Source organism: Oculina patagonica, chromosome 8 (assembly GCF_052425735.1).
Source record: "Oculina patagonica isolate OP01 chromosome 8, crgOcupat, whole genome shotgun sequence".
NCBI classification, from domain to species: domain Eukaryota; kingdom Metazoa; phylum Cnidaria; class Anthozoa; order Scleractinia; family Oculinidae; genus Oculina; species Oculina patagonica.
The window spans coordinates 1535498-1655312 of NC_135765.1; the positions used below are offsets into that span (position 1 = coordinate 1535498).

At 39.0% G+C, this 119815-nt stretch overlaps 8 protein-coding genes across 10 annotated transcripts; 6 read left to right on the forward strand and 2 right to left on the reverse strand.

Moving 5' to 3' along the window:
* The first annotated feature begins 5289 nt into the window (after positions 1–5289).
* On the forward strand, positions 5290–9033 carry LOC144662946 (2-acylglycerol O-acyltransferase 3-like). The gene is made up of 4 exons (XM_078523877.1): positions 5290–5944; positions 6951–7170; positions 7480–7676; positions 8403–9033. Exons 1-4 carry the CDS (start codon positions 5494–5496, stop codon positions 8555–8557), a joined length of 1023 nt encoding a protein of 340 aa, XP_078380003.1. The 5' UTR covers positions 5290–5493; the 3' UTR covers positions 8558–9033.
* Positions 9034–10139: 1106 nt separating this feature from the next.
* Positions 10140–20023, forward strand: LOC144662894 (WD repeat and FYVE domain-containing protein 2-like). 2 transcript variants are annotated; one of them, XM_078523830.1, is made up of 12 exons: positions 10140–10310; positions 10429–10496; positions 10850–10923; positions 11244–11298; positions 12937–13087; positions 13672–13820; positions 14842–14968; positions 16103–16208; positions 16888–16989; positions 18308–18438; positions 19231–19339; positions 19824–20023. In XM_078523830.1, exons 1-12 carry the CDS (start codon positions 10156–10158, stop codon positions 19854–19856), a joined length of 1260 nt encoding a protein of 419 aa, XP_078379956.1. In that variant the 5' UTR covers positions 10140–10155; the 3' UTR covers positions 19857–20023. The 2 variants fall into 2 exon arrangements, with proteins under 2 accessions (XP_078379956.1, XP_078379957.1); XM_078523831.1 differs by having other exon boundaries at positions 13672–13788; positions 14846–14968.
* Positions 20024–26287: 6264 nt separating this feature from the next.
* LOC144664095 (histamine H2 receptor-like) lies at positions 26288–27175 on the forward strand. Its single transcript, XM_078525224.1, has one exon. The coding sequence runs from the start codon at positions 26288–26290 to the stop codon at positions 27173–27175; it is 888 nt and encodes a 295-aa protein (XP_078381350.1).
* A 10218-nt stretch (positions 27176–37393) lies between these two features.
* LOC144664096 (melanocortin receptor 5-like) lies at positions 37394–38431 on the forward strand. Its single transcript, XM_078525225.1, has one exon. The coding sequence runs from the start codon at positions 37394–37396 to the stop codon at positions 38429–38431; it is 1038 nt and encodes a 345-aa protein (XP_078381351.1).
* Positions 38432–41982: 3551 nt separating this feature from the next.
* LOC144664494 (importin-5-like) lies at positions 41983–65451 on the forward strand. The gene is made up of 27 exons (XM_078525653.1): positions 41983–42102; positions 43602–43679; positions 43841–44030; positions 44368–44470; positions 46022–46118; positions 46547–46648; positions 46881–47006; positions 47538–47613; positions 50710–50754; positions 50956–51043; positions 51864–51970; positions 52798–53012; positions 53607–53780; positions 54745–54960; positions 55786–55869; positions 56419–56551; positions 57430–57497; positions 58088–58529; positions 58969–59024; positions 59137–59166; positions 59256–59348; positions 60136–60210; positions 60894–60971; positions 61319–61385; positions 62510–62738; positions 63842–63983; positions 64613–65451. Exons 1-27 carry the CDS (start codon positions 41983–41985, stop codon positions 64700–64702), a joined length of 3324 nt encoding a protein of 1107 aa, XP_078381779.1. The 3' UTR covers positions 64703–65451.
* Positions 65452–69875: 4424 nt separating this feature from the next.
* Positions 69876–81363, reverse strand: LOC144664097 (uncharacterized). Its single transcript, XM_078525226.1, has 2 exons — positions 80706–81363; positions 69876–70421 (listed from the first exon to the last, which is right to left on the reverse strand). Exons 1-2 carry the CDS (start codon positions 81132–81134, stop codon positions 69876–69878), a joined length of 975 nt encoding a protein of 324 aa, XP_078381352.1. The 5' UTR covers positions 81135–81363.
* A 1962-nt stretch (positions 81364–83325) lies between these two features.
* LOC144664098 (uncharacterized) lies at positions 83326–84366 on the reverse strand. Its single transcript, XM_078525227.1, has one exon. The coding sequence runs from the start codon at positions 84286–84288 to the stop codon at positions 83326–83328; it is 963 nt and encodes a 320-aa protein (XP_078381353.1). The 5' UTR covers positions 84289–84366.
* Positions 84367–89127: 4761 nt separating this feature from the next.
* Positions 89128–118164, forward strand: LOC144663978 (cell adhesion molecule DSCAML1-like). 2 transcript variants are annotated; one of them, XM_078525074.1, is made up of 20 exons: positions 89128–89437; positions 101113–101433; positions 102140–102433; positions 102678–102968; positions 103394–103666; positions 104515–104808; positions 105640–105912; positions 106674–106967; positions 107580–107888; positions 108373–108672; positions 109167–109463; positions 109886–109956; positions 110412–110646; positions 111517–111819; positions 112341–112649; positions 113513–113785; positions 114272–114553; positions 115024–115221; positions 115883–115955; positions 116232–118164. In XM_078525074.1, the coding sequence occupies exons 1-20, from the start codon at positions 89365–89367 to the stop codon at positions 117397–117399; spliced, it is 5931 nt and encodes a 1976-aa protein (XP_078381200.1). In that variant the 5' UTR covers positions 89128–89364; the 3' UTR covers positions 117400–118164. The 2 variants fall into 2 exon arrangements, with proteins under 2 accessions (XP_078381200.1, XP_078381201.1); XM_078525075.1 differs by having other exon boundaries at positions 108376–108672.
* Positions 118165–119815: the final 1651 nt, after the last annotated feature.

Below are 119815 nucleotides of genomic sequence, written 5' to 3' on the forward strand. Positions count from 1 at the left end.
ACGAGAGTCAAGAGAAGAAATATTGGCCTGGTCACTTTATTGATCTAATTATTTTTGACAAATATTTTTTTTTATTTCACTACACTCAAACGGAAAGTTTTGGCAAAGAGGTAAGATTGAAAACTGGAAGCAAAGACATATATAAGTTTGAATTGTCAACAAATTGTATTGAGATAATTTTCTTCTTCAAAAGCAACCTTTTGGATCTTTTGGAGCAGTTTTCGAGCAACTTTTTAAGACATTTTGAGCGACTTTTAGGGAACATGTTAGCATGTTTGGAACAGCCCTTCCACTAACCAGAAAAACTATGTCCCCAAAATCTCAGATGAAAAAAAGTTCCGATAATCAGCCATTCCTCATCTCTCCCAACGAATGTAAGATTATGCATAGATTTCAAAATTAGCTCCAGAAAAAAGACTTTATTGAACACTGAATTGCTTCCTAGTAGAAATTTAATCTGTTCACTGTATCGCGGAAAATGTTTGCATACGTCTTTAGGTACTTTGAGAATCTTTTGATGTTCAGTTGACGTTTAGTTTTCTGTTTGACTTCCTTAAGTAAAAGCCTTATCTCATTTGACGCTTGCAAATCCTTCAGACAAAAAAGTGCACCAGATGATACCGACCCACCCCGTCCAAAAAGAGACCCACCAAATAGCGTTTTTGAATAAACTTTCTAAACTTCTTGTTTGGTTGAAAATTATTTTTTTTGTAACTTGTTCAAGCAAGTTTTTCGTTTTCGATCAAGACTCTAATTTAGCAGTGACAACTTAATTCGGCAACGTTTCATCATTTGAGCAACTTTTTTCCTTTTGAGCAACCTTTTGCAATTTCTAGACCGAAGATTTCCGAAGATTGTCCGAGTACTGTTCGAAGGTCATACAAACGTTTCCGAGCATTTTTCGAACTTCTAGGAAGAGAGACAAAATTTGCAGAAGATTTCCGAGAAGAAGATCAGAATATGTTTCAACTTTCATTAAAAACTTGTCAGCAAACATGACGTCATCAAAAAATTCACGATTGTTCTTAGTGAAAGAAATCCTTGTAATTCAACACATTTTGGCCTTAAAATGTTATTCAGATATTTCAGTTGCAGTTTAATGAAAATGCTTTGAATCTTACCTTCCAAGGAGAAATTAGCATAAATCTGGAGAATTTTCTTCTTCAAAAGCAACCTTTTAGATCTTTTGGAGCAATTTTCGAACATCATTTTGGGAAATTTCGAACATTTTTGGGACAGCCCTAACCCTACCCCGAAAACTAAGTCCCTAAAATCTCAGCTAACAAGACAATTGTGACAATAAGCCATTCCTCATCTGCCTAACGAATGTAAGACCATGCATGGATTTCAAATTGAGCTCCAGAAAACACTTAATTGAACACTGAATTGCTTCCTAGTAGAAATTTAATCTGTTCACTGTATCGCGGAAAATGTTTGCATACGTCATTAGCTACTTTCAGAATCTTTTGATGTTCAGTTGACGTTTTGTTTTGTGTTTGACTTCGTTATGTAAAAGTTTTATCCCTTTTGAAGCTTGCAGACAAAAACGTGCCCCAGATAATAGCGCGCAACCTCCTCCAAAAAGAGACCCGCCAAAAGCGTTTTAAATCGAAATACATTGATATCTTCCTTGTCAGAAGGTTTTTTTTCTTGAACTTCTTCTTAATTCGCTAATTGTTTTAGTGTACAAAAAATTGCACTGTTTTCTGAGTACATCACCGTATCGTGGAAAATGTTTCTGCATATGTCATTAGGTACGTTCAGAATCTTTTGATACTTCGTTATGTAAAAGCCTTATCCCTTTTGAAGCCTGCAAATCCTTCAGACAAAAAAAGTGTCCCAGATGATAGCGCGCCACCCCCTTCAAAAAGAGACCTACCAAAAAGCGTTTTGAATAAAAACAGATTATTTTTTTTCTTGAACTTGTTCTTCGCGAATTGTGACAGTGGGCAAAAAGTTGCATTGTATTCTGAGTACATCTTTGAATCTGCGCAAGGTATAGCTCAATAGAGTAAGAAAGATTACAAAAAACGTCAACTCGCTTTATGCTGTGAATCTGTGCTTTTGGTGATACATAAAGATTTATCAATATTGAAAAGAAGCACTTTTTATTTTGATAACTCTGAGTCTGAAATGGTAAATAACAGAGTAAATTAGAAAACTATGATGTACTTATCTGAAATAAGATGTTTCCAATTGTCAACTTGCGCCAGTGTCCAAGATCTACACACACGTCACTTTCATCCAAAATGTTTGCAAGCAGTAGACCATACACTTTTTTTGACCATCTCTGTCCAACCTGGAGTAAACAAGGAAAAAGTTAGCATAACTCAAGCCTACTTTTTGTTTTCATTCAGCTAACTGCAATTTTTGTTTGAAATGCGGTGATTTGAAAACGTCGTTTTGCATAGCTTTGAACGAACGCCAATTGCTCTGACCAGTTAGGTAATATGATTCATATTTGAAATTTTGTGTTGTTTTCGCGCCTTTTGATTCCTTTGTCGATAATTTCCCCCTTATGATTTTTCTCGACAAAATAGTTGAATTTTTTTAATATTAGAAGAAAACAAGGACATTATGTTCACTTCTCGGTCTAAAATGTTAAATGACAAGAAGAATAAGAAAACTATGATATACTTATCTGAAATAAGATGTTTCCAATTGTCAACTTGCGCCAGAGTCCAAGAGCTTTGATCCAAAATGATTGCACTGAAGAGCCCATGCACTTTCTTTTAACACATCTCCGTTAAACCTGCAGTAAACGGATGAAATGTCAATATATAACTTGCGTTTCCTCCTTTTTTCAGCACAGTTATAAATTACAATAGATTCGTGGAGATCTAGTCTTCTCAGGCAATCAGGTTTCCATAAGGTTAACTTGCTTTATCTTATTTTCATTTCTTTTCCTCCTGATTTCTCTGCCAACCAGATCATTTTCCCATTTAATTATTAACCTTTTAGGCCCAGTGCTAACGAATCGAATAATTATTCTCCATCACTGATCATCAAATTGGTGTTACATCAAGACAATAATGATTTGCTGTACTGAAAGACACTCGACAATTTATCGATCTTGTACACTCTAGTACTAAAACTGTTAAAGCATTAACATAGCGAAAAACAAACAAGAAAGTTATTATGGACTTATCTTAAAGAAGACTGATGCTTCCTTTAGTCAATCGGAGCCAAAGACGAAGAGCTCAGGCCAGACTTCGATGGATTACAAGTGTCGCCGGATCACGAATCCAAGGTTTTTCTTTCAGCACCGGTCGCTGTTCAGCCTGGAGAAAACGGAGAAAATTACGCCATTAGTTGCTGTGTATATTTTTCAGTACGGTAATTGTAAACATTCGGCCTACAAAACACCCCTCTGTAACAGACCTGGTGAAACCTGGTTGTTCACCAGGTTTTTTTTAAAAAATCTACTGTTACAAACCCTGATGGAAATTTTGCAGTTACTTTTGAACGCGTTGGCAAAGTAACTTTTAAGTACAAACACGCTCTAAGCAAGTGTGAAGATGTTGAAAGTTCTGCTGACCTTACTTAGTTTTTATTTCAGCAGATTAAAAAGTTCTCAAACAAAATTTAACTCGCCTTTCTCAAACGAGGACTGGGGCGTTGTGGCTTGACATCGTAAACTGATTCACAAAGGAATGATCAGTCGATCCTGAAGCCAAGAACCAGTATGGCTGTACATCAATTCTTACTCTGCGTAAAAGCGAACAACAAAAAATACAACAACATCAGCTTACTGCAATTAACAAATTATATACCTGCTCACTCTCTCAGCCTGTGGAATAATTTTTTAGAACGACTGCTTACAAGTTCGTTGAAACTGAATAGAGTTTCGTTTTGTGAAAATGTACACTGACTGTACACGGGGCAGCGCTCCGAAGGGAACGCTACAAACTGCACACCAACCGAAAAAGTATGAAAGGACAACAGTGCGCTTGGCCAATTGAACTGAATCATGCAATAACTGTACTTATACAAGAAAATATAAGTGTTTGGTGACCCAGTATTAGCTAGTATTTTCAACAACTTCTTAGCTGAAAAGTTTTCCGTAGCGTGGCCGATGAGCAACTCGGCTGAACTTCACAGCGTAGACAGTTTCAAGGCCAAAATTGACAGGGTAGCGAAATTCCAAAAACTAAAGCTTTATACATAGTAACTAAACGAATAACACTGACACAAAGAAAGGTAGAAACCGTGGACTTATCTGAACAAAGCACATGGGGGAAGAAGTCCGCCGTTCGCCTCACAGTTCGTTCTTCAACGGACCAACTGCAAAATTATGGGTGTGCCATTTCACACTTCTTTTTATATGCGCGATCAAAATTTATTCCTCGCAGCTCCGAGAAATAATTACTTTCGATTCAAACCAAAAGCATTTAAGAATTTTTTTAAAATTTTGTTAAGACTTTGATGCCTTGAATAACTTTGATAATACTGCGAGAAAAGCACGCAGTCCAATCATTAATGGTAATTGTTTTAAACTTCTTTCATATACGCGATCAAAATTCATTCCTTGCAACTACGAGAAATATGTTTGATTCAAAGAGTGCATTAAATACCTTTTTCAGATATTTTTGTGAAGATTTTTTTGCATTTAATCATTTCAAAGCCGCGAGACAGCCCCGCAATATTAATCATTAATGCGGAATTTGATAAACTTGTGGAATACAAACGTTCTGCGAATTGAATATTAATATGTTCCTTTTTCAGTCGATAGGAATAGCGCTCGACTTTCTCTCATTCCTTAGACTCTGCGTTCATGACAGTGAATCAAATCAATCAATCAACAACTTTATTAATGTGTCAGTGCAATTCTAGCCGGTTTAAGTTCGTTCCGTCCATAAACATACTTTCAAATCGGACAAAGGAATTTTGCAATTGCCACCTTGAAACAAATATGTTGCCATAGGATTGTGGGACTTGTAGATTAAAAATAAACTCAGAATAAAACCTGGCGCGCGCTTAGCTTGTGCAGCGCCAGTTGTGAGAGAGCGAAATGACATTACTTAATTTCAAAACTTACGGGACAAATAATTTAAGAAAAGTTCGTAGACGCAACCAAAGTAAAATTCATGAGACCAGGGACAATGGAACACTCTTTTCATACCAACTTTTTTTCCAGCGCCCCCCACCAGTCCCTCCCTTATATTATTTGAAAAGGCTTTACGTTCTTTGGGTCTGGTCACGAATTAAATTATTTAAATGGACGGATAAAATGTTTTGTGAGGAGTTTTGTTTGGGCACCATTCATGTGATGTCGGCATGAGACCAAAATGACTGAACACGAATTGCGGACCTACGTTACAAACATTTGACATGCTCAACAGATGATACTTCATGTATGCCTAACAGATGCCTGACATTTCATTTACTCGAGAGGTTATGTAATAGGTCAAGGACTTGTTTATATTGACTGCTGGGTCAACACTTGTCCGTATTCCTGCAATGTATACGAGTTAAAGAGGAACTTGCTACACTATGATGTCTCAAATGGTTAGCTTTTTCGCCACTCAAAGAGATCGATTTTTCCAAGGTCTGAGTGCAATAATTTGCTACTTCATCCTCGCAACGGGAGCATTGTTCATTTGCGGGGCATTAATCTTCTACCTACTTTATCGTTGTTGTCATTTTGTTTGGCCTCTTGGCGTGATATATTTAACCTGGGTATATTTTGTCGATCTGGAGACTTTTAACCGTGGAGGAAGAAGATCGGACTTTGTAAGAAATAATATTTTCTTCAGATACCTGCGAGATTATTTTCCAGTCACGTTGGTAAAGACATCAGAACTTGACCCTTCCAGGAACTACATTTTTGGCTATCATCCTCATGGTATGTTCCCAGATGGACTTGCAGTGAGTTTTGGATCAGAAGCTTTACAGTTCAGTAAAACATTCCCAGGGATTGTGCCATACATTGGAGTACACTCTTGTACGTATATCAGATAGTGATCATCATCTGATTATTCATATTCTACCTTTCTACCGTTTTCTGTGCTAAAAAAGGATCTGAGAATAACAATACTTAAAATGCTGGCCGGCAAGCTGGGCTGGCCTGGTGAACATGATTACGTGGAAAATTTTCATCCTGGCTAGCCGGGAGCCTGGCATGGCAATACTAGGATCCCAGCTTACCGGGCTGGCCCAGTTGTCACGTAGTCACAAAATTGTGCAAAGTGAGATTGCTTGTGCAAAGTGAGATTGCCAAGATCTCAGCAAACGAAGCCAGCCCGGCTACCCGAGCCTAAGCCTTCTTGTGGTGCAGGTCAGGACTCCTATGAAAAAAATCAGAAGCCCAGCCGAAAGAAGGCTGGTATCCAAGTGCTCCTTGGGCTTGTCACACAATCTTTTGTGGAGAATGCGTGACAAATGCAATAATCTGCATAGTAGGCTTGGAAAAGGTGTCCGAAACAAGCTGATCTTTGCTGATGTCACTGTTTACACCTTACCACACCCATGTTATGAGGAAACAGTTTTTGCTGTCAATAAAAATAGCTCAAAAAAAGCAGGCAATAATAACAATGCAAAAGGAAGTTGGAAAGAAAACTGTGAAAACCTAATTAAGACAGGACTCCAAACTGTTTCCATTTTGGTTTGCATGGCAAGTGAAAACATTTGGTGACTAAATTTCCAAAACAGTTTGCCAATTTGGCAAACAGGGTGTAGTCCAGAGAGCCGGCTAGACAACAACATTTTTTTCTGCAGTCAAAGCAAATACATAGCTTCAGGCATGATGTGCAAGAAAACGTGTGAGATTGCTTTTGGTTTTATGTCTGATGGGTCAAAAAAGTGGTGCGAGTTTTTTAAAACCAGTTACAAACCATAGTAATGCTAACCCGAAACAAATACGAATTGCTTTGACACTTAAGTAAAAATTGCACTCAAAGGAACAAGGTTGATGTATGTTTAACTTAATGCGTAACAATTTCTTTTTGTAGTTATGGGAAGGTCTCCAATCTTTCGTGACATTGCAATGGCTGTTGGAGCAGTAAATGTCCACCGTGATAGTTGCAAGTTTGTGCTGACTCAGCAAGGTCCTGGTCATTCTGTTGCCATAGTTATTGGTGGCGTGAGTGACGCACTTAACACCTGCGCCAACTCTTATGTTCTTACACTAGAGAGAAGGAGGGGTTTTGTCAAGCTTGCGCTGGAGACTGGGTAATACAAAAAATGTCTAAGTGAGAAACAGTATATGTTGTACACTGAGATATTCATCATCATCATCATCATCATCATCATCATCATCATCATCATCATCATCATCTAAGTTTATCAAATCATGGAATCACATTGAGTAATGGTTTTCAAGTGAGCCATGAGCTCTTTTCATAAGAGCTAGAAGGGCTAAAAATTACGAGTATAATAATTATTTACCTTTTTTGTTTTAATGGCAAAGCAGATCCATTTAAAAGAATGGGAATGTTTTGCAAGAAACTTAAAACATTATTATTTTGTCTCTTTCTATAGGTCTCCTTTGGTTCCAGTTTTTGGATTTGGACAAAACAATGTATTTCGTAGACTGCCTAAAGTCAGCCTCCTTCAGACATATCAAACTGAGCGCAGCAAATGGGAAAAGTGGGCAAAACTGTTCCTGAAGGCCTGTCTGTTAGTGCCATTTGCACGGTTTTGTGTAATGCCTGACTCTGGACAAATAACTGTTGTTGGTGAGTTTTAATTTAGCTACTTTGAGAAACGGCCAAGGGAAACATACAGTACCGCTCAAATGTAAGTTACCACCGTCTCGTTTCTCTCAAGAGGCGTCTAGTTTCTCTCAAGAAGTTTCTCGTTTCTCGCGAGTACACTGCAAGTACCAACGTTTTGCCTTCTGTTGCATTTATTTTTAAATACAGTTAAAACTGTATTAAAAGACCGGCCTCAAGAGTCCTCATCGGCCCGATGAGGATAAGTAAGTAAGTAAAGTGAGAAAGAACCCTTGCAGGTATACGTAACTTTACATGTTGTTCAAGGAGTTTATAGAAGTAATACCTTCGCTTTGATACAATACGGCCTCTTGCGAGTAATATATTCCGTACTGAACGCTTCATTGACTCTCGAGAGAAACGAGACGCGTCTCGCGAGAAACGAGACGAGAAGTGGTAACTTACATTTGAGCGGTACTGAGCATCGCTGCCATGTTATTTTAGATAGCCCAACCTTAATAGAATACGAAAAAATTTGCTTTTTTAATGCACAAGTCACTCACGTGATTTAAAACTCCGTAGGAAACATTGCGGGTATTAAGTAACAATCTGAAACCACTAGGGCCACACAGTTTTCTAACCCCCCCTCCCCCCTTCCCCAGACAACCTGGGGAGGACCCGAGATGTACTGCAATATTAAAAATCAGCTTTGCTTTCTTTGCCTCTTAAAAAATCTGTTTTCATTATTAGTTGGATCTCCTATCCCGGTGAAAAAGGTGGAAAACCCAAGTGAAGAAGAAATAAATCAACTGCATTCCGAGTATGTGAGGAAACTAAAGGAGTTATTTGACGAACACAGGGATGCTTGTGGAGAATCAAAGGAAACTGAGCTTGTAATCCAGTAACTTTAAGTGTCAAATACGGCTGTATGGCTGGAAAACTGTCTGTTGAGGAGGGTCATCGTCGAGAGCGATGCAACACACAGACAAAGAGCTAGCTGTGACTTTGTTAAACTAAGTGTTCCATTTCATCGAATTCAAATGCAGCGCGCATTTTGCCAACCTGCATACCCTCAGGTGTTCTTTTTCTTACGACGACGGCGTCAGTGGCAGAGACAAAAAATGTGGATAGCAATTAATTATTGGATATTTATTAGTACAAAAAATGTGGAACCTGATGCTGCGTACATTGTAAAAGACTGGACTGTTGTTAGCCTGTTCTAGGCTTCCAAAGACATCTTGTTGTGTGCGATATCAATGTGTGTTGAACCCTTACGAGCAGAACTTTACCAGGGATGAAACTGGCAATTTTGCTTCTAGAAATTAACGCGCTAAACAGCTTTGGCTCGTTAGAAAAAAAAATTAATTAAAAAAAAATTGTAAACGCAATGTGAGGCTGGCTTTTTACTTGTAGAACACTCATAACAGCGCTGTCACAAGTGCGAGGGCGTGTACATGATTAGATACAAAACGCGCAACACTGACAAGCGGACGGGTGTTTTGGTCAGAAATTGACGAATTAAGTTTCGGCCAGCCTACTAGGAACACCGTCCCCGAGCTTCACAGACCAAAGGCCCAATTTTGATAAATCTAGTAACTGTACTAGAAACGCAACGCTGGTATTTGTACACCAGTTATAGCCGATGTTTCTTTGTTCCTCCCTCTACAAAACTCTTCCAACGTCCTCGTAGAGCATTGTACTTCAATTAGCCGATATGCAGTGGACAAGTTTGCAAGAAGAGTGCAGATCAAAATGTTTGATTAAAGTGTCTTTCTTACAAGAAATCCCTCCACCAGAGTCAGAATATCGTTTCCTGTCAACTTTATAACCCCCTCCCCACCCGATATGAAACCCCCTTGAGTTATAAGCTCACTTGCAACCTCGTGCGAAGTTACCTTAACGCTTCATGAAATTAAAGCGAATTTCAAAAATTCACGTTAATTGAAGTCGCGCCAGTTAATTTTTGTTAACGTTAATTTCCGCACCCTTCATTAAGTGGAGCGTTAACTTCCATGACTTTTATTTCCATTATTTTGGCCCCATTTCTCGATACAGTTCAGACGTTTTTGACTCCTGGGAAAAGGCATTTTTTCATCAAATCTGCCGGTATCACTGAAAGTGTAAAGAACGCTCAAGGCGGGCAGATTTAAGCCCTACGTTTAGGATACCTTTATTACATAAGCGTTGATTTCCTATAAAAAGGTACTTCTTTAGACGTCACCTGCAAGATTTTTCCAAATCACAGCTGAACACGTGAAAGTCAAAGGTGTCTGATCACACTTTCACTTGCCGGCTGCGCGCCAAATTTATTGGAGACAGCCTCGGTGATACCTGCGGGACTAATAGTGAAACCCGCGGGACAACGCGGACTACGCAACTTCATCATGACGTCATTACACTTGCATCAAGTTCCGTGTCAGATCGACTGTCAGATCACTTCCGGTGTTGGCAATGTTGCATGATGGGAATGGTTCTACCACTTATCTGAGCCCAGCAAGCAAAGATGGCTGCCACTATCAAAGATTCGGAGGAGGACACCTCCAAAAGAAAACACATCAAAGCCGCTTTAGTGAACAAGCTAGAGGGCTGCAGTGGTGTAGTCAATATGGCCGTTACAATCCCGCATGAAGATGCAGTAATTACTGTTTCTGATGACAAGTAAGTCAAAATTATCTTCGCGAGTCGATGTTGTGAAAGTTCGCATCATTTGTTTTGGTAGAATTTTTAATCACATTATTGTTCAGTTCCGGTAATCTTTTCTGTGGTGCATTTACAGGAGTATAAGGCTTTGGATTAAACGAGAAAGTGGACAATACTGGCCGAGTATTTGTCATGTTATGGAATGTAAGTTTGGAGATTTTTATTTTTCAAGCTAAGCTTGCTAAGCTAAGTGCTTTCTCATCATATTTCTCCCTGTTTACCAGAACTGATTTTTTTTCCTGTAACCATATGGTGCCTTTTGCGTAGTGCATATCACATATTAATCGATTTCGTTTAATGGTTTGTACTTTTTTTAGTTGCTTCCTAGGCATTCTTTGCAGGAAACTGTTACCTTGCCCTGTTGCTTTATTTTTTTGATTTTTTTTTACTGCATATTGTTTATACAGGACTTAAACCAATATTTGTTATTTTCCTGTGGATTGAAGGGCCTCTAGGTTATGATTTGATCTTAATTAGAGCATCTGTTTTGTTTTTAGCTGAATGTTCTGCCTTAGATTATCATGGAACAAGTAGAAGGCTATTTGTAGGATTGCAAAGTGGCACTATATCTGTAAGTGTATTTGTCAGTGCTGTATTTATAAAGGGACACTGTCACGAGGTTCACTTCAAAAATTCAAGAGCCTAGCTCTTGAATTTGGGAAAATTCTATTCACTTGGTTGAACCGTTGTTCCTTTTCACATTATTTTGTATTGAAATAACATAACCTTTTGAAATGGCCTTATGCTAATTTCTGATGAACCTCTATTAAGCAGCCAGTTGCGATTTCCCAGAAGGTAGCTGCTGGGTTTATAAGGTTTCTATGTACTGTATATAATTTGTTTTTTAAGCCTGGCAAATACCTTTTGTGATCTCATGTACTTTTCCTTCAGGAATTTGAAGTGGCAGAAGACTTCAACAGACTTCAACATAGAAGGAATTATTTAGGTAAGTACAAGTATATAGACTCAAGTCTCCCTCCTTAACAGCTATCCAGGCCCTATTATGGGGATATGCATGTTCTGAATGTCTGCATCCTTATACCCAGTGTCTTCGTTCTCCTTGACCAGGGTCGGGAAACAAGCCACCCTGGAAATTTCTGATTGGAAGTCTGAAAATATCAGACATCTGGTTGAATTGCGCATACCTAGCTTTCAAAAGCATGACCCAGTGGCGGATCTAGGGGAAGGTCCCACGCCCCACGCCCCACACCAAAAACACTCGGTTATAAGATGCACCATAAGTTGGTGAGTTGTAAAGACTTGGTGATCAATTTAAGGACAGTTCTTCTTACAGAATTTGAATGATTGAATGTTGTTTATACTCCTTGGCACAATCTTCAAGTGAAAAGGTAACATTTCTCGCTAAAAAAGACGTAAATCCACTTGAGCAAAACATCTTTCCATCGTTCATGCTTCGAATTTAGCTGCTTAGTAACCTGGCAGTGTAGTTTCCAGTAACCACTGAGTTTGTAGCTTGGTTACCAAGTTCTCAAGCATGCTTCATATCACTTCGTACTTTGTTGAAAGATTCTCAAGCTTTTTTGGTGTTTTCCCTGTCTTCTAAAGTCATTTCCAACATTCTACGCTTAGAAAGGTTTGTTTCAAATGAGCATGCTTGATTTTCTTTGTCTGTTTCAACAAAATGCTGGCATAGACACGTGTTGCTAAAACTTGTTTATACTTGACAATAAACTTTACATTGAAACTTGCTGTTTCTTATATCTGTTTTCTTGTTCTAAAAGTCAATGACCAACATTAAGTGTTTTCATTTTTCTTGTTTTATTTGTAAGTTCCGGTTAAATGGCGGTCATAAGAATTTGTTGGGCGAAAGTACTTGGCTATAAGACGCACCCCAATTTTGGCATAAACTTTCCACAGAAAAACAGATTTTCCTTGGAAAAAACCGTGCGCCGTATAACCGAATAAATATGGTATTTTAAAAATTGGCAAAATATCACATTTTCCTATTTTGCGAAAAATCTGTCTTACAGATTTTTAAATTATTTTGCATGAATGATAAATCAAAGCCAATTTCTTATTTCTGAAATTTTGAGGTAGGGTCGTACGGGTAGATTTTGAGAAAAACGCCGTTTGAACTACTAGTGCCAGTCCCCTCTTAAGCACTCGGCCGTTCATTTAAGCTGTTTATTAGCATTTTTATTTTCCAAATATCGCATTAGATGGTTTTAGGATGTAACAAACAGTGATAAGAGAAAGATAAAAATTTTCTAGAGATTGTACAAGAGAGTTAAACGTTGGACTGATTTGCCCTCTCAAAACTGTATTAAGCCACCTTAAGCCAATCAAATTAGATCCTGCAATGGAACTTTCGAGAGTCGCTTGTTTCGTCAAGCTTGCACAGTAAGGAACTAAGACTCGAGGCACGAGATTGGAATGTCTGGATTCCAAACCTTATCCAGTCACAATTTTGGTTGGTTCGTGGCATCTTTGTTTGTGTGTCTGTGGACACGCTGTCAGATTTCTGTGACTTGAAATTGGATATCACGGAAATTTCCTGTAAAACTATACATGTACTGTTAATGATGATAGTTTGCCTAAGTGTGTCTTGTTCATTCTTTTTAAGCACACATGAACAGAGTGAGTGGCGTAGTATTTTCACTGGAGAATGAATGGCTGCTCAGTGTAGGAAGAGACAAGTATTTGCAGTGGCATGATTGTACAACTGGCAAAAGACTGGGTGGATATCAAACCGAAGCATGGTGTACATCCATACAGTATCCTTTTTGCTTGTTGCATAATATTAGTTTCCTCCCCAAAAGATTGTGCAATTAACAGAAAGCTACACCATACCCTCGTGAGAGGCACAGTGGCCTAATGGTTAGTGTGCTGGGCTTCAAATCCTGGTTTCAAGCCTTGGCTGGGTTCATTGTGTTGTGCTCAGTCTTGGGCAAGACACTGTACTCTTACATTGCCCCTCTCCACCCAGGTGTATTTAATAGGTACCAGCAAATTTAATGCTGGCGGGTGACCCAGTACTCCATGTAGCATCCAATCCCCAGGGGGAGTAGAAATACTCCTAGTCGCTTCATGCTACAGGAACCGGCATAAGCTCCAGCCTGATGGGCCACTGGGCTCAACACGGACTTAACCTACAGCTGTACTGGCAAATTGTAAGAAGCAACTTGACAAAATTTGGGGTAAACTGTGATAGACTAGCATCCTATCCAAGGGAAGACAAGTTATTAATTTTTCAAGCGCTGGCTCTGCTGAGCCATCTGGCTTTTCCACACCTTAGTATTGCTGTTATAAAAATAATAATACTAAGCACTTTGAACAGAGCTCCTTAACAATGTTTAAGATTTGATGCTGACTCAAAACACGTGTTTGTTGGTGACTATGGAGGCCACATTAGTGTGATAAAACTGGAGACTAACTCACCCTCCCTGGTGACGACACTCAATGGTCACTCAGGCAAGTTGCCCACATGGCACTCATGGTTTGGCGCAGGTGATTTGGCTGGGTGTCCTGTGCTGTTGTGAACTTGTACAGCTTTGTACTTCACTTGTGCGCAGACATTGCTAAGGACAACTGTTCTGAATTGCCAAAATAATTCTTAATGGAGTTTGTTTAATCCAAGCTTATGCATCACGACAGCTTACAAGTGTAGAGACTAATTAACTGATACTCTGGTAAAATAATGTCAGGAGGCTTAGAATAACTCTGTAAATTGAAAACAAAGTATATTTGACACTTTTAACTCTTTTAAAACCTTTTAGAGTATCATGCTGCTGAAGCATTGATTTCTAAACATCACACACTAGGTTTTCTTTGTAGTCTAAGACTTTTAACCTTGTATGGTATACACTGTAATAAACAACACCACATAGAGCAGTTTTCAATTGAGTATCGTAAAACCAAACCAAAAGCAAACTACTTACTCTGGCCAATCACAAAGGATATAGACAATCCAATGAACCAATCATAACGCGAAGCAAATACATATAGTCGGCACGAAGCGCAGGAGAAACAATTGGTTTTGGTTTTAGTTTTGATTGGTTGAGAAAGTGGCGCGAGATTTTTAATCCAATCACTAAGCGGAATAATGCAGAACCAAAGCAAACGCGAATTACTTTCGGCACTCAAGTGAAAACTGCTCTAAAAGTACCTCTAAATAGCTTTCATTCAAGTGGTCACACACTAAGGGTTTCATCCACAGACTTAAAATTTAGAATCACCCTTCACAGCATAGTAAACAGTTCTTACCAAATGAAAGTACTACTCAATAGCTTTCAATTGAACGGTCACACACTAGAGTTTCATCCACAAAACTTGAAAGTTAAAACCACAATACAAGCTTGATCCACACTGAAGTTGTATGAAGTGACAACTTATTTTGACTAATATCTCAGTAAGTTTTAATGATAACATCAGATTGTAAGATGTTTGTGTTAATATGTGTTGTTGCAACTTTGATTACTCTTTCTATTTATTTTTTTGTCTTATTTGTATGTATTTTTATTTGTTACAGGGAGTGTAAGAGCTCTGGCCTGGGATCCAGAGAAAAGATTGTTATTTTCTGGTAGTTTTGATGAATCCATTATTGTTTGGGACATTGGAGGACAGCAAGGAACTGCCTTTGAGCTTCATGGTCATTTGTAAGTTGACTGCAATGGATGGAAATAGTTTATAAGGCTTTCAAATTAATATACCTATAGGATCAACATGCATCCATCTAGAACAGGCATTTCCCAAAATGTTGTAATAAACAATCTCAAGTTTATGCTTAGGTAAGGTGTTATAACAAGAGATTGTTATGGCAGAACCTGTTTTCAGTAAATCTTTTGTAGTCTTTACTTCTTCTTCTTCTTCTTCTTCCTCCCCACAACTCGCAAAATTCTTTTTCTTCTTATGCAAGCTGTTGTTTAGAAATCTGTAGAACATTGTTCAATGTTGTAAAAGGTACCTACATGTAAAAGGAAGAATCAGTGAGGAGGGGGGCATTGGGGTCTGTAAGAAACCGAAAAAACCGCACAAAAAATCATGCAAAACCGAAAAACCGAAGTGAATGTCGAGCAAAACCGAAAACCGAACATAACATTCCAAATTCCGAAACTCTAACCTAAAATTAAACCTCGAGATTTTGAAAGAAGGAAGAATGGAATTTTTTAAAGAGTCTTGACATTTTTGTTCATTAACATGCTAAATTACACTGCTCTAACTTGCATTTTAAACATAAAAACAGGTTTTCTTTCTACCAGCATGATCTCAGAGAAACTGTAAACCAAATTGGAAAAACCGGAAACCAGAGAAAATACCAAATCCGAAAAACCGCTGGTATTTTTGCCGGAAACTGAAAACCATATGCAAATAGAAGGAAAACCCGAAAACCCGAAGAAGACACCAAAACCGAAAAACCGCGGTTTTTTGTTGCGAAAACCGAAAAACCGATCTAAAAAATGGCCAAAACCGAGAAACCGAAAACCCCAAAGTCCCACTCAGTGAGTTAAACTGAATTAGTTCTCATGTGTTGCACCAGATGTGTACATTAAGAACAGAAACAGTCAGAAAGGTTTGTTCTAATTGCAGAACAGCCATTAGTAAGACAGAACATACTATGAAATTATGAATATCTGAAATCATATATTTCAACTGCGGATAAAGAATAAATGAAGAGAAGATCCTCGCAGTAAAGCCTGAAAAAATCAGGCTTGCCGGAACTCAAACCCTGACCTCTGCGATACCGGTGCAGCGCTCTACTATGTTCATCACATGCTATTGTTTTGTCTTAGATCCAAAGTCCAAGCTCTTTGTTACGCGCCACATGCCAAGAAGTTGATATCATGCAGTGAAGACGGCATTGTTAGGATTTGGGATATGAATGTAAAACGACAGGAGGTACAGTATCTCTCAATCAGTCAGTCAATCGATCAATCTGAAAAATGTCTGCTTTGGGCCAAGTGGCCCATACCACCAGAGCTTATCCTGGTATCATGAATGACTAGGGGTATTTTAGTCTACTCCTTGAGGGAGGGGGGATACTCAGCTCGATAAGCTTTTTAGTTTTTCTGAGTGTTATTACCATATTCTGTTTTAATTATATATATATTTTTTTCTCTTTTCTTCTTCTAGTAATAAAGTTGTTGTTGTTGTCATGTATGTTTTAGGTGGGTTAATGCCGCCTGGTTCTCCACAGTAGCATCCCATTTTAGAAAGAATTTGCATTAAAAATGATACCTCGTTTAAGAAACATGACAATTTTCTAACACCCTGTTTTGGCTGAAGATAGTTATAAACTTTCATGCATTTGGAATGGTCTCTAAAATGGATACCCCATTCTAGATCAGGAGGCCAAAATCATGACCCTGTTGGGCGGCACATACCTGTATAGGTATTTTTGGGGAGTATCCGCCCTCCCTATTCCCTCCTGGATGGGGTGCTAGTCCATCACCTGGTTTTTTAGTACCCCCAACATTAAATTGACTGGTACAAGTGTCACCCTGGCTACGGGTTCACCTGAAAACACTGATGCTGATCATTGTCTTCACTGTAATTCTGTTCTTTGTTGACTTGTCAGACTCCAGAGTGGTCACAAAGTGACATCTGTGAGCGATGTAGCGGTCCTTTCTTCTGGAACTTTAAAGGCATGTGGAACCAGAAAGCAGTTGGTGTGAGGCAGGTAATGAAAAGAAACATTTTCTCAAGCATCTCAGCGGTCCGGAATCCTCAATCCTTGAATCTGATTGGCTAATTGCGCGCGCTCCAGCGGTCCGGATTTTCCCATCCGGACCCCACGTACGGACCGCTCACGGCGCGAAATCATTTTGCACCTTCAGTCTAACGAACACGTGAAAATTTGGCTCTCCAAACTCGAAATAGCTGCTCACCATCCATTGTTAATGCTAAAGGACAAAGAAGCAGTGGAATTAACGGCCTCAAAGTTCTTCAAAAGGCATGTTTTTATTTCTTTCTCAACAAAATCGAGTTGTAGTTTACCGTTCGCAGTTTGCCGTTGTTTGTGCATTTCGTAATGATTTTCACGGTAAAATTCATTCGGTTTTTTAGACTCCATCTATGTGCTAAACTGCCTTGTTTATCTGTCACTTTTTGCTAAAACCGAACACTATTTACCATCATTCAAGGAAATGAGATTCTTTGATTAAAAACGGACAAATTAATTATCACAGTATTGTGCCGTATGTAGTAGACACTACGCATTTCATTCAGTCTGGAACTGTTTATCAGAATAAAATTCTGCTGGGAATCAACGCAGAGATTATTAATTTGTTAAATACAAGTGTGAATAGCTTGTAAAACTGCTTTTCGGTCAACGAGTATTTTTGAGTCAGAGAATTAGGCTAAGCAAAGTTGCAAAGTTTCTTTCAAGACTTTTCAAAACATTTATTGGGAATTGTTCGGGAAGCCGAAATCGATTTAAATGTGTAAGGTTTTTTGTGGCATATTTGTGCTATATTTTAGTATGACTTCATTTGCTTTTCTTGATTTTCTGCAGTGTAAATTAAGCTGAACATTTCTTGAGTACGGTTCATTTTAAGCGAAGCTATTTTATTCGGAATTAAATAGAAAACAGCATTTTTCACTCTTGCTTGTCGATCGAGTCGGACTCAACATTGAAATCAAATCCGTGCGTATACAAACAAAGATTTTACGACAGATTTTTTCACGGTTTCTTAAATCCAAACAAACTTAAGCAGGAAAAAAATAAAAACGTTATTTACTGGCCTAGGTCTGTCCGTATTGGGAAAAACTGTACCCGAGGTCTTGAGCACGGCCCGAGGCCGAGTACTCCTTTCTTGCAGTGCTGCAAATTTTTCAATATTTTGCAGCAAGATTTTGTACAGGGTATCAGAAGTTAGCCTGCATGGCAAAGCTGTTGTTGTCCTTTGTGATACTTAATACAGACTCCTGAGCTTATAACTCAGAAAACTGAGCAAAATGAGCAGTGTTATTTATAATACGTTTTATTTTGTTTTCAGCATCATTGTAGAAAATGTGGCAGAGCAGTTTGTAATGAGTGTAGTAAAAACGAGTCATCTTATCCGATCATGGGATTTGAAAATTCCATCCGCCTGTGTAATGAATGTCATGAAAGCATCACAGATGAAGAGTAAGTCTGATATCTCTTTCTTAAACGGACACCTTTGGGACTGACTCTAGTTATCCGTCTTAGAGAGGTGCCTGTCTTATATGGAGTTGAGTTACAGTAAAATGACTTCAAAATGGCAAGAATGGGACCAACACCAGATGTCCCTCTTAAGGAGGTTTCCGTTAAGAGAGTTGACTGTATTCTTTGGCTGGTCTACTTTTGGGTTTTCATCTCTCAGGGCATACCTTTGGCTGATCTTTAACTTTGGGAACTGGGGCATTAATTTCACTGGGCTGTCAAATCTTACGTGCAGAGTCACTTCTCATTGAAGACTGTGCTGCCTGCAGGGTTCTGATAATCAAAACTGTTGATTAATTTGTCAAATTGGTCTTGTGTATGTCAGTCTGTTCAGTGACCTTTGGTCATCAAGGGTGTGAGCAAAATAAAAACTGCAGAGAATAGAATGAATATGAACACAAGGGGTGTGGCCGGGGTGCATTCATGGTCACTCTTCCACTTGCTTTACATGTGCACTGGCTTTATTAAGAAAAAAATCTCTGTGAACAGACTGCACATATTTAATCATAATGGTTTCACAAAGGTACCAGTATGTGATTGTTTACTAATGTTCACACATGCAAGTACCAACCAGCAGAGGGATTCATGTTTGTTATTTGCCAAGTAAGAAAGGGTAGTTGCCAGTTGGGGAGATTCCTAACTTCAGACTATCCTGTTTGTTTTTCATTTAGTTCTTTATGTAGGAAGGTTTATAGTCAAATGGTCAAATTAATGCAATTTTTATTTGCTTTGTAGCCGTGTACCTTTAGCAGATTTCCATGATGCAAAACATACCACTCGTTCAATGTACTTGGATTTAACTAAAGGAAGATTACTGACTTGTGGCGGAGATAGGATTGTTAAGGTCAGTATATCGCACTGCATGCAAAACATTGAATTTGGACCCTAGAAATCCCTTCTTACAATTAACCCTAGTTAGGTAATAAAGCAAAGAAAAATATTTGAGCAACATTAATCTGAAGATGAAAATTTCAATCTACAATTTGTGCTTGCTCATTTGACTTCTGATTGAGTAGGTGGATGGGTGCAGCTGAGTGAGTGTGGGTGAACTGCAGGGAATCTCAGGCTCAGCTTTAGGTTAGCTTTAAAGTAAATTTACTTGAGATTCAGTGGGTGAACTGGTAAATATGTGTGAGTGACAATTTTCAACTCAGGGAGGTTTGAAACTTTCTAACTTCCTATTTATCTTTATTTGTTTTAATTAGCTTTCTATTATTTTTTTTTTATTACATAACTCTATTTGCAGGCAATCTGAGACTCAGTCTTACTTTAATTAAGTTAAGTCTTTAGAAATCTCAGTTGTAACCATTAAGGGTTTTTTTTTTCAGATTTGGGATGTAAAAGCAATTCTTCTATCATGAACCCTGAATAAATATCTTCCTGAAATCAAACTTTGGGTATGATTGATAAGCCATGGAATGGATATACTTCTAGCGACATGAGGTCTTGTAAAGGCAAAGCAAATGTAGCAAAGAAAGACTTGTCTACTGACTGTAACTGACTGGAGTAACTCATATCACAAGTGGAAGGAAATTTTGAAGTTGTATTCAAAGTATGAAAAATAGTTAGCCACCAATGTTTCTGGCACAATGTATGTGTAGAGCATGACCACAAACAAAGAAGTAATCAAATTTTAATGTAGCCAATTGTTCAGTATTTTAGAGATGTCACACAATCCGTCGTCTAAAGAAATCAAATAACAGTGGTGGAGGAACTTGCTAGGGAAGGTCGTGTATTAGAAAGCGATAACACATACATTTACCGCTTTATGTCGTAACCTTGATAAAACCTAAGCAGGATTAAGTATATTTTATGTTTTATTATATTTTTGGTTTCTTTTCAATAGTGACCACATGCATACATGTGTCACATTGCGGGGCAATTTAAAACAAGACTAGATTTATGTCAGTTTTTCTGCTTCATTGCGACATTTAAACCCTAAATTTTTTATAAAGTCAAATTTTAAAAGAGTGTAGCAAATTTATCGTCAGTTAGCTTTTTTTGCTGAGAATCTTTATATGTGCTGTACAAATTTCATATTGATTATAGGTCGTCCAAATAGAGTAGTTTATGCAACAAAGCAAACCCTAACTTGCCACCCTGGGACATGGGTAGCTTCTGGATAGCTTGCCAAAAAACTTACAAATCCACCACCAAGTTTCTTCTTATTAGTGAGAAAGCCATAGGTGCATTCTCTATTTTCCAATTGCCCATAATACACTTTGTTTGCCCCCCAAATTTTGCATAAACTATTGTTTTCAAATTCTCTTGGGAGGACTGCATATTAATTTCCAAAACAATAGTTTATGGAAAATTTGGGGGGCAAACAAAGTGCATTATGGGCAATTGGAAAATAGAGAATAGGACCACGAATACACTGGTAATGGTCACATGGTGTTATCTTAGAACGTCGTAGAGGCCTGGGACAGAAAAAACTGATGATTGTCACGATCAACCTTCCCTCGATTCAATGTGGCAAGACCACGATGGTACGAACAAGGAACTGGGAACGAGTCTGTCAATGGCTGATATTTTTTAACAGATTGATATATGGACTAATTATAAATAATCTAATGAACTAACATTTAAATTTTATTGAAGGTGAGAGTATAATGTAAAAATTGACTAAATAGTGTAATTTGAGCTAAAAAATAATTTCATGTTTGAAGTAATAAAAACAAATATATGAAGTAGGTTTGTAAACGTCTTATTTGTGAATATAAAAGATGTTAAGAAAATAATCATCATCATTGTATTGTTATATCATTATAAAACCAAAAGCAAGTGCAGGTTTACAGTTCCCAGTATCTACGTTGAAAGCGCAAAGTCTAATGTTGTAGCCTGCCTGAAAGCTCTCGTTGTTTTCGTCTTTGGCTTGTACCCCCTTTCGTGGCATACATTGCAGAACGGAAAGAAGTCCTTACGAATTTATTATCGACCCCACCTCCCCGGGGGGTACTCAACAAAGTTTTATACGGGGAGGCTCCGCCCTGAGCTCTAACCCCTTACCCTTTTATATACCATTTTGACAGAAATTGTACCCCTTACGTATACCTTCTACTGAAAAAGGTACCCCTTTCATATACCTAAAACACATGGCATAGACTTAGAACAGAACGTTTTCTTGTCATTTTCATGTAGCGCTTCATAAATTAAAACAAGAACTGCAAGCAGTTTATAATCGTGCGGGTAATGTTTGACCACCTGACCTCTTTCAGTGCTTTGGCTTAAAGGCACGGCACCGCACAGTAAAATCTTTAGAAAAGCAGTCACTTGAGAAACACACGTCGTGTTTGCGTTAGTCACGGAGTGAACGTGACATGAATTTCCTTTTCCACGTCATAGCCACATGCCTAGCCTAGCCTAGCCGGAAAAATGCCTGCTTACGCATGCAAATATTTATTTTGTTCCGAATGTTCAATAAAATAAACCCAAACCAGTTCATTTAAAAGAAAGCCAAATCACGCCAAAATAAAGAGTAGACTAAGGCCATCCCATTGTGTTTCTCCGTTTAGCGTCTTCCGACAAGCTTTTGGTAATTCCCCTGGCGCGATGACGTGTATCCCGTGCTTTGACACATTCTTGCTGAGCTTGCAACTTACGTTTCGATAACGTTTCGATTCTCAAAATACCGTAAACTCAAAACAAAAATTGGGCTATCCAGAAAATAAGTCGTCGTTTTGCAATATTTAACACATTCCGGGTAAATTGTACGACTTGTACTCGCTCCGAGCCAAACGCTTGAGTAACACAACAATAAATATTTCACACAAACAGAGCGCAGAGTATTCAAACAGAAAATAGGTGAATGATTATTTATAGCTACAAGCGAGAGATCGCGTGACAGGGGTCTGACGTAGTGGTAGTTTTAAATAGCTTGGACATGTCCAAGCGGTCTTGGTTTTCGCTATGTGATTATATTCAGCCTTCTCTTCTTGTAAAATATGGTATGAAACAAAATTATACATTTCAGAGAGCAGAGTGTTCGTGTTAAACGCGAGTGATCGGCTGATCGCTATTAAATATTAAATCTTGCGTGACCGTGACAGAAGAGCCGCCTGGGCCGCGTGGGTCTGGATCGATTTACCGACAAAAAAAAAATAAAATTTCGTGCAGATTATGAATCGGGCCCAGGCCCCGCCCGATTAATAATACAGCCAAAAATTGCGTCTGTTCGAAATTTTTAATTAAGGGCCCTTTTAAATACCTAAAGCCTAAAAAAGGTACCCCTTTCGGGCGGAGCCTCCCCGTATAGGCCATAATAGGGAGTACCCCCCCCCCCGGGCCTCACTTCCACAAAATAACACAGTGGATCAGTGAAGGCAAGATAGTACGGAATTTCTACTGGTGATTTGCAGGTAAGCTTATCATTTACAAAGACTAGATCTGAAAACAGTATGTCTGACATACTTGGAAGGATGCACCAAAGGTGTAGGACATTTGATTGAGATCACGTTCAAGTTATAGCTTTTGAGCGAAGGACAGCGTCAGTTTGGACTGTGTGCAACTCAGAGCCAAGTTTATTGAGAATTCTTTTTGTCACTCAATTCAGGGGAACTGGGTACGAAGTGAAAGAAGGTAGCTCTTGTTGCTTTTTCTTCGTTCCAACTTTCCAATCATGATAAATAAACGGCACGTTTCCGGGGGGGTGGGGTCTTAAATAATTAACAGGAAATTTGTCATAAATTAATGTATGATAAAAAAAGTAGATGACAACTTTTGAATTTAATAATTTTCCAACAAACGTTGCGTTATCTTAGCTTGTAGCGTGACGTCTGGTATAAGCCTAATCCGGTACATGATACTTCTCTGAGCGACCAAAGTCAAACGCGGTCTCGTTATTTACACAGGCCAATTGCAGAACTGTCTGTTTACTGAATATCACAGAACTTGTCATATATAATTTGTCTCTTTCGTTTATATTTTTGTATTAGTCCTTTCTAACTTCCCGGGAGTATTTTGCTTTGTGTTCTTCTCGGAGATTTCTTCTTCTGCTAAACTTGATCTTTGTTCACGTCTCTAGTTCCCAGTGTTCTTCAGCTGGGTTAACCGTAAAAAGTCCAAAGGAATTTCTTTCCCCGGCATTAAAAAGAAAGGCAGGCCAAAAAAGGAAGCGGGCAGCCGGATGAGTAACATCTGCTCTTTTTTACTTGGCCTTTGCCTGAATAGCGCTTACATCGCGCCGGTTAGCCTAAACCTTGCCTCGGTTACACATGTGGTTAGCCTGAATAGCCCTCCGGTATAGCATAAGAAGTGCTCGGGCTAGCCTGAATAGCGCTTATATCGCGCCGGTTAGCCTAAACCTTTCCTCGGTTACACATGTACGTTTAGCCTGAATAGAGGGCCTGAATGGGGGTACATCGATAACACTAAACACTTAATTTTTTAGCTCTGTAACATGGAACAGTTAAATTTTAGGCATTTTAACACGAACAGTAAAAAATTCACTGTAACAGTAAATTTTATTCAGAAAGAAACAAAAACGGCTCCAAAAAGGCCAATATTTTTTTTGTATATGAAGAAGTTTCGGGCATTTTCCGACGATTTCCGATCATTTCCGAAGATTTTCGAAGACTACCAAATATTCCCGAAGATTTCTGAAGACTACTGAAGATTTCTGAAGACTACCGAAGATTTCCGAGGAGAAATCCGAATTTTTTCTCTTAGCTCATGAGTGGTTTTATCCGAGTTTTGAAGAGCAGATAAGAATTTATTATGCAAGAAGTTTTCACGAAAACCCCTCCAAACACTTAACAGTATTTTTTCCGGAAACAGTAAACATTAAAACATTGGCCAATGTAACAGCAAACACTAAAAATTATGGCCAAATAACACTAAACACTAAACCCCATTCAGACCCTCTGAATAGCCCTCCGGTTAGCATAAGAAGTGCTCCGGCTAGCCTGAATAGCGCTTGTCTTATTATTCATAGTCATCTTTTTTCCTTCTTTAACTTCAATCGATAGAAATTTATCTAAGCGTGTGGGAGGCGCGCTGCCCCTAATGACATGTCGTTAACAGGTAACATTGTTCGTCCTCCAATTTGATGTGGGCCCCCTATAGTATAAATTCATTTTTTTTTTTTTTCATAAAGGACCACAAGGGTTATTCGGAAACAATCAAAAAGCTAGAAATTAAAAAAAAAATAAATCAACAAATACAGTGACCGCATGTTGATTTTACACGAATGTGAGATTAGTTTCAGCAGCAAAGTCTTGTAATCAATACAGGACTGCTATTGAAAATAACCCCACATTCGTGTAAAATCAACATGCGGTTATTGCATTTGTTGATTTATTTTTAGCTTTCCGATAATGATTCAGTATAACCCTCAATTAAAGCCCTTCATGGAAGATGGAAAAAAAAGGACTTTAATTTATACTACAGGGGAGATAAATTCAGTTCTACTTGCCAAACAAACCGGACGTATTATCGGCTACCGAACTAAAATAAGAAGTGCTAAGGGACCATTCATTATTTATGCCAGGGGGTGGGCCGGCAAGATCCATCATCAAGCAAAACAAAAGTTGTTGACCCCCTTCCAAGGAAAGCAAGAAAGTTCACGACCCCTCTACTGTAATGTGAAAAATAGATAGCCCCCCCCCCCCCCCGCTTCACCTGCAAAAAAAAAAATAAACACAGAAACTATTTATCGAAGTGGAGGTGGCTAGTGGGGATATTTTCCTTGACGCTGGCCACCGACACGGAGGTTGTTTTAGTTGTTTTAGTATATACTAAAATAATCCTAAGAGGATGATTTTTAACTCATTTATTCGTGTCAACGATTACAATTTTCCCGTGCAAGTTGCTCGGAGGTGAATAGCAAAGGATATCCCGAGTTTGAGTAGCCAGTCAGAGGGTGCCAACAACGCTATCCACTGATTTAGTTCATACTAAAAATAGTTATTTACCCATCACTTGCAATCAGTGAGATTAAAAATATATTTATTGTTTTCTAAAAAATTCATCATGGAAAACGAACTAGTGAAAGATCATATGCTTCATCTTACTACAGAGGACAAAGAATCTTCACAAAAAGGACAGATTGAAAAATGGCAGCAGAGACAACAGAAAAGTTTCAAAAAATACAACTGTGACACTCCTTGTCAGGTCGTACTGTTGAATTCCAGAAACTAAAAATCCAAGAGCTGTAAAAGTATCTAACTCACTTTAATCTTCTGTTGAAAGGCAAGAGAGATGATAAAGTCTGACGGGTCATTGCACATGTCTAACAAACAAAAAGAAGCACTCTACACATAGTCCCTAGGCAAGACCCAGAAAGGTTATCAGACAATGAATCTAGTGATTCTGGTGAAGATAGCAAAGGAAAACGTTGTTGCGCATTACAGTAGTGCAGAGTACTCAGAGAACGAGAACTATGCTGAGGAAAACAATGCAAAGGAAAATCTGGTACCAGTTTACCAGCTTACCTCGCTAAACTCGATATGGACGTAATATTGAGACATCATTTCGTGATACCTTGACTATTTCCTGTATCACTGTATGGGCTTTAAACTGTTATGTATAAACTATATCGTTTCAGAGACTCTTGACATTTTCCATTATCAGAAAGCAACAATGAAATTACATCAAAAATAATAAAATCAAACATAAAAACAGATCAAACATAAAAACAACATCAAACATAAAAACAGATAACCCCCCCCTCTTTGTATGCAGATTTCCTGATGACCCCCCCTCTGAGTGTCCTGGATTTATCATGACCCACCCCCTATTCTTACCGGCCCACCCCCTGGCATAAATAATGAATGGTCCCTAAATACCCAGAACGATGGAGGACGGATACTCTATAGCTGTATTTCTTTCAGCCTTGAATATTTTTCTATCCATCACTGCGGTTCTAGGTAATACGCTGATTCTGTTTGCTCTTCACAAAGTGTCTTCTCTTCATTCATCAACAAAACTTTTATTTCGATGCCTGGCAGTCACAGATTTGTGTGTTGGTCTTATTTCACAACCGCTCTTTGCTATCGATTTTATCTCTGAAATTACAAACATAAATCCGCTCTATTTATACTACGCTAATAGGGTAAAGTCTGCTTCAAGTTACATTCTGTGCTTGGTATCGGTCCTCACATCGACCGCAATTAGTGTGGACAGACTTCTCGCTCTGTTGTTGGGGCTGAGATACAGACTTGTAGTAAAATTAAGGCGCGTTTTTGCGGTCGTTACTTGTTTTTGGTTAATTGGTGTTTCGTGTGGAGTTATGTACCTTGGGAGAAACGATATTGCCTGGACTGTAGCCTTAGTTTTGACCGTTCTTTCTCTAGTAACCTCGGCTTTCTCTTATATCAAGATCTATCTAAAACTTCGCCATCAACAAGCTCAATTACATGTGCAAGACCATGTTCACCAAGGACAACCAAATGGCGGACGATTTACCCTGAATATTGCACGATATAAGAGAACAGTTTCTAGCATATGGTGGATACAGTGCGCATTAATGATTTGCTTTGTTCCGTTTATCATCGTGGCTACACTCAGGATTCATGGAGGAATCGGTGGAAAAGGTTTGGAAACGGCGCGGCGTATTGTGGTTACACTTTCTTATTTTAACTCTTCTTTAAACCCGATTCTTTACTGCGTGAAGATCAGAGAAGTGAGGCAAGCCGTGAAAAACGCGATCAGTCAGTTAAACTGCTGTGAATCAAACGGCTAGGAGTTGATGTGGAACAAATAGAGGAATATCAGTACATATATAACTCTTCAGTCTTTACGTACCGTCAAACGTGCCACTGGCACAATACATGATACGTACATCACATCATGCCGTTTTTTTACCCTCGGATTCCAGAGAAGCTTCTACAGCTGATATCTCCAAGCATTACAACAGTACACAGCACGATAGGCAAAGACCAGACCACAATACCGGGAACTCCATGCCCTACTCTTTACGATAAGTGTGTGGATTCTTTTTGTAACGTCCCCTGCTGACCATAACACTGAAGATGCAGGAGACGGGGCCTACGGTTTATCTTCCTTATCCGAGAAGACAAGAATATATACCATTGCAGATGTCATTGCAAAGGCAGCATACTCTCCTCAGTAATTTTAAGACCCTGAGTGTTGGTCCGGTCTGGGACTGAACTAACTGGTGGGCGGAAGCAGCACCAAGCGAAGTATGGGCTCGTTTACCAACTGACACTGATATCGCCGCTTGGTTTCTCATTTAACTGATCTCTCGACCCATTTGTATATATTCACCTGGTCAATATTTATGAGGTAGTGCAGATAACGGAGACTGAACCATTCAGAAAGATCTCAGCTAGCAAATAATACAGGCATTATTAGCAATTCCTTATCAACTCTAGCCTGCGAGAGCAGTCTAAACGACGACCAAAAATAAAAATTGTATAGGAACGTTTACCTGGGAGCAACAAGGAAACTCCCTTCTAGGAATAACTTGAAAAGCGATGTTCATCGAGCAAGTCAAAATTCATCATGGTCAATGAATTAGCGGGCGTTGAAACAGGGAAAACTGAGAAAAGTGCTCTCTAATCGTCTCTCTCGACTCTCTCAATCAAACTCTTCTTGCTATTATAATATGTTGACTGAGGTCGCCTTTCGCACCCTTTCGCCTACTCAAGTAGATTAAGGCCTGGTTCTCTTCATATTTGAGAGGGGGTGGTCTATACTAAAAGCAATAAGAGCTATCTGTAAAATTGAAATTTAAAGTTAATCATGACCAAAAACCATCCAAATTTTTTGTGTAATACATATCATATTTCAATCACGTGACTAACTACGCCTGATTGCGTGACAATTTCACAACAAGAAATTCCCACTAGTTAGAGATTAAATAAAGAGCCAACGTTATATCAGAGTAATGGCTACTAGTACTTACTTTCAAGCGCCGGTCGGAATGAGAGAAAACTATTTAATGTCTTGTTAGTAGATTTATTAAATGTTTGAGAAGGACTGGCACTAGTCAAAGATAGGAAATATCTTTTGTCCAGTTAAATGTTCTGTTTCATTCCGAGCGGATTCCCTAAACTCTTCTTAGGGTAATTGTTTTCATGCAATAAAACTTTATCTTTCAATGCGACAAGTAGTGGGAATCGTTGACAATGGTTTTCTCGAGCTGTAGGGCGTGGTCAATCACGTGACCTAAATCTTTTACTAAAAATATCCTTTTTTGATTATCTTAAATCATTTGAGCATTTTTTATTTACATTACCAAGCACCAAAATGTGATTTAAAAAAATTGTCAGAAAATATATAAAAGGTCTGAGAACCAGGCCTTAATGTACTTGAGTACAGTCCGTGTGAATCTTAACAAGAGGCTAATTAAAACTATTCATCCAAGAAAAGCCGATGTTTCGTGAAACTTGTAACTACAGTGGTTGTATGCAGTTTAACTACTTTTTTTTACTACCTTTGCTTTTACTGACCATAACATACCCAAGAAACGCATTTTAAAATAAGATAAAAATAGGAAAAGAAATTTAAACAAAGGAAGTCGATTATCGTTGACAAGCTGTAAAATAACATAGCGGCTGCCTATTTATCGTGATTATGTCAGTGAAGTTCACGTATAATGAATATTAGTAAAAACGAGTGCTAATGGTAATAGACGTTTTTCAAAATAGCTTACGAGTGATTCGCTCGATAAAGAAAAACAACAGTAAATTAAATAAGTGGACCGATCGAAAGAGAACACAATATATATACCTCAGTATTTGCATGTTAGTTGAAAAGATGTCAAAAATAAATTACCTAAATAAACAGTTGGTCCTTAGAGCCGTATTCGTTTTCTCCTGTCGTTAATTTGTAAATTGGTATCAGCATTTAGTTTGAATATAATTTACGTTTCGGAGTTTCTGTCAGGTTGAAAACTTGAAATTCTGAGAAATAAAACGTGTGCGGTAACAGAAATAACTTTTTCGAACTTCTTTTCATGTTGAAAGTTTGAAATTCTGAGAAACCATTAAATTGGAAAAATCCTTTTCGTATCTGGCAGGTTAATTTCACAAAGTTCAAATTGGTTTACACATTTGCGTGCATTGCATATTTCATTCATTTTTAAAAGGATAAGCGGGATAAAGTTTTAATCCAAAAGAAAGATTACAAGTGTTCAAAACTCGTCATTCTCGTCCCCAGAGGCTGCATTCATTTTGGTCACCCACGAATCGCTGGCCAGTGGGATCGCGGTCTCTGAGAATGGTCTTCTTATCGTCGCAGAGAAGACCCTGGAGACGAGGTTGGATCCGTAAAATTGACCATATTTGTATTCTCGGTAATGGACTGGAACTAGGCCCATATCTTGTTCTGAGGTTACTAAAAGGCGTGATAAATTAAACATTTCGCTTTAATACAAAACAAGACTAGTCAGACAAATTTTCTCTACAGTCGACGAAAGTTCAAACAGTGTTTTATCTTAATTTCAAACTAAATCAGCAAAAATTATTTTGGTTATAAATCGCCCAAATTGTGAGATTTTTAACAGGCTAAGATAAAGATTGGAGACTCCAAATACCTTCAAGATGCAGTGAAAAATACCTGCACAACGGTTCATTTCGAGGTACAGTTGAATCCCGATAACTCGAACCTTCAAGGGAAATCGAAACAGGTTCGAGATATCGGGAGTTCGAGTTATTAAGGGTAAAATTAGTAAGAAAATGACCTGAAGGGGAATCGAAAAAGGTTCGAGTTAGCGGGAGTTCGAGTTACTGAGGGTTCGAGTTATCGGGATTCAACTGTATTGACAAATACTACCTATTTTGACTTCCTTCCTATAAGACTACTTAGAAAATGACGGAAAGCTGACAAATTAATTGACAGCTCATGTTTTAATAACTATTTTAGCAGCTACTATCACACCGTACTGCCACAAATATGACGGCTTTGAAAAGAAAGTTTCCTGGAGCGAAGTATCCCGCTGAAATTAGGAAAAGAATAAAGGCTGTTGACACAAATTTTAATTAACTAATTAAAATTAATAAAAATTAGTTAAGATCCCCTTCCCGTGCGCTGTATGTCAAGACTTTTGATTAATTACAGCGACAAGCATCTGCAGGTAAAGTTATTTTACTTGGTGTTCTTTCTCAAGATAACAGCAAAACATTGGACGTGAGTACAGTTGAAACATTAGTACTAGCATGCTTCGTTCAACTCAATTAATGTTTAGCAGTCGTCTTTAAACACAATTTGTGTTGGTGGATCCAAAAAAAGCTGGCAAATGTCGCACGTTAACACAAGACATCAAACCGTAGAGTCTTCCCGTTTCTGTCTTAGTGTAAGCATCTTGACTAAAACTTTTTAATATTTCTCAGCTTATTAAACTCGAATCTGGCTTAGATTCAAATTCTGGCTCAGTTTCCAATTTGAGAGCTTTCAAAATTAATTTTGTATCAGTCATAATTTTTGTGTATTGTGGCAAACAATTAATTGCAGCGATACATTTAATAAAATGTTTTGCTATTTTGTAATTTTGCAGTGTCCAAGCGTACGAAGGCGGAGAGAGTCATCGGAATGAACAAAGCTCTGTTATACTGAACTGATGCTAGCTCTAACCGCAAACAAGAACATTGAGAAGCTTGAGAAGCTTCAAATCGGGCGTTTTGCCTTGAAAGGCAGGGTTCAGTACAGCAGAAACGACGAAGTAGTTACTTAAGTAGCACTTAGTCCGACTGTGTTTGTGTAAGTCACAGGGCTTGCATGAGCTGTATTAGTGTGCATAATATAATATCTAGAACGTTGTCGAGATTGCATTATTACTTAATGACATGATGGTTTCAATTTATAAATGTATCTCACACAATAGAAATAAACGATTGAAGTAGACGACTAGACAATGTAAAGTTTTAAGACTTAGCAAAGTGCAGTGTATTGGTAATACTGTAAGGTGCGGTTTCACCTGAAGGTCATGTGCTTTTCGGTATTTTCCAGCCATTGTACTTTGATGGGACAGTACTACAACTGTTTACCGGGGAACTACTATTGTCAACAAAATGATCATAACTTGTTGATGAATGATTGAACATTTGTTTCATACCATTACTGTAATAGCAATTGATGAAGGCTTTTAGTCCTGAACCAAAGTATAAGGACTGGGAAATACTGAAACCCATTATCAGCCACCTTAAACGGAAATATCTTGTTGGTGTTTCAAGGAATCCAAGGAAACTTCACTCATCCCATGTATCTATGTATTGCGGTATTTTGTAATTTTTTGAGTGATTTTTGGGGATGTTTGGCAGGTGATAGTTTTTTTAAAGAATTAGTAAAATTTAGACAACTAAGAAATATTGAAAATTTAATGTGAATTTAACATTGGAATTTGAAGTTAGAAATTGGCAGACGGACACCAAACAGTCCCGTGATATCCTGGAGTGTTTTTGCATGGGGGTCAACTGTGTGATGATGTTTTCATTTTTTTCTTCAATCCCCATTGATAAAGAACTGTTGTTGGTGTTATGTTATACATGTCAAGCCTTTAACAAGGTATGAAAGAACACAAGGATTTAAATTATTCTGGTGCTCAATTTTTGCGTAACTAAAATTAATGTTACTCAAATTCCTGATGGATTCTGTCTTAAACTGTTACGAGCTTAGTATTTCCAAATTATTGCATGTGAATGTAAGGCAAGACAAGACATGCCTTGGTTCTTATGTAATTCTCTTAAAAACATATAAGATATTGACTATAATTTTGTCTGTGCTATGGCAATTCACAGTGGGGTGGTCTTGATGTGTCTTTAACTTGTGGAATATATCATTTTTTTGTACATGGCAGTGTGCAACTGTAACAGGCTACCAGAAACAACGAGGTGTAATAATTGTGGCCAGTGTTTCATTGGAAGACAACAAATTCTATGTCAAAAGCACAAAAATACTATACATTTAATGGACTTGACCTCCTGCGTCTTTTGTAAACAGAAACTGTAAAGAAAGACTGAAAGAGGACTTGTTGGTGAAATTGGTTTGCATCAGCAACTATTTTTTATAACGTTTCTTAAAATATATACTTTGCATATGGTTGTACCTATTTTAAAACAGTAAAAACGATTTAAAGTGTTAGTATGGATATTTGAGGGGAAAATAGAGAGCCCCTTAGGATTCGAAGGGTTAAAATTAAATCTAAAAGATGTATCAATTAAAAGGATAAAAACTATACAGAATGAGCAGTGCTTATGCCTTTGTATTCCTTCAAAGGCAATTACAGCGTATGTATATTACAGTGTTGTGACTAGTAATTAATTTTGTAAAAAGTAGTATTGATAAAATCAAATTAGAGATTCGGTGGATTTTGAGGGAGATATTCTTCGTATAAAATTGATATCCATTTAATCTGAAGAGCAACTGAGGGACTCGTGCTTTTGCATCCTGAGGACCTAGGACCTAGGGAGTTGGAAGTCCCATTGAGCGAAAGCAATTTTGTATGGAAGTTTAAAAATTGTTCCTATGGATAAATAATGAAAACGACCATAAAACTATTTAAATTCACATACCACATCAAATATTGTCTATTTGCTTTTGCGCATTTTAGCAAGTTTCGATTATGGGTGTAAATGGGCGTCCCGTGCCTTGTTAGGCAGCAAGCGATGGGGGTTTGGGTATGAATACAATTGTGTTTTGTGGGTTTCAGTACGGTTTCGTGTGTTTTGTGGGTTTCAGTACGGTTTCGGGGAAACAGATCAGACGGTGGACAACCCTTGGAACATGGAGACAACTGTGACAATTTAATCAAGTCCGCGTTTTACTAGTCCGCGTTATACTAGTCCGCGTTTTACAAGTCCGCGTTTTACTAGTCCGCGTTTTACTAGTCCAGTCCAGTCCTCGAAATACAGTATCCCAAAACTCCCCGCCCTCTAAAGATAAGTCCTTCACGGTTCTTGTCGTTTTTCGGTGCCTATTCATCTTCGGCATCTTTCTCATCCACCTCTCGTTCTGTCCTGTGTCTGTCATCACACGAAAGAAAAGCTGATTCTCAAAAAATCTGCCACAAAAGGAAATTGACAAAAACAATATGAAAACCATATATCGAAAGTTTCTTATTCTAAAATTTTATCATACGTCTTAATTCAGAGCTACAAAGAAGTTCCTCCTTTTGAGTTATTGATACTGTTCTTACAGTACCTCTTTCCACTAGCGAAATTTTACAAAATTCCTTCGCGGCGAAAAGGTAGCGCGAATCCAGAACAGACTCCAATCGAGAGTGGGTTAATTCTAGATTACTATTAATTAACTATTACAACATTCATTTTTAAAATAGTTTCCCAAGCCGACTAAGCTAACTTAACGTCGAGTGTATCTTTCAGTACAAAACATGCCGTTATGACGCCGGAAATCCAGCTCACGCATACTATACCCCGTGACTCACGCAAACCTCCGACTTACGTGCTACTACAGTCATTCCTTTCTAAACATTTTTTTTTTGACCACCACCGTACCTTTCTACCCAAAAAACTCATGAAACCGCCCGGTTTTAACCTGTTTTAACCTTTCAAAAATTAGAGCGTTCGAAACTAAATAAGATCCGTAATCACAAACAACATACAGCCGTTTACCAGCACTCTTTAAAACTCCTGAAACCCTTCAAAATCAGGCAAAATAAATCTTTGAAATAACCTTTATCAATGTTTGTTATTTTTTATTCAGTTCTATAAAATGCCTTTCGTACACTACTGTCAAACAAAAATTTCAATTTCCTCAAAGTTTCAAGACAAAAGAATAACAAATATTTCGTGCACAATGTAATTTGATTAAGCCAATATATCACGTCTAAAAATACTTCAAGCAATTCAGTGAAAACCCGTTTTTTTTTCGTATCAACGAAAACCAGTTTCGAATAATCAATACATGAAAATAACAATAAGATCAAAAGGAAGAAAGGAACCTTTCTAATTATTTGAAGACTTTCAAAGCCGTGATATTATGCATCCAATCCGCGATAAAATTTAATTACAACAAAATCCAAGTTCTCATTTTGAAGTCCATTTTTTTCAGTTGATACCTTTATCCAACTTGTGAAAAATTCCATTCAAGTTCCTATTAATACTGTACATTCCCAATGTTTTGCTCAGGTCTTCAGAAGCGTCTTACTAACCAAATCTAAAATAATTCCAAAACATGCTGTACAAACATTCTACTCTTTGTGACAAACAACTTGACGACCAATTGTTCAGAAATGAAAATCGACACAGTTCTTCCTAAATAAAAAAAAAGTTTTACGGCGGAATCAGGCTCAAAAAATATACCGCAAGATCACACCCCCATTCATAGTCAGAAACCAGCAAACCATCTAGTCTGCTAAAAAAAAACACTGCGTGACATCAATGACGTTACCTTTTTCATTTACAAAAATAACTTTAACTTGTCAAAGTAAGTGCAATTTCACAATGGTGAATATCAGTACAGTATGGGACCCAGTTCTCGGCCGGATCCAGTTCTCGGCCACTTTGTGTTTAACGCGTTTTTTCACACTCCAGTTGAATTAAAAGAAAAAGGTAATTCCTTCAAACGATAGACTGATTCATGTGCTTTAAGTATCTTGAGTTTGATCGTTCAATTCGATATAGAAAGCTCACACGTCGAGTTTACGCGGAGGTAGGTGAATTTGCATTCCCGAAAAATTTGTTTGTTTACGGCTCCTTAAAATTCATGGATGTAGTTAAATTCGTATTTTATCCAAAAGCCCCCACCATACCAGCTAATTTTTGGCATGTGAAACGTAGAATAATTCAGCTTTCTGCTTTAGTTAACTTTTCGTTGAACCGTTGTATTTTTTGGTCTTAATTTACTTCGAAATTTTTTCTTGCGACGTTTGCGTATTTGCCAGTTCTCGGCCACCCTGCTCGCTATCACAGCTTAGCGCTTGGTTTTTAATATAATTTCATCTGCTGCTGCCAGAATGAACGAAATAAATGTTTTAAAAATAAAGTTCAATCTTATCTCTAAGTTTTAAGCTGACTCTTGTCTTGTCTATTATTTCTACAACACTTAAATCTTTCAAGACCTTTTCACTGCAAAATAAACCATCTAAATGCACGGGTCACACAATGCGGTTTTGCCAGAACCTGCACATAAGCAACTAGGCGCGTTGAAATCCTTCTTTTCTAAAGTAAAACAAAGCCTCATAAAAATAATTTGGGATCGATATAACATAAATAGGTTTACAGAGTGATTTTATGACTATGAAAATTAATTGAGCATTTTTTTTACAGATAATTACGCACAAGCTTTTTAGTGGCCGAGAACTGGGCCAAGGTGCCCGAGAAATGCGCCCACAAATGGAGCTTTTATTTTTATTATTGCTCGGGCAAATTAATTTTTGACCGGTCGATAGCTTTACACCAAAAAGCTGAATAATGTAGCTAGCTCTGGGAGAAATTTCAAGTTCCTGCGGTTCTTCTGAGGTAAGAAATACAAGTTTACGTCAAAAATGGCCGAGAACTGGGCCAAGGTGGCCGAGAACTGGGCCCACAAATGGAGCGTTTATTTTTATTATTGCTCGGGCAAATTAATTTTTGACCGGTCGATAGCTTTACACCAAAAAGCTGAATAATGTAGCTAGCTCTAGGAGAAATTTCAAGTTCCTGCGGTTCTTCTGAGGTAAGAAATACAAGTTTACGTCAAAAGTGGCCGAGAACTGGGCCCCATACTGTACTTTGCCCATGGATGTAGTTAAATTCGTATTTTATCCAAAAGCCCCCACCATACCAGCTAATTTTTGGCATGTGAAACGTAGAATAATTCATCTTTCTGCTTTAGTTAACTTTTCGTTGAACCGTTGTATTTTTTGGTCTTAATTTACTTCGAAATTTTTTCTTGCGACGTTTGCGTATTTGCCAGTTCTCGGCCACCCTGCTCGCTATCACAGCTTAGCGCTTGGTTTTTAATATAATTTCATCTGCTGCTGCCAGAATGAAAGAAATAAATGTTTTAAAAATAAAGTTCAATCTTATCTCTAAGTTTTGAGCTGACTCTTGTCTTGTCTATTATTTCTACAACACCTAAATCTTTCAAGACCTTTTCACTGCAAAATAAACCGTCTAAATGCACGGGTCACACAATGCGGTTTTGCCAGAACCTGCACATAGGCAACTAGGCGCGTTAAAATCCTTCTTTTCTAAAGTAAAACAAAGCCTCATAAAAATAATTTGGGATCGATATAACATAAATAGGTTTACAGAGTGATTTTATGACTATGAAAATTAATTGAGCATTTTTTTTACAGATAATTACGCACAAGCTTTTTAGTGGCCGAGAACTGGACCAAGGTGGCCGAGAACTGCGCCCACAAATGTAGCTTTTATTTTTATTATTGCTCGGGCAAATTAATTTTTGACCGGTCGATAGCTTTACACCAAAAAGCTGAATAATGTAGCTAGCTCTGGGAGAAATTTCAAGTTCCTGCGGTTCTTCTGAGGTAACAAATACAAGTTTACGTCAAAAGTGGCCGAGAACTGGGCCAAGGTGGCCGAGAACTGGGCCCACAAATGGAGCTTTTATTTTTATTATTGCTCGGGCAAATTAATTTTTGACCGGTCGATAGCTTTACACCAAAAAGCTGAATAATGTAGCTAGCTCTGGGAGAAATTTCAAGTTCCTGCGGTTCTTCTGAGGTAAGAAATACAAGTTTACGTCAAAAGTGGCCGAGAACTGGGCCCCATACTGTACTTTGCACCGTAAGCTTTTTTCTCTGTCCTTCCGCCGAAGCAAAAAAACACAACCTGATTACACATTAACCCAAAAGTCGACCAAGTGTGCCTGCAACGATTTCCTGTCAAAACTAAAATGAAAACCATTGCGGTATGCGTCACCCGTAGCGGTTTTGTAGCAACCCCGAGCTATCCCCGTCTTTTTGGCCGCGCCAGGAGACTACGCTCTAGGACGACCAAAGGGTAAACCTTAAATCGGCCACGCCCGATTAAAAATGAACTATTCAACGCCACCTTTTGACTATAACGGGACTTCTTCTCGTTCTGTAAACCTCGATTACGGGCGCCTAACGCTAATGTTATTGGATTTTCTTCTGGCATCGACAGCTTGTATCGCTAACTTGCTTTTACTGCTGACAATCTATAAAAATCCTCATCGAAACTTACGCTCGCCGAGCACGAACCTGGTCGTAAATATGGCCGTTGCAGATTTTATGGTAGGATCTTTTTCGGGATACCTAATAACAGCCTACGACGGATTGCTGTTTATTGGCAAGACGAGAAAGTCGCTAGAAAACCTTATTGTAGCTTACACTGTGATTGCTGTAGCTAGTGTTATTGTAGCTTGTTGTAATGTGGTAGCTATGGCGTGTGACCGATGGTTAGCTGTTTGTGCGGTGGTAAACTACCGTACAATTGTGACGGCAAAACGAGTTAACTCGCTCATAGTTGGGTTTTGGATTTACGCCGTTGGTTTTACGAGTCTGTCGTTTTACCCAGGGATGCCATTAGATATTTATTACTTGTTTTCCTGCCACCTACACGTTTCGTTGCCGCTGGTCATTCTTCCGTTAGTATACTGGAAGACATTTCGCGCGCTCGAAGCGCACTCGCGAAGGATGGCAAATTTGGGTCCCGGCAAGGAACGCCGAATGAGCTCAAAAACAGTTCATGGAGAAAAGAAGATCACAAAGGCATTTGTCATCGTTCTGTGCTTGTTTTATGTGGCATTTGTTCCCTACGTTGTTGCAACCAACTTGAGCTATTTCTACCCGGTCTTCGCGGTTTCAAAAGGCTTTGAAGTTTATTTTTACATTGCCATTCGATTCATAATGCTGAATTGTTTTCTGGACCCATTTGTGTACGCTTGGAGAGTTCCAAAATATAGAAGAGCAGTTTGGACAGTTATAAATAGATGCTGCAGGTGCAGGAGAAGAAATAATTCCATACATCCAGAAATAACTGGAATAAGTTTGGGCGGTACTAACTTTGTGCGAGAAACTACAAACGCAATGGAAACTAAAAGTAACTGAATTTGTTACATTTATCCTATAAATAAAAAAAATGTAAAAATGCAGTTTTATAGAAGTAATAATATTTAGGATAATAATAATAATAATAATAATAATAATAATTATTATTATTATTATTATTATTATTATAACAATATTTAATATTTATATGGCGCACATCGGCATGTAAATATGATCAAATGCGCTTCACATATAAAATTTATTTAATACTGAAAATCGTAGTCTTGAATGCACTTATCTTTGAGATAGCTGTTTACAGGCATCATTTCATTTCTAAGTCCAGGTGAAGGGGAGGAGGGGAGTCACGCCTTTCCTAACTAAAGTCTCACGGAAAGGAATAAGTTTTCCCGGCTAGTTACTGAAGACACAATGCACTGTCTCACAATTAAAATAAAGAGTTAAAATACAGTGAGATGCCTTTCCATAAGCATATAAACATCGAGCACTGAATATACCTAGTAACCAGCTATTTTTCACATAAACTAACGCTAAGACAACTGAATATCAACTACTGAAAAGTTCATTGTGAGATTAGAAATGCGACGTGCCGGTCCGTCTCGAGCTTGTTTTTCAAACAGATCACAAAATCAATATCCTCAATATTTTTAAATTTGAAGTTATGGCAAAAATTTGATGGTGATATTTAAAGAGTTCGGGGAATAAATACTAATGATGTTCTTGGTAACATGTTCTTTATCTTATATATGTGTACTAACATGAAGAAAGCTAAGGGAGCCGACTTTCACAAACCACAGCCCAAGTTAAGTGAATGACAAGTTGGCGCATCATGCACTTGACACCCTTTATTATACTTCCCCTGTTTCTTACGTAAATTACGTAACAGTGACTTAACTTTACTCTTGAAATCTGATAGTGACTGTCTGTTAAACTCAAACAAATATAAAGAAAACAAAAGAAAACATTTTATAGAATACTTAAGCCGTATCTTACTTTGGCATCTATTTCAAGGGTTAAGTAAAATCAGTCGAACGTCATTTTTCCTCGCTTAGCCTTTTTAGATACTGTACATTAACAAAAGGTAAAGAATAAGGATAAGTTAAGAGTTAGGTTACAGGGATCGTTTAAGAATATAATGGCTCGTCAGTTCCTGTGCTCAGCTTTGGTTTTTGTTGTATGAAATCTTTAGAAATATTGGTACTGCACGTAGATAGAATGCTAACCCATCACAGAATCTCAAGAATCTCTTTCAGCATCTTTTAAAATGGAGACTATTACAGTGGGATATCACTATTAAAAATAGCTTCACGTCACTTTGTTTTTGTCAAGGATTCCCCGCATCAGCCTCTATTGCCAGCAAGCTAGATCCAGTTCAGTCCGGGAAAACGAAAATGGGCTCATGATAAACTGATTAAAGATAAGGATCATACTGAATTGCCTCTTGTCTACATGTTAATTTGTTTACAACACAGTGTTAGCGTTAATAATATTACAATATTCAAAAATTGATTCTCATCAATACTTGCATAAACAACATCAAAAATTGAGCTGTTTTAATTAGAGGTGTTAGAAAGAAACGAATTCCCAAAGCCTTGGCTCTGTGGCCAAATCTTAGCCATGGTGTTATTTGACATTTTAGATCGATTCTGACAAATCAAATACACATGTACAAAATGAGTCATAATCAGATCTTTCTGCACAAATAGTTTCGGGACGGCTTTATAGATATTTATCATTTTTAATTTTTATCTTATCTACAATTTTAAAAATATCGCGAAAATATTGCTTTTCGCATAGTGTTTTCGGTGATAGTTGTTTGATAACATGCACAGCTATGACCTAAAGGCGTTTCATTTCCAAAACAAATCCTGTACTGACCTGAAAATCTGTACAAAACACGTTCTTTAAGTCTTAATGAGAATAATTTTGTAAAGATTTATTAAACACTGATAAAATTACTAGGAACGAGCTTTTAATGTTATATTTTGGGTTCACTAAGGACGGACCATTAGGGGTGGGGTGGGGGGGGGGGGGGGGGGGCAGGGTAAAAAATTTTGGTGCAGGAATTTTTTTAAGGCCTACTTATCTGCAGGATTTTTTATCTTTAGTTCCGTTTCACAATTTCTTTTTTCTTTCAGGATTTTTTTAGACAAGTTCCCCTTGCGGGGTTTTATTTGAGAAACGTCCCCCCTTCCGGTTATTTCTAATGATCCTTCCTTTACGGAGGAGAGGGGCCATACCGCCAGAACAAAATGTGTTTTCATCCTTCTCGCTTATATATTTTATTATGACAGGAGTTATGGGAGGAGGAAGAAAGGGTTCCCCATGTCAAAAAGGTGGTGATGTTGGTCTTTTCTTTTTCAAGTGTAAATATCGCTTAGAGTGGCCATGGTAGGAACGGAAAGATAATGTTTCCGCTCATCCAGGTATCGTTTAGGGGTGCACGCGAAAATAAACAACTCCGTCTTCTCGTGCTAGTACAGTTGAGATCGATCGGTGTGTTTGTTTTGGGTTCATATGAAGCTTGGGTCAAACCCAGATTGCTCTCCTTTAGAGGTTACCTTATTATATTAACGCTCCCCTTAATTAAGGTCTTTGAAATTAACGCAACTTAAATTAACGCGAATTGGATGGATTTTTTTTTAATAAAGGAAATTAACGCGAGGTACGGGGCAATTTTTCAAAATAAAGAAAATCAACGTGATTTTTTACGTCTCTAAAGATATTTTGGCTGCTGAACCGCTCTTCTGAAAGCAAGAATAAACTGAATATATTGCGGAAGACATGTCATATCTTTAAGGAGGCTCATTACGGTTTCCAGAACTTTCCACCTCTTATACTTTGATGGGCCAGTAATACAAATATTTGCCAGTTGTTGCTGCAATTTTAATATCAAACAAATGTCCAATCATTGCTGAACAAGTTTTGATCATTTTTATCACGTCACTCATAACCATAGCAACAGTAGAATTTGTTAAAAACACCTCAAAAACGAGCTCGGTGACCCCCATTTTTTATGATGGAATAAAGATCAGCATATTACAGTAAGATACAACTTTTGGCAAAGTTTAAAAAAATCTGTAATGGGGTTCAGAACCACCTTAAACCACCTCGAAAATTTAAGGTGGCCCTATCTGAACTCCATGCACCGGTTCACTTTTTACGACGAGTTTCCTTGCCTTTTCGAGATGGGAGTCCCGTGGGTGGTTGCTCTCCACCCGGTCGGTACTGCGAGCACCCAGTAATCAGGCTTTAGTTTGTTTCAATCTATTTGCCGGAAAATTTGCACGGCTTAAATATACGAGTGGGGGAAAGAGACCTACAGAGACATCATGCAGAAAGAGACGAGATTGCGGATAGGGTCTAGATGACTTTGTTCACACAAAACACCATTTTGGCGCCAGAAATTGAAATTTGTTGACCAACAATTGAGCAAATGTTCCGGACAGGAACAATCTTCCGCATCAAGGTCTTCACGAACTCTTCGATTTCCGGAGAAATCAACAATATTATTAATAGTCGCGCCAAAATTTAAAACTTTTCAAGCGAATCCACTTCCCGCCAAAAAATTTCAATAAGGCAAAATTGCGCGCATGCGTACAAGTCGTAGGTTGGGCAATATGGTGGCCGTAATGGCGAGCGAGCAACAGCAATTCGAATCTCTTGTTTCCCAGCTGATGTCCCCTGATAATAACATCAGGAATCAAGCAGAGGTAGGAAAATCTTCCTTGCTCTTATTAGAATCCTTCTATTGGTTTTCCTTCGCGAGGAACTTCATCGCCAACTGTTGCCGGGAACATGTCTTCGAGAAGAACAGATCGCCGGCATGATTCGGACGGCACTTGCATGCCATGTGCACTTTATAACTTGGAATTTCCTAGACATTTTCCGAGGTCCTTCAACTTTAAACAATTCTTAAACTCATCTCTACTTCTCGTTTTCTTAACTGGCGTTAACTTGTCAAAAGTACGGAGTGTTTTGATGATATTTCACCCACGTTTTACTGTTATTATTCGAGAGCTTTCTGAGCATAACGCATTTGAGAATACGAGCTTGCAGAAAATTGATTTTTCCGGGATTACTTAACTTCGTTCCAGTGATTAAGGATTGAAAAGACGGTTTTCAGTAACCGTTAACTCTTAAATCCCTCTCGAGTTTGTATGCCATTTTAAAACAACGGTCGATATTTAAGCTTATATACCAACTAACTTTAGTTAGTGACTTTATTTTCGAGTGTCGATTTAATGTGATGTTTATGATTATTTGCGAAGCAATTGCGAAAAAAAATCCTTTACGAGTTGGAAAAGCACATGTTTTAAACAAGCTGGCAAGGTTTTTATCAAAAAGTTAAAATTTCCATTGTAAGAAACATGTAATCAGATGTAATGAACATGTCGGCACAGATTGTTACATTTCATTGTTGCAAAGTTATCACTGATGTTTGACTGCAAGGAAGGTCAACACGTTGTCGTTTGGAGGGATGTTCATTTAAAAATAAATTTTCAAATTTCGGTTCAGTAGATTTTCCCAAAAGCTGCTAAGATTTCTGTTCATTTGCATTACAGTGATTAGTCTCTAACATGTTTACACCATACCCGGTAATTTTACTTTAAAATCTGCAATATTATAGGTTTTTGATTCTCATACATGCATGTTAAGCTTTCTCTAAGCCACGGCTTTATTATATTGTACTCAAACCATCCACCTTGTCGGATGCTTTAAGTGCTTATACATGTACACAGCCCATCCATGTTTCCCTGCAGCTATTTAGGGATTCTCCAAAAAGGAACTCCCATAATTTAATTTTTTTTTGCTAATTTTACACAGTAATTATTACAGTTTTTAACACAGTAATTATTGCAAGGTCAACAGAATTAGAATTGAAATCTCGATTTCTCAAACCCTCAATTTCTTGCTTGCCTCTCGATAACTTGCACAAGGGGAACAAGTGCCAGTTGATGGCGACATCACTTCTCTGAGAAGTGACTGAATCTGCAGTTTTTGTCCCTGAAGTTGCTAAGCAACATGATATATTTTGTACGTGTAATTGCTTTCGGAGTACTCGTGAGCGCTCACGCTAGTTTTTGATTGGATAAAATAATTCAGAAATTCTTCGAGTGCTTGAACAAAGATTTGCCAAAGCCAGCACTTATTCCCCCAACTGAGTGTATTACATTCAATTTTTATAAAATGTTTTCTCTGTTCTTAATAGGCACATTATGATACTATTGATGAACCAACAAAAATCAAATTCCTTATTCAGATGATTAGAACATCAGGAATCCCTGAGGTAAGAAAGAATTAAAGTAGAACTCGTTAAATCAAGAGGTTACTCTTAAAAAAATGTTTTTCTTACAAAATGTTTAATCTTATCTTTTATATTAAAAAAAAACTTTTACTACATTTTGTATAACTAATCTTTTGATGATGTTCTCCTTGATTTCTTTAAAGGTTCGCCAAATGTCAGCTGTGCTCTTGCGCAGGATCTACTCTAGCTCAGTAGATTTTTACGACAAACTTGACCCAGCTTTCCAACAAGAGATGAAGGATAATTTGCTTAAGGCCATTCAAGAAGAACAGGTGCAAACGATACGCAAGAAAGTTTGTGATGCTGTTGCTGAATTATCTAGAAGTCTTCTTGGTGAGTTTCAAGTGTACAGGGAAAGTGCTTGCCCAAATTTTGGTTGCAAGATTAGTTTCTAATAAAGATGTTGCACATTAGTCTAGCAAGTAAAAGCCTTACAAGGTAGATAAATTGCCTTCTGGTTGCCAAGTAAATTAAATCCCATTAAAGGGATTACAATAACTGATTATTTTCTATAAAATAACCATTTCTGTTCAAAAGGATTTACTGGTAGTCCTTTTGAATTGAATAAATTATCAATAAATAAAATGATTACTTTGTTTATTAGATGGGGTTCTGTCATCAACAGGCTGATGATTCAAATTGTTATCATTTTTTATTTACATTTATTCAGATGAGGAAGGATATAATCACTGGCAAGAACTTCTAAAGTTTCTGTTTGAATGCTGTAACTCACAAAAACCAGAGCTGAAGGAAAGTGCACTTCATATTTTTGTGTAAGTTTCTTTGCTTTATTTCTATGTCAGTTTCTGTGGACTAGTGCTTCATCTAAAGAGAACTGTTATCAATTTTTCTGTTTACATTATCAGAGCAAAGTGACAGTTGGTCATCATACAATGACTAACCAAGATTTGGCTGTCTGTCAAAATCCCCACTGTGTACAGTAATGCACAGAATATTTTCAAAGACAGATAATCATCAAAACAAACTTGAGTAAAATTCTTTTAGTGGGTCTGGTTATGCATCTAAGTACAGTACAGCCCCTCAAAAAGTGCATGTGCAAGAACTTCTTTTTGCATCTGCAAACCGGCAACTTTTGGCTACTACTTAAAACAATGCATTTAAATGTAATGAAAATTAAACATTGATATGAGTTGTGTACACAGTGTCTGGGATTCTGAGACAATAAATATTCATGTCCTGCACAAAACTCCTCTAATAAGCTCCACTCTCCATTGAGATCCTCTCAAAAGGTCTTAAAAAGAAATATGCCCCTTCCCCCAGGGGGGAGGGGCAGAGGGGGGGTGGGGGGGGGGTTAATAGAGTAATGGTAGTTTCTTTTTATCCAGGCATAACTAATCGATGATCAATGACATCAATTGGTAATCAATGAGTAATCGATGGGCAATCAGTTGATTAGTCATTGATTATTGGCGATGATCAATGAGTAATCGATGACTAATCGAAGCCCAAAAATTTTGTGGCCTATCGATTACTCATCGATGACATCGATTACTCATTGATGTAATTGATTACCTATTGATGTTATTGATAACTCATCGATGACCCATCGATTGCTCATTGACTACTATACTGCGCACAAAAGACGCATTTCTTGCTTTCTTGTACCATTTTTGTTCGTTTGTGTTTTTTTTAATCTGTTTTAGACGTATTTTTCTTTATCACTGGCGTTCCTGTTGACGAAATTACGCTTTCATAAAAGGTCAAATAAATCTTCCGGCATGTCGAGACGTTAAGTGCTAATCACAAAAATAAATTATTCTTAATTGTGCAATATTTCACTGTAAAAAACAACTGAACGGGAACCAATCACTCTGAAAATGAAACTAACAAGTACGCTGACAAGAATCGACTACGTGGTTATAGATTTTGCTCAGTTGATGTTTGTCAGCAAAGTAGAACTGCTTCGGCTAAGGGAAACAGCCGGCATAAGCAGTTACATTACGCACCGGAATGAGATTATATCGATGAGTATTGAATGAAATCAATGACTAATCAATGCAATCAATGACTAATCGATGCAATCGATGACTTATCGATAGCCAAAAATTTTGTGGCCTATCGATTAGTCATCGATTTCTCATTGATCATCGGCAATAATCAATGACTAATCAACTGATTACCTATCGATTACCTATTGATTACTCATTGATTTCATTGATGTCATTGATGTCATCGATTAGTTATGCCTGGTTTTATCCATGGCTGATTTCAATGGAGAAGACATTTTTTGGTCTGTGAGTTTTTGAAAATTCCTGTCTGTTATCTGTTGAAATTACTGATACATGTAACTTGTTTTGCTGCAGATCTTTTCCTGGAATATTTGGAACGCAGCAAGAACATTACATGCAGGTTATTAAACAGATGCTGTGGCAATGTCTTCAGGATCAATCAAGTCAACAGGTTAACTACAGGTCGTCAATTGACATGTAATAAAAAAGGAGAATATGGTATTTGAATGCTTTACTGTAAAGCATTCCAAAATTATAAAGATTAAGATTGATAGATATCAATCTACCATCTGCTTGTGCATCTGTCAGTCATTTGATTTGTGTTCAATCAATCAATCAATCAATCAATCAATCAATCGTCCTAACCCTACTCAACCAAAATAAGCCTCTCCTGAGCCCAAATAATGTTAAATATTACAAGCAGAGCAGTTAATCTCTATCAATTCAAGATCTTTTGGAATGATATTTTTTACCAATTATATCAAAGCTGTGGACTGTTAAGACTATTTTGTGTTTGTTGTCAATATAATGGTAAATTATGTAAACCTGGGGTGTACATGTAGTTTTGGAAATTTGTAAAAGTTATTTCATTTGTTTCAGGTTCGTTTCATGTCGGCTCGTGCATCAGTTGCTTTTATTACAGACCAAGTTGAAGAGATCAAACAGAGGCAATTTGTTGAATTAGTCCCAGGAATAGTCCAGGTAGGATCTGTATATATTTAGCAATATTTTAGAACTTATACTTACATGTATGTATTATTGAAGTGTCGGGGAATTCATGTAAAAAATAATACCTGTTAATGACCATTTTTTTTGCTGTTTACCAACAAAGATTGAAAGTCAACATTAGTTTTATTACATAATGCACATTATTTGAAACCAGTGGTTAGCAATCAGTAATAATTGTTTTATTTTTGTTTCTTTATTCCATCAGGCGGTTCGCGAGAGTGTCCAAGCAAGTGCAGATGACTCTGTGTTAAAATGTCTGATTGACTTAGCAGACACTTGTCCCAAGCTTCTCAGGGCAAACTTGGAGCCCATTCTGGATTTGATGCTGGAGGTTTGTTTTTACAGAACACCTGGTTTATCTGCATTGTCAATGTAAGGGGTACCTTGGCCTAAAGGGTTTAGGTTAGAACATAGGGCTCCTGATCTCCTCTCCAGCATTCCTGTGTTGAGGCCTTTGGCAAGACATTTAACTCTTACATGCCTTTTCTTGCTGGGTAACATTGGCAAAGCTGTGCTCTTGGAATAATTGCATGGTGCCTAAAAGTTCTTCTGTCTAAAATCTTGGGTGCCCACGATTTCGTAATAGAAAAGTTATTACAGGTCCCCTAAAGACAAAAGTACAATGTAAGTCCCCCGAGGCACCCGGGCTCTGCTAGAGCACAGCCCTGAGGATGAAGTCCTTGCATGATCCTCAAGCCACTTGCCTCAAAAATGTAGTTTAATTAAAAGTAAATTGACAGAGACATACATGTAAGGAAATTGAAGGTGGCTGTTGTGTTTGTTTTTGTTTTCTCCCATACTTGAAGAATTATATGAAGCTAGTATCTAAATTGTATGTCAGTAAACAAATTCAATTTTGCAGATTGTTCGAAACACAGATCTTGTTGAAAGCTGGAGGCATTTATCCTTGGAGTGTGTAGTGACATTAGCTGAGACAGGTTTGTAAATTGAGTAAATTACACACAATAAATTAGTTTACACATATTCTGTGTAATAAACTCAGAAAACTTTAAGAACACTGTAGACTTAGATGATATGATACAACAACTTTGTTGGGTATTTCCGCCATTTTTTCATGTGGCATTACCAATAACATAGATAATAATGCATAACAATAGAAATTAACATTAGTGATCAATTTATTATTTATTATTTATAAAAATTCATTGCAATAGTTGTTACATGTAATTTATCACAAGAATCACCAAGTGCTATTTTGACTATTCATGATTGAGAACAGCAACTAATTATTGATACATACTATTAATAATGCAGAGATTCCAACCCTCTTTGAAGGAAAATAGGTAGTACTTTTTAGTACTGAAGGTGCAAGTGTCTAAGAGGGTCTGTGGGCATGTTCCCCCTGGAAGTTTGGAAATTTGGGTACTCTCAAGTGCCATTTCTGGCATTTTTACATCATTTTTGAGTTATTCTATAAGGTCAAGACTTTATTCTTTTCACAGACATTTTTGGTGCTTTTCTTAACTGTTGTTAGTCACTCAGATCGCAAAAAAGTACTAACGATTAGAACATTTTTCCTTGTTTAATCAGATTTTCATAAATCAGGAGAATCTGATAAAAATCGGGAGAACGGGTGGCAACACATCAAATCGGGATACTCTTGATCAAATTCGGAGGGTTGGAATCTCTGTTAATGAATTACTATTAGTTAGAAATTGGTGTATCAAGATACTGTCAATACATTTCTAGCTACAGTATAACAGTTGAGCAGTGTACATTGTACATGTAAAGAAACATAAAAAGTATTATTACAGACTGCAATCACAGATGTACACAATACTTTGACAAAAGAGTATCTGTACTTTCTCTCCCTGTGTGCAGACATCCAATTTTTTTCCTGAGTCAGAGACTTTTCTGACACAAGAAGAAAATTGGAGCTCTGCATTCAGGCTATATTCCTTTGGAAAAAAAGGTACGCGCACTGTAAGGCATGTGTGTAGATAGCACAACTTGACTTGACAGTGTAAATTCTCCTTACTGAGTGTCATACATTTCTTTTAATCTTAGTTCTGAGAAATTAGTGGTTCATCAACACAGAACAGTGCGTGATGATTTTCTGTATTCTCGTGCCTGTATATTGTAAGGAGAAATTGGAGATTGATCATGCTTGGGAAATTAAATGCTAAGAGCTGAAATGACTGATTTCACGGTGGTCTGGGAAGGCAGTCTAAAATAGCAACATCTAGATAACTGATGGCAAGCTTTTAAATTCCCAGTTACAAAAGGTTGTAAAAGCTGTTACTTCCTACACAATACTCTCATTCGTAACTAGTGTTTTGTAACTACAGTGGAACCCCGATATAACAATGTGTGGTTCCAGAAAATATCCATACCTCCCCCACGGATGGTCACTGAAAATTCCAAGGGGGAGGGGGGTTTAAACCCAGAAATTTCCGAGGGGAGGAGGGGGTTCGCAGGCGGTTTCTTTTCCAGAGGGTGAAGAAACATGAAGAAAATTGAAGCAGCACACGATCGATCCAAAGCATACTCACGTACATTGTTTTGTAAAAAATAAAGCTCCTTTCCATTGAGATGAGGTTTAAATCATAAGCTTTAATATTTATGTGTTTCATTTGAGTTTTCTAGCATTTGCTAGTGCTACAATTCCAAAGACACTCCGTTCTTCTTCGTGACCAAATGGCGGAAGTGACAGGTGAAACTCATCCCCACACTCCCACTCGTGCCTCTCAGAAGGCCTGGCTTCTCAGCCAGTAAAATTACTTTGGCCGAACCGAACGCGCGAACGTGAAGATGTTTGGTCATGTTTACGATACAGAAGGCGCCGTTTTAGTTGCTGAAATCTTAAAAGGAAAAGCTTTAGTAGACTACAAGACAGAATTTTAGAGGCATGGCTAACACAGCTAGGAATGCTGTAAGTTGCGATTTTTATTAAGTTCGCCAAGAGTTACTTTGAAAGCAAACCAGAAACGCTTCTGCGATGGACGAATTAGACTTCAGCTCAAAACAGAAAAGAAAGAAAAAATGCAAGACACTCGGTTTCAATTTTAAATAAACTTTAAAAGTTTTACACATTTTTATCAACATAGAAGTAATTTCAAACTGGATGGCAAGGATGTATAAAGCAAGATTACGTGTATTCGTAGAACGATGGCAACGCATCATGTTGTTAAATGGAGATAGAGTTTGATTAAAGGCTATCGTATTTGTGTAACTGAGTTGTAGTTTTCATTTTCAAAAGAACAAAACCATCTGGATTTTCCAGGGGGTAGAGCAGTCCATGTTGAAAAATAATGGAAATTCCTGGGGGGTGGTGGGGTCATCAATGACCCCTTTGGAACAGAAATTCCTAAGGGGTGTGGGGGTGCAAACCAAAAAAACCATCCGTGGGGGGGATATGGATATTTTCTGGAACCACACAATATGTCAAGGGAGCAGTAAAATAATATCGTTATATCGAAGAATCGTTATATCGAAACTCTCGATATAACAATATGGCCGTAAAATAACTGAAAATATCGTTATATTGGGGTAAACCTAACAAGTACTTTTTACTGCATATTAGAGGAGGATAAAGAGAATACCGGTAATTTTGATAAGAAGGCTTAGAACACAGTATCATTTTCATATATCATAGTACAAAGCTGTTTTTAGAAAAGTTAGAGATGACTCGATAACCCAAATGTTATTGCATTAAATTCGATGTTTTGCAAATGAAATGTGACTGTGTATTGATAATATCATTATATCGGGAGGATTTTACGTTCGATCCGCTAAATTCTCATCGTTTTATCGGGAATATCGTTATATCGGAGATCGTTATATCGGGGTTCCGTCCCAAACATTTTACTGTAACTTTTGCTGGGACATAGAATATTCATCGTTATATCGGGAATATTGTTATATCCAGGATCGTTATATCGGGGTTCCACTGTAGTGTTCAGCTGTTTTAATGACCGTAAATGTAATTCATTAGCTCTGCATTTCTTTATTCCCTGATTTGATTTGATTTGATTTTTTTTTTTTTCATTTTTGTGTGTTAATGTACATTGCAGCACCAGCAATGCTAAGGAAATGCCAAAAGCATATTCCAATAATAGGTGAGTTGCTGACTTGCATTCATTTGAGATTTTGCAACAAACTTGAAATACAAACATTCATAAACTTTATTACAAAAATGCATGTGCCATTAGTAGTGTATTTTCAAAGAATTTATACAGCTTTGTGTGATGGTACTTGTGTGACAGTACTTTTGTGACAGTACTACTTGTGTGACACTTGTTGCTTGTTCATTGTCACAGTTCCTGAGATGCTGGCCATGATGGTTGATCTGGAAGATGATCCAGAGTGGAGTGTGTCTGATGAACTTGATGATGAAGATGCTGAAAGGTACGTGTGACACTTTGTTTTATTGTTCGAACTGTAGGGTACACAAATAGATATTTGCAGTTTTAGTTTATAAAACCTAGAGTTTAAGCTCCTTCTGGTCTTTCTCCCTATGAATAATGCCAAATTGCTTTTTAATTACACTTCGTGTTTAAGACTGTGGGAGGTGCGGTGGCCTAATGGGGTAGCACGCTCAACTCCAAGTCGAATGGCCCGGGTTCAAGCCCTGGCCGGGGTGCTGTGTTGTGTTCTTGGACAAGACACTTTACTCTCACAGTGCCTCTCTCCGCCCAGGTGTATAAATGGGTAGCGGCAAATTTACTGCTGGGGGGTAACCCTGCGATGGACTAGCATCCCATCCAGGGGGGAGTAGCAATATTCCTAGTCGCTTAAAGCGACGGAAACTGTGATAAGCTCCGGCTGTATGGACCACTTGGCCTCGGACACAGACTTTACCTTACCTTGCCTATGTTTAAGACTGCAGTTACAAATCACAACAATCTTAGACACAGCAGACTGTGGGACATTTTTTTGCAGTCCACTGTGTTTTGAAAGAGGTTTGATTATTTAGGTGTATGTTGATGAATCTAGAACTTGATTTGTGTTTCATTTTGCAGCAGAATTTATTTCGTCAACTTACTACACAGTTTTTTTCTACAATGTAGTTAAACTTTGAAATTGTTAAAGGCAGAGTCTCATGATCAAAATAAAAGTCAAACCCTTTAAAGGTGCAAAATGTCTTCTGAAAAGCACTTTCTTCCAAATCTCATGCCTTACATGACAGTATGATGGTTTACTCACAGTAATCATGTTTGTCACACAGTAATTCTGTAGCAGGGGAAAGCTCTCTTGACAGACTGGCTTGTGGTTTGGGAGGAAAAACAGTCTTGCCTCATATCATTGTTACAGTGCCACAGATGCTGCAGAATGGTAAGTTCTTGATCACTTCCTTTTCAAAAACTCATGGTGAAAAGTTTAATGTTAATTAAAGGGGCTATGTCAGGCAATTTTAAGCAATTTAGGCGCTGACCAAAGTTCCTTTCATAGAATTAGATGAAATATCACAATAACGGCTTAAAACTGTAGAAGAACTCAAGAGAAACACGGAAAGGTCAAAAAGGGGCATGAATGGGCAAAATTTGAGAAGTTTTCAAATTTATTGCATTCGGGTAAACTTGAAAAATGTAGGCCCGACTTTTTACTAGTTTAATTATCTCAATAAAAGTGTCCTTTACAATGCTCAAAAATCATCCTTGTTTGTTATGTGGTTGTGATTTTGCCAATAAAAGACTTTCGCTCTGCCAATTTAAAGTTAAGAGCTCTTTATTAACTATAATAAATAGAATTACCTACAATACTGTGACGTAGCCCCTTTAAATAGGGGATTGTTAATGCAATGCATGCTATTTACATCTGCATGGGGAGTGCTCATGCAGTCAAGTAACTGCTTCCCTGCACCCTTATGGCTCAGGTTTGACTGGGCTGGGAGTCAATGTGTATGTAAGATAAGGATGAACTTGCTGGCTCTTGCCTTTCCCTTTAGAAAGGCTTCTGTGGGTTCTCTGGTTGTTGCCCATCCTCAAAAGCTAACACTTGCAGCAACATATAGTAGCTCTTTGCACACGTTACACCCTCTGTACGCATTTCGTGCCTATGACCTGGGCTCATAATCATTGTCAGTAATTTGATCTCGATTTAGCAGCCACATGTTTGTCAGCCATTGATTAATTTTTAATTTTTTAACATATTTTTTTCAGCTGACTGGAGATATCGTCATGCCGGTCTGATGGCAATCTCAGCAGTAGGTGAAGGCTGTTACAAACAAATGGAGGCATTACTGCCAGACATAGTCAACACTGTCTTGCCCTTCCTGACGGACTCCCACCCGCGAGTGAGGTATGCTGCCTGCAATGCTGTGGGTCAGCTGTCAACTGATTTTGCTCAAGGATTCCAAAAGAAGTTTCATACCAGAGTAAGTTTCAACTTGAATCACAGTAATTTTCATCACTTTTTGAAAAACTGTATTTGATTGTGTCAACAGAGAGCAATAAATCTTTTATCTGATACAGTAGCTTGGATGTTAGTGGTTTTCTGTTTTCAGGCCAGACAAACGTGGGTGACAGACACAATCAGCATAAGCTGCAGGGAGGGGAAGGGGGAGGGGTGCATGTGAGGTAGTGTGCACTCCTTCCATATGCCACCCCCACCCCACCCCTTTTACCCCTGAAATTCAAACCCAATATTTTACTTTTATGATGTATGGTCTTTGCATTGTGTAGTGTAAAATACTTGATACAATGTACATGTAGTAGCCTTAGAATTGTTGTTCTTACATTTGTTTTAGCTTGGGAATTCTTAGTACTCTCTCTTAGGCCCTTTGCTTTGTGTCTTTTTTTTTTTTTTTTTCCCTTAGTCCTTCTTTCTAATGACATGACGGTCTCGTGACTAGTTGAAAGCTTATTTAATCTCAGGCTACACATGTATGTTTCATTGTATTATTTTATTTGTTTCAATTTTAACATGTATGGTACACTGTCATGACTGTTTTATTGTTTAACTTGCACAGGTAATTCCAGGCCTCCTTGTTGTTTTGGATGACACGGCCAATCCTCGTGTCCAGGCACACGCTGCTGCAGCTCTTGTCAATTTCTCTGATGACTGCCCCAAGAATATCCTTGCATCCTATCTGGATAATATCCTGGCTAAACTTGAAGCTGTGCTTGCTTCTAAACTAAGGGAGGTGGGTCAAATCATTATCTGTTGTACAAATAAATATATTATTCTGTTATTACATTGTATTCTGGAAGGAGTTGCATGGGTCTGCTGACTGTTCAAGTGCTAAACGACTATCAAACCAGAGTTTCTTCTTTGTACAGATATTAGATATTGTAGGACTGGTAGGGCAATAGCTCCAAGTTCTGTTGCCAAGTACTCATCACTCGAGAAATTGGTCAAGAAGTCAATGAAATTTCCCCTCGATTTCCAGAATAAAAAGTTTCAGAGTTTTAACTATTGAAGGAGCAATTTTTGGAATACTATGTTACAACTGGCAGAAGTTGTCCAAAATTTTGTAGAAATCTGAGCCAAATGTGAAAAGGTGAGCAGCCTCGCACAGTCAATTTTTCCCATACTGTAATCATTTCCATCCTTGCGATCATTAGTCATCCTCACTTTCTAATGGGTTCCAGAGTTGAGTATTGTTCCACGATATTAATCTTTTATTTCTATCTTTATCCAACTGCACTTCATGGAGTACAGGGGAGCAGGGATGGCGCAGTGGTAAAAGCCCCCCCCCCCCCTCTTTGGCTCGGTTTCCCGCCCGGCGATTTGTTGTTTTTTTTTTTCTCTGTTTCCCCCCAAACTTTTTGAAACGAAAAAAATTTTTTTACAAATAACACGCGAAACAAGGCTCCGTGTAGTCCTCTAATTTCTCCTGACTGCGCAAAAGATTTAAAATGATGAAAAGTCAACATTTCGGGAAAAGAAAATGTTGGATTTAAAATCTCTTATTAGACATTTTAGTGTGTAGTGTCGCTGTAGATTTTTACTCGTCATTATTTTGTATTTTGACTCGCCCTTCGGTGGGCTCGCCAAAATACTGCAAGACTCGAAAAAAATATACTGCAATACTACAGGCTAAAATGTCTAATTTATAAGATATATTTACTGTATGTGTTAACACTGTGTTCTGTTTGTGTTTTCAGCTTGAACGCGGTGGTAAGCTTGTTCTGGAGCAAGTCGTCACCACCATTGCCACAGTGGCAGACACTGCAGAAGAGAAATTCCTTCATTACTATGATCGGTTTATGCCAAACCTCAAGTACATCATGCAGAATGCGCTATCATCTGACTACCGCATGCTGCGAGGAAAGACTATTGAGTGCATCAGCTTGATTGGTTTGGCTGTAGGAAAAGAAAAGGTTAGTCCACATTTTACAGTCAACTCCCGCCTTGTGGACACATCACTTTGTAATTATGGACAGGAGTTGAAGTCTCAGCGAATAGGAATTACTGAAAATAACTCCGGCAATTACGGACTTTCTTTAGTATGGACGCAAAATTGTGGTCCCGAATGTGTCCGCTATAAAAGGAGTTGTTTGTTTTAAATGGCAAAGTACATGTGTAGCCTCTCTTCTTCTCTCAAAACATCGAGTGCGTGATGCACGTGTTAGCGGGAGGCGTGCATGAAGTTCGCCTACGAAACTCGCGATTTGCAACAATTCTCTCCCAAGTCGTACCTGCAATTTTCTTGCTCGTTCCAGCTCCTTTTTGGTAGCCACATTCCGCCTAACGATCCTACGCTGAAATATGGAATGTTTTGCAGTCTATAGTACAGTAAAAACCCGCGTGTAATTACCTACCATACTTTTTAGAGTTTGGCAAAAAGGTTTTGTATTATGGGGACACTGACAGTTTAGGCTAAGTAGTTCTTAGTAGCAATTCTACAGAGTAGACATTGTTGTGATAAAAATAATCCTTCCAAAATAAATGTACCCACAATCCAACAATTATCAATGAACAGTACTTTAACTCACCTTTGATGGTAAAAAAAATATGATGAGTTAAACCCCACACGTTTTGCAAACAGGAAGGGAACGAAAAAGCAAATCGCCAGGGCTTAAATCCTCGCTTATACGCGGGTTTTTACTGTATTTCTTAATTCCAGAATTAACCTGTTTCTTAGTGAGCTGTGCTTTATAGTGACGACCACCGTGACGTGTTTGTTTGTTTGTTTTGTTCACAAGTTTTTGCCTGATGCCAATGAAGTGATGCAGTTGTTACTCAAGACTCAGACTGAGATGGAAGAGCTGGAGGCTGATGATCCACAGGTTTGTTGTGTTCACTAAACATTTTACGAAAGAAGGGAAGAACGTGAGTCAGCTGTAGTTCGTCTAGTTTGATCGTCCGGGTGAGGGAGGGCTGTCCAGGAAAGAACTGTTGTTGACTGGCAGTAAGTAATACATGTAGCTCTTTGGGAAGGAGCTTTGGGAAGAACAATGCCCCTAACCCTCAAAACAATAGCAACTGCTACAGTACTAGAGGGCCAGTAGAATTACAAGCTTATGAGAGCTGCTACACTACTGTGTTTAGTTGCATACCGTGAAATACCGGTTATAGGACCCCCCCCCCCCCCCCCTTCCGCTTATAACCCCCATCCCAAGGTTATAGGCTCAACTGTCTGCTAACGGGAAAAAGTCATGTTTTAAACTCTTTCGGTATAAGCCCTCTCCTCCAACGTTACTTGGAGGAGAGGGGTTACTCCTACAACGTTTCTATATATACTTCAAATAGAAATACAAGCAGACATTGAAGAAGTGTATAAGGTTAAAATTCATTAGATGAGCATCGATCAGGTATGTATTTTATTCATCCAACAGATTTCGTACATGATATCAGCGTGGGCCAGAATGTGCAAGATATTTGGTACAGAATTTACTCAATATCTTCCTCTTGTGATGCCTTCAGTGATGAAAGCCGCGTCAATCAAGCCTGAAGTTGCAGTCATCGATGGTTCGTCTGAAAAATATTTTTGTTGCGTATCAGTTTAAAAATAATTCCTTATCTTTTAGTGCGGATAAAGAAGCTCTGCAGTAGAAAGGAAAGTTACGACTTCAACAGAATTCTTAAGTCATACACAACTTTCAAAAACTGGAGACTGGCAGGTGACAGTATCTTACTTCTGTCCCCGAGTGTCTATAGAACTCTGTTGTCAGTCGGGAAACGATTGCCGTTTTTTCTTTATTTTTTTTTTCTGAATCTTCGTTAGTGTCCAAAGAATAGGCCATTTCCGAGCTGGCTTCTGGCCCTGTTCCAAAACGAGTCCTCGTGCAAAACTTTTTATATGAAAACGAGCTTCATTTGCATGGAAATGAACGTTTGGGTAAAACATTTCCACATGAATGGTTTAACATGGAGACCCGTTTTGAAACAGAGGCAAAAGGCAACTTGGTGGCCTATAGCCGGTTCATTTGAACCAGTAAGAAAATTGGACGAGCACTTGCAAACAGTCAGCAAGTTGTAGTACGTCTGCATGTCATCTACCGCTTCACCACCCATGGAATATTAAAGAGGTTTGTCACGGTTTTTACAGTTTTTTGTACAGCAAATTTTTTTTTTGGTCGGGGATTTTAAAATATTTTTTTTTTTTAATTTTTTTTTTTGGTAATTTAAGTTTTTTGGGGGTGTCTGGGGTAAAAATATATTAATTTAAATATTTTTTTTTTTTTTTTTTTTTTTTTTTTAAAAAAATTTTTTTTTTTTTTTTTTTTTATTTTTTTTTTTTTTTTTTTTTTTTTTTTTTTTTTATTATTTTAAAAAAAAAAAACCTGCTGAATTCCTTCATGGGATTTTTAATGCTGTTTGTATAATTCTGATATTTATTTACACAGCTGATGATCCAAAGAGTGGACAGTATTCGGAAGATGAAGGCTGGCAGTTTATAACGCTTGGTGATCAGGTGGGGCACAATTTTGGAAGGGAAATAATACAAAAAAATGCCTCCGATACCTGCCTCTCACTTTTCGAGTTAAAATAGACAAACTCCTCAGTTCTCGATTTTTTTTTCCTACGTAATTGTCCATGTATTTCGTCAACTCTACTTCGTTGAGCTTTCCATTGCGAGCGTTAGAAATATTTGCGTTCTTTGTTAGCTACCCAGGGTTGGTTTGTGACTGAATTAGATTTTTTTACCACGGCTGTCAGGGTTGCCACAGCTCAGGGAAAAGTCAGAGAATTTTATTTTGAGTCATGGAAAATTGACATTTTGAAGAAAAGTCAGGGAAATTTGAAATTACAACACCTCTGATTTAAAAGCATTTAAGGCTGGAAAAAAAAGAAAACTTTTCGGCTTGATGATCTCAGCGATGTTTTTCTTTTGAAAGCAGAGGCTGGAGGCCACTACTATATCTGAAATTTTGTATTTAGTTGGTCAGGAAAGTTTGATTTTTATCAGGGAAAAGTCAGCGAATTTTCAAATCTGCTGTCTGCAACAACCTCGTTAATGGTCTTCTTTGTGACCGAGTATCTCTCTTAAATTTGTGACCACAGCAAAAGTTTGGTATCAAGACCGCTGGCCTAGAAGACAAGAGCACCGCATGTCAGATGCTGGTCTGTTACGCCAGAGAACTTAAAGAAGGGTTCGCACCATACACGGAACAGGTCGTGAAACTCATGGTTCCCCTCTTGAAATTCTACTTCCACGATCTTGTGCGGACGGCTGCCGCGGAATCTTTGCCTTATCTTTTGGAGTGCGCTAAGATCAAAGGGGACGCATATCTTCGGCAGATGTGGGCCTTCATGTGCCCGGAAGTGTTGAAGGCCATGAGTGCGGAACCGGAACCGGATGTTCAAATTTTGATCATGGATGCCCTGGCGCGGTGTATAGAGACTCTAGGCGTGGGGTGTATGACTCCTGATTATTTCACCGAGCTTGGCACCATGCTGCACGATACTATAGACAGTCATAAAAACAGACAAGTCGAAAGACAGCGTGAGTATCGATTATTGTTGATTATTCTTGTACGTTGAGATGGTGGAAATCATTGCTATTGGTTGTACAGTCGAGCAAATGAGCCCGCACTTGTTGACTTTAGGTAGTTAGATTTCCTTCATGTAAGCTGCGTGAAATATCCTAACTGCAGCAAAATGTCTGAAAGTTTATTTCGAGTAGTTAGATGGAGCTTGAGGTAATTTAATACGTTTGCTTCGCAATGTTCATGGTAGAAACTTTGCAATCGTGCACAGTTATCTAAAATATAGTTATTTCGGATGTATCGTGATTTTAGGGGTCCTTCCTTTTGAAAACAGTATGTTACAACTGTAGTTTAAAAACAATAGAAAAAAAGCTAAGACTGTAATCGCTAAAAGTTTTTAAAATACCTGCTGCTGTAGTTTTTTGAGTTGTTTGCGTAACGCGTAATTTTTTACAGAGAGAAGAAAGGAAGAAGATTATGACGAAGAAGTGGAAGAGGACTTGCAAGACGAGGTACAGGAGTTAGCTCCTCGTATTTTATTTTTCATGGAAGATTGTAATTTCAAGTTGCGTGGATGTTTGTCCTTTGCCTGTAGTAAACTGTTTCTTTATTGTTTCATTTCAGCACGAGACCGATGTTCACATCTTGAGCAAGGTGAGGAAGTTAACTGAATTTTAGTCGTGAATCCACTCCTAGTTAATAAGACATTTTATTTTGTTAACGATTTTGTACTGTTTTTGTAGGTTTCCGATATAATGCACGCTTTGTTCGGCACACACAAAGAAGCTGCTCTGCCTTTCTTCGAACAACTCCTCCCGGATTTTCACTCCTTACTGGTAAGTTCATTATACATACTGTTACGACTGCAAGCTTTGAACAGGCACGCGTTTGTTCACGGTCGTGAGGCCCTTTTCCTCTTGTAGTTGATACAGCCTTCCCGCTTCATGTTTAAAAATATAAATCAAATTCTTGTGCGGTTTAGGATGAGAGTTTGAAGAGAGAAAAGAGAGTGGGCCTGCATGGGTTTAATTTTGTCATTTTGTGCGTGAAACTTCGATGTCAAATAATCTGAAATATTTCTGTATAAGTTGCAACAACTTTTACTATCTAAATGCAGTTGATGTTTGCCATGCTACTTATAATTTATGTCAACGTGAAATCTTAAAAAGATCCTTAATTAAAAGTAGCAGTTATTGTTGCGGGACGCCGGACGCAAGACCCTTGGCCATTTGGTGCTACAGTCACTCTCGCCTTGCGCAGGGTTTTATTAAGAATTGTAATAGCAGGAGAATAGTGTATGGTAACGGAGAATGATTTTTAAAGGTTCCGCATCTATAAAGAAATAGTTAAGGCCTTGAAATTTAGTGGAGAAGTCACCAGTAGAAGGAGAACCCGATCCCGAGCCTAGAACACCCTGCTGCGGACAACCGCTATTGCGGACACTCGCTATAACGGACAAAATCCAGATCCCCAGCGAAAGAGGTTTGACTGGAAATGACTCCCGCTATTACGGACTCTCACTATAACGGACACAAAACGACGCCCCGAGCGTGTCCGCTATAACGAGAGTTGACTGTACTAAGCATTCGTTTGATTGACGTATTACAAATTGATTTGTTCCAGGCTCCTAGCGGATCCGCTCAAGACAAGCAATGGTCACTGTGTGTGTTTGATGATGTCATAGAACACACCGGCTCGGTAAGTGTTTACTAACTCAATGAAGTGTTACAATATTTAAGTCGTCTGTTTATATGTCTGTAGCATGTTGTCGCACTGATCTAGTTTGGTGGATCTGATCTTCCTCTGTTGGTGCTACCGCCATTTCAGAGTTTCCAGCGTTCGAACGATCCTTTCGTGACCAAGTTACTGAACATTCTCGTCCCTATAGCCCCTTTCGTTTCTCTTAGCCGGCTGGGCCTTGGCACGAGAAAACGAAGGCTCTGGGGACATAGGAATTTTGAATTAATTCGAATTTTTTTTTTTGTTTTTTTGGAAAAAAGATTTTAATCGGAATCCAAAAACGTAACAACATCTATACTAATCTGTTTTGAAACATCATGACTGCCTACATGAAGACCGGAAGACCTAGAATCTAGGACTGGAAATCCCTGTGTCTCTAGAGTCCTTCGTTTTCTCGTGCCAAGGCCCAGCCTGCTAAGAGAAACGAAAGCGCCATGGGGACGAGATGGTTACTGGAGTGGCCAAGGGGGGATACGAAAGCCGCTATCAAACAGTTGAATATGATAAAATACAATACTTAAAATCAAAGAAACTGAGAAAAGATTAGCAAATTTGTTCTTTTCCTTCCCCTCCGCCAACAGCTGCTTGCGGCAAACAAGGAAAATCAAGAAAAATGCAAAATTATTTTTTTGTCTTTTCAGGCGTCATTTAAGTACCAGGAGTATTTTTTGCGACCAATGATGAATTACGTGTTAGACAGAAATGCTGATGTTAGACAGGTTTGTACAGTTCTGGTCTTATCACTTCGCCTTCTCAAACTCATTAATAATTAATTAAGTTAAAATAAAGAAAATCATAACCGCGAAAGAGGTTTGGATACCCGGTCTTAGGTAGCACAGATACGACTTCGCCGTAGTTTTGTTCGGAGAAGATATTCAAACACTCGAGACAGTGATCATCGGCATCCACACCCCGAATTTCCAAAATACTCCTCTGCGCGTCGTTCAGCTCTCTCTCGGTGGGAATCCCGATAAAACACTGTCGCTTGTGTTTGATTTATTTCTTAAATTCTGTGACTTTTTAGCGTACTGAATATCAATTGATGTAAAATGTTTTTATTTTGCAGGCCGCGTGTTACGGCTGCGGAGTAATGGCTCAGTATGGCGGAGAGGAATATGTCTCAGCTTGTGCAGGTCTGTTATTTTGGTACAACCCTCCAAGTTAATTTTTTCCTTAGTGGCCATTTGGCCAATGACGCTCAAGTTTGGTTGCCAGTGAAAATTTTAGTCGCTCCCAATTTAGTTGCCAGGCGGCGACTATGGTTCCAATAGGCTAACCCACATTAGTCGCCATGGCGACTAAAATGGTCTTAACTTGGAGGGTTGTGGTATTATTTTAACCCTGAAAGTAGTTCTCGCGATTTCTGAAGGCCGATTTGGAAATAAAGAGCCATTGGGGCGAGTTTTTACGGAGTTCTAATAGGGGCCTTGTTAGAGAGGGTGGTGTAAAAAGCGGAGGGGACTTAAAGAGACTGTGTCACGGATTTTAGCCAAATTTAGGCATGGGAAAATGGCAACCAAATTGGGTGAAATATAAAAATAATTAAAATAGTCACTTAGAACAGTTAAGGAACATTTCAATAACACAGCAAATACAAAAAAGGGTACGGATGGCCAAAAGCGAAAACGAAGATTAAAACGGATTGCATATGGGTTTTTGAAGTATTGTTAGGCTAAATAGTTTTCAAAGTTAGTCTCGGTTGTTCGTAACTTTAACTCATAATGCTCAAGGGACATATTTGATTGTTAAAAAATGGTTTTGTCGATTTACATCTATAGAAGTAATTTCTTCGGAAGCATTAAGTTTCATAGCGAGTATTTGGCAAAATGTAATAAAACAGACTAAACTCAGCCGTAACACGGTCTCCGTTCTTTGATAGAGCTTTTACGGCAACACTTCTTTCTCGTGTATTTAACGAACTTTAGTAAATAATAAAGAGGGTATTTTTAAGCTCGGTGATAAATAATGAAGATGAATAACGAGCATGGGAAAAAGAAAAAATCTGAGTCCCCGACGGGAATCAAACCCATGGCTCCCAGATCCGGTTGGGCGCCTAACCAACTGAGCACGAGAGACCGTGGTGAGCGGACCATGCCGATGAGCGAGCAGACGCGTGTCACATATCAACCTAGTGGGCCCAGCTCAGTTGGTTAGAACGCCCAACCGGAAATCCAGGGTCGATTCCCGTCCCGTCGTCCCGCTCGGTCATTGTTGAAAAATTCATCTTCATTAATGAACTTTGTTGTGACTCTTTCAGAGGTTGTCCCAGTGCTTTTTCAAGCCATCAAAGCCGAAGATTCCAGAAGTCGAGAAAATGTGAATGCAACAGAAAACGCCATTTCAGCCGTGGCAAAAATATGTAAATACAATCGTGGAAATATCGCGTTAAACGAAGTGATTCCGGCGCTACTCGCGACGCTGCCGATCACAGAAGATAAAGAAGAAGCGCCTCATGTGTATGGATACGTCTGTGATTTGATTGAAGAGTAAGTGCATTGATCAGTATAGAGTTTCTCCTTACAGTATTAGTACATTGTTAGGTACAGAAGTTATGAGAATGAAGAAAATCAATCAACTTGGTATGTTGTCTTGATGAAAGACCAAATTCTCCGAACGGGCACTTAAAGAAATGTATGGGGAGGACTAAGGAGAATCGTTATGTTGAGAGTGGGACTGAAAGCATTTGGTTACTATCCAAGTTTCCGCAATACAGTCAGCTCTCGTTATAGAGGACACGCTGGGGGCGTCGTTGAGTGTCCGTTATAGCGAGAGTCCGTATTAGTGGGAGTCATTTTCAGTCAATCCTCTTTAACCGGGGATCTGCCGGATTTTGTCCGTAATAGCGAGTGTCCGCAATAGGGGTGTCCGCAAGGCGAGAGTTGACCGTAACATAATAAACTCAAATTAACGAACGCACGAGTAAAATAAAAGGAAAGACATTTCGTGCTTTCACTTTGCTCTTTCGTCGCACTCTGGGAGTCCAGAGAAAGCTTAAGGTTAAAGGTCAACGGGTTAAAGTGCACCTAACCCTAAACAATTTTTTCAACGGTGGGCCGTTAGAGCGGTTTTCACTTGACTGTCGAAAGTAAATTGCGTTGCTTGGTTTGCATTGCTACGCTTAGTGATGGCCCAAAAATCTCGCGCCACTTCCGCCAATCAGACTAAAACCAAAACCAATCGCGACCGCTCGCGCACGTCCCGCGCTTGTTCCGCAATGTATTGCTTCGAGTTTGATTGGTTCACTGGATTGTCTGTTTGTTGTGAGGCAGATTACTTTGGTTTGTTTTACGACACTCAATTGAAAACTGCTCTTAGGCACATCCAGGAATTTTCACCTTGAATCCTGCCTAATCCCAAGGCAAACACTGAGTTCATTATCAACTGGAAGTTGATGAAGGTAAATAAACTAACAACTTAATTCCAAGGAATCCTTCAATTAATTAGTGCACAGTTTTGATATACATTTTTAATAAAGGTGCATTCAATCTGAATCATATCTATAATAGCGTTAATTTGCGCCGAACCAGCACAAACAGCATTAAACAGCATTAAAAATATAAATTATTATTTATTTTGTGTTTTTAAACAGAAACAACCCTCTTGTTTTGGGAACGAACAACAGCAATCTGCCGCGAATACTTCAAATTTTTGCTGAGCTGTTTATTAATGACGTACTAAGCGATGACGAGGCGGCCCGGAAACGAGTTCTTGCCATCATACGACAAATACAGGTGTGGTAACAAATTAAGGGCTGTAGTGTCGTGAGAGGTTGGGGTTTACTGGAGGAAAAGGGGGCACACAAGCAGCCGCAGTACCTGCGTGTCTATCGCCATTTTCGGATGACCTTTCTTTGCTGTCTTTCACAATCTATCGATCATAACCCATAATGAACTCACTGAAACGCGCTTGCCAACAAATTGTTTAATTACATTGCACGTGTAAATTTTTGAACTGCATACCTGCATAGAGGGGAGGCTCGGTGCCCTTATGATCAGTATTCACCGGACCTCGGATGAGAGGTCCAGCCCTTACCGACACTTGACTCTTACAGTGCCTCTCTCCAACCAGGGGTATGACATGTTATCAGGTACCAGTGAGTTTTGGGGGCAACCGACAGAATGCTGCTGGGTAACCCGGCATAGACTTGCATCCAGTCATTTATATTTTCTCGATTCCTTAGTTTTGAAAAATGGACTTTACCCGCTATCTTACCAGGAAAATAGCAAAACTAAACATGTGCAAAACACTGTGGTTGAGCGACTTGAGAGAGATTCGTGTTCATTATATTACAGATTGAAGGTTTGCGTTTGTTTAGTCTCATTTTCCTTTTAAAAACAAAAGCTTTCATTTCTTTTGCCAGAGCGCTGCTGACATGTGGACGGCTTGTGTCGGACAACTCAGTGAACTCCAGCAGGAAGCTTTGAAACAAGCGCTTGAGGCAGAAAGCTGACTTTAACTAGATACAGAACCATGAACGCGTGCAAGCTACTCAAGCGTACACAGCTCTTACAAAAAAAACCGCGTGAAAACTGCGTCCCAACAGCAGAGATTTCTTCAGTTTTGCATGAAATGCGCCCATATTCTGTTGACCCCCCTGCCATGAACACTGAAAGGTTATGATTTTGTATCGAGTGAAACAAAAAAAAAACGACGACAAAATACACCGAGCTGGACCGGTATAGAACGACGACATGACATCTACTTTTTGAAAATTTGGATGTGCGATTGTGGACGTTGAATTCGGGAAAAAGAAAAGCAGAGAACTGGAGGAGAATTGCGAGAAGTGAAGATGGAACTGAATAATGAAAAGCAAGAAGGACAGAAAAAAGACAATTGCGGGAAAAGAATGGACACCAAGAAATAGATGTGTGATAATAGTTAATTATGTAATCGGTGTAATAATTTTAATTGACTAAGGCATAGAATGTTTTTCCTTTCTTTTTAACCCGTTCAGACTCGAGCTTGAATAACTTAATTCTCCTGACTGAGTGCCTTGCATTTCTTTCAATTCTAGTTCGGAGAATTTGGCAATGCATCAGGACAATCCCCCCTCACTTGATAATTTTTTATTTTCATCGAATGGCTGCTGAAAAAAAGAGAACTGATACTGTTAGGAGAAAATAGATATCTGTCGATCTTAGAGCTTAAAAGGTTAAATAAGAATGCCTCAGTAGACATGAAAAGAAAAAAAATGCTTATATTCAGTTGTCTTGTCCTTAGTTACCCTTCTCTTAGAGCGATTTTCACTTGAGTGTCGAAAGTAATTCGCGTTTGCATTCGTTTTGCATTTCTACGCTCAGTGATTGGTTTAAAACTCTCGCCGGCGCCACTTTTCAGCCAATCTGAAGTAAAACAAAAACCAAGTCGTGACTCTCTTGCGCACGTTTTCCCGCGCTTCGTGTCGGCTACATGTATTTACTTCGAGTTTTGATTGGTTCATTGGTTTGTCTGTGTCCTTTGTGATTGGCCAGAGTAATTACTTTGGTTTTGGTTTTACAACACTCAATTGAAAACTGCTCTAAGATATTGCATTTATTAACTACTCTGGGTGCCAGGGGCTTTCCTTGTGTGGTTTTTGGTCTCGGTCATTTGGGCCGGCTGCTATTTGTGATCCCTCGCAAAATGCATCTAGACCAGAGCGCTATTATAACTTTGACAACGCCGAGCCAATGACAGGCCACTTTAAATCGAATACCAAGTACTATCATATCTAAGAATTCTTCCACAAAGTAAATAACGACAATATTTTGGCCAGCGTGCCGCTTGAGTACAAATCGAGCTCGGACTTGTGTAGCCATAGAAGCTGCATGCAGATGTAAACAAACCATTGCGTCAACTCAGGTTTGCTTTGTGCAAAGTTGCCATCAAATCAAAGGGAAGCTCAAAGTAATGGCTTGGCAAAAAAATAAAAATACGAAAGAGATGTCATAATGAACCAAAGAGGAACAAGGAAGGTTAAAATTGGCGAGGATTGAGACGGATTTTAAGATACGGAAAAATTTCGGCTAACCTTCCCCCCCCCCCCCACCCCACTCTGGTGGCTCCGCGTTTGACAAGGTGTGCCCTCCGTGACGTAGGATCAAGCCTCGTTTCAGTGGCCAACGTTAACTATCACGATTTATTCCGTTTTTTCTTTGAAACTTGAAATCTTTGTGAGTAAGCCATTGCCTAATTAAGCAAGAGAGGATCCCATTATCCTCTCTTGATTAACGTAAAAAATAGAGCAACTGAAAGATTCTGGCAATGTCGATCCCAGGCTTTTTCTCAGTTTCTTCCGGACCTTTTCGTTTATGACAAGAAAGGAAAAGAATAGAGCCTGGAATTGAGGTTTGCAGCCAATTGACGTCATTATGGCGTCAACTCTCAGGTACATTATCTTTGACACCTCAAGCGACTCTACTCTTTCTGACAAAAATCATTCTTCAACTCAAAATTACAATAATATTATTAACAATAGTCAAAATATTTACAAAGTAACTTGCTCTCACCACCTGCCATCAGAAGTCTTCTATTTGAGGACAGGCGAGATCGAGAAACTCCTGGATAATGGTGGACTAGTTTGAAAAATCTAACAAGACTAAGATCTTACAACAGTTACATCGAGGTTTACACGTAAGCTATCACTCTTACAAAAGCATTTCTGAATAATTCAAACCTTTCATGATGTCCTTAGGGCTGACTAGCGGCAAGTCAAAAATTTTAATATGATCTTGATGATAAACGATTGTAAAGCCTTGAAATTCGGCAACTCGCTTAGCCTACACACTTGACTCTAGTTCCCGCTTGTGAATCAAATGAATGCCCACTTTCTCAACCTTCTTGCCACGTCTCCCAATTGGCAGCCGTCTTTCAGCCATTTCACATTCCAGCATTTCAAAGCTTCCCATCGATTCTTCAAAATTCTTTTCCCATTTCAATGGGTATTGCTCGAAGTTCCTCTTTCGCAGGTAAACAACTATTACAAATATTCCCAGAAGAACCACAAACACGATGCACCCAAGAAGTATTAAAGCGATAATTCCTCCGTGAAGCTCGCTATTATTTTGTGGCAGTTCGGTCTTTGTCTGTTTTGTAGAGCTGATGACCTGATCCACAAGTGTCGTCAAAGGACCGCTTCTGTTTTGATTAGACGAGTTTCTCTTTTGCCCTTGAATACAGCAAAGCGTCAATAGCGAAACAAACGTTATCAACTTAATGGTCAAGAAAAAAATACTCCTTGAACCCATTAAAAATCTTAAAACGTGTTTTCTTTGAATCTTAATTGAAGAATTTCTACATGTCTGCCAAACCCTAACAAGATCAGCCACTGAAGACTGTACGAGCGCACCTGGCGCTATCAAGTATTTATGATCATTTATAGTTATTGTAAAAAGGTTCGTGTTGGTCTGTTTGTTTCTTTGCGTAAACCAAACCCCCTAAGCGACAATTAACGTCTTTTTCAACAAATACACCGCCGGCATTAATCAGTGGGAAACGGAAGAAAACATTTCCTTGACATGGTTTAATTTCCCTTGGAATTAGATATCATTGGACCACTTTAATAGTAAGACTCTGTAGATACACAAAAAAATCGTTTATGGTTTAGGCTTGTTTTATCGTCTCGCGTATGTAGTTCCTTCTATAGAGAACTTCGATATCAAAAGCTTTCAACATATAACTGACAGAAAACGTTTACGAGACAGGAGTCACGATAGATCGTTTGCGGCATGAGTAAATTTTGACAAGAAGCCCAAAACAATTTCCGTTTTGCAACACAAACACTAAAGGTGGTTTTCACAAGCGACGCAAACACAAGCGCAAGAATAAAGCACAAGCGATTATTTGGTTTTTGCGGAAAAAAAAAGGATAAATTTTTTTTTTTTTTTGGGAATAAAGATACAAGCATGATAAAAAAGAAAAGATGGCACCTGGCCGCCATTTTGGATTTCAACACCGAAAAGCTGCAAGATCAATGCTGAGTAGCGATTGGTCCATAAACGAAAACTCAAAGTGCCGAAGGCTGGTGCCTTTAGTCGCTTCCCGGAGTAGGCTTTGCGTCGTTTCTCTTTAGGCTTTTGCAAACACAACAACTTTCAAATGGAGGTTAACGACATCGGCTTACAGCAGCATAACACTTTACTGCCTCGTTCCCAGACTCCAGTCCTACTGCCTTACACCAGATGGGTACTAGGACAAGCCGCGTCACGGAAGTAAAATCTGGAGCTGGAAAACAAATGTCACCAGTGAAAACACATCAACTCGTTTTAACAATGGAAGCCAGCACTAGGGCTTAACAGGCTTATTTTTCTAGGAAGACACTCAAGGTCATCATTTGATTTGTTGTCGATCATTAAAAGAACACCGTTTTAATGGTTTGGTTTTTGCGGAACTGAGCTACGTTTTGTTACCATGACCAAGAATTTTATTGAGTTAGGTAATTTGTTAGCAGGGAAATTGATCACTCAGCGACTAGAATATCTTTCGCGCCACACAGTTTTATTTTGAATTCAGTTGAATGCATACTGTACTGTGAAATTTTGCGAGAAGTCTCGTATTAAACAGTTTTTATAGCGGATTCTACGTAGCAATACAACCCGGGGGGGGGGGGACCCAAAAAGTTTGACGGGGAGGCTCCGCCCCGAGCTCTTACCCCTTACCCTTAATATACCATTTTGACAGAAATTGTACCCCTCGTACCTTTTAAAAAAGGTACCCAACCTGAAAGACTGGTAGACTTAGAACATGACGTTTTCTTGTCATTTCAAGCGCTAATGAAATAAACAGCCAAATGATCTGTTCGAATTTTTTTAAAGGCCCTGAAAAAACCATGACAGATTCCAACCCGTAACCTAAACTTGTGAATCCCACCAACCTGAAGCCTGAAAGGCCCCGGGGGAGCCCCCCGGCCCGGAAGGCATTTAGGGAGTACCCCCCGGGCAATACAATTACAATAAACACGTAATATAAACTCATTGCACTACTTATATTTATCACTTTGCTTACCCTCTACAAAACGTATTACAATACAATATTTGAATTGCTAAGTATATTTCATTCAGTTGACATGCAAGTATAAGTTGCAAAATACGAAGGAATCATATTAGTTATTTATAGACGAAACTTAGCTACTTTACCTCTTTTTGGGTTAATTGGGGCTCCATAGATTCCAGACGGTTTATTTTAGTAACGAAGTGGTCATAAGGCCTGTCTCTTTTGCAAAAAAGTTGTTAATTGATAAAAAATAATGAAAGTCGAAGATCACAGTTTCGCGGACTGTACTTTGGGAAGTATTTTACTCCATATACTCTTGCTACTTTACAAGTAATAAAATTTTGAGATACAATGGTCTTCGCGCTACGAACTGACAGAAATACTGCACCACAAAAGTGTAAAGATAAACCCTTTTCAAATGTCGCTACAAAAATCGGTATAAAAGTCCGGCGCTAAAAAGTAGATGAAACGTCGCTACTAAATTGCTAAAAGTTGTTGAAGGGGCAAAAGTATCGCGTTATCTGCATGTCACTTCAGAGCCACCGCAGTATTCTTCAAAAAACAAGCTGAAAACTTGATAACATTTAACCAACTCCCCACAGTTTCTCTGTCAGTTTTTCGGCAATTGCTATAAATTCTATAGTAGTTCTAGTTCACGGTTGATGATCAGTTAGCTCAGGAACAAACATGATCGCCTCGATCGCTTCCTGGTTCATTCCCCACTCATCAGGAAAATGAAATGCGAACGCCACGTGTTCCCATCTGCGATACTTGGGAAACCTTTGCCAATGATTATAAAGACGCTTAATCACAGCTCCCGTTGCTTGTGGTTTCCAAATCCAGTTTCCATCGTTGTCCCGTGTCACTACTGCTTCGTTATTAACATCTTCCTCCGGTGTTAACACATCAGGGTACGCTCCAAACATCCCATCGCCATTTGCTTGGCTACAAACAAGAACTGCATGCATTACCTCCTGCTTGTAACCGAACGTTCCCAGTATTTTGAACTGCACCTCGCCGCCTACTTGGTTCTCGTACTGCTGACACAAATAGTTTATGTCATACTGAAAGTAGGAAGTCCCATAGCGCTGTGGGTTTGGGACGAAAGCATCAGAGGTGGCGAACTGATTCTTTAACTGGTCTAAGTTATCTTGCTCATCAAGGAAAGGCTGTATAACTCCTCCAAGAGTGTTCCTTACCTGGTTTATGGTGTCATCTTCAACAAATATAGGGCTCCACCATGAGAATTTCGCTTCGATATTGTTTCCTTGTGCATCTTCATTAAATTTCTTCATTCCACCTCTGAAGCCTCCAGACTGAGTAATCGCCACAGCAGCATCAGGGGTCGTGAAGTGGGCCAGATTGGTGATGGGTACCTCCGTCCCTAGCTGTTTAGCCACTAGTAGATCTGCCCATCGTCCCTGATACAAATTAATGCATGAATTCGCGTCGATAGGATGGTCAAAAACACACTCATAGTCGGAGATGTAATCATAGCAATGCTTGGACCATTTACATTTGTACATTTCATTCCATTCACTTTGCCATTGGTCTTGTCTGATGTGTTTCTTTGGGCAAATTTTCTCCACGATTCCTGGGACAATGGCCAGTCCATCAAGCCACTGTACGTCCATTTTATTCACTGCCAAGAGTCAGTTTCTAAAGTAAGATTGCGGAAGAAGATATTTATTAACTAACACTAGCGAGCAGCACAAACGAGATCAGTTGCAAATTTCTCTTCCTTTCGTTCGTTTTGTCTCCAGTAAGAGTTTTTCAGGGAATAAATGTTGCAACAACTGAACAGCATATAAAAGCACGCTAAGTAAATACGTGCTAGCGCTTCAGTTAAACTTCCTGTGAAATTGAATACACTTTTACATGCTGTAACCGGACGTCAGTTGCATCTATTTATAAATAAGTGTAAACATGTCCATGTTGAAGTTTGAAGGGGTGTCAGACAACGTTTCGCACGAGCGATTACCAAAATTAACTGCCGATAAATAAATTTTGTGCCGCCAGAGATTTGGTAAAATTTAACTTTTTATGCGGCAAAGTCATCTTTTAGATTTTCGTGGAACTTAAACTTCAATTCAAGTCTTCTGCGCTTGTAAAGCGGATGAAACTGGACGTTTTACAGATCTTTACGGAAAATTGCTTTTATTCACATCAAAAATGCTTTTATAATGTCAGTGCTAGTGTAATGTTACCCTTAAAGAAGTATGTTTACATTTCAACTATTTATGACGGTATGTTTGTAAATGTTTATGGTAAGCAAATATACCAGAATGTTTATAGTGTAGTTGTAAAGTAAAGTGTTCTTCATTCAGTTTATTAAATGTGTCAATTCATTTTAGAATGACTTAGTTAAAAGGATTTATACGGTAGACGCAAAAACAGAAAGTGACTAAGTTGGGGTCGTGAAAATTACATTTACCCAACAGTGACTAAGATGGGGTCTATGATTGGCCATAGAATATGATTATAATGGAGTAGGGGTTCTGAGAGGCCAGCGGCACATACCCAACAAAAATTGACCCAAGTACTCCCCCCCCCCCCGTCTGACACCCCTTCAAACTTGAACATGGACGTGTTTGCGCTTATTATTTCAGTTATTTAATAGATGCAACAGACGGTAAGAAAAATTCAATTCCTCTCCGGCGCCTTCCCTTTACTTCAAATCAGGCGACGGTGATCAGAAACCAAATTTTGATTCGAACATTGATCTGTCCTTATATTTTTAATAAGATGAATGCATTATTATAAATGAAATGACTAACGGATTCAAATTTCAAATAATCAATTCATTAATGTACTCTAGGGGTGGGTACGCTTCTCTTAGCACGACTGTAACATGTTAAGGCGTAATTGTAACTGCATTTTTTGGGCCATATACCGAAGTTTTAACTTACCCACTTCCACATGCAGGAAATGTAACTGAAGCACGTTTTTACTTAGCATGCTTTTATATGCTGTTCAATAGTTGTTACATTTATTCCCCGAAGAAGTCTCATTAAAGACGCGTACGAAACGCGTCAGAAATAAACAAAAGAAAAGTTCACAACTACGAAAGCTATCCTTTGTGCTTCTCCCTAGTCTGAGTTATAAAATTTAAAACAATTTAAAAATTAAAAAATTGTACTGAAGAACGCGGAAGTAAAATTATAGGTTCGCAATGCGTACATGTGTGGCATGTGATAGTGATTTTCTTGGCTACAATCCACTTGCTACAAACAACTCAATACGAGCTGTCGCCTTTTATAGCTTATTTTTGTATTTTGTTTTAGCTTTCTGATTGACTCAATAACTACAAATTATTGAGTACAAGCACGACTTTTGTATTCGGGGTGCGATCCATTCAATCAAAACTTCCGTTTGTATTTTCAGAATTTTCGTGTGTCGGAAGGAGCGGTATTTTTCACTTGACACCGGTCAGGTAAACATGGCTAGTTTGTGGTTGGACTCTTGTTTGTTACTAGCGGATTTTAAGTTAACGGCAAATTAAACCTGAAGAACAACAACGACATAGTTATTACCCATTAGCTGCTTCATGGGGAGAAGAAACAAAAGAAACGTACGAACTTCTCCCCAAAAACTAGACGAATACCCGTACCGGTATCGCTGCAGACATGGAAACATGTCAAGGAAATAATTCTTAGACAGGTGAAACGAAGAAACACACGTTCCGGAACTTTCCAAATTTCTGGGAAAAAGGATGAACTCTGATACCACTGTACCGGAATTTACCTTAATTTTGGTCCAATCGGGATCGCGTCCTCCTTTTCCCAGAAACGCGCCTTTTTGCTTCCGGTTATTTTTGTCCGATCTCACTTCCGTTCCCCCAACCTGACTGACGTGACGACAGAGAAATGCGACGAAGACAAGCCAGAATTTTCCTCCCTTGTCACTTGATTATTCTCGGTGCATGCGTGATCGGAGTATTGAAAATTTTAGCTTTTTCTCGGCCGTCCCAGCGCTATCTTCGGTGCGCGAAGCTGAAAAAATAAAAAATCGCAAAAATCGGTGGATAGTGGATATCTATTAAGAATCATTATGTTAATTTAAACTTTAATAATAATAACTTTATTACCTGCGTTCGGCAAAGAAACACAGTGATACAGTCAAGAAGGAAATTGAAAAAATTGTTAATAAAATTGAAAACTACTATTTACTACTTCTTTTTACAAGGAAGAACACTTACTGAACATCTGGGCCCGGCTGTTTCAAGCACGATTAAGTTATTAATGAAATCTAGCGTGAATTTTTATTTGAGTTTCGTGACTCTATTTTCTGCCCTTTAGTTTTGACCTTGACTGATCTCAAACTCCACAACACATTAGCAATGAAACACACTAACACAAGAGAAATTTAAACTTCGAGTAACTTTTTTCACTATATTACTGAGTGTTTATTGGCCTTCGAACAACCCTAGGCCTTTTTCTAATAATTACGCCTGGCACTTCTAGGAATGAATGATTGCTTATGAAACAGGTGCTGTGAAGTTGGGAAAAAGCTCAGTTACGACATAAGCTAACATGATCTACCGTTGCTTTTATATTTGTGATAAACCGCCTGCACGATGTACTGCGGACTCTAAGAGGCGATTGAACTCTTTCCTTGTAAAGCTTTTGCGGCTAACTTGCTTGTGACTCGACAGTGTTTCTTGGTATATTTTACTGGTAGCCCAATAATTTTCAGTTAAGAATAAATATGAGCTACAGAAGTTTTACAAAACGTTTGGATGTCGTCAAATAACATCATTTTCAAGTGACAAGAAAATAACGGTTTAACAGCTACTATACTAGCGGAGTTGTCTTTAATCTTCTTTCAACGTTCAAACGATAAGATATACAACTGACTGGTGTTAAGCTGAGGCTATTCACACAAACATCGCCGCTAATAAAGCAACATCAAACAGTGTTGAAAATCAACGGCACAATTTCTTGCTCTATGTAAAACAAACAGTAATAATCATTTATACTTATCAAATCATCCCTATATTTCCAACTATTCTCATTATACCTGTACAGTATGTTGCCCTATTACCGGACACTTTTTGCACTAACCGTAATATCTTACCTCGAAACAGCACTTACGAGCTGAAACTTACCCACAATGTAGCTTCCACTGCTGGTAAGTAGGTCGTGGAGTTTTATCTTATAAATCTCTTTGGCTTCTTTGTAATCACGGAAAGAGTTGGTCAAATTTGGTGCCCTAATTCCGGACGAGTTGCCCTAATTCCGGACGATCGTTACGAGGAAAACACTACCTTTCTCTCGGAAATATTATTCCCGTTTATGGCAAAATATAAGTAATAAGGGCTAAATAAAGGATTATTCTTTTGAAAAATTGTCTTTTAGGCAAAATTTAAAGTATTTTCCTTTCAATTTTAGCGAGGTAATCATCAGGTTATTGACATAAACAATGTTCAGCGAATGTTTCGGCCACTTGAAACGAAGTTCGCCAAGGAAGATTAATCAATACCAAAACAGGTATTGAAGCTTAAATACAGTACAGACAGTTACAAAAATGCTTGTGTTTCAAAACCTATTCCATAAAATTGTTTTCAAATAGGTAAACAAGTTTGCTGTAGGTATGTGTCCGGAATTAGGCACACCTCATCAAAAATTCAACTTAACTCTTTGGTGACCGTGCTCGGAAATTAAGAGCGAAAACCGAAAATGTATTATATGCTGATAAACCTAGTCCTTTTACCTTTACTTTAATATATATATAAATATAATCTATCGCACACTTTGCGAGAGCAGAGCGCTTTATTGAAACGATGTAGTTTGACGCGCTGTAAAAATCGGATTTACGAAGAAAAAAATTTTACCTACCTCCACGAAAACTTGAATTTTCCCGTCTAAACGGAGCGCAGCTCGGCCAAGAAAAGAGCAAACGAAAGCAGACTAATCGCTAAGTCTTGTGAACTTTTTGTTTAACTTAATTTTACTGTTACGACGATATACGAAATTGTTAAGTCGAAGTGTCCGGAAATAGGGGTGTCCGGGAAATAGGGCAACATACTGTATGTGTACCTCGTACCGATGACTTTGCGGATCGCCAACAGTAAACTCGTTAATTCCTCAACCAGCTCAGGCATACGACATGCGAACGCACCTCGGGATAAGTATCCATCACTGTGAAGGCGCTTATATTCAGTCTTTTCCCTGTTGCTTGAAATCTTCCTCCGGTGTTGAAGCAGAAGAAGTTACGTATTGTTTCAAAAACCAAGAATTTAGTGGGAAAAAAAGTAAGTAAGAATTTGATTGTTAGGTAATTTGTGAGCAGTAAAGTGATCACTATGCGACTAGAATATTTTCAGCGTCACGCAGTCTTATTTTGATCAGAGTTGAATGCACACTTCGGAGCACACTGTATTATGAAGTTTGCAAGAAGACTCTTATTAACAGTTTTTGTCGCGGATTTTACGTAAACATACGTAACACTACACTTCTTACATTTATGATTTTGCTTACCCTCTACATATACAATATTCTGATTGCACAATTTATCTAGTCATTCAGTTAACTAGTATAGTACATGACAAAATACGATCGAATCAGTATTAATTATTTCTCGATGAAACTAGCTAATTTACCTCGTTTTTGGTTGACTGGGGCTCAATCAATTCCAGACGGTTTATTTAAGTACTTTACTTTTTAAGAAATACACATTTTGCTTTGCGATACAGTGGTCCTCTCGCTATGAACTCACAGAAATACCACATCAGAGTGAAAATGAACCTTTTCCGATACACTTCTGGATTACTAGCAGAGTTATCTTCAATATTCCGCTGCTAGCAGCTGGTATTTAACATTGCACTGACTTCAATAAGTTCTGGTTCTTCACACAAAGGTTACACAGCGAAATTTCTTAGTCAGTAATAACTAAAAACAAGCTGGAAACTTGCTAACTTTTTAAACCATATTTTACAGATCAAGTTCAGTTCACACAGTTTCTCTTTCAGTTCTCGGCTACTGGCATGGTCCACTAGTTCCGGGTGTTTATTGAGGCTGCAGAAATTATTACCAGGTTGAGAAACAAACATCAGCTGCTTGTTATTCGGGTCGTTCTTACACATTTCAGTTATATGAAATGCAAAGGCCACATTTTCCCATCTACGATACATGGGAAAGTTTTGCCAATGACATTGAAGACGCGTAATCTCAGTTCCTGTTGCTTGTGGTTTCCAAACCCAGTTGCCAAAGGCGTCTCGTGTCACTACTGCTTCGTTGTTGACATCTTCCTGCGGTGTTAACACACGAGGGTACGCTCCAAACAATTCAGCGCCATTTGCTTGGCTGCAAACAAGAACTGCATGCATAACCTCCGCCTTGTAACCGAACGTTCCCAGTATCTTGAACTGCACCTGATCAGGGAAGTGGATGCCATAATACTGACACAAATCGTTTATGCCATACTGAAAGTAGGAGGTCCCGTAGCGCCATGGATTAGGGACGAAAGCATCAGAGGTGGCGAACTGACTCTGAAGTGTAAGGAGATTGTCGTATGGACCAAGAAAAGGCATTATGGCGGATCCAAGAGTGCAACATACCTGTGCACTCTCATAAAACGTAAACATTGGACTCCACCATGAGAGCTGCGCATAGATATCTTGTCCTAAAACGTTATTTATCTTCTTCAATCCTCCACAGAAGCCTCCAGAATTGATAATCGTTTCAGCATTAATCGGGCTTGTGAAGTGGGCCAAATTGGTGATGGGTATCCTCGTCCCTTGCTGTTTGGCCGCTTGTAGTTTCGCCCATAGTGCCGGATGTATGAAGTGTGGGTCGATAGGGTGATTGAAAATACACTCGTAATCGGAGATGTAATCGTAGCACCAATTGCCGAGGTACGTAGTGTTCCATTCACTTCGCCACTGGTTTTGTCTGATGTGTCTCATAGGGCAAATTTTCTCCACGATTCCTGGGACAGTGGCCTGTCCATCAAGCCACTGTACGTCCATTTTATTCACTGAAAAAACTGTTGTGTTAGATTACGGACACGAAGCGGAAGTTTAATGAAAGGTCCGCAATGCGTACACACGTGTGACATGCGATCGTGAGTTTGATTGGCTACAGACCATCTGGCTACAAACAATTGAATACCAACTGTAGCCTTAAGCTTTTTTGTATTGCATTCTAAGTTTCCGATTGGCTTTGTAACTGTAGGTTATTATCTTCAAAACTCGGTTCAAATTTATTGAAGCCGAGATATCTGATAATAATTTTAGCTAAATGTGTTAACCCTGTCACTCCCATGATCTAAGTATTAATTCTCCTCAGTTACTGACTGCCATACATTTCTTTTTAAATTTAATAATTCTGAGAATTTCGTGTTAATCAGACAATATCCATCTCCTTGTTGATGATTGACTTTGTTCTTATCACGTGTCTGGTTGACACTGTATTGATAATGTTTGGAGACATTACATATTGACACTCCTGGGAGTGAAAGGGTAAACCACAATATGTGGTAGCAAGGTAAATTTCGCCTTCATCTGGTAACGTAACCAGTCATAGAAGGGACTTTTGTATTGGAGTACCAGTACGGCTTTTCGAACCTAGTGCTTTTGCTTTCGATTATTACGTTTCACACCAATCTTGTACCGATAGTCTCCTTTTCAACTGGTCAGCCACAGGGAGGAGTGAGGGCTCTGGGAATTTAACGAGATTGAAAAACGGAAGTCATTCTCGTACCAAATCTCGTACTCGTACTACTATTTAAAGGCCCCTAATGTTCAAGAGTCTTCGAGGAGTGTTTGTGAGTATTCGGAAAATGTTCGTTAAAATTATAATGATTGTGATTTCCAAGTAATCTTTATTTATACATTTTAGGAGCACAAGTACAAGCATGACTCCTCCTACAAGTGTTTATGCTTTTGATTGTCGCTGCTTTCGATTTTCACGTTTTACATATATAATGCACCAATCTTGTACCGATAGTCTCCTGTTCAACCGGTCAGCTACAGGGAGGAGTGAGGGCTCAGAGAACCTAGCTAGGATTGAAATTCGAAAGTCGTACTCCTACTAAATCTAGTATTTGTACTGTTATCTAAAGCTGGTTCCCAATGCTCAAGAGACTTCGGAGACTGTTTGTGAATCTTCAATTCTTTGAGTCTTACTCGTACTCAATCTCGTATTTGTTTGGCTATCTGAAGGTCCAGACTTCAAAGGCTGTTTGCGAGTTTTCGACAGGTGTTCTTTAAAACTAACTAATTATGACTGTCGTGTATACGCTCCAATCGAAAAACACTGGCAAAAGTTTTTATTTTCATCCAGTCCGAATGCCAAAGGATTCATCCGTAGCAACGTGAAGGTTGCATATCAACACTGAAGGAAAGCGAGATCTGAGTTCAATGCCATTTTCCCTTCCCTCTGGTAACTTGTAAAATCAGGGTGCTTGGCGAATAATTTTTATCGCACTACTGGCAATATATTGATGTCCACCTTAAAGGCTGTCAAGCATTCTCTGCATCCGGAAAGCTTTTCCTGGAAGCTAGGAACTAGTGAACTCGCTTTCCCAGAAACTAGCCTTATGACTTCCGGTTATTTTTATCCAGTCTCGTTTCCGTTCCCCCAAGTGACAGAGAAATGCGACGAAGGCAAGCCAGAATTTTTATCCCTTGTTACTTTATTATTTTTATGGTAAAATCGGTTCTCAGCCCTTTCAAATACTATCTTTGGTGCGCAAAGCTGAAAACATTTAGAAACGGACAGTTATGTTAATTTTATAAACTTTAATAATAATTACAACTTTATTTACCACGTTCGGCAAAAGAAACATAGTAATATAACAGTGTTAAAAAAGAAATTGAAGAAAATGAAAATAAAATTGAAAAACTTGTCGAAGCATTATAAAATCCAGTAAAAACTACTACTAGTTACTATTTATAAGGAAGAGCACTTGTTGAAACTGAACATCTGGGTCCGGTTGTTTGAAGCACGATTAAGCTATTAATGAAATCTAGCGTGAACTTTTATTTTAGTTTTGTGACTATTAAATGAAGATTAACTTTGTTTATATTTTCTGTCTCTAAGTTTCGACTTTGACTAATCTCAATCTCCACAAAACATTACCAATAAGAAACACATTGAACAAGAGAAATTAAAACTTCGAGTATAACTTTTAATCCTGGATAACGTCGATCGGCTTTCGGCCAACCCGGCCTTGTCAGTAGAAATTAAGCCTAGCATCTCTAGGAATTAATGATTGCTTATGTCTGTTCGTGTAGAAAACAAGTGCCGTGAAGTTACTGAGAAAAAGGCTTACGACAAAGCTGACATAATCTGAGACCGGAGTGTGCTTCGCTGCTATATTTGTGATAAACCGCCTGCACGGTGTGCGTCAGACTCTAAGATGCGATTGAACTCTTTCCTCGAACAGTTTTTGCGCCTAACAAACTTGCTAGTGACTCGAAAGTGTTCCATGGTATATTACTAAGGTATGGGTAGCACAATAATTGTCAGTGTATTTGATTTATTGGATGCGATACATTGCAGTCTTCTCGTTAACAAACTTGAACATTACCCTTGTTCGAGCGATAACAAATCCTTATCGACTGACAAACATTTCTGGATTACCCTGCAGGCTACTTGTCGAGTCATCTCTGGTATTCCCTATTTAGGGTATCTCTGAAATAAACAGTGTTATTTAAACGATGAGATAACTACTGACTGTGCAGAGTTGAAGTTTGGCGGGCTTACTATTAGCTTTACTATTGACCCACTATTCACACAAACATGGCAGCGCCGCTAAAATACCCACACTAAACAATACGGAAAACCAATGGCACAATTTCTTACTCTATCGAATCAAAACAATCAAAACAGAAGAAATCATTTATACTTATCAAATCATGTACTACGCACAGTTTCTTTTTTATTTTTCAACCATTCTCAGTATGGTAGTTCATACAGATAACTCATCGGATCATCAACAGCAATCTGGGCTTTCATGTTTTCCTTCTCCAACTCGTCGTGTATGTGAAATGCAAACGCAACGTGTTCCCATCTGCGATACATGGGATAAAGATTTAGATCGTGAAGACGATCGATCACACTCCCTGTTGCTTGTGGTTTCCAAACAGAGTTGCCATCGTCATCCCGTGTGATTACTGCCTCGTTGTTAACATCTTCCTCCGGTGTCAACACATCAGGGTAGTTTCCAAACATCCCAGCGCCATCTGCTTGGCTGCAAACAAGAACTGCATGCATTACTTCAATCTTGTAACCAAACGTTCCCAGTATCTTGAACTGCACCTTGCCGTCGAAGTGTTTGCCATAACACTGACACAAATCGTTTTTATCACACTGAAAGTAGGAGAATCCATAGCGTCGTGGATTTGGCCTAAAAGCATCAGATGCGGCAAACTGATTCTGTAACAATTTTAAGGTAAGTTCTAAGACATCTTGAGTGTCGACTTGACCATCATTATGATGAAGGAAAGGCCGTATAGCTTCTCCAATTCTGTTCCGCACCTGTTTTATATCACCTTCACTAAATTTTGGACTCCACCATGAGAACTTCGCTTTGATATCGTTGCCTTGTGCGTCTTCATTAATTTTCTTCATCCCACCGATGAAGCCCCCAGACTCAATGATCGTATCAGCAACATCAGATTTCGTAAAGTGGGCCAGATTGGTGATGGGTACCTTCGTCCCTTGCTGTTTGGCGGCTTGTAGATTATCACAGTCAATGTATAAATCTTTAACCTTCTCGTCGATAGGGTGATTGAAAATACACTCATAATCGGAGATGTAATCGTAGCTCCATCGACCGAGGTACATTTCATTCCACTCACTTTGCCATTGGTTTTGTCTAATGCGTCTCATAGGGCAAATTTTCTCTGCGTTATCTTCTACATTGGCCTGTCCATCAAGCCACTGTACTTGCTCGCCCTCAGCCATTATGTTCACTGTTACGTGTAGGTTTAAAGATGCGGTGTAGAAATGAAACTAAAGTTCCGCAATGCATACAGAACTGAATTTTGATTGGCTTAAAACACATAGCAATTGCATGCGTCATGTTACAAATGATGATTTAAAATAGTAACTTAATCTGCAGAGCTTATGTTAATCAAACACGTGAAACTATGCCATGCTTACTCCTGTCCAACTCTGTTAATTACTATTCATTCTACACATGACTGTGATTTAGATTTCTGTATCGGCAAAACAGTGTATACCGATATTTCGGTATATTTAAACAGCCACCTTCCTTCAACAGGAGTATACGAGCTTTTGCTGCAGTTATTTATCAATTCTGTTTCGTATATTGTCCACTTTTCCCAATTCCTGTAGTTCCAGGGCATTCTAAAGTTATCGTTATTATGCAAATACACTTGATTTTATGGCTAGGCCGTTCTAGATGGACCTAGCTTAGTCTGAAGTGTCAGCTGTCTTTTGCTCTAGAAGGCGGCTGAAACTTAGACTAGGAATCCAGGACCAGCCAACAGTTTTAGATAATAGAGGATAAAAGTTAATCCGAATAGTGAAAAACTCCACGGTGATATTCACCAGAGTAAGTATGAACAACTTCAATTTGCCCGCTTGGGATTGCCCGCAGTGTCCCGCAAGAAAAATAGTGTCACGGCGTTATATTGACCAATTGACATATTGACATATTGACCAAAAGAAGGCTACAGGATATAGCCTGTATGATGTTCAAAGTGAAGCATGATCTGTGCCCCCCGAACGTCAAAAAATTTGTTCTCATTGAAAAGTTCTATTTACAACCTTAGAGGCGCAGATTTCCACATTCCCAGATTTAATACTGTCACCTTTGGGAAACACTCGCTAAGATATATCGGACCTATGCTGTGGAATCGACTCCCAACTAACTTAAAAAGCTTACCGTCTCTGCAATCTTTTAAAAGACAGATCACTTTAACTAACCTTTCACTGAAAATTGAACATGGATGCGACAACTGCGTTTTATGTAGTACATGATTTATTTTAAATACGGATTGACTTATTTTAAAATTGTTATTGAAATGATTTGTAAATAGCGTAGTTAAATTTTAGTCTGTTTTTATTGTAATTATCAATTTTAAGTGTTTTTATTATTATTATTATTATTTTTACTTATTTTATGTGTCCCCTATTAGTAGAGAGTGTTTCACTTTCGGCTAGAATTGCTCTGACACATTAATAAAGTTGTTGATTGTTGATTGAATTGTTTAGTTAAGAGGCTGGATATTGATCTACGTCTTGGTCCATAAACACGCAAGAAAAGAACTTCACCAATATCCAGCCATACTGACCCCACGCTTGGTCAATAACCCATGTATAATTTCTTAAGACTTGTGCACAATGCTGAATTGCTATTAAAAATACGTTCCATAGAACGAAGGTCCTAGAAAATCGTGCAAACACCGTCTCTCCGTTTATTTGGGGGATTATCCGCAGCAGTGTGAACGTGTTATTTATTGAAATAAGTGTACACCTGATTGAAGAAACGTTAACGCATGACAAGCATGAACCATAAACGATGCGACTCAAATGTTTACTGTGAAATCTGAAAAAACCATTCGTCGTCTGTGACAGAATGAACATTATAATAAGACTGGTTGCATAAATTGCATGTTGGTTGTATGTTTGAATCAAATAGAGTTGAATGCATACTGTAATATGAAGTTTGCGAGAAGTCTCGTATTAACAGACAGTTTTTATCGGGTTTCTACGTTACAATGCTGTATTACAAAACACAATACGCTGACGTAAACTTAGCGAGTTTGTGCGTTGTAATTGTAATACATGACACTACACTACTACGTTTATGACTTTGCGTACCCTCTTGTCTACATAAATTACAATACAATATTTGCATTGCACTTATTTTTTATTATTATTATTTAATTACAATCGAATTTTAATTGCATGGACTTTAAAGATTCCAGTCGCCTTATCACTCACAGACGCAGCATATTAGAGTGGTAATAAATATTTTCCGAGACAATTCTAGCAGAGTTATCTTCAATCACCGGCTGTCAGCAGCTTGTATTTATTATTGCACTGACTTTAGTTAGTTCTGGTTTTTCACACAAGGGTTACACAGTGTTACTCAGTGATAATCAGAAACAAGATTTAACAGATTAAGCTATAGCTTAATCTGGTGTAAATGTTTGTCTAGATCAGGAACAACCATGAAATACTTGTCCTCCCACTCGTCAGGTATATGAAATGCGAATGCCACGTTTTCCCATCTACGATACATGGGAAACGTTTGCCAAAGCCGTTCGGCATCAAGACGAGTAATCTCAGTTCCTGTTGCTTGTGGTTTCCAAACCCAGTTTCCATCGTCATCCCGTGTCACTACTGCTTCGTTGTCGACATCTTCCTCCGGTGTTAAAACTTTAGGATACGCTCTAAACATTCCAGCGCCGTTTGTTTGGCTACAAGCAAGAACTGCATGTATAACTTCCTTCTTGTAACTAAACGTTCCCAGTATTTTGAACTGCACCTTGCCGTGGAAGTGTACGCCATAACACTGACACAAATCGTCTATGTCATACTGAAAGTATGAGGATCCATAGCGCCATGGATTAGGGATGAAAGCATCAGAGGTGGCGAACTGATTCTGAAGTGTATCTTGGTCATCGCGTTCATCATGAAGGAAAGGACTTATAGCTTCTCCAAGAGTGTCCCTAACCTTGGTAATGTCATTTTCGTCAAACTTAGGACTCCACCAAGAGAACCTCGCTTTGATATCGTCTCCCTGTGAGTCTTCATCGATTTTCTTCATTCCACCTCTGAATCCTCCAGATCTAATAATCGCATCAGCCTTTGACTCTGTCGTGAAGTGTGCTAGATTGCTGATACACACATTCGTTCCTTCCCGTTTAAAGTCTTGTAGATGCCGCAATGATTTCTTATCAGAAGGCCAAAAACTATGGAAAGGATGACTGAAAATACACTCCGCCATAGTCGGAGATGTAATCATAGCAGTGCTTGGACTTTCTATTGAGATACATTTCGTTCCATTCACTTCGCCATTGGTCCTGTCTGATGTGCTTCTTTGGGCAAATTTTCTCCACGATTCCTGGGACATAAGCCTGTCCATCAAGCCACTGTACTTGCTCGCCCTCGGCCATAATGTTCACTGCTATGTGTGGGCTAAAAGATTCTCGAGAAGATCGCGGTACAGAAATGTAACTTAACTTCCGCAATGCGTACAGGTCTGAATTTAAATGAGCTGAAAGCACAAATTTCGTCTACGATGATGTAATGTGCAATCCGCTCAATTGCTATTCAATCTACAATCTCCAGTTATTTATTCTGTTTCGAATACCGTGACTATTGTCTTTTCTTGATAATTTCAAGAGTATTCCAGCGTTTTTATGTAAATATGCACTTATTATGTGGTTAGCTTCTAGATAGTCTTATCTCGCCCGCTCGGGATTGCCGGCTGTGTCCCACAAGAAAAAACCTTTATTACCGTGTAATAAATCCTTTACAGACCAAGCTTGTTCGTTCACATAAAAGTTAGAAATTGCTCTGCATCTTGGCAGCTCCTCTGCAGTTTGTTCTGCGTCTCCCGGGCAGAACTTTACCAACATCCAGCCATATTGACTTCACGCTTGGTCAATAACCCATGTATAATTTCTTTAGACTTGTGTACAATGCTGAAATGCTATAAAAAAAAGTTTTATAGATCGAAGGTTCTAGAAAATAGTACATTAAAAGTAGCGGCTCTTCGTTCAGTTTAGTGGTTATCTACAGCAGTGTAAACATGTTTTCGTATTGAAATAAGCGTGTACAAGTGGCCGTGTGCCGCACTTCGTCAGGGTAGTGACTGGCTGTTCAGTATGCTTCTACAGATTCGGCGTAACTTTTGTCGCGGAGTTCCCGCGAAGAACTGGGAATTAGTTATGAGGTCTAGTTTTTAGTCTGCCGTTGAGGCTGCCTTTTTTACTTGTGACTTTGAAAAACGTGTTTTAGCGAACGAACGACTTGTTTAGCGAACGATTCGGAAAAGGCAAGACTTAAGACGAATATTTTAGGTCTCAGGAACCCACTTACATTACTGATTGAGACAACGTTTACGTACAATACGTAAGGGGATCATGTTTGTCTTCACGGTACTGATGCGAGCAGTTCCCGAACCCAAGACCAAACAACAGAGTCGACATTCCTCGTTTCCAGCGGGTATTCTACGTAGTTACTGCATTCTCTAAAGTCACTTATTTTTACTACAAATAAATATATTGAGTTATGACCGGAAAATAAACATATCCAATGTTTCAGTGACAGTTAAAACTCCAGTCCTAACCAAAACTAGTTATGTCAGATCCAAGGGAAAAGCCATAGGAAGCGGTTCCCCTTTTAATATTAAAAAATGTATGGTCCAAAGTGCTTAAACAATCCCATCCTCGGAGACCCAGGGGCAGCAAGTCGGGACGACGGGATTTTCGGGCGAAAGTTGACAACAAGCTCGGGAGAGCCCCTGGGCACTTACTCTTACCGAACCAGTTGATTGGCCAGAAAATAGTTTTCTGGCCAACCAGCGAGGAGGACCAGCAGAGCGACACTGGCGTCTTCTTACATGAAGTTGTTTTCCTCATCGGCTCATCGTAGTTGCTTGGCCGTGCATCGGATGATTTTTCGTGGAGAGTCTGAAAAAAATTCATTGAGGTTTAGAAAATCGCAAACCGTAGCATCGCGCAAGGAAACAAATAACTTGTTGATAATTTTTCAAGGTGGACTTATCGAAGGTATCGCGATACACGACTTCTAGTTTCTTCACTGTTTACCATGTTGTTTTTTTATATTTTAATATACAACAAATTAAACAAAAACCCCTTTGTTTCAACAGTAAAAAATAACAATAGGTGACATCAGCGATGCGTGGCCCGTGCAACGAATATTTCCACAACGTGGGATGTTTCAGAAGACGTTCAACGATTGAGGAGAAATAAAAGGAATTGTTGTTTACTCGACTAGCTATTAAAAAGCGCACAACGGACAGTGTAGAAGATGGTAGTCGTGTCAGCGTATTTTTTTTCTCTAGATGAAAAATCATCCGTTCAATGGGCCGAGCAACTACGACGTCCTGGGGAGTTTATGAGGAAAACAACTTTGTGTAAGAAGACGTCAGTGCCGCTCTGCTGGTCCTCCTTGCTGATTGGCCAGAAAATCTATTTTTCTGGCCAATCAGAAGAAAGCAATTAGAACGCTTCAGGGACTGGTTCGGTAAGAGTAAGTGCCCAGGGGCTCTCCCGAGCTTGTTGTCAACTTTCGCCCGAAAATCCCGTCGTCCCGACTTGCTGCCCCTGGGTCTCCTAGGATGAAACAATCCCGCACCGGCTCCCAATTCGTTGGCAATAAAATTCTTATCATCCCATCGCCCTTCAAGCATCCTGGATCCTCCTCTGCTTTATATCACGTGAACAGGATCAGTGGCTGATTCAGACCTTACATGGACTGTTTGATTTACGAAGTGCTGTTTATCAGAAAGAGGAAGCGTAGCCTGAACACGCAATCGGATCGTCTATCCGCGCGAAACTATTTGCTTAAAAAAAAATTATATTAATGAACCACGCATCCTCAGTTTCCATTAGAAAATTTTCGGAAAAATGGAATACCTTATCACCGTATCATTTTGCTTTTTTGTACTATCACCATGTTCCTTGATATGGCTCCTCGATGAAATGCGCAGCTGTTCGACCAGTGGGAATGAAATGGAACGGTCCTTTCCAATGGAAAGTTTTAGATGTTACACATATTCGTCCGGTACCATTGTGTTTGTTGGAAAGTCGTACTGTTCCATTTGTCGAAAAATTCTCACCGTTTTTACTAAACAAATCGGGGAAGTGCTCGCGGTTGATGAACTAAAAAATGAAATAATAGCTAATAATAACTTACTACGCTCTGCGCATGTTTGGATGTTCCCACAAAATACAGCGGAGTGCGCATGCATACATATGAGACTATCGAATATGCTGAGTTAGTTCTTTCTTGAAATTTCTCACCTTTCAGCACATTCATACCGTGACGTGTTTGGATACCCGATCTTTTAGCATAGATTACGATTCCACTCGGTAGAGACCGACCGCACCCCCCAATTTTGTTAATCTCCGCTGCGCGTCGTTTTTCACTCTCTCTCGGTGGACGTAAACACTGCCTCTCGTGTTTGATATATTACATGAAAACTATTTTGCGGGGGATTGTCTCATTTTGGAAAAACACAGTGTTGTTTAAACCTCTCGAAGTCAGTATTCTTGTTTTGCTAAACGATTGTTTAGCCTCATAAGTGTATTTACAGCAGTCATTTCTCAGCCGGTTAGGGACAGCTTCTGGTAATAAACGACATTAATGAAGTTTTTTTATGGAGAAAAGCAATTTTCCCTTTTAAAATTGCAGCTGAAAGCATACATTATAATATTAAAGTTGCAAACAGTTGTGAAGACAAACAGCGTTTGTTAAATATGTTTAAAGAATACAAATTTTCGAAAATAGATTTCTGATTGCTTTACTTGATATAAACATACCCCTATTACTAAAATTCAAAGCTTTTAAAGCTGACAATTGACTGCAAGTAAGTCTATCGCCCACTTCACAAAATTATGCTGTATAGTGTTCTATGAATTGGAAAGGCTTATGGTAATCTATGGTAATCTAGATGACTTAAAACAAAAAGAATGCAACGATGTTTGAAAGCTAAATTGGCATATTTCCGCCTAAAAAGAAAATGGTATTTATAACAACCGGAGAAACAAACACTTTATTATAAAACTTCTTTGAGGAAGATTTTTCGGTGAGGTGTTTCGATGCTCTTTTTCTATGATTTTTTTTTTGTTTTTCTTTGCTTTAACAGCTAAACGCGGCTGAATAAACCACAGTCTTACGTAATTTAGTGAGGATACAAAAACAATTCAGCCACGATGAATTTAACACGGATGTTTGAGTGAAAACCGAAACCCACCAATTACTGACTTGTCTTCTTTCGAGTAGCATTTCCGAGAGAGAGTAACCGAGTTGTTTTCCTTTGTAGAAGCACGTTGTAAAACAAGTTCTAACAGGCGGACAAAACGAAGCTGTTCCACAGAAAAGCTGTCTGCATGCACTTTCCAGCTGGCTGAGAAAAACATTGAACCCAACTGGCTGGCTTTTTTGTAAGCAGTTTTCTTGCTTAATAAAGTATAACAGTATTGAATCTGATGACTCGTTCGAGAAATCGGTTTTTCTCAGTGAGCGGGAGTGCATGAAGAACAGCTTTTCTGTGGAACAGCTTTGTTTTAACCCCGTTTTGTCCTCCTGTTGACAATAGAGCTTTGTGCTCCTCGGTAATCAATACTCGAAACTTTGTCTGAGCAAACAAAAGCGCACGTTGTTGTTGATAATTTTCAATCGAGTGTTTTGAAGTCTAATATCCGTGCCTTTTTTTAACTCTTATCTTATTGTCTGCTATCTGCTTGGTACCTGCTGTATAAATTACGAAAAGCTGCTATGTTATTGCTTAAAAGCTCATTAATTCACACATCCAGGGCGTAAAAAGGCGTGAAAACTCATTTCGCCGAGGAAAAACACTAAATACCCTTAAGGCGCAAGTAAAGAGTAAAGATGGTTTCCGTACGAACTGTCTATCACTCCATCTCCATGGTAACAGTAAGAACTACTACGGCGTTCTTTTCATTGATATTTTCATTTTTTACCTTTGATGTAGTTTTAAATTAATATTTTGTTACGTGCTTCTATAATTTTGCAGCCTGATTGGCTGAAATTTTAAAAGCATTCATTCAACAGCCAATTAAATCGCCAGAAAGCGACAACATTCGCTGGGTCATTGTTTGTATGAATGGCGCACGTGGATAGCTGTCACCAACGGTGATGGATGCCGACGTGCCACGGGGTCCTTTGGCGGGCGACCCACGTGCTTCAGTGCAGACCCAGTTCACCTGTATAAACGCAATCTCCTTGATCCATATCTTCAAATTCTTATGTGGCCACAAGATGGCACCGTAAAAGGCAAACTGCCGCGAAAGGGCTTCCTCGAACGCGTCTCGCGGGAAAAACAAGCTGGAATGCAAAGGAGGAAATTAAAATGGCTTACTTCATCGAAAGGAGGAATTCCAGATTTTATTTAAGAAACGTAAAGTGCTTACTCTCTAGCGGGGGGATTTAAAAAAAATTCGGCAACATGTTGGCTGGTGGATTGTTTTTTATTGTGCTTTTGGGGAGCGCCGTGAAACGAAGGGACATCGCGACAGCAGGTATGTTGACGATGATTTTGAATATATTTAGAACAGAATGACTGCTCTGTTCTGTTTGTAGTAAATACGGTGAATGTGTCATTACACATTTTTACTAGTTCTCCCACGTGTAATGTCCCATAGCAGTTTAGAATAACAAACTTATTTAATTCCAGTTTAAGGAACAAAATGCCATTTCTCAAAATGAATACGGAAGGAAAATTTGAGATACTTGTCAGAGGGTCCGATAGTTAGAGTAAAATATTGCTCGCGAGAATCTTCTTTGAGGAAGTCGATCAGTTCTATTCGGCTCTGCGCCGTAATGACTCGCTTGGTGCTGTAGAATTTCATGATTTTTCAGAAAATTTAAAGGCACACATTACGTTGATTATGTTGAACGCTGAATAAAATTTAGCATCTCAAAAATTCGACTCGTAAACGCTTCACTCGAAACCGAAACAAACACATCACTGCTATTTTTGAATGAAAACAACATACATAAAATTAATAAATTTCCTGATAGCTGTCAGATGTGATAGCTCTCTTTCTTACAAAAGGCCCAAGCTACGGCACAACGCCAAAATATTTTTTTCTTTTATTTCGTTGTAGCCTTTTAATCTCTGTTCTCTCCGTTCATATTGATGCCAACTAAAGACGGCAACTTCATTCACAAGTACAACTCATGTTTGTTGCCATTTTGTCGCTAAATGCTCAAGACTTATTCTATGCATTTTAAAGAAATTGCGCAGGCATAAAGAATATCTTTTAAGGGGCAATTACATTAAGCCTGCAGAATAACTCAATGATATTTTTTAAATGGAATTTTATTTTTTCTCACAGAGAAGGGAACTAGTGAAATATTCAGAAAACTATTAGAAGAGGAATCGTCAACAGAACTTATATATCGAGCCATTAGACGGCTTGTATACATCTATTTAAAAATATGACGCTTTGGGAAAACACCAGAATTATTTCCTGAAAATATGGTTGTCATGGAATCGTATTATTCTTGGAAAAAATTTTTGGTTTAATTCTCGAGATTGGAAATTATTGTAAGAAAAATACATTTCACATGATCCATGTCAATTCTGGAGGCAGAAAAGTGAAGTATTGTCAATGAAGTTATGAACGATTTTCAGAGCTGTTTTTCACTGCTTTTAACATGCAAATAATATGAGCATTTTAAACCGCTGAGGTGCAAAGAAAAGCAAAGATATAAGACCTCGCAACTAGTTTTATTAATTTGTCCTATCTCAGACCATGCATGCAATGAATTTCAGAAATGAAGCAAAGCAGCTGTATTAGTGAATTTCTTCAAATTTTTTTATTTCCTTCGGCAAAGGAGATTTGCAGCGATTATCAGCGCGCTAGCATTTTATCTGTTTACTCTCGCGTTGAATGAAATAATGGACGGATAAAAGATATCCCCAATTAAAGGAAAACAGCAGGCCGATTTGAAGAAATAGGCCAACTGCTATGCTGTTATTTTATTGCAATTTAAAGAGAATTGCTCGACCGAAACTAAAATCAAATTAAATTCGAGGTTCGTAGTTATTTACTGACGTAAATCATATCTTACGCGCGATATTCCAGGCAGGTGAAGTCAATTTTCATATGTCTTGATAGTGAAGGCCTTTTTTACGCGAATAAATGCAAGCCATTTTCCTTATTTATTTAAGATCGATATTCAATCCAAATATGTCGAAATTGCCAAGAAAGCTTTCATTCAAATGACGGGCCAAGGTTGTCATATCTTTACTTCATTGTTCAAGGGAAAGGTTAATTGAAACGTGTACTAAAACATTCATGAGCTAGTCATTTGTAGTCATTTCGCGGGAAACATCAGAGGCGGATTTTTTTCAACCCATACGGACAAAAAAATGCTTTACCGTAAATCTCACCGTATATTTATAGAAATATATGTACTTTGCTTTTTATAAGGAATATCGTTTCCTCGTAAGTCTTTTTATCGCATAATTCTAGCTAAATTTAAGTGCTATCTCTTTTTTGTTTTTGTTTTAATATCTGCAGTTATCATCTTTATATTATTGGAACAAATAAAGGGAACCATGGAATATTCCACAGTTTTTTCGCAGGGGCAAGGGGAAATTTTTTTCGGTAATAGGAAATTTTCTGCAGAATTTAAAGAAAGCCTTTGTATTGTATAGAAACGGGATGAAGTTCCCCTTTTATTGAAAGCGGAAAAGTGGGTAAAAATTAAGTGGAAAGGTGTCTTAAAAGGATTGCAATCTATTTTGAGTAATTCAATATCATGCATTTACTATTAATTTTGTCCTCACAGTTCGACGAGTTATGTTCTACGCTTTTGAGTAGTTTTGGATATCCACTTTGACTGAAATTGTTCATTAATTTATGATGTGTGTGAGGTTTTATCAGTTCTTAACCATAGGTCAGAACATGTTATTCTCACAATAATCCAGACTTTTAATAAAGCTTCGGCGAAGCATGCATTTGCAATAAACTAGCTGATCACATACGAAGTAAAATCGATCGTTTGTGAAATGCATAAGGTGTAAACAGCCGCAAATATTCTGCTCACAATCAAGAAATTATATTTTTTTACGCAAAGTTTAATATCATTGCAAACTCAGACAACTGAAAACTATTAAATTTATTTATGAATTAACCCCGCCATCTGCCAAATTAATGATCAGAGTTAACAAACGGCATTCGAAAATCGAGTGAAACCGATCACATTTTAAATTTAGCAAGTCTTCTGTAAGGGTTTAGCCTTTTTGTTTTACCCCGAAGACAGTACAATGTTCATATTTTCATGGCAAGGACACGCAAATTAAAATAGAACTAGCGTTTTCTCATAATCATATATAGTCTGCTAAGCAGATTCGATTTTCCAAACGATCAAGTCAGTACCTTCTAGAATAAAATACATATGATAGTGCTTATAAAAATCACTCGTTTTCTCTTGTAATGCCTTGTACTAAATATAAACTCTTTTGTCTGTGAAGTTCTTCAAATCGCTGCATTTTTAAGTCCTGTATAAAGTTAGTGATATCTAAATCACCAGCTAAACAGAATTCCGTTAAAATGCATTCCATTTTACTTAAATATCGTTGCTAATTTTGCCTTGGTGTGTAAATACGCCGTCCTAGGTTTGATTTTGTAATGGGCATGAAATTTCTAGCAGACTTTGAACTTGATGCATGTATTTTGTCAATGAAGAAATGAAATTTGTTGTTTATAAAAATCTCGATTACTATTCCGGCAGCGTTGTCGAAGTAATTTGTACCTTATCGAGGTTATACGACAAAATCCTCTGAGCTTGTAGTTGACCGCAAAAATGAACACAACAAACCTTGGGTGGTTGACCAATTTATTCTTTCAAAGCAGATGTCCGCTCCGTGCCATTATTTTTTTCTCTTTTGATCAAGATTAGCGGCTAATTACAATTTATACCGAAAATCAAAACCGTCTTGCAGAGTGCGCTTTTAATAAATCATTACAAAAACACATGGTGTTTTTGTTTTTACAATGTGACGCATGGAAACCTTCCTACTTGCACTTTGCAATGGGTTTCTACTTCGTTGCAAAGTACTAACTTATAAACCTTTGAGAATTTGTTGTAAATCGCACATTTCTAACGAGAAAGGGTTTAGTTCATAACTGAAAAAAACTGAATGTGAAAAAGAGAATTTCAATTAGCTTGTACGGCAGCTTTCGTACACGCACTCACTTTTATGTAATAGAAGAAGTTCAAGGACAACTTTAAGGGGAACGCGTTATGGTAATTCAAAAGTAACACCTGATATAGTAAAGAAGTTAGCGCTTTTTCTTCTATTTAATTCAGTGTAAATGGTGTATCATCGTGAAATACAGTTTTTTTTTATTAGAATCCCAAGTCAAATAACTGTATGGTTTGACTTGTGATAAGTTCACGATCTGCAAATTTAAGATACACGGAAAATACTGACCGAATTCAAAGGTTGACCTTGTTAGAAAGCGCGCAGTATTTCTTTAACGGAGGTTTTCTTTTCGAAAACGGTCGTGTCAAATTTAAGTCCGCGGGAAAAGTGTAAAAGGGTGAATTGTAAATGAGTGGAAAGTGAAAACGCGACTGTGGTATTTTTTTACCAACGGTTGAATAGTCGATCTATTTATATGTCGAAACGTAATTATGAAAGTAAGACCAATATCACTGCTTATTGTGCACTTTCTTGTATGACGCGAGGTGTGCATTTGTTTATTTATAATCTTTTGAGTTTAAATTTCTACAGTTCTTTATGATATAACTTTCTTCTGATGTTGTTTTCTCGGCATTGCGTGCAAATACGGTCTCCCATTTTGGTAATTTACCTGTTTTTCCGGGTATTATGCACGATTTACACCATAAATAACAGGCTGAACTGGGTTTCTTCCGTCAAGAATGCCAAGTTCATCCATGTAACACTTCTGTCAACATGTGCTCGTTGGAAACTCCGCCGAGCTGTACTCACAAGTGCACAATGTTGCGGACACAAATGTTTCCCTGTTTGTCCGCACGGGCAACATTTATTGCGAACACAATGAATTTGTGTCAAATTCTATTCATTTTTTCAGGAATTTTTGTCCGCAAAATATGTTTCCCCGTTTGCTCGCCCAAGAAAACATAATGAGCAACAATGTGTCCGCTACAATGTGTTCCAAAATAGCAATTGCTTTACCTAACCCTTTTAATTCAAGGGTGTAGAAATAAAAAATAAAAAATATATATTCTTAAGAACTGACAAAATTAACACGCGGGCAATACTCGCTATACAGTTTCGTCACGAACGCAGAGTAATTATAGTTTTTAATATGTCAGCGTTATTTTGTACATACAAGTTAGTAGTAAAGTTCAGTCAGATTTTCAGCAAAGAAATCGAGGTAAAAACTAAGAATATTCATCAATCTAGTCTCTGACTTAATGTTCAAAGCATTTCTGAAACTCGATCGATTTAAAGTAGGTTAACTATAAAATTTCGGCTTCCGTGATACAACGTGCTTGAAGAGAACCAAATCGCACAGGTGTGGGGACAAATTAGCCAAATGTTTACGAAAAAGTCACGAAAACTGACCATTACGACAAACTTGTCGTGTTAAAAACATTTGCTATGAAATGAGAAGCACGAAATGTTCTGCTGGGGGGTATTTGGCGTTAATCAGAAAGTTTGGCTACGGAAGCCAGAGTCAAACTATTGTTTTTTTTTTCGCTGTTTTACGCATTCAACATGAATTAGCACTATAGGGGTACAAAAACGTCTTTAAACTTCGTATCCATGAAAGGTCTTTTTCAATGTTGATTTCAGTATACTTTGACTATTATAAGATCTGTCCTATCTCACTTAAAGAACCAGGCATACCATAAAATTTTCGCAAGAAACGTTTAGTACAAAAACAAAAATTGTTGACGTCTTCGTATGATTTCAGTTGAGTCAGAGGCCGCGTCCACGATCAATATGTTACATCGGGTGGTGTCTCTGTCACAAGTTTTTTTTTATTTTACATGCTAACCTCTAGCAATTTAAACTGTCTACTTGCCTTAAATAGGCCCCTTACTTCTTAACACATTCACAGCGCCACTGTACAGCACCCAAAGAATCTTTTACTTTTTTTAAATACAGAGGTGTAAAAACGAACTTTATTGAAATAAAATGTCAGTTCAGCAGAATCGACTGATTTATTTTAGATTTGTATGTTTACAGTAAACCACAAGAAGTGGAGATTTATCTGAGCTATGAACTGGCCACAAATGTTGTTTAGTCTGTTTTCGTTTTGTAAAATTATATTCTAAAAAGACGAATCCACAATATTGCTTTAAGAACAATGTGAAAACCATGTTACTTCTTTGCATGCTTTTGACCCTTAATTTTTCTTGAAAACAACACTGAGATTTCAGTCCTCGACATTGCATCCCCGTGCCAAAGGAAGTTTTACTGAAAATAAAAATAAAAAGAGCACATTCATTTTGACGTTGGTAGAAATGAAATGCTATAAAGCAAAGAATATAAAGTAAGCAAATTTATTTCATTGCACTACAGTATTCAGTGACATTACGACACCTTCTGTATATTTAGAACATTCGTCGAAAATAAGCAAGGTCATCACAACAAAATGAAAAGCAACGTTTTAGTATATGGAAAATTTCGATACAAAAATTGTGTTGCGACGGCCTACAGACATTTAAACCCTCGACTGGATCGACCGATAATGGGAAATAAGAAGTTGATAAGTCCACCTACTACACTGAAAAAGATCAGAAAAATAAGCTACACTTTATGCCGTGTAAAGATTTTGAGGCTTTGTAGCATACATGTCTGATTAAATATTATCTACCTACGCATGTATAACTATAGACAAGAACTGTTATGACACTCGGGGATTTGAAAATTTGTGTTTCAGGTTTATGAGTGAAAATTTAGATAGAAAATTGTTGAATAGTTACTCTAAGCCCGCTAAACAGAATCGCGTTGTAGCACGTTGTAAGCTGCAGTGATATTCTCAACGAATGTAATATATTTAATTTCAACCAAAAACCTGTCTCAACTCCCATTAAGCCTCCGGATGTAAATCTTCAAGGTTGAAACCCTTTACTAGTAATTCAGACCAGCATAAAAAGATCTCTGAAATGATTAACCTATGGGAATTAAAAAAGACGGGAAAGTATTTAGTTTTCAACAGGCCAGTTTACGGCACATAAATCGATCTGGATAATACGAAAGTGTTCGATAGAGCTACGTTTCTACTATGAAAAATTACTTTTGTATTTACGTATCAGTAAAAAAAATTCTGAACTACCTTAGCTGTGAATCTTAAAATCTCACTTAACAGACGAACCATAGAAAAACAAATACAAAAATAAAAAAATCGGAGAAAAAATAAGATATTAAAATAAAGTTGGGCTTGGAGTAATTCATATCAAGTGTTGCATCATTCGGCTTGCATCAGCTTGTTGGCTTCGTGAGTTTAGTTTTATCGAAGACCAATATTACTCAATTTAAACATCAGGTTGTTTTCAGTCCGTTATTCAAGAAACGTTTTCTTCAATCAGGCAAAAAATAGCCACAGAACAGTTGTCGACTTAAACTGCTCAAAGCAAAATGCGAGAATAGAGATTCGATAGAGATCCTCTTCCTTGTCGTTCTCGTAAACATCCTGTCGGCTCCGTGTGAAGACCAGTGAAATATCAGAAAATGCGATGTACATTGAAGAGTCGATGTTCTCATGCCGCTTGATGAAATAAAGCCACGGACAAAGTTCAGTTATCTTAAGATGTCAGACCCATAGCATTCTCCGTAGTTTTCGACATGGCCGCCATTCTGTTATTAGCTAATCATTTCAGTTCAAATGTATTCATACATTTCTTTGGCAATTCCACAATGCTGGTCAATGCTGAGGCCGGAGCGACTTTGACAGAAACGTCTCGGCCCGTAAAACTGTGGGATCACAGATTATAACAACACGAGTCTTCGATCAGCAATTCTTGTTTTTTTCTACTATGTACCTTCAAGGATAATTAAATATTCCATATAACGAATTCGTGAAAATTATAAAAAAATTCAACCAATATAAGTGTCTGCTGTGGCCTTTCTCGCGTCTTCAGCGGGTTTTCTCCTAGCTTTTTTCGATCCTGAGTGCATCAGCTGTATTCTTGCATCCCATGCCATTTAAAAGCCCAACGGAGCACCAACCTTGAACTGTACAAGCTCTACGCTTGTTTGCTTAATCCCTAAACAACATGGCCGCCAATAAAGACTACGAACAGTCGGTTTTTCTTTTTATTCCTTTGAGCGTGAACCTTAGCTTAGAAAGCAGGGCGCGAGTGTGAAACTGTGTGCCCGTTGAAAATCTGGCGTTTTCTAAATTTCCCAAGGCCATTTTCCACTCGCGCGACTTTTTAGCTTCACGCTAGCTCGACGGACTAAAAAAAGAGGACTGCTAGCAATCTACCGCCACCTGAACTTTGAGCTTGCTTGCTTTTTCACCTTTCCTGAATTTTCACAGATGGACGTCTCATCACTCAGATACGTTTTCTTTTGGAAAATATGAGCATTCAGCTACCGCACGTACGCTTTATATGTTTACTCCATTGTTCGAAATCCTGTGAAATCGTGACTAGAATTTATCAGCTAGCACGTACGCTGTATATCGTTTGGAGACTTGAGTTTTCATTATTCTCGATCACCTATTGCTGCCGCCAAAAACACGAGAGAACAAAAGAGAAAAGAAACACCCAAGTGGCGGCGGGACCGGCGAGCGCCCACGAAAGCAGGGAGGCAAACGGCCGCGAGGACAGGAGCAGAGAACACGGAACCAACGCACACAGGGCACCGGCAGAGCAGACACCACAACACACAAACGAAGCAGCACGGGGGGCCCACACGCGCACGGCACCAGCGACACACGACGGAGAACCAAAAGCCGAGACACACGACGGGCAAGACCAGAAGAAAAGCAGGCCAGGAAGAAGACGAACAGAAAACCAAGAATAGTGCCGGTCGGCTTCAGCGAATTGAATTTGTTTCGGTCAATGCAATGATGCTAGCCCTTGAAATCAGCAGTTAAATTTTTTAATTACTAGAAGGCATACTTTACCAAGAGTAGGATGTATAAACTGCAAGGTCTAGATAACAACTTTTATTAACTACGTGACGATGAGATAACTACAAGTAAATATTCGAATATTGAAAGAACAAAGGTGTCTGGTTGCGAAGGTATAGGCAACCAGACAAGCGCGGCGAACAAAGCATTTAGTTATAAGGTTTCTAAGTTTGGAATATTGTTCTTTTGTAACTCTTGATTTTCGAGCTATATCTCTCGTGTGTTTCATCAAAATATAACATCGTTGAATATTTACTTCTATTTATGCATTTGTAGCAGAAGACCAAAGATCCCGTCCTTCCGAAAGAACAACTAATTAAAAACCACCTCACGTACGCTTCATAAAACAACCCAAATGAAAGATATTTTTAAAAATCGATATTTCTATTTACCCCACGGCTGGCAAACGTATCTGTCAAAGCCACACCTGTCAGAGGGACTGCGAATTTTACAGCGTTTTTTTAAAATGATACGATAATCCCGAAATAACGAGCGGATCTAATTTTTCTTTTCGTCAAAACACGCAGTTCTGAATGTGTTTTACAAAGCGGCAATATATTTAAATACATGTTTATTCCCTATTTCTGACTTTATTGTATGTCTAAAATAAGCTAAAAATATTCTTATCAGGAATAAGACTCAGCTTTTTCTTACCCTTAAAAAGACGTTCACAACGAATTTACGGCAGGAAGGCTAAAACCAATCGATGGCACTGAGGACATTCGTTAAGTCCACGAATAACGCAGCCAGTGGCCAGTGAGAATCAAGACAAATATTGACTACAGACAAGCGCGGAAAAGCACTTGTGAGCGAAAGAAAATTGCATTTGCGCTTGCATGTGATTGGCTGAGAAAGAAACCTCTTTGCTCTGAATGGCTATGGCAATTTCTACAGGAAAGCCCACGTTTTTCAGTGTTTAAATGTTTTGCTGAAAAAAATTAAAATAGTAGCAAAGCTACAAAGGCGAACCTCACGCGACCACCTAGATGCTCGGTGAGGGTAAAAGGCGGAATGAGTTTGCGGAATGGCATGTGGCATGACTTGCGGAATGGCATAATTATGCGGAATGTAATTTACGCGGAATGACTCATTGACATAAATTTTACTGAAGAGCGCGCCAATTTTTAAAGAACAGCCGCTTTATTAAATACTGCGGGCTTAATGATGACAATCGATTGAAGATAGCAGTCGTATGATGTCTTCTTCACGGACTCTACGAAAAATATTTCGGCGGCCAGTGTTTCCCCAATGCTAAGGATTTCCCATTCTGTGGACGGTTAATCGCTTTTAGTCAAAAGATAAAAACAGCGACGAAAAAACATCCGACCGTAGATCTTTATACGAACCGAAAAATGCCTCGGATACATCTTTGTATTAATATTCATGTAGCGGTTATTAATACTGTATAAGTTAAACAAAACATCGAGACAGAAAGTCCAGTTTTGGCGGATGTCATCTCAGCCTCAGTAAGTACAGGGTACAAAGCAGAGAGATTACGAACACAACAGTGTATTTGTTTCATTAGAAGTCTACTAGCCTTGCTTTTCGTTAGTCTCCTTCGCAGCCGCTCGGGCTGAAATCACGCAACGCTCCCGGTTCGGCTCGAGTGCCGGGCTGCGCCGAAGGAGACTACCTTTTCACCTCCCATTATGAAGACTATATAAACTCAGTGGAAGACTTGAACATTAACTTAAAAAAGCGGCAACCGACTGCCGATCGAGTAGAGCGAAACTTTCATATAGTGACTATAGTCACTGCACGGTAAAAACAAGCTATCGTTTTTCAAATCTAGCTCGCATTGCAGATTTACCGATAAGGCAGATAAGGAATCCGGCGAGTAATTATCACTGCCTACTTGTTGTGAATACTTGGCTTTCTCTTAGGAAAAGAAAATCATTCGCTAAACATACATTTTATTTTACCGCAAAGATCACGAGACGCACATCGATAAAATCCACTGCGGTGTAAATAGTGTCACACCAGCGGAGAAGCCGTGTCACGATCTTTTCATCGCTGTAATAAAAAGCTAGAAATATACCAAAAGTAGTTGTCTTCAATGAAACCACTAGCATTTTCCCACCCCTAGCAAGTTTTGATTTAGAAAGAAACGATTCCTGGAACAAGACAGTGACACGGTCACACATTATTTCGCGGGCGACTAACAACACGTCACTTGCTTTCATTTATTTTAATGCGTTGTCTTTTTAAAAACTTCTCTTCAAATAGGTTGAACTTGACAGTTGTGTGTCTTGCCTTGAAGTACGTAGCTTTAGAACGAATATCGTTTTGTATTTTGAGGCAAATAGACGAGAGTTTTCATTCATGTTAACAGAACTACTCACACTGTACTCCGGCCAACGCCAGCTAGTCGATAATTCAAGTCCTCGGAAGCGTCACGGCAAATAGCGAAAATAGTTTATCTGCTTCTGTTCGGCGTAAATCGGTGATTTGAACGGTGAAATGATCTTTACAACGATGTTCTATGGAAGTTTCCTCGTCCATACTGCTCAGTCCTTGATTGTTTGAGCCAGCAGTATTTAACAAGGCGGCTTCTCTTTTAAAATTTGGCGCGCTTTTTAGTATAATTTATGTCAATGAATCATCCCGCGTAAATTACATTCCGCATAATTATGCCATTCCGCAACTCATGCCACATGCCATTCCGCAAACTCATTCCGCCTTTTACCCTCACCGCTAGATGCTTGCTTGTCAGAGGGTGGTCCTGCACAGGAGGTAGACCTCTGCGGGAGGTATTCGCTTATTGGAGGATGATTGCCTTCGGCAGATAGTTACTTATCGTGGGATGGTCCCTTGTGGGAGGTAAACATGTTTCAGCATGTTAAGATACAACTTTTTGAAAAGTTAAAAAATATTCTCCGGAGCTGTTTCAGAGCCACCTGAATATTTTGAAAATTGTACTGTAAACATATTGTTATGCGAGTGGAGAAATTGGGAACTTTTGTACACATTTGTCATTTACAAGACGTGAGATAGACGTTTGTTTGTCTTTACTGATATTGTTACGTAAATCATGATGCAATGCATGATTTTATCTGGAAATAATGCACTAACATAATGATATTTGTTCTATCAACATGTAGCTGAAATTCCCTGGGCCCTACGTTTTATAGAAGAGCCAGTGGATACCCAGTTTGCGCACACTCGGTCAGCAATACTTAACTGTAAAGTGGAAGACAGACCAAAGGCTACAATCACGTGGAAAATCGCACGCACCAATCACGTGATCAACAGTAACATCACTGGCATACGTCACATCTTGCCCAATGGCTCCTTATACTTCCCTGCCTTTACTGAAGACAAGTTCAGATTATCTGTGCACAAAGCTGATTATCAATGCGTTGCGAAGAACAATGTTGGAAACCAGTTTGAAATTATCAGTAGGATAGCCAAGCTACGAGCAGGTAAGCAGTTGGGAAGGGTATGATGTTGGATAGAGGGGGAGAGTGGGGCTTAGCCTACCAGCCAAGCTTCGGGCGAGTAAACTGAGGGGGGGGGGGTTATGGGAATGGACAGAGGGTAGGGTAGGGAGTAGCCTGGTAGCCAAACTACGAGCAGGTAAGGGGAGGGGTGGGTATGGAACTGGATAATCGGTAGAGTAGCGCGTAGCCTGCAACCCAAAGTTTCTTAAACTTTAAAGTTTAAATCGCACCCAGCTCATCCTCACTCACTATCGTTTCTTGACTGAAAAGGTCAAAGTGAAATCGTGTTTAATAGCACTCGCAACTCATAAGAAATGAGATTACGCCTGGCATGGCTCCGCTTCTTTCAAGAGTCAGTGAGCAACGTGATCCATCGATTAAATCAATAACTAGTTGATAAATGTTACGAAACCAGCTACGCTCTTCAATAGATAGAGGTATTTTTTAAGTGCACAGTGGTGCATTCAATAAAAAGCTGGGTTTTAGATTGGAAAAGATAAATCCTTGAAAAATTTTCCCGAAATAAAAAGGCAAAACGCGTCCTTTTCATGGACAGAGCAGATGCAACTTCAAGGCAATGAATGAAATTTAATTTATACGGAACCGCTGTTCAAAATAATTACTGGCTATGTTGTTAATTTGTTAACATACCTAGTTCTAATTTGTATCCTTAAATTTTCTCTGGTAGTTATCATTCAGCCGTACAAGATTTACGCACAAGACACCTTTGTAATTCGTGGAAACACGGCTGTTATCAAAAGCGTGATCCCGCAGCACGTGCGTGATTATGTGCGTGTGTTATCGTGGCATGACGGGCTCAAGGTAATCGCGTTACGAGGCAAGTATTACCTGATGCCATCCGGGGACTTGGTCATTACAAACGTGAATGATGACGAGGGGAAGTCTACGTATTACTTTACAGCCGTCAATATTCTGACAGGAGAGAAGCATTTTAGCAATCCAGCCAAGCTGTTTTTAAAAGGTAAGGACAACTAGAGGTAACGGCGGCATACGGGGCAAAATCGTAAGATACATACAGCCAGCTTGTAGGTGTCTGATTGATTGATTGATTGATTGATTGATTGATTGAATGATTGATTGAAGCTGAGATACATAAGCTCTCGCGTTGTTCTGGGCCCACAGTCCACATGAAATATCTTAACGTGGCTGTCATTGTCTTAAAAAGTGTAGTTTTCAGTTTACTATTTTGTTGCTAATCTTTCTAGGGCAACAACCTTCCCCTCCCAGGATACTTAATAAAGCATTCAACATCACAGTACAGGAGGGGGAGTCGACTAAGCTGCAGTGTGCGGCAGAAGGTTACCCAGTCCCTAGAGTGGAGGAATACGCTTGGAAGAAGGACGGAGTTCCTATACAGATGGGACATCACTTTTCAAGGTTTGCCGGCGGGAGTCTGAGTATTGACAGGGCGCAGTTTGCGGATCAAGGGCTGTACGAGTGTGCGGTGAAAAATTCCAAGGGCTCCGCAAGCCTTTATATGTACCTTACTGTGCTGGGTAAGTATGAACAATATAGACTTGTGAGCTGTTCAAACTTCGCCACGCATGCATTTGATACACCGTCAGTTGGAAGAAAGAAGCGCGGACGCGGCGTCCCCATTCCCTCCTCTTTCCCCCTCATTTGCATAATTTCAATTCTTCCGGTCGCGCGTAGCATTTTAGGAGCAAAAAACCGACTGCTCGCAGTTTATTTCATTTAAAGTCTTGTTTTCATTTTGGGTGTCATTCAGTTGTGGGAGATTCGGGGCTTAAGGCAAATTGGTTGAAGTAATTATAAAATTGGCAAAGTTACGCGTTTTATTCTAAGCCAACGGATATAAAATAAGCAACTATCTCTTCAGCAAAGATGGGAAAAAACACCGCTACAAGTCACAATCATGGAAGAATCGATTTACTGAAACTATTTTGTTTCAATTCCAAAGTTCCCCTGAAATTCGTTGCCCGACCCCGAAGGAAAGTCGCGGCAGTATCTTCAACTTTAGGATACATCATGGAATGTGAAGTGACCGGGCAACCTAAACCCAACATCACATGGCTTCTGAATGGCAAAAGATTCACAGGCGATGATAGAATCAGCATCAAACCAAACAGACTTGAGTTTGCAGTCATCTACAGCAAAGACATTGGTGTGTACCAGTGCATCGCCGACAACGGTCGGGAAATGGTGCAGAGTAGCGCCGTACTCATCACAGCAGGTATGTGCGCGCGCATCGTCATCCTCACTAAGTTTTATGGGATATGTGGTAATGAGTAACGTTCATGTTGTGACATCACTTGTCAATCAATGTTTCAGTATTTGCATGGGGTTTAAAGTAATTTTATCGTCAAAACTAAGAAAGTCTCCAAGAAGACTAAGGTAAAAAAAATCACCAAGTAGAGGTTTAAACGTTCCTTAAAGGAACTCAGTCACGGACAACTCGTTTTGAAAAAAACTGGCAAGTTTTTTCAAGTTGTCAGTCGTAATCCCTCTTAATTTTCGTCAGACGAAACCATCCAAGGTTATTTTCGGGTTTTGATTACTCCTTTGTTGTTTTCCTACATTACACAACTATTATTTTGAGGTTTCCTTCAATTTGGACGTAATCAGAAATATGACTCAAAATATCGTGACCATGGCCCTTTAATTTTACTCGGATTCCTTAGTTCTTTCAAAAAGGAACACGCCAAGAAAGGATTATATATATCATAACAATCGCTAAGGGCCGGTAATGCTTATATAACGAGCATAATAAGCAATAAACAGAAGACCGATCCATTAGACGTGGAGAAATACGCAGATCGAGATAATATTGAAAACGAATCGCTGAATATACAAATTAAAAAATACACATTTGCTGATTTGGGCAAGTGTCTATATTATGCGAATATAGAAAGTCCGCAAAATTTGAAAAACTTCTCAATGTGAAAGTTAATGGAGGGAAGGGTGCAACGCCCTCAACCCTCCCCCTAGATCTTCCCAAGTTTAAACCTTTTGTGTCAATCATTGCTGCACATGCGCATTATGCAACTACAGTCTTTAATTCAAAACTTTCCGTTTTATCAGAACGCAATCCATCAGTAACCTCAAGTGCCCAGCAAGTTGTTCTGAAACAAAAAGAAAGTTTGAGTGAATGGTGTAGAGCTTACAGCCAATCAGAACCTGAGATCACGTGGTACCTAGATGACGAGCAAGTGCATGATGGGAATGGATATACTATCACGTCCACACTGCTGAGCGAGGGCACGCAAAGCACGTTGAAAGCGGATAATATGAACGTGAAGAAGAGCGGGAAGTACAAGTGTGTCGCTTGTAATATTGGAAACTGTACATCTCAAGTGATTCATGTCTATATTGACGGTGAGTACTGGGAACAAGTTCTCATCATTTTCTTTTTATTCGCTTGTCTAGCGCCTTTTGATGGAAAAAGTATCGTATTTAATGTGGCATTCATATCGGGTAGACCTAGTCCTTTACTTAATTGGATAAAATGTCCGACTTGAAGGTTTAATTCGTTTTATTTAGTGCTTTCTAAGGAACAAGTTAAATTGGTAGCTTCTATTTCTTCGTTATAACTTAAAACTAAAAATGACATTGTTAATATACCAGTTGTACAAGCGAAGTACTGCGAATGTTTGATATTTCTAGCTGACGTGCGCGTTATAACTTTTCCATGCCAATATTTTTTATCAAAGTTCCTAGGTAACTTAAAGATGATTTCCAGTCCGTACTGCGCAATCTCCGCCTGCAATGTTTGTGAGTCTCACAAACAGAAGAATGTTTACTAGCAAAAAAAAAAATTCCGGGACAAAACTTACCTTTTTCTTCATTATTAACGCCAGATATCCTTGCAAAACAATAATAACGAGTAAAAGAAGCTCGACGGTATTTCAAACGGACGTTTTAGCCCATCGTGAATTCTTGAACGAAACGATCCGTAATGGCGAACTGAAAAACTTCATGTACGCTATCACCGAAGTGTAACGTTTCAACGAATTCAAAACAAAGATGAAAACAAACCCTGAGTCTGCGCAGTACGGACTGGAAATCATCTTTAAATGTCTAAGTTTGAGTTAACTTACTGGAACTAATATAAATGGCGAATAAAAGTTATCGAACTGATGAATTACGGGTTGCTGAGATTTTCAAACATTCCATTTTTAGTGAAATAACGACATTTTACTGATTTAGGTACAACGAACATAACCTCAATACCACGTGACGTTAACGCGACTCGTGGCCAGTCCGTTCAGCTGCCGTGTGTAGCGAAAGGTTACCCAGTTCCAGCCGTGACGTGGTCCAAAGATGGAGCCAGCATTCCGTTTGACCAGCGGCAGTCCGTCTCAGACAACAACACTCTTCATATCTCTAAAGTGCAGAAAGGAGACGCTGGTCGGTACAAGTGTACAGCGGTTAACAGTGATAATAAAAGAGACGAAGGTTATGTCGTTGTTACAGTTTTTGGTAAGTGGCGCTGAATTTGCTGCATATTGAGATGTTGGGCTGCGTTTTTCCTTTATTTCTCAGAGTAATTATTTATGTAAAGCTAGATTGGTCACCGCCGCTTTAAGCCATTTGTGTACAAGCATCTGAAAGTCGAGCCCCTTTATACCTGGGAAGATGGGCGGTCACTTTTCTCTCGGAAAACCCGTCAAAATTTGCCAGTCCGCGGAAGAATACAAACGCGCACAGAATGGCTACAAAACGTACTCAACGGTTCAGTTTCTGAACATCCAATACCTTGGTCAAAAACAGCTGTTTCATGCAACGAGTGCTTTCCGCACAAGAAGCTACAAGAACTACCTGAAACGCTACTTTAAATGTGGAGGAAATCACATTAAAAAACAGCTCCTTACTGATAACGAATAAAATATTTGGGTCCTTACCGAAACTATAACCTGAATACATCTAACAGGACAATTTAATTGCTATTTTCTGACAGTTTAGATAATAAATTGTTCAAAATTGTAGTGTATTTTGTTTATTATAAATATCAAAAGATTAAGTCTTAACGATTGTAGGCACTGTAATGGATCACAAATTATGGTCTTAAACTCGGGTTTATGTTCCCTAAGGCGACTAGAAGTACCGCTTTTCCGTGTTACGTTAAAAAATGGATATTTACGAGCCATGCTAAACTAAGTGTACTCTCACGTTTGTTTAATTTTAAGTTTTCACTGTACGTTTACAACTTAACAGTGTTTTGCTTTTTTTCTCTCTCCCAGAACTCCCAAATCCCAAAGTTACCCCTCAACAAGAATGGCACGAAGGAAGTAGAGGCTCTCTCATTTGTTCTTCAGCCACTGGTGACGGGTCGGCAGGATCACTGAGCTTCAGATGGCTGAAAGATGAACGTGATCTTTTTTCTATACCTGGCGTTATTGGAATCCATAATCCCATAGCTGGAATGAGCATTCTTGCACTTGAAAGCCTCGCCGCGGGAGACTCGGGAGAGTATACATGCATTGCGAGCAACAGAGCTGGAACAACGAGTGTGACCGCTGACATGGTGGTTTACGGTTCGTGTTCCTGCAAGTTCATTTCTCTAGAGAGCTATTTAGGAAATTTATTAGAATATAAATGGTTTAATGTAGCTAATTGCGTAATCGTTTTTCTAGTTTTTCGTTTCCGGGAAATTGTTTCATGGGTTCTTAAATTCTCTATTGCCTATAAATTGTGTCTTAAATGGTGTAATGTAACGTTCTGCTGAGAAAGGTTTTGATTTTTGGAGATTTGTGACTATATATATAGTTACTTTTTGCGTATAACGTTGCACCTAGTGAAAAGAAACCTCAAAATATAAAGAATTTAGTAAGATGGAAAACACCAAAGCGGAACAATGATGGTTCAAGGAACGAACTTTAAAATTTTTGGCGAAAGTTTAAAAATGTACAATCCATGACAAGGCTTTTGCGCACGGCCACGCGGCTAATTTTGTTGGTTACGTTAGTTTCAGTCACTGAATGTATTAGCTTTTCGACGGTGTTTACGATAACCACAAAGTCAGAAATTCTAGGAAAATGTTTCCCTGAGATTTCAATAAGTTTGAAAATCTCTCATTTTGTGTAAAGGTTACTAGCTGCAAACCATTTTCTGATAAGATCAAAACATTTTTTTTTTCTCTCCTTCAGTGCCACCAAAATTCCTCCCAGAATCTGCCAATCATCAGCAACCTACCACTCAACAAGTCCTCAAAACCTACACAACCTACTTGACATGCCTGACATCCGGGACACCGCCTGCGCGTATCGACTGGTTCAAGTCAGTGGGCGGGAGATTTGACGCAGTGCCAGTGGACCAGCCTCGCTTTAAGAAAATGGTGAATGGAACCTTGGTCATAAGTAACGTGAGCGATGAAGACGATGGAGAATACTTGTGTACGGCTTATAATGCAGTCAGCGACAGACGGATCAGTCGGAGAGTTCGATTGATAGTTCATGGTATGAAATACTTACTACTGTAAAATCTCCGTTACGCCCCACCCCACTCTAGCTATTTTCCCTCTCTTTTAAGCCTCCCTTATACAACTTTAACTCTTTTAACCTTTCCCCTCAAGTATAGTGTGATGCGTATTTTCTTTATTTTGATAACCGTCTCGTACTTAGTAAGTCAACAGTTTGTCAACTGTGAATTGAATTGACCAATTACAGTAAAACATACCATATAGCAATTTTGTCAAGTCTGAGATTTGCACAATGTCATGCATTTAGTAGTCCTAAGAGCAAGAACGATTTCAAAACAAACAAAACAAAAATGGAAGAATTATCTTTGTTGTGAAGAATTTCAAAGATAAACGCTTTAATATTGTGATTACCAACGGTCCTCTTCATGTGATACTTGACAGCTACGTGCATATACGAGGAGGCCTAAACACATGTATGCATTGCGGACGTATCTTTAATTTGTTTTGTTTATCTTGTCCAGCAGTGCCAGCCACCATCGTGACTGCGCCCGCAAACACACCGGCCAAGGTGTCCGATGACGTCACGATCACGTGTGTAGCAGTGGGAAACTTGCCAATTGTCTTAACTTGGTTTAATGGAAGCAGACAAATGTCGGACAACTCTAGAGTTACCATAACAGATAATGAGGAAAAAGAGTATTATAGGGTGAACAGTACGCTAGTTGTCGAAAGACTTGTTCTACAGGACACCAGGCAGTATTCGTGCAGGGTTACCAACCAGTATGGAAGTGATACAAAGACGTTTCGAATCATAGCTCAACGTAAGAATTTACTTGACATTTTTTTGTGACTTTTGCCTACTACACGTGTGAGGATAACTTGATTGACAGCTTGGTACTTTTTTCCTGAGCTGAAGGTCCGTAAGGTGTAATCTCTTACTCCCTGAAGTTTATAATGTGTGAAAATAGCACAGCAAAGTCTATGCTGGGTAAACGACTGTCAAAGATTTTTTGGCACTTTTCATACAAAGTGACTATTATCGCACGGAACATTTTTGACCATAATTCTTGTATGGGCGGAAAGTTGTGACGATTATATTGGCGGACGTTTTTATTTTTTGAAAAAAAGCTGAAAGACCTTTTTATTGGTTTTTAGAATGATTGTTGCTAACCTTTGACAAACTGTCAAAAGCCATGCTCTCTCATCTCATCTAGAAAATTTCAAGTATTTATATGGTAATAGTGGATTTTTGTTATTGTTGTTGTCGTCGTTGTTGTTTACCGACTCAATCCTTTTCGTTTATTAACAATCACAGAAAGACCCTCCCCTCCATCTAAACCGGATGTGAAGGAAGTGGCCGCGCGCTCGATCTTTCTAACCTGGGCACCAGGATTTGATGGTAACGCGGCAATCATTGAATACACTGTGGAGTTCAAACTAAGTACAAGCAGCAGCTGGGTTGAAAGTGAGAAGAGAGTGGTTAAACAATCGACTGGACTCCTGGTTGATGGGCTCCGACCAGCGTCTAACTATGACTTGCGTGTTTACGCCGAAAACAAGCAGGGGAAAAGCGAAGCGAGCCCTTTTACAACACATGGGACCTTGGAGGCTGGTAAGCTGTATTCTGTTGTTGTTTTGTTTAAAGTGTAACTTCTTATAAATTGAAACAGCTGTTAGCGTGACAGCCTCGCGAATGTACTTTAATACCGTCGTTAACTGTGGAAAATAGATCATTTTGATGTATCGATAGTTTACAACCATTAGTAGAACGAAATGGCGGCATTACAGGCTAAATAGAACTTTCAAATTAATAATACTACATTTTCTCACACATGCTTTTTGAGCCAAAATAACATTTCACTTTAGAATAAGTTGAGTCTGGACGACGTTTCCCTACCAGTCAGTTGCCAAATGCCGAGTTTGATATAATGAATGATGTGTTTCCATTTCAAAAATACACCTAGCCTTTCCTTGCTCTTGACTGGAATACTGATTTTTTTTTGCGCAAAATTAACATGTAAAACACATTTTCAGCACCATCACAACCCCCTGAACTGGTGAACGTTACTGCAATCTCGTCCAAGCAGATTTACGTCCAATGGGAGGTAAGATTGTAAGATTGTTCATATAACACCGTGCGAAATTTGGTGAATGTGTCAAATGTTAACAACAACAGTGTTCCAGATTGTAGGAAAATTAAGTTCTATAAAATTTCGTCGACGACGTATTCATTACCGAGTCAAAGAAATTTGTTATTTTCAAACAATGAAATATTATATTAGTTGCTAGAGAAGTAGCGGAAGGTGGAGCTGTTTCAGTAAGGCCTGAGAAATAGTGCCTTTATCAACAAAGTCTTCGTTAAAGTTCTCGGTAGTTGGGGAGAGCGGGGGAGAGCAAGGAAAAAACGAGGGGAGACGCTCGCCCACGTTTTTCGCTCTCCCCCAACTACCGAGAGCCTGGAACAGACTATTCTCTGCGATAACCACAAACTCAGAAATTCTAGGAAAATGTTTCCCTGACATTTCAATACGTTTGAAAATCTCTCATTTATTTTGCACAGCCACCTCCCTTGTCAAGCAGAAATGGTGTGATCCGCGGCTACTTTGTATTGTACAAAGAAAAGAACAAGTACTACAGAGGAAACAACTTAACTGTGAGTGGCGGCGACAGGAGGAGTTACGTCATCAATAACCTTGATCCTTATAAGGCGTACATCATAGAGATCCAGGCGTTTACACGGGCGGGAGTTAGTCCGAGGAGAAGAGCAAAGGATGAAGTGCAAACACACGAAGACGGTAAGTTTACTAACAGAGAAGTAGTAGATAAAATATTCGCGTCCGATCTGTATGGGCGTTTACAATGGCGAGCCGCTAGGCGAGCCATTGTAAACGTACTACTTGGTTGATGAATGTAAAGTATTGTTATGCGAATCAGTACAGATCTGCATCAAAAGTTAATGAATACTAATTAGCTGAGCAGGAGTTTGTATCAAAAGTTAATTCTTTTGTCTGATTTGTATTGAGGTTTACAGTTGTGTACATGTGATCTGAATACTGTGCTGGGATTGGTTTGCACCCTCATGAATTATTAATGAATTTTACAATGGTTATAAATAAATCGGATAAAGCCAGTAATACCTTGATAGAATTGAAGCGTAGAAAATACAAGAACTTAACTGATCTTCACCGGAACAAAACGAAACAGAAAGGAACAGAATGGGACCAGTTTCTTATAAACCAAATACATCCCGTTTTGCCGTGGGTCTGTTTAGTTACAGAAGACGTCAAAATGCAGTAAGAACATCAGTGACCACTTTTTTGTTCTTACCACATTTAACGTCATCTGTGATCTATAACTGAAAAGACGCACTACAAAATGGAATTTATTTGTAAAATACAACAGCAACTTATAGGGTTAAGTGAGGCTAAAGCAAATGACACGCCAATAAATTCTTCTTCTCAATTATTTGTGTAACGCGCAATGACCAAATAGGGAATAGCGCCCTGGGGACGAGGTTGCAGATAGTTTGTGTGGGATTTGATGATCTTAAGTCGAGCAAAACTGGACTTACATGTCATCCACGGAGAATAGCAACACGTTTAGCCGCTTCATGCACCACTTGAATGAAATTTATCTATTTTCTTGACTTTTCTTTCTATCTCTAGTTCCCAGTCAGCCTCCCCACTCGGTCATAATCAGAGTACTCACCTCGCAAAGCATGGAGGTTACTTGGAGCAAGCCCCCGACGAACGCAATAAACGGTAAACTACAGGGCTACAGAGTGTATTACTACAGCACCAAGAACCCACAACAAGTCTTCAATAAGACTGTCACAAAGGCAGATGAGAGAAATGTGACGCTAACAGGACTGCGCAAGTTTACAACCTACAGGGTCAGAGTTGTAGCATTTACTCGAGTAGGAGAAGGAGTCGCTAGTCTTCCGCGAGGAGGAACAACTCTTGAAGACAGTAAGTATCATAGAAATGGCTCCTCTGTGTTTGTATCTATGAAGCTGTACACATGCTATCGCGTATGTAGTGTTGACAGCAAAAACTGACGAAATGAACTGAGGAGAATATTGCTGCCTTTGTAATGACATCTGCAAATGGTTAGATGTTCTATTCTTCTCGGATAATGACGATAAACCGTAGGCCCCGTCTCCTGCATCTTCAGTGTTATGGTCAGCAGGGGACGTAAAAGAACCCACACACTTATCGTAAAGAGTAGGGCATGGAGTTCCAGGTGTTGTGGACTAGTCTTTGCCCATCGTGCTGTGTACTGTTCAAATGCTCGGAGATATTAGCTGTACAAGCTTCTCTGAACTCCGAGGGTAAAAAAAACATGATGAATCAACTAGTTAAAGTCACGATTGATTTTGTTTTCGTATACGTACGCACTGCGGATCTAGTAGCCTACCAAATTAGGCGGTGTTCACTGCTTTAAAATCAGTAAAGCAGTCTCGATCTCACATGCTTATCTTTCGTTTCAGTTCCCGGACCTCCAAGTAGAGTTCAGGCCATCCCGGTCTCCAAGCAAACAATTCGTGTCCTCTGGGATCCCCCCTTGGAACCCAACGGCATCATAAGAACGTATCTACTCTACTACAGTAAGACCATCAGCGACCCACTTCTAACGAACTCCAACAAGGTTATGGAGCTTAGAATAAGCGGAAATATCACGTCCAAATATCTACCTGGGCTGGAGTCTGATACGGAATATTTTTTTTGGGTTAAAGCAAGCACCTCGGTAGGAGTAGGAAATGGATCTGCTGTTGTTAGGCAAACAACAAAAGATACAAGTAAGTATACAAGTCTGTCATCAAATTGAGATCAGTATTTCGATTTTCGCGTCCGTCAGAGGATTGCAGGCGTGACCGTTCAGTTTTGTCCCTTTGGCCTTTGACTTTGACTTCAAGAATGGTCTCACTATTCACTTTGATCGCGAACATTAGTACATTTAGCAGCCCTGAAAATAACTAAATGCGCTTTCTTTATGATGTTTAGGGATGAATAGAACTAAGAGCTTAAGTGACGGTTAGCGAAAATATGATGAAGAAAAAGCGCACGCAATCGAGAGAAAAATATCACGCGTTGCCGGCGAAAACCTAATTGAATATTCAACATGAAGACTCGCGGAAACAAAGGTATCTGAAAAATAAAAATAAAAAATAGGTAAAGAAACCGCAGTAAAGTAGGCCGTAGGGCCAACACTAATAGGTTACCCGCCCCTCCTGGGATTCGGAACAGTCTGTCTATTAAGCGCGGACCAAACGAAGATGAAAGTTGATGAGAGTTCAAGCTTTCACTCTAGTTTGGCCTGAAACGCTCATGCACTCTTATCGACTCTCGTGCGCTCTCGTCGACTTTGGACATGCTTAAACTTTTCATGAGAGGCGATAAGAGTTTTTTTCTTTCTTTCCATCGCTATTGACGGACTCTCGATGACTCTCGTCCTCGTTTGGCCTGACTTAGGGATAGTTGATGAGAGTTGATGAAAACTCTCATAAGAGTAAACTCTCATCAACTCTTCTTCTCGTTTGGTCCGGGCTTTTCCTTTGATGATAAGTACAACAGGAGTGCATTCAGACATTCTTTCAAATTAACATCTTCCCCTTCTCAAATTTTTCTATCCTTATAAAAAATCCTTGTACCGTACTTTTAGTTCCAGCAAACATATTTTACGACAATTTGCCGGTGACCCTCGCTACACGCTCAACATCCGCCATCTTGGATTGTGAAGCCTATGGCTACCCCAGGCCCACAGTCATGTGGTACAGCAGTGGTCGTGAGCTGAGTGACCGCGCCAAATATCAACAGCTCGCCAATGGCTCCCTGGAGATCAATGACGTCAGAGAGAAGGATGCTGGGAAGTATGAATGCACGGCCAGTAATGAGCTGGGGAGAAAAACAGTGATCAGGGAACTTCAAGTAAAAAGTAAGTGATGTAATGCTTGAATTTTCATTCTTTAAAGGCTTTTGACACGGATTTTAACAGATTTTTGAACAGACATGATATTTTGTAGTAAAAGTCTAAAAATAATGATCCTTTTTTGTTAAAGATTGCTTTTCTTAAAGCACTGAAACTGTTAACAGGCGTCTTTGGCTGCGGATGACTAGGATGGAAATGGATTACAAATTGAAAAATTGTGGCTAAACCTTTCAAGTTGTTTTCGCGCTTCTTCAAAAAAATCAATATTTATGGTTGTTGTTTTATTTCTCTCCGAAAATTAACGTTATAAGAAAATTAACGTTTCACCTACAGGCCCATTTTCATGCGAATCAAAATTAATTTTCATTTGAATGGTTTTGCACGTAGACTCGTTTTAAAACAGAGGCAAAGGGTAACTCGGAAATGGCCTATTTATATTTACGAAAACAAGTGCTTTAAATCTCTTTATTTTCTTTTGTTCTTCTTCATTAGCACCACCATTACCGCCGACAATTATCAAGTTTATTGTCCTCACGGACACAGCTGCTCTCAACATCACCTGGAGCGCGTGGGACGATGGGAATAGTCCCGTGACCATGTTCATTCTTGAGTACAAAGTGAATGACGGGAACTGGAAGGTTCAGTACATCAGTAATATCAACTATTACGTGCTACACGACATTAACTTCAATAAAGTGTATTACTTCAGAATCTCGGCACTGAATGCGGTTGGGAGAGGAGAGCCCAGCAAAAAGCGCAAGGTTGTATTTGATGGTAAGTTAAATGTTAAAAGAGTGGCAGCGATGTGATAGACCGAGTTTTAACAACATTCTGACCGGAAAGTTCGTATCTTGTGAGGGAAATGCTGTGAGTAACCTATGATGGCCTAGCACCCTGTCCATCCAGTGGGATTAACAATACATGGGGACAAAGGGAACAGGATTCCAGAATTGAAAGGGGGAGAAAAGAAGTCAACGAAAGGCGAGAAAACGATATTAGGAAGACGGATTCCCATGCTGGCGAAAACCAGGAGAAAAAAGAAAACATTTCCCTAGAGAAACAGCACAAAGATTTGGGAACCCTTTAGATAGGGGCGGGAATCGGTAGGTATGGAAGAAATTGTCGGGCACAAGGTCCTTGATAACGTTATCTAGCATAAGCTACATGTGATAATACAACACAGAGATTTCAGTCCTTTTTTAGCGTTAAATCATGCCATAACTGTTTTTGTCATTTCCATTTAGAGGAAAAAACTCCAATAGTCACTCCCATAGAAGAAGTACAAGAAGTTGATCCAACCTCAGGCAGCAGGGCTCAGTTTTATCGCAATCCTACATTCCTTGGAGTCCTGATCGGTGTTGGAGCGCTGATTGTTGTTGTTATTGTGTGTTTATTGTTGGTGGCCTTCAGAGGAGGGCACATAAGCATCGACAAGATTCACAGTAAGTTACCATACACAAACTGTCTTCACTGATCTCCGAACAATTAACTCTTGTACAAGCTGAGGAATTTCTCTCAGTGTTTAATTATTTCTTGCAAAGAGAGATCAAAGGCCGAGCGCGCAACGAGTATGATTTTTTATGGAAACATGATTGGGCTAAATAGTGAAACTTTTTTGTTATAAGTAATATCCTTAACAGGATCAAATTATGCCGGGGGATTTCTTAATTTAGAAGACTGACTGTTATAGATAAGTTGTTAAATTAAAGGTGAATGGACTTCGCATTTTTAGGTAGTAGATAAAATATGAGCGGGAGATCTGTATGGGCAGTTACAATGGCGAGCCGATAGGCGAGCCATTGTAAACGCCCATACAGATCGGACGCGAATATTTTATTCTACTTGTGAAATGAAAACAATAAATTGAATGCAAAGTATTGTTATGAGAATCAGTAGAGATCTGTATCAAAAGTTAATGAATACTAATTAGCTGAGCAGGAGTTTGTATCAAAAGTTAATTCTATTGATTGATTTGTATGGGGGTTTACAGCTGTGTACATGTGATCTGAATACTGTGCTGGGATTGGTTTACACCCTCGTGAATCATTAATGAATTTTACAATGAAAATTATGTATTGTTCTGTTTTGGTTTGCTTTTTCCAGACTGGAGGAAATACTGGAAGGGAAAAATGTTCCGAGAGCAACTTCCAATACAGCAGAGTGACTACGATCAAAGGTAAATTCTCCTCACTGCCTATCATACATTTCTCACAATGTTAATTTTGAGAATTTAGTGGTACATCAAGACATCCTTCCCAGTAGTCCAGGCTTATGATTGGCTGAAATCTAATTTGGAAACGAGAAGGATAAAATCATGGGCAATATCATAATGTCGCGATATATTTTTTAATGTTCGATTATAATCTTCCCTAATATATTGGCAAACGTTATTTTTACATCCAGATCACACAAAATATTATACCTGCTGTATAAACTATGCAATTCTTTTCAGGCCAAACAATCCTGACCAATCAGAAGGCAGTCCTTCAACCAATGGTAATCTAGCAGATTCGTCCTCCTCGCTTGAACCAATCCGCTCGACACACGGCTCTGAGATCAGTCTCCCCAGGAGTATGCTTCGTAATCATTTCGCCCAAGAGACTATTATGGAGGAGGACTTCCCGCCTCCACCCGCACCGTATCACTCAGGCACACCCGGTCAGCCCCCGCCCCCACCCCATGAGGGTAGCTTTAGTGACACGTCTTCAGAAGGAAACTTTGTTCAACCTGTCTATCACCGCCCAACACTCCATGATGCTGAGCCAGTGGCGCGTGCGCGACGCTTCACGGAAGAAGATCATGGCACGTACCCCAGTACCTACATCACGCAGAGATCGCTGAACGGAACCCCTGGTATTGGGATTTTGGGATTCCGCGGGCACGCTGACGGTGGTTCTGAACTTGATACCACAAGTATATCAAGAGCAATGGAGTCAAATATTGACCTGCGTCACTCGGCCGCTGCCAGCAGGTTGGGCCGCGCCAGCAAAAGTCGCGGTCAGAGCCAGGAACTTGTTTATCCTGTGTATGTGCACAGTCCGGCATCCGCGATAACAAGGCCACGTGACTCGGGCCTAGGACCTTCACGGAATGACCTTCGTCGAGCAAGCCTCACTTCCAAGCGGAGTACCAGTCAAGTGACGCCTGTAATAAGAGCGGTGCAGACGCCACAGCGGAGAGAGTCAGAATCGTCAAAAGAACACAGCCCCTACCACACGGGCTACGGGACCCGGGCGTCACGTGACCCACGCGCTTACGACTCGGCTTCGTCAGAGTACAGCTCATCACGTGACGAGCTTATATCCGCGCTTGAGTTCGGTAAACGTCATAATCTTGATAAATATTATGGGGTACCAACCCTGGAAACTACGTCGGTTTCTTCAAACACAACGAACAGTAGTGATCAGGACGGAATATGCAAGTTTTCGGCGAGCCCCAGGCCTCTCGGGGACGGTTGTTTTGCGCCTACCGCAGTCCACGCTCCTCCATTTAATCCCCGATCAAGATCGCGGGGGAATGAGAACTATATTTATGTCCTCGATCCACGCCGACGCGGCAGAGAACGAGGCGCGGATCCTGTCACATCGCAGCAAAATGCTGTAAATGGTTCAATAGTTTGACGAAAAACGGAACCAATCACAAGATAATAAATCATTAACATCGAATTTGTATCAGACGTGAAGCCTACAAGCTGGAAGTTTAAACTGTAACATCCTAAGTAAAACAAAAAACAATTGCAGCTTTGCAGTGAAACATTTCATAGAGATAGAACTTACTTACAAAGCTTTGCAGCCTTCCGACAGCTAGTTTAGTTTGTGATAAAGCTCAGATAAATAATGAACAAGAAGAATATTTCTATTTATTGTCCTTGAGGTATGCTCGTGTTTAAAAACTGAATAAGGATAATTAAAGATAAAACCCAAATGAGTACCAAATACCTCGACTGAACTGAATTAAAATTGAGTTTTCACGATATAAAGAGACTACAAAATCTGTAAAGTTTTGATCGGTTTCCTTTACTTGTCCTTAATAATTTATTATTTTACGAGAAGCGGTATCTCAAGAGAGTGTTTAAACATCTGAAATTAAGAAGCAGAAATTAAATTTTAAAGAAGATATAAGCTAAATTAAATAGAGCTTACAGAATTAATGTATAAAACTCTAATAAAACACACAATAAACATGGATAGTCATGTAAATATGTTAGCCAGAGGCTAGAATTTTCCAAACAAAATAAAGTACGTTTTATGGAAATTTTAAATGAAATAAATAATTAAGCATGTTTTTACCTCTCTGCGATGTACATACCGCCATTGGGTTAAGAAAACTCGATGAATGTTTGTTAATTTGGTGAAAAGAAATTAAATAAATAACCATTAAACATATTGTAGTTGTTCACTTTGTCAAAATAGCACTTATTAACCAGATCTGTCTCCCGAGCAACAAGCGTTCAGTTGTTTTTAAGAAAGTTTCGCTGAATCTAGTCTACCAGCGGCCACCACCTATCTCTTAGGCCGTGTTCACACTTAGTGCCCGAGCACTGGTACCTGAGAACGGGCAAAAAATTGCGTCATGTTCACACACAGAAAACCAAAGTACCCAAGTGCCATTAAGTGCCCGAGTACAAGGTCTCGACCGAATTATGGCGTGGGCATTTGAATAAATGTTATGTTGACATAACACTGTAGAGCCCAGCAAGAATCGAACTCGTGCACTGTGCCCACGCACCAAGTGTGAACACAGCCGTATTACGCAGAGCTCTCTCCTGCGCAGAGGCTCCATTAGTGGAGGGGAAGCGCGCGTTTCTTTTCACCTCTCTCCATTTCCTAGCAGTACGACCTATATCTCCACATTTTCCAGCAGTACGATCTATATCTCCACATTTTCCAGCAGTACGGCCTATATATCTCCCCATTTCCTAGCATTACGATCTATATCTCCACATTTTCCAGCAGTACGGCCTATATCTCCCCATTTCCTAGCATTACGATCTATATCTCCACATTTTCCAGCAGTACGGCCTATATCTCCCCATTTCCTAGCAGTACGGCCTATATCTCCACATTTTCCAGCAGTAAAACCTATATCTCTCCATTTCCGGCCTAGCAGTACGACCGATATCTCCCCATTTCCTAGCAGTACGGCCTATATCTCCACATTTTCCAGCAGTAAGACCTATATCTCCCCATTTCCGGCCTAGCAGTACGAAAAAATATAAAAGACCTCTGTGGAGAAAAGAGGTACGCAGGACGTGAAGTGACAAAAGGCACGAGTGGAACAATAGCGGCCGCCGAAATCGAGGCGTCTATCTCCCAGATTTCGCGCAGCCCTTTTTCCACAAGCGCTTAATTTCGTTTCACGCTTGAGGGACCCAGGAAAAGGGAGAGACTGCTCGTACTCTACGCACTATCACTCAAAGACCTTGTGATCCTTATTACCCAGTAAACCTCTTTGACTGCTCGTGGGCACCGAGTCATGAATACTCCGAACGTTAAAAACAGCGGGCTACGCACGGTGGACTTATGGTTGTGCGCTGGAACTCATGGGTTCTAGCCATGGCTGAGGTCGGGCCATTACGTTGTGTTCTTGGGTAAGACCCTTTACTCTCACAGTTACCCATTGATAAACCTGGGTAGAGATAGGACCGGCAAATTAAATGGCGGATAACTCTGCGCTTGGCTAGCTTCTCATCCAGGGGGGAGTAGAAACATTCCAGTCGCAACATGCTACAGATCCGGATACAGAAACCAAAGTTATGCGCTAGCCCATTCTCGTCTATCAGAACCCCCTGCCGCTTTAATTTCAGCCCGCGGGGCCAGGTGCAGGAGGAAAAGGTGGCGCTGGGTTACCAATTTGATTGACTAGTTTTTAGCAACAAAGGAAATTTTAAATCTAGCCAATCAGATCAACCGCGAAAGGATTTTAAAAGGTTTGATCAAAAGCAGCAAGCCCGTCCCAGAGCCCGCTATTCTTTTGGCCGGCGGCACTAAGTTTGCGGACTCTGGCAAGTTGCCAGTTCCAATTTGATAGTCCAGA

Excerpts from the sequence above, each read along its gene's own strand:
- LOC144664096 (XM_078525225.1), top strand. The coding sequence starts at position 37,394 with ATGAACTATTCAACGCCACCTTTTGACTATAACGGGACTTCTTCTCGT.
- LOC144664494 (XM_078525653.1), top strand. The coding sequence starts at position 41,983 with ATGCGTACAAGTCGTAGGTTGGGCAATATGGTGGCCGTAATGGCGAGC. Across the intron at positions 50,755-50,955 it reads AAAGCATATTCCAATAATAG|TTCCTGAGATGCTGGCCATG; the intron begins GTGAGTTGCTGA and ends TCATTGTCACAG. Across the intron at positions 51,971-52,797 it reads GCCACAGATGCTGCAGAATG|CTGACTGGAGATATCGTCAT; the intron begins GTAAGTTCTTGA and ends TATTTTTTTCAG.
- LOC144664098 (XM_078525227.1), bottom strand. The coding sequence starts at position 84,288 with ATGGACAGGCTTATGTCCCAGGAATCGTGGAGAAAATTTGCCCAAAGA.
- LOC144662946 (XM_078523877.1), top strand. The coding sequence starts at position 5,494 with ATGATGTCTCAAATGGTTAGCTTTTTCGCCACTCAAAGAGATCGATTT. Across the intron at positions 5,945-6,950 it reads ATACATTGGAGTACACTCTT|TTATGGGAAGGTCTCCAATC; the intron begins GTACGTATATCA and ends TTCTTTTTGTAG. Across the intron at positions 7,677-8,402 it reads TGGACAAATAACTGTTGTTG|TTGGATCTCCTATCCCGGTG; the intron begins GTGAGTTTTAAT and ends TTTCATTATTAG.
- LOC144664097 (XM_078525226.1), bottom strand. The coding sequence starts at position 81,134 with ATGGCTGAGGGCGAGCAAGTACAGTGGCTTGATGGACAGGCCAATGTA. Across the intron at positions 70,422-80,705 it reads GTGAAGGTGATATAAAACAG|GTAAGGAACACTCTTGGAGG; the intron begins GTGCGGAACAGA and ends ACCATAAACCAG.
- LOC144663978 (XM_078525074.1), top strand. The coding sequence starts at position 89,365 with ATGTTGGCTGGTGGATTGTTTTTTATTGTGCTTTTGGGGAGCGCCGTG. Across the intron at positions 112,650-113,512 it reads GCAAACAACAAAAGATACAA|TTCCAGCAAACATATTTTAC; the intron begins GTAAGTATACAA and ends CCGTACTTTTAG. Across the intron at positions 115,222-115,882 it reads AAGCATCGACAAGATTCACA|ACTGGAGGAAATACTGGAAG; the intron begins GTAAGTTACCAT and ends TGCTTTTTCCAG.
- LOC144662894 (XM_078523830.1), top strand. The coding sequence starts at position 10,156 with ATGGCTGCCACTATCAAAGATTCGGAGGAGGACACCTCCAAAAGAAAA. Across the intron at positions 16,990-18,307 it reads AAGCAGTTGGTGTGAGGCAG|CATCATTGTAGAAAATGTGG; the intron begins GTAATGAAAAGA and ends TTTTGTTTTCAG. Across the intron at positions 19,340-19,823 it reads GCGGAGATAGGATTGTTAAG|ATTTGGGATGTAAAAGCAAT; the intron begins GTCAGTATATCG and ends TTTTTTTTTCAG.
- LOC144664095 (XM_078525224.1), top strand. The coding sequence starts at position 26,288 with ATGGAGGACGGATACTCTATAGCTGTATTTCTTTCAGCCTTGAATATT.